The sequence below is a fragment of the Pongo pygmaeus genome, chromosome 20 (assembly GCF_028885625.2).
Source record: "Pongo pygmaeus isolate AG05252 chromosome 20, NHGRI_mPonPyg2-v2.0_pri, whole genome shotgun sequence".
In the NCBI taxonomy this organism is placed as follows: domain Eukaryota; kingdom Metazoa; phylum Chordata; class Mammalia; order Primates; family Hominidae; genus Pongo; species Pongo pygmaeus.
In genome coordinates this window covers 3,577,955-3,681,011 of record NC_072393.2, presented here as the reverse complement: position 1 = coordinate 3,681,011, position 103,057 = coordinate 3,577,955, and the positions used below count along the sequence as shown (strand labels likewise).

Here is a 103,057-nt window from a genome sequence, read left to right as displayed (position 1 = left end):
GGCAGGAGAATAGCTTGAACCCGGGAGGCGGAGGATGCAGTGAGCCAAGATCACGCCTCTGCACTCCAGCCTGGGCGAAACAGCGAGATTCCGTCTCAAAAAAAAAAAAAAAAAAAAAAAAAAAAAGGCACCTACTTATAAGAAAATAAAGACTGTGAGAAGGCAGGGGAGAGCAAACTACAGTCTGAGGGCCAAGTCCAACCTGCTGTCTGTATCCGCACAACTCCTCCAGCTAAAGTCGTTTTTTTACATTTGTAAATAGTTGGAGGAAAATGGAATCAATATTATATGACATATGAAAAGTCATATGAGGCCAGGCATGGTGGCTCATATCTGTAATACCAGCACTTTCGGAGGCCAAAGTGGGCAGACCATCTAAGGTCAGGAGTTCAAGACCAGCCTGGCCAACATGAAACCCATCTCTACTAAAATACAAAAATTAGCCGGGTGTGGTGGCACATGCCTGTAATCCCAGCTACTTGGGAGGTTGAGACATGAGAATTGCTTGAACCCAGGAGGCAGAAGTTGCAGTGAGCCGAGATCACGTTAATGCACTCCAGCCTGGGTAACAGAGTGAGACTCTGTCTCAAAAAAAAAAAAAAAAAAAGAAAGGCCAGGCTTGGTGGCTCACACCCATAATCCCAGCACTTTGGGAGGCTGAGGCAGGTGGATCATGAGGTCAGGAGATCGAGACCATCCTGGATAACACGATGAAACCCCATCTCTACTAAAAATACAAAAAATTAGCTGGGCGTGGTGGCAGGCACCTGTAGTCCCAGCTACACGGGAGGCTGAGGCAGGAGAATGGCATGAACCTGGGAGGTGGAGCGTGCAGTGAGCCAAGATCACGCCACTGCACTCCAGCCTGGGCAATAGAGCGAGACTCCAGCTCAAAAAAAAAAAAAAGCAAAAAAAAAGAAAAGTAATATGAAAGTCAAATGTCCATGTCCATAAATAAAGTTTTATTGGAATGCAGCCATGGTCTTTGGCTTCTGTGTTATCTATGGTGTCCCTGCAATGGCAGAGCTGAGTAGTTGGGACAGAGACCAGCAGGCCCTTTAGAGAGACAGTTTGCTGAGCCCTGAGTTAGAGCATGACGTCATGAGAGGATGAAGAGGGATCCTGGAGGAGAGACTTAGGGGCTGCTCTTGAGTAGACATGGCTGGTCTTCCGGAATAATGTATATCTCCTGTTCTCCTTACTTGATCTTTTCTTTTCTTTTCTTTTCTTGAGACAGTGTCTTGCTCTGTTGCCCAGGCTGGAGTGCAGTGGCATAGTCATAGCTGACTGCACCCTCAACCTCCCAGGCTCAAGTGATCCTCCTGCCTCAGCTTCGTGAGTGGCTGGGACTACAGGCATGCACCACCACACCCAGCTAGTTTATTTTATTTTTTGTAGAGACAGCGTCTCACTATGTTGGCCAGACTGGTCTCCAACTCCAGGGCTCAAGCAATCCTCCCATCTCAGCCTCCCAAAGTGCTGGGATTACAGGCGTGAGCCTTCATGCCTGACCTCCTTCCTCAGACTTTACCCTCTCATCTGCTTCTGTAAGGGCCTTTTATGTGCCAGGCTCCAGACCTAAATGGTTGCCAGGCCCAGGGCTGGTCGTTACCCTCACTAGGAAGATATATTCTGTCATGGGAAGCAAGGACGGAGGGATATTGACAATGACAAGTGAGACAGGATAACAGGTGGGGATTCTGGCTTTGACAATAGAGAGTAACTAAGGGTGACCACTGTGGGGTGGCCGGGGAGGGTCTCTTGGAGAAGCTGAAAGTGCAGAGAAGTAGTTGGCCTTGAGAAGAGCTAGGAGAAGGACGTAGTACTAGGAGATAGGAAAAGCATGTGCAAAGGTCCTGTGGCTGCCACATGCCTGAGCTTTTGGGAGACAAGGGAGAAGCTGGGAGCAGAGAGGTGACAGCCACTGGACCGCAGAGGTGACAAAGCACCAGGAGGCACACTGAGCTTAGTGGGAGCCATAGGAAGCTTTTATTTTTATTTTTATTTATTTATTTATTTATTTTGAGAATCTCACTCTATCACCCAGGCTGGAATGCAGTGGCCTGATCTCAGCTCATTGCAACCTCCGCCTCCCAGGTTCAAGTGATTCTCCTGCCTCAGCTTCCCGAGTAGCTGGGATTACAGGTGCGTGCCACCACACCCAGCTAATTTTTGGGTTTTTTTTTTTTTTTCTTGAGACGGAGTCTCCACTCTGTCACCCAGGCTGGAGTGCATTGGCCTGATCTCTGCTCACTGCAACCTCCGCCTCCCGGGTTCACGCCGTTCTCCTGCCTCAGACTCCCGAGTAGCTGGGACTACAGGCGCCTGCCACCATGCCTGGCTAATTTTTATATTTTTAGTAGAGATGGGGTTTCACCATGTTAGCCAGGATGATCTCGATCTCCTGACCTCGTGATCCACCCTCCTCAGCCTCCCAAAGTGCTGGGATTATAGGCATGAGCCACCGTGCCCGGCCTAATTTTTGTATTTTTTTAGTAGAGACGGGGTTTCACCATGTTAGTCAGACTGGTCTTGAACTCCTGACCTCAGATGATCCACCCGCCTCGGCCTCCCAAAGTGCTGGGATTACAGGCGTGAGCCACCTCACCCAGCTGGGAAGCTTTTAAGGCTGGATGTGACACAGACCCAGTTTCCACGGATGAAACCTGCAAGCGTGGCTGGAAAACAACCTGCCCGGCTGCATCTTAAGGACGAGGAAGATGGGGCAAGGGTTTCCCAGCAAAGGCACCCAAAGCAGCTCGCCCCAAGAGGCCCTTCGCTCAAGGAATCGAGAATGGCCGGGCAGACAGCGACTGGTTGCAGAATGAGTGATGCAGCGTTCTTCCTCGAAAGAGCCAGCATTCCTCCCCTCAATCCCGGAGTCCCCTGGCTGGGGGGAGGAAGCTAAATTTAAAGGCATGCTAACTGGGGCAGTGTGATCTAACTGCAGACTCCAGCCAAGGACTGGCTAAGCAGAGGACGGCTTCCATGGAGGCCACGGCGGCTCGGGTGTCCCCACGTCCGGCTGCAGTGGCCCCCCCACCCTGGCCTGTCCTCCAGGTTCAGAAAGCTCGGTTGTGAGGCTGGACACGGTGGCTCATGCCTGTAATCCCAGCAATTTGGGAGGCTGAGGCGGGTGGATCACCTGAGGTCAGGAGTTCGAGAGCAGCCTGGCCAACATGGTGAAACCCCATCTCTACTAAAAATAAAAAATTAGCCGGGCATGGTGGCTGGCAGGTACCTGTAATCCCACCTACTTGGGAGGCTGAGGCAGGAGAATCGCTTGAACCAAGGAGGCAGAGGTTGCAGTGAGCTGAGATCACACCACTGCACTCCAGCCTCGGTGACAGAGCGAGACTCCAACTCAAAAAAAAAAAAAAAAAAAAAGAGTTGGAAATTCACGTGCTGAAAAAGGCTGAACAAGAGGCAGGAGCCCGGTCCCTAACAGTGCCCAGCATTGCCTGCCTCAGTCACGTTGCCTTTCTATCAATTTCAAGCCTCTAGCATTTGAAGTTCTCCATCCCAGCCAGCCAATTCCAATCCTGACTGATAAATTATGTAAAGTACCTGTCACATGACTTATCACCTACTATGCTTATTGCCTACTATGATTTCCAACAGTAATTGTAGAGAAGAATAAGAATCGTGCCATGCCTTAGAGAAGTTTGCAATCCAATCAGGGGAGTCTACAGGCCTGAGGTTTAGCCCCCAGCCAGCTGTGTGACCAAGGACAAGTAGTCTTGCCTCTCTGGGTCTCAGCTGTTCCACTTTATACTTTTTTTTTTTTTTTTTTAAGATGGAGTCTCACTCTGTTGCCAGACTGGAGTATAGTGGTGTGATCTCGGTTCACTGCAACCTCAGCCTCCTGGGTTCAAGCGATTCTCCTACCTCAGCCTCCCGAGTACTTGGGATTATAGGCACCCGCCACCACGCCCAGCTAGTTTTTGTATTTTTAGTAGAGACGGGGTTTTGCCATGTTGGCCAGGCTGGTCTTGAACTCCTGACCTCAGGTGATCCGCCCACCTCGGCCTCCCAAAGTGCTGGGATTACAGGTGTGAGCCACCACGCCTGGCCTCAGCTGTTCTACTTCTCAAATGAGAAGACTGGTCTCAGTGATCTCTAGGAATTTGGAGAGTAGTGGGTTAGGCAGATTATGACAGCCAGAGGGGGGTCTATGGGAGGAGAGTGATATGTGAAGAAGTGTGAGATTTGGATAGGAAAGAAATAGAAAAGCACTCAAGAAGGGGAGGAGGTGGAAGCTGGGTGCGGTGGCTCATGCCTGTAATCCCAATACTTTGGGAGGCCGAGGCGGGCAGATCGCCTGAGGTCAGGAGTTCGAGACCAGCCTGGCCAACATGGTGAAACCCCGTCTCTACTAAAAATACAAAAATTAGCCAGGCATAGTGGCAGGCACCTGTAATCCCAGCTACTTGGGAGGCTGAGGCAGGAGAATCACTTAAACCCGGGAGGCAGAGTTTGCAGTGAGCCGAAATCGTGCCACTGGACTCCAGTCTTGGAACAGAGCAAGACTCTGTTTCAAAAAAAAAAGGGGGGGGGGAGGAGGTGGAGAGATTACTCTGTGCACTGGGCCGCTCCATTGCAAAGGACAGAAGCCTAGTGCCGCCTGACTCCGGGAATGGAAGGCAGATTTATGGACTCTCGGAAAGAGAAGCTCAGGGCATCCCTCTTCCCAGCTGGGATCAGGGAATCTAATTTGGCTCAGCAATTCCACATTAGTCTGTTAATTTCAACTCCCCACTTCTGGTACTATTTTGAGTATTAAGAATCCCTTTGATTGTAAGTGGCAGGAACCCCCTCGGGAAGAAATCAAAAAAGAAAGACTGGCTGCTAAAACTAGGTGTCACGTGAATTCCAGGCATCGCTGGTTCTAAGGATATGAAACCAGTCCTTCCCTTGGTATTCCGTGTCTCTCCCCGTTTCTTGGCTCTGTTTCCTCCAGGCTGGCCTCCTTCTCAGGCAGGCTAATGGGCTCAGTCACCAAGACCAAGGAGAGACGGCCAGGCTCACACCCATCACACAGTGAGACAAGAGAGCTAGTGCCTCTAGCAAGGGGCCCTTTCAGGGAGACCTTGCTCTAGGAAGTGTGGGGATGTCCTTGAGGAAGGCTTTCCCCAAATGGTGCCACATGAGTTGTGTGTGGGAGGGTGAGCTTGGAGAGGCCAGCTGGACACGGCGGGGAAGGGCATTCCAGGGGAGAGGGAACAGCCAGTGCAAAGGCGTGGAAACTTCTGCAGTTTCAGACTCACTAGAATATTAGGTTCTTGGAGGGAGGAGAAGAAAATGGGACCTGGGAGATCAGCTGGAGGCCAAACATGAAGAGCCCTGGATGCCAGGCTGAGCATTTTAGGCTCTCTCCTGCAGGCAGTGGGGAGCTATGGAAGGATTTAGAGTGAGGGAGAGCCACAGTTACATTTCCATCCCTTGGCTTTGCAGTGAAAGGTGAAAACCTGGAGGCAGCCAGGACACCAGAAAGGGGACTGCTCTGTCACCAGCCTGTACCAGGAGGGTGACCTGCATATCAGAGAACTTCTGAAACCAAGTTGACAGGGGGTCACCAAGGATGAGAGGTGGAGGGTAGGGAGTTCAGGACTGGGGGAATCTGGGCGTCCAGTCTACCCACTCAGGCTGGTATAAGGGAGGGGTGAGTCCCCCAGCTCCTTGGCAGGAGGCATTAGAAACTGGTGCGGCCACCTCTGGGGCCTGAAAGAGCCTTAGAGTCTTTGTGATTCAAAGTGGCCAATTCTTGGTCAGGAGGTCAGGAGTTCCAGACCAGCCTGGCCAACATGGCGAAACCCTGTCTCTACTAAAAATACAAAAATTAGCTGGGCATGGTGGTGGGCACCTGTAATCCCAGCTACTCAGGAGGCTGAGGAAGGCGAATCACTTGAACCCGGGAGATGGAGGTTGCAGTGAGCCAAGATAGCGCCGCTGCACTCCAGCCGGGTAACAGAGCAAGACTCCGTCTCATAAAAAAAAAAAAAAAAAACAAAGTGGCCAATTCTTGGATGCCTCACCCCCTCCTGAGGCAACCCCTTCTGTGGCACTGATTCAAATAAACTGCAGGCTCAAATCTATCCCCCTAGAGTCAGGCACAGCTCAGTGTCTATGTCTCCACCCAGTCAGGGGAGCTCCCTGCCCCAGCCAGCCCTTGACAATTTGCGAACCCAACACCAGCTCCTTAAGTCCGCCCTTCTCTAGGCTCAAGACCTTGGTTCCTCTTATTATTTCTTCTGGGTGAGGCCTCCTGCCAGGAGCCCTGGGGCTCCTCGGGAGGACTGACACTAATATCATTGATTTGCAGACAGAGGAAGAGGAGAAAGTCTTCATGGGGTGCTAGAGCATCTTAAATGTCCCTCTCATGCAGGGACATTTCCCTGCTGAACGAAGAGAAGGCGGACCTCGGCAAGGGACCTGTGGTCAGCAGCAGCTTCTGGTGAGAAGCAAGTTAGGCGGCTGGGTTTTCCGCTGCAGATATTTTGACTTAACACTTCTAGTTCAGGCAAGTGATGGTGGTTTGCCATATATGGTGGGCCCGCAGTGACCGTGACAGAAGGACAGATGCAGCGTCCCCAGCCCTTTCTGGGGAGCCACACCCTAGACTATCCCACAGCCAGATCCATGAAGCTGTGGGTGCTAAAATCGTAAACACAGGGGCATCCTCCCGGAAGATCTTCTAATAGTAAATTACAACCCCATGAAAGAAAGTTGAGGCTGGTAAACCATGTGTCGTGACTCACACCTATAATCCCAGCACTTTGGGAGGCCGATGTTGGTAGATCACCTGAGGTCAGGAGTTTGAGACCAGCCTGACCAATATGGTGAAACCCCGTTTCTACTAAAAGTACAAAAATTAGCTGGGTGTGGTGGCATGTGCCTGTAATCCCAGCTACTCAGGAGGCTGAGACAGGAGAATTGCTTGAACCCAGGAGGCAGAGGTTGCAGTGAGCTGAGGTAGCGCAGTGGCTCATACCTGGAATCCCAGCACTTTGGGAGGCCAAGGTTGGAGGATCGTTTGAGTGCAGGAGTTTGAGACCAGCCTGGGCAACATAGTCAGATCCCATCTCTATTTTTTTTTTTTTTTTGAGACAGAGTTTCACTCTGTTGCCCAGGCTGGGGTGCAGTGGTGCGATCTTGGCTCTCTGCAACCTCCGCCTCCCAGGTTCAAGCAATTCTCTGTCTCGGCCTCCCGAGTAGCTGGGATTACAGGCATCCGCCACCACACCAGACTAATTTTTGTATTTTTAGTAGACAGAGTTTCACCATCTTGGCCAGGCTGGTCTTGATCTCCTGATCTCGTGATCCACCCGCCTTGGCCTCCCAAAGTGCTGGGATTACAGGCGTGTGCCACCACGCCCAACTAATTTTTGTAGTTTTAGTAGAGACGGGGTATCACCATGTTGGCTAGGCTGGTCTAGAACTCCTGACCTCAGGTGATCTGCCCGCCTTGGCCTCCCACAGTGCTGGGATTACTGGCGTGAGCCACTGGGCCCAGCCTGCAGATGGGATTAAGTTGATGCTATTGAGATGAGAGAGCATCCTGGATGCCCAGGTATATAATATAATATAATATAATATAATATAATATAATATAATATAATAATAATATATATAATAGTATGGTTTAACCAGGCACCATGGTGTGCACGTGTAGTCCCAGCTACTCAGGAGGCTGAGGCAGGAGGATTGCTTGAGCCCAGGCGTTTGAGGCCAGCCTGGGCAACATAGAGAGACCCCCAGCTCTAATAATAATAATATAGTTTCCTAGTCTGCTGCATGATGTTCCTTAATATAGCTGTTCTGTAATTCTCTTGTAACTGGGTCTCTGCTCCCCCCAAAATCATGTGATGCCTCCAAGTCCAGACACACAGCCTTTTGGGGTAACAGAAGATTAAATATGGGCACAGGCCACCTGGGCATCTTGGTTCATTGCCCTCCTAAGACGAACTTCATCTTTGTTTTAGAGGACTCATCCCTTAGAAAGGATGATAAGGTGCAAGGCGTGGTGGTTCACACCTGTAATCCCAGCACTTTGGGAGGCCGAAGTGGGAGGATCGCTTGATCCCAGGAGTCCAAGACCAGTCTGGGCAACAAAGTGAGACTTCATCTCAAAAAAATAAAAATAAAAATACAAAAGTTAGCAGGGCGTGGTGGCACGCACCTGTAATCCCAGCTACTCAGGAGGCTGAGGAAGGAGAATTGCTTGAACCCGGGAGGTGGAGGTTGCAGTGAGCCAAGACAGCGCCAGTGCACTCCAGCCCAGGTAACAGAGCAAGACTCCATCTCAACAACAACAACAACAAAAAAGCAAAGTGGCCAATTCTTGGATGCCTCCCAGGACAGGGAACTCACCCCCTCCTGAGGCAACCCCGTCTGTGGCTCTATGAAAAGTTGGAAAAAAAAAAATTACCCTGTGGTCCCAGCTACACGGGAGGCTGAGGCGGCAGGCTGGCTTGAGCCCAGGTGGTCAAGGCTGTAGTGAGCTATGATCATGCCGCTGCACTCCAGCCTGGGGGATAGAGTGAGACCCTGTCTCAAAAAATAAATGAATAAAAATAAAGATAAAGGCCTGCATTGGGTGAAAGCGGATTGGGCGTTTTGGTCACCCCAACCACAAAGCCATCGCTGGCGGCCAGGGCCCCGTCCACCAAGACCAAGTGACATCAAACTGTTCTGTAAGGTGAAAGCGGGTGGGGCCCCCACCCTCCATATGGGGGAGGAAATCCCGGCTGGAAAAGGGGTACCTCCTACCTATGGGCAAAGCCAGGTCCCTCCAACTCCCAGGCCCCCCCTTTTACCCTCCAAGGAGGGCAGCTCTAAGAAGTTTGCATCCGGATGATTACAGTTCCCGATGATTCTGTTACTCCAATTTTCCCTTAATGTTGATGATTATGATAATGATATTGACAGCGGCTGACATTTTGAAAGCTCTTTTTCTGTCAACCACCAATAGCCCTCTGAGACGGTGGGTGCTAAAATGGGCGGCACTGACGGAGTTGGAATTGCAGAGTACGAAGTGTCCTCTGGGAGTCCGGGCTTGGCGCCTTGCTTATCTCCCCAGACGGGCAGCTCACTCTCCCTCACCCCTGGCCCCCGCCACGCGCGCTGGCGGCGCCCGTTCCACGCTCCAAGAAACCCGCTTCCCAGGGTGGGTGGGGGGTGCACGCCCGACAGGGCCAGGTCAGGGCCAGACGTGAAGCCCGCTGGCGCCCCGGGACCCCGCCCGGGGCGCGCGGGAGGCGCCGGGGGCCGCGGAGGCGGGGCGGGGAGGGGCCGGCGGCGGCGGCGGCGCGCGGAGGAGACCGCAGTGCGGCCGGCGCTAGGACCCGCGGGGGCCTCCCAGGCCGCGGCGCCTCCCGCTTTCCCCCACTCCCCGACCCTCCTTCGCCCCCAAAATGAGGAAACGGAGCAACTCGCTCCAAGTTGTGCAGCCGGGACCGCCTCGGGGTGTGCAGCCGGCTCGCGGAGGCCCTCCTGGGGGCGGGCGCGGGGCGCGGCTCAGGGGCGCCCCCTGAGCAGGTGAGCACGTCGGCGGGGAGAGGTAGAGAGACCCCGAGGCCGGGGTGGGGGGAAACCCCGAGGGCTGTAGGCGGGGGTGGGCCCGGGACGTGCGCAGGAAGGGCCGGTGTGTGCGCGAGTGTGCGCGTCCCGGGCGCGCGGCGGGTGCGCGGCTGGGGCGGAGGGTGCTCAAAGGCGATCGGACCCGGCGTGGTGGTGGCTGGGGTTTCCTGGGTGCGGGTGTGCGCGGCTACGGGCCCCAGGCGTGTGTACCCGCGCGTCCACGTGGAGGGCTGTGCGCGTGTGGCCGAGAAGCGTGTGCGCGGCCCTGCGTAGCGCCCTGCGTGCCCGAGTGGCCCGGGGCTGGCGCCCAGGTGTTCCAGTGTGGGGCGGCTGTGTGTGTGCCGGGGGCGGGGGACAGGTGCGCACGTTCCCAGGTGTGGAGCGCTTGTGCGCGCGGATGCGCGGGGACGTGTGCTCACACCTGTTTCCACGTGGACGTGGTCCTTTGCTTGTCTGCGCGCAGCTGTGTCCGAGCCCTGTGTGTTTCTGTGCGTGTGCATGCATCCGTATGCGTGTGAGTACACGTGGGACTGGAGGATTTCATGGGAGGCGCATATTGGAGGGGCCGAGACTCACCCCCCAGCACCGCCCACTTCCCAGCCACTAGCGGTCGGGGAGATGGGGGAGGCAGGGAGGCTCCCCCACCCCTGCAGCAGTGAGCGACTTTGTGTGTCTGTTCTGGGTTTGGGGGGGGGATCAGAGAGGCTCAGCGGGTGGCCGGAGGAGCCCAGCAGGGCTACAGGACCCGCCCCTGCCCCCAGCTCCACCCCACGGTCAGAGATTCTTGGGAATGACCTTGACTCATCCCTATTTCCCCACGCTCCCCCTGCCTACTTACCAGAAAAGAGGAAGAAGCAGGCTCGGTCCAGTGGCACCCAGCTCCCTACCTCCCGTGCCAGCCGCCGGGCCTGTGGCAGGCCATTCCCAGCGTCCCCGACTGTGGCCACTTGCTCAGTGCTCCTCTCACCTGCCTCAGTTTCCCTCTGGGGGCGATGGCGGGGCGAGGCTCTCTGGTTTCCTGGCGGGCATTTCACGGCTGTGATTCTGCTAAGGAACTTCCCCGGGTAAAGATCACTTCCCCAAAGGGGCTTGGGGAGCCAGTTCTGGGTCCCACCCAGGATGCCTCTGGGGGGGCTCTCTCTGCCTGCCTGGCCATCACCCCCACCTGACCTGGGCTGGAAGTGGTAGGAACTGGACCCTGGGTCCCAGCCCAGCTCCCACCTGGACTCTGTCCCCTCCCCAGGTGAGCCCCCGCTTCCTCCGAGCCTGGCACCCCCCGCCCGTCTCAGCCAGGATGCCAACGGTGAGTGTGTCTAGCCTGCTTCCTCTGCTCCCCGGGTCCTTCTTCAGCTCGGTCCACACCCTCAGCCCCCTTCCTGAAGGGCTGTACTCTCTGCCCCCTACCCCCTTCTGCTGGGCTTGGCCTGGCCTTTCTCAGTCACCTTGGCTTCCTGACCTTCTGTCCCGGGCCCCCTCTCTTTGTGACTCTACGATTTCTCTCTGAGCACCCCGCTCCCCCTTTCTCTCCCCCGATGTCTGCATCTGTTTTCTCTGCCTCTCCGCTCTTTTCCAATCTCAATGCCTTTCTCCCTCCTGGCCTCTTTCCCCTCCCGTGCCTCTGCTCCCCACATCTCCGTGATGTCCTCCCTTTGCCCCTCTCCTGGCCCCCTCTGCAGAGGCGCTGGGCCCCGGGCACCCAGTGTATCACCAAATGCGAGCACACCCGTCCCAAGCCAGGGGAGCTGGCCTTCCGCAAGGGCGACGTGGTCACCATCCTGGAGGCCTGCGAGGTGAGAGGTGGCCGGCGGGTGTGGGTGCTTGGGGCTGGAGGCTCCACCAGGACCACCCCCACACCCCCCACACTAATCCTGTGCTTCCTCCCTGGCAGAACAAGAGCTGGTACCGCGTCAAGCACCACACCAGTGGACAGGAGGGGCTGCTGGCAGCTGGGGCGCTGCGGGAGCGGGAGGCCCTCTCCGCAGACCCCAAGCTCAGCCTCATGCCGTGAGTGGGCAGGACAGGGGCCTGGGGTAGGGGGCAGTAAGTGACCCCCCCTCCACAGCCCAGTCTGACCCACCCCTTACGTGGCCACAGGTGGTTCCACGGGAAGATCTCGGGCCAGGAGGCCGTCCAGCAGCTGCAGCCTCCCGAGGACGGGCTGTTCCTGGTGCGGGAGTCCGCGCGCCACCCCGGCGACTACGTCCTGTGTGTGAGCTTTGGCCGCGATGTCATCCACTACCGCGTGCTGCACCGCGACGGCCACCTCACGATCGATGAGGCCGTGTTCTTCTGCAACCTCATGGACATGGTGGAGGTGCTGCCACCCAGAGGCCCCACCCCGTCCCTGCAGTGGGGCAGCCCAGGGACCCCGGAGACTCCCCTATGTAGAGATGGAGGGGCGGGTCACCTGACCTCCGTCCCTTCCCCAGCAGCTGGGCAGACACCATCCCTACCTCCTGTGCTGATCACCCGGGACCCCCTGAGCTCTGTGCTTCCCCGATGTGGAGATGAAGGGGGTATTCCCCAGGGCCCCCCAGGCCCCCATCCCATCTCAGATGGGCAGACAGGAGGACCCCCACAGTAGGATTCCCCTTAATGCAGAAATAGGGGGGACTGATCCCTATGGACTGCCCAATCTACAGGTGGCCTGAGTCAGCCTGGTTCCACCTCCAGGGACTAGAGTGACTCCTCTGGGGACCCCCCAGGACCCCCCAAGTTGATACCAATCCAGAGGACTCCCCCTCCTTTTGGCTTGCCTCCTTTCCCGTTCCTATGGAAACCAGCCTTTCTCCTCCTCCCCGGTCCCACCCACCCCACCCAGAGGCCACCCGGGAAGGGAACAGGATGCCGGGGTTCCCCGCCCTGGGGCTGGGCTCATGGCTGTCCCCCCATCCTGCAGCATTACAGCAAGGACAAGGGCGCTATCTGCACCAAGCTGGTGAGACCAAAGCGGAAACACGGGACCAAGTCGGCCGAGGAGGAGCTGGCCAGGGGTAGGGGACGCCCAGGAGGGCAGACCCCCTTCCCTGCCCACGTTAGCCCAGCCCGGGAGGAAGGGCCCTGGGGCCCCGCACCTCTGAGGCCAGATCACCCAAGCCTGTTTCCATGCCCACCTATGGGATAGAAGACCTGGGCTGCCTCGGGGGTGCCCACAGACACAGATCAGTCCTTTATTCGATAGGTCCCCAGCTATGCCACTCTTCTCTGTCACCATCATCCACCATCTGAGCCAGAAACCTGGCCCCGAACCTCCACCCACCCCACCCTCCAGCATTCCCTCCTTGGCCAGGTTCCCAAGACCTGGTGAATCTGCTCCCCTCCCCTCCCCACAGCCCAGCCTCAGGCCCTCTTATCAGACCGCCTCCTTCCCAGAGGGCGAGTCCCCCTTCCAGCCCAGGCCTTGAGTGCAGCCTCAAGGTTATCTTTCCATCATGAAATCGTGCCTCCAGGGAGAGAGGCCCGGCAGCTCCACTACCTTCCAGAACCTGCCCGCATGGCCTGAGCCACCTTTCCAGCCTCATCTGCAAAGCCCTTCCTCCACGCATCCACCCCCTCCCAGGTCAACTGTAATCATCGTTTTCTTCATGCCTCTGAGCCATTGTGTATTCTGTTCCCTTCACCTGAAATGCTTTTCCAGCCCCTAAGTAGTGAAATCCTCAACATTTAAGGTCAAAAGCAAATGCCTCCTCTGACCCCATGTCTGTCTCCTTGAAAGTACGTCTCTGCTGGGGAAATCTGTACCCATCAGGGATGGCACCCAGGTGGAGACTAGCATCACCCTGGCCAATGATCCCTTAAGACCGTGGCATTTGGAGGGGGCGCTTTCTGGAGGGAGAGGAGAACGCCTGCAGAACCAACCAGAGGGCAGTGGAGAACCAACACAGGAGTGCTTGGGAGAAGGGTCAGGGAGGCTAGAGCCCTGGAATATTCTGGAACCTTTATGGGTCTCCATGTTGTGTTTTTTTGCTCTGTGTGTGTTTCTGAGTGGTCAGAGGTAAAGAACTGTGTAGGGAAGAGCCCAGAGGGTATTTGGAGGGACAAGAGAGCCAAAGAGAAAAGGGCAGCTCTTATCTCTGAGAACTGAAATGTTTCCTGGCACTACCCCTTGGGCCTGACTGGGAGTTCCTGGAGGGCAAGTGTGGAGTCTGAGGGTCTCAGCCAGGCAGGCCCCCAGCTTTGACCATTCATACCACTATCCCTCCTGTAAGCCCCTTTTTGCTCAGGTCAACCTGAGAGAGTTCTGTTGCTTGCAACAACAGTAATTGGTACCAGGAGTGGGGTGTCTCTGATATGTCCTAGGGGCATTGCCAGGCCCAGCAGCCACTCAAATGTGTATCCACAGCTGTAGCACTGTGAGAGACATCACCTAGTCTCTCACCAAGTAGAACCGCCAATGGGAGGATTTGGGGGACCCATTACCCCTCTGACTGGGTCTTCACTCCACAGCGGGCTGGTTACTGAACCTGCAGCATTTGACACTGGGAGCACAGATCGGAGAGGGAGAGTTTGGAGGTGAGTGGCGGACTGGGTTGGGGGTGCTGAAGGGAGGTGGGAGGTGCATATTGAGGCTTTGGAGTCACAGAGCTGAATTCAAACCCATACTTAACCACCTACTAGTTGTGCAGCTGAAGACATGCAAATCCTCTGAGCCTCAGTTTCCCCCTCTGGAACAGGGTTTAATGGCAGCTGTCATGAGGAGTAAATGAACTCAAGCAGGCGCTCAGTCAGTGTTAGTGACTTCTTCACACTGCCAGGGTCTTGTATGGTCAGTCCCTGTGTTTGGAATGTTTAGAACACCATTCCCTGAAATTATTATTCTGGAAGGCTCTGGGGTTTAGATCGGGGTCGGCAGACTCTCTGTAAAAGGCCAGATTGTAAATATTTTCTGCTTTGTGAGCCAGGTTGCTGCTGTCACCACTACTGAATCCTGCCCTTGTAGAATGAAAATGACCACAGACAATATGTAAACATATGGGCGTGGCCATGAAAACTATAGCCCAGAAATTTGAATTTTGTATAATGCTCACATGTCCTGAAACAGTACTCGTCTTTTGATTTGTTTTTACAACCATTTAAAAATGCAAAAACCAGCCAGGCGCGGTGGCTCATGCCTGGAATCCCAGCACTTGGGAGGTCGGGGCAGGAGGATCCCTTGAGCTCGGGAGTTCAGGTCCAGCCTGGACAACGTAGCAAGACCCCCATCTGTACAAAAAAAAAGCCAGGCACAGTGGAGCATGCTTGTAGTCCCAGCTACTCAGGAGGCTGGGATGGGAGGATCCCTTGAGCCCAGGAATTTGAACCTGCAGTGAGCTATGATCATGCCACTGCACTCTACCTGAGTGAGAGAGTGAGACCCTGTATCAATATTTTAAAAATAAAAATGTTGGCCGGGCGCGGTGGCTCATGCAAGTAATCCCAGCACTTTGGGAGGCTGAGGCGGGCGGATCACGAGGTCATGAGATCGAGACCATCCTGGCTAACACGGTGAAACCCCGTCTCTACTAAAAATACAAAAAAAAAAAAATTAGCCGGGCGTGGTGGTGGGCGCCTGTAGTCCCAGCTACTTGGGAGGCTGAGGCAGGAGAATGGCGTGACCTGGGAGGCAGAGCTTGCAGTGAGCAGAGATTGAGCCACTGCACTCCAGCCTGGGCGACAGAGCAAGATTCTGTCTCAAATAAATAAATTATTTAATTAATTAAAAATAAAAATGCAAAAAACATTTTGAGCTCAAGGGTCTTGCAAAAAGAGGTGACAGGTAGATTTGGCCCGGAGGGGGTGGGAGTTCACAGACCCCTGGCTTAGATGGTTCTCTCTTTGTTTCTGTTTTTTTTTTTTTTTTTTTTTTGAGATGGAGTTTCGCTCTGTCACCCAGGCTGGAGTGCAATGGCACAATCTTGGCTCACTGCAACCTCCGCCTCCGGGTTCAAGTGATTCTCTTGCCTCAGCCTCCCGAGTAGCTGGGATTAGAGGCATGTGCCACCACACCTGGCTAGTTTTGTATTTTTATTAGAGACAGGGTTTCTCCATGTTAGACAGGCTGGTCTTGAACTCCTGACCTCAGGTGATCCGCCTGCCTCAGCCTCCCAAAGTGCTGGGATTACAGGCGTGAGCCACCGCGCCAGAGCCAGATGGTTCTCTGTTCTTGGGTCTGGAGCTTGCAAGGGCGGCAGGGGTGAGGAGCGTGGGGGCTGTGTTTCAAGGTCTGGGGACCCGCAGCTGTGTGAATGTTACATGGGCACTGGTGTGAGCAGGCCTGTCCGTCTGTCTCTCTGTCCCTGTTTGTTGGGGGTCCTGATGTCACCCCGTTCCCCACCCCCACCCCCCAGCTGTCCTGCAGGGTGAGTACCTGGGGCAGAAGGTGGCCGTGAAGAATATCAAGTGCGATGTGACGGCCCAGGCCTTCCTGGACGAGACGGCCGTCATGACGTGAGTCCCAGGGTGGGGCTGGGGACCGTGGGATGGGGGGGTCCCAGCCCTGCCCTCACGCCCACCCCACCGCCCCCAGGAAGATGCAACACAAGAACCTGGTGCGTCTCCTGGGCGTGATCCTGCACCAGGGGCTGTACATTGTCATGGAGCACGTGAGCAAGGTGGGGCGGGGCCCAGGCGGGGAGGGGGGCCCACGCGGCCGAGCAGCACCAACATCCCGCGGCCGTCTCCCACCCCCAACAGGGCAACCTGGTGAACTTTCTGCGGACCCGGGGTCGAGCCCTCGTGAACACCGCTCAGCTCCTGCAGTTTTCTCTGTAAGTGGGACTCTCGGGGTGCTGTGGCACTGGGGTCGTCAGAGGGCAGATTCCAAGATCCATCAAGGGGAAACTGAGGCACGGGGCAGGGAAGCTTTGTGAGCTTGTGGCCCAGGCACCCAGAGCTTTCTGAGCCCTGAATGCGGGCATCCTGGCACCTGAGCCCCCACTGCCCCCTGCTACCCCCAGGCACGTGGCCGAGGGCATGGAGTACCTGGAGAGCAAGAAGCTTGTGCACCGCGACCTGGCCGCCCGCAACATCCTGGTCTCTGAGGACCTGGTGGCCAAGGTCAGCGACTTTGGCCTGGCCAAAGCCGAGCGGAAGGGGCTGGACTCAAGCCGGCTGCCTGTCAAGTGGACAGCGCCCGAGGCTCTCAAACACGGGGTGAGCCCCGCCTTCACACACCCCTGGGGCTTTGGGGTCCCCCCAGCTCTGCTGTATGACCCTGGGTATGTCCCTTGGCCTCTCGGAAACCCCAAGGGCAATAGCTCTGCCTCCCCAGGAAGCTCTTGGCCCATAATTGTTCCTCGTAGCCCCCCTCTGGGCCTCAGTTTCTCCAGCTCTGAAAAAGGCATGGGCTCAGGACTGAGGGGAAGAATAACCAGGCTTCCTTCGTGCACTAAGGCTGAGCTAGACTCGATTGTGGGCGGCTTTGGGGGAGGAATCAATTAGGAGGAGACCAGAGAGTGAGGGTCAACCCAGGAGGGCTTCCTGGAGGAAGCAGGGGCTGGAGCAGAAAACCTGCGGGGTCCCTCCTCACCCCTGTCTTGGGCCCCACAGAAGTTCACCAGCAAGTCGGATGTCTGGAGTTTTGGGGTGCTGCTCTGGGAGGTCTTCTCATATGGACGGGCTCCGTACCCTAAAATGGTGAGCGAGGGCCCCAGGGAGGCACTGAGTTCCGGGCAGGTCCAGAGGCTGTGGCCCTGACCCCTGCCCATGCCTGCTGTCCGCAGTCACTGAAGGAGGTGTCGGAGGCCGTGGAGAAGGGGTACCGCATGGAGCCCCCTGAGGGCTGTCCAGGCCCCGTGCACGTCCTCATGAGCAGCTGCTGGGAGGCAGAGCCTGCCCGCCGGCCACCTTTCCGCAAGCTGGCCGAGAAGCTGGCCCGGGAGCTACGCAGTGCAGGCGCCCCAGCCTCCGTCTCAGGGCAGGACGCCGACGGCTCCACCTCGCCCCGAAGCCAGGAGCCCTGACCCCACCCGGTGGGGCCCTTGGCCCCAGAGGACCGAGAGAGTGGAGAGTGCGGCGTGGGGGCACTGACCAGGCCCAAGGAGGGTCCAGGCCAGCAAGGCATCCTCCTGGTGCCCATGGCAGGGGCTGGCCCATGTAGGGGGCTCTGGGCAGCCCGTGGACACCCAGACCTGCAAAGGATGATCGCCCGATAAAGACGGATTCCAAGGACTCTAGGCGCCTGTGTCTCTCTGTGTCCCTGTGCCCTCTTCCCCAGGGGCCACCTTGGGTGATCTGCTCTCCGACACCCCCAGGCGCCAGGCATTCTGGGTCCTCCCTTAGAGGTCCACCCCCCAAGATGCGCTGTGTGCCCCGGCCCCAGTGGTCACCTCCCTACTCTGTGGAACCCACTGCAGCCCACATGATGGGATCAATTAATTGGGACCCCACTGATCCTTGGCCGAGTCTTGGGCACCCACCGGCCCCAAGCCCCTGCCTCCTGTAGCCACATGCCTGCACACGGGGGCCTCCCCATCTTTGCCCGTGGAGGAACCCTGCTGGAACCTGCCTGCTGGCCACTGTGGGGACATCATTCCCTGGGGGATTCTGGGCAGGGGACCCACTTGCCATTACCCATGGGTTCCCCACTGCAGTCCCCCAGGGGATGTGGTATTCAGTGGTGGGGACCCTTTCCCAACCCATGGGGTCCCAGGCTTAAAGGATCTTGGGAGGCTGCCAACAGCCCTCAAGGTCCAAGTCTCCCCTCCCACCACATCCCTTTCTCAGGCCCCAGCCATCCATATCCCTATGAGAGCCCCCATGATGGGAGCCCCAGGAGGGTCTGCGTGTGTGGCAGCAGCCCTGTTTAGGGATGGCCTGGGGAGGCCACCCTCCTCCTCCTCCTGCCTCCCCCATTCATGGCCAGGCCCCATGTTGAGTGCTTTCAGGTCAAATCCCCAAAATGCCACTGGAGGTGAGTGCCAAGATTACACCCATTTCACAGATGTGGATGCTGAAGCCCAGAGAGGGCAGGGTGCTCACACTGGGTTGCCCCAAGAAGATATGGTAGAGCCTGGATTTGAATCTGGGCCTGTCTGGGTCCACAGCCCAGGCTTCGTTCCCCTCTCTTCTGGCTCCAGCCTCTCCCACTTCTGCATGTCTCTCACTTCTGCTTCTTTCATCATGGTCTGAACCAATCATGAAAATCTCACCCATCACCCACCCATCCATCCACCCACCCATCCATCCACCCAATCACCATCCACCCATCCATCCACCCACCCAATCACCATCCACCCATCCATCCACCCACCCAATCACCATCCACCCATCCATCCACCCACCCAATCACCATCCACCCATCCATCCACCCACCCAATCACCATCCACCCATCCATCCACCCACCCAATCACCATCCACCCATCCATCCACCCACCCAATCACCATCCACCCATCCATCCACCCACCCAATCACCATCCACCCATCCATCCACCTACCCACCCAATCACCATCCACCCATCCATCCACCCACCCAATCACCATCCACCCATCCATCCACCCACCCAATCACCATCCACCCATCCATCCACCCACCCAATCACCATCCACCCATCCATCCACCCACCCAATCACCATCCACCCATCCATCCACCCACCCAATCACCATCCACCCATCCATCCACCCACCCAATCACCATCCACCCATCCATCCACCCACCCAATCACCATCCATCCACCCATCCACCCACCCACCCAATCACCACCCACCCACCCAATCACCATCCACCCATCCATCCACCCACCCAATCACCATCCACCCATCCATCCACCCACCCAATCACCATCCACCCATCCATCCACCCACCCAATCACCATCCACCCATCCATCCACCCACCCAATCACCATCCACTCATCCATCCACCCACCATCCACCCATCCATCCACTCACCATCCACCCATCCATCCACCCACCCAATCACCATCCACCCATCCATCCACCCACCCAATCACCATCCACTCATCCATCCACCTACCATCCACCCATCCATCCACCCACCATCCACCCATCCATCCACCCACCCAATCACCATCCACCCATCCATCCACCCACCCAATCACCATCCACCCATCCATCCACCCACCCAATCACCATCCACCCATCCATCCACCCACCCAATCACCATCCACCCATCCATCCACCCACCATCCACCCATCCATCCACCCACCATCCACCCATCCATCCACCCACCCAATCACCATCCACTCATCCATCCACCCACCATCCACCCATCCATCCACCCACCCAATCACCATCCACTCATCCGTCCACCCACCATCCACCCATCCATCCACCCACCCAATCACCATCCACTCATCCATCTACCCACCATCCACTCATCCATCCGTCCATCTACTCGTCCATCCATCCATCCACCCACCCACCATCTACTCATCCATCCATCCACCCGATCATCCATCCACCCACCCACCATCCACTCATCCATCCACCCACACATCATCCATCCACCCACCATCCACTCATCCATCCATCCACCCACCCACCATCTACTCATCCATCCACCCACTATCCACTCATCCATCCACCCACCCACCATCCACTCATCCATCCACCCACCCACCCACCATCCACTCATCCATCCATCCACCCAATCACCATCCATCCACCCACCCACCCATCATCCACTCATCCATCCATCCACCCAATCATCCATCCACTCACCCACCCACCATCCACTCATCCATCCATCCACCCAATCATCCATCCATCCACCCACCCACCATCCACTCATCCATCCATCCACCCAATCCATCCATCCATCCACCCACCCAATCATCCATCCACCTATGCACCCACCCTATTCATCCACCCATGTGTCCATCCACCCACACATCCACCCACCCATCCATCCACCCACCCATCCACCCAACGATACACCCATCCATCCATCCAGGCGTCCATCCACCCACACATCTACCCATCCACTCATCCATTCACCCATCCGTCCATCCACCCACCAATCATCCATCCACCTACACACCCATCATCCATCCATGCATCCATCCACCCACCATCCACTCATCCATCTACCCATGCATCCATCCACCCATCCACTTGTCCGTCCACCCATCCATCCATCCATACACCCACCCATGCACCCACCTATTCATCCATCCGCCCATGTGTCCACCCATCCACCCACCAATCATACATCCACCCATCCATGCATCCATCCATCTATCCACCCACCATCCACTCATCCACCATCCATCCACCTACTATCCACTCATCCATCCACCCATCCACCTACTATCCACTCATCCATCCACCCATCCACCTATTCATCCATCCATCCATCCACCCATCCATCCATCCACTCACCATCTACTCATCCACTGATCATCCATCCACCCACACATCCACCATCCACCCATCCATCTACCCATGCATCCATCCACCTGTCCACCCATCCATCCATCCATCCATCTACCATCCACCCACACATCTGTCCACCCATTTATCTACCCATCATCCATCCACACACCCATCCATCCTTTCATACATCCATCCACCCACCCATCCATCCTTCCATCCATCCATCCACCCACCCACCCATCCTCCTGTCCCCACCCATCCATGCATGCATCCATCCACCAACCCATCCACTTATCTATCCATCTCCCCACCCATCCATCCCCCACCCATTCCCATGTCCATCCATCTACCCATCCATTCATTCACCCACCCATCCACTCTATTCATCCATCTCTGCATCCATTGTTCCATTGTTCTACCCACCCATTCATCCATCCCTCCATCCACCTACCCACCCACCATCCATTCACACATCCATCCACCTCTCCTCTTCACTTAACAAAGCCAGGCTGAAGGAGGTGTCAGAGGCCGTGGAGAAGGGGTACCGCATGGAGCCCCCAAGGGCTGTCCAGGCCCCATGCATGTCCTCATGAGCAGCTGCTGGGAGGTAGAGCCCGCCCGCCGGGCACCCTTCCACAAGCTGGCCGAGAATCCGGCCCAGGAGTTGTGCAGCACAGGCGCCCCGGCCTCTGTCTCAGGCTGACTGTGTGCTGGCCCTCTGGGCACTGAGTATCACTACAGCTTCTGCAGTGACAGCTCTCAGGTGACACTGTCCTTGGACAGAGGCAGTCCAAATGTCCAGGGACCTAGCAGGCTGACCCAGTGACTGGGGGCGGAATGGCAGGGAAACACTGGCCTTCCTGTCCGCTCTGGCACAGTGGGCCAGGGATCCACTTTGCACACACAGGTTCAATCCTGACTCGCCTCCCAGCTGTGTGACACTGGTCCTGGGGTGAACCCTGGTGTGACCACCCTAGTTTGCTCAGGGCTGAGGGCTGTTCCAGGGTGTGGGACTTCAGTGCTAAAACAGGGAAAGTCCTGGGCAAACAGGGGTGAGGTGGCCCCTACTGGGAAAGCTTTTACCCTCTCTGGGCCTCAGCAGCCTCCTCCAGCCAACGGACACCTTTTCCCAGAGGGGCATGAGGGCCCCGAGGGCCCACAGCAGTGAAGGGAGGGGCACCTAGAAGGCAGGCATACAGCTGATGTTCCGTTATTGCTGGGACGGTCCAACACCTCCTCTCAGCTGAGTTTCCCATGGAACCAGCCTTGAGGATACACGGAGAGGGGTCTCTGGCCAGGCTGGGCATGGCCCCCACCCCGGGACTCTCAGGCCACCCTCCCATCCTGGCCAAGCAGAGCCTGAGCTGAGACACGGAAATGTCCCAAGGTCAGGCCGACCTCCTGTGTGGCCCCCTTAAAGCGCTGCGCACCCTCGGGCCTCACTCTCCCCACCAGCACCTGAGGCAGGTTAGTGGTTCTTTCTGGGGGAACATTGAAAGGTGGAGGCTGGAAAGGCCCGGAGTGGCCCGTCCCCTGCCTAATCCGCTGCAGGGGGCCACCTGTCCCCTTGGCCCTGCCCACCCAGCCCACTCTCCTAATCCGGCCCTCTAAGCTGACACAGCGTCTGCAGCTTCTGCCTGTCCGGCTAAGTCGCCCAAAGCCCCCCCCCGCCCCACACCTCACGCCACGATCCTTCCTGGGGCCTCTTAACCCACACTGGCCAATTAGCTAATTGGGGCCTGAGACCTGAAGCAGCTCGTTAGTGCTCTAAAGTGATGAAGCGATCAGGGGAATTCTCTCTCCCCATCCTGCAGCCCTGTCCCTCGATGGGCAACAAGCCTGACTCCACCCTGGACACAGAGCCTGGTGGGCCCACCTTGCTGACGGGCAGCTGAGGCCAGGTGAGGCACCTGGAGCCTCAGAAGCTGCAGCCGCCCCTCTGGCCCGGGATTGAACCCCTGTGTGCCTCTGCACCTTGCCCACCTGAACTTGGCCCCTGGGATGGGGGAGCTACACCCAGATCCTGGGCCGAAGCCACCTGCCCCCTGGGATCCGACCGGGACTCCTCTGGGGCCTGGGCAACTGGTTTCTTGTGTGTGTGTGTGTGTGTGTGTGTGTGTGTGTGTGTGTCACACCTTACTCTGTCTCTGTCTCTCTTTGTGTGTCTCTCCCTTCAAAGCCAACATGCCAACATTCCGGAAGGATCTCTAGTTCACTTTGCACTGGCCCCTTCGCCCATCCACAGGCCTGAGTCTCCCCCTCACTCCACTGCAGTCACCTCCCCCCTGTCCTCTGTGTCACTAAATCAGGCCTCCCCTCATCTCCCCTTCCCACTGTCCCTGGAGTACCCTCTCCTTTCCATATCCAGGGCGCTCCCCTGCCTGAGGCCCCTGGTTCCTTGGACTTGGGGGGCACTGGTCTCTGGGGCTTCCCCTGGAGCCCACTCCACCTCTCAGGCCTCCGCCTCTGAAACAGTCCCACCTCGCAGCCCAGAATGGGCCTGGGCAACACCCTTGCACCTCCATGCCCACACCCTGCCCCTCTCCAACTTCCTTCCTCTGGAATCGCTACCCCCACCCTTCTGTCCTCCCCATCCCCCCGGCCCTTGGCCTGACCAGACCCTGTAGCCTCGCCTCCCTGGCACCTGCCCCTGGTTTCTCAGCTGCTCATCATTGATGTTTGTATAAAATGCCACTGTGTCCCTGCTTCACAACCTCCCATGGTTCCCCAGCACTCCATCCTTCACACCCCATGTGTCCAGAACTTGCGGCTTTGCACTCCATCTTCCATTCTCACCACCTTGCTTAACACAGCAACCTGACTGGTCATGGTGGCTCACGCCTGGAACTCCTGCACTATGGGAGGCTGAGGCAAGTGGATCACCTGAGGTCAGGAGTTCAGGCACCAGCCTGGCCAACACAGTGAAACCCCATCTTCAGTAAAAATACAAAAATTACCTGGGCGTGGTGGTGCACCTGTAATCCGAGCTACTCGGGAGGCTGAGGCAGGAGAATCACTTGAACCTGGGAGGCGGAGGTTGCAGTGAGCCGAGACCTCACCACTGCACTCCAGCCTAGGCAACAGAGTGAGACTCCTTCTCAAAAAAACAAAAATAGGCCAGGCGGGGTGGCTCACGCCTGTAGTCCCAGCACTTTGGGAGGCCAAGGTGGGTGGATCACGAGGTCAGGAGTTCAAGACCAGCTTGGCCAAGATAGCGAAACCCTCTCTACTAAAAAATACAAAAATTAGCCAGGCGTGGTTGCAGGTGTCTGTAATCCCAGCTACTCAGGAGGCTGAGGCAGGAGAATTGCTTGAACCTAGGAGGCGGAGGTTGCAGTGAGCTGAGATCTCGCCACTGCACTCCAGCCTGGGCGACAGAGTGGGACTCTGTCTCAAAAAAAAAAAAACAAAAAACTAAAACTAAATGAAATAGCAACCCACCTTGCCCCCACAGGCCCCTCCCCTGTGGGTTTTCTCCCTAGGCTCGTGGCCATTGGCCATGCTCTGCATTTTAACAGTCGTTGGTTGTGTCTGCCCTGCTAGAAAGTCAGCCCCGTGACTTCTGTCTGTTTTGGTCACTACTGCTGTGAGCAGTACCTGGTACACAGTAAGTGCTCAATAAATGTTTATTGAATGGTGAACTTCTGTTTTTCTTTTTTGTTGTTGGTGGTTTTTGTTTTTTTTTTTTGAGATGGAGTTTCACTCTGTCGCCCAGGCTGGAGTGCAATGGCACGATCTTGGCTCATTGCAAGCTCCACCCCACCAGGTTCAAGCAATTCTCCTGCCTCAGCCTCCCAAGTAGCTGGGATTTATAGGCACCCACCACCACGCCCGGCTAATTTTTGTATTTTTAGTAGACAGGGTTTTGCCATGTTGGCCAGGCTGGTCTCAAACTCATGATCTCAGGTGATCCACCCGCCTCGGCCTCCCAAAGTGCTGGGGTTACAGGCGTGAGCCACTGCGCCTGGCTGTGAATGGTGAACTTCTATTCATACCTCAAGACCCAGCTAAAAGGGTCCCTACCCCTTGTGTCCAGAGGAGCCAACTGCAGTGCCTTCACCTCTGGACCTCAGCTTCCCCAACCGCCTCTGACATCTGTGAATTCTAAGACACCTTTTTCTGCCCCCAGCAGATAAAAATATTAACAGTGGGCATTCATTAAGTGCCCCCTGTATGCCAATTTCTGTGCGATGCTCTGAGAAGCTGAAATCCCCCCAGGGTAGGTCCTAGGGTGGCAGTTTTATAGCCAGGGAAACTGAGGCCCAGAGAGGGAGAGGCCCTTGGCATCTTATGGCAAGGGGCAGTGGGGCCTGTAAGACTATCTCCCCAGCCACCCACTTCGAGCCCCAGCCCTCCACCCACCCTGCCCTTCCTCCTGGCCCAGAACAGCCCAGGACCCAGTGGGAGGGGCCGCCTCAATTAATCACCTTGAGCTAATCCTCCCCCACCCAACCCCGACCTGGCTCGGGTCTGGCGGGGCCAGGCCACAGCAGACACGGCGCCGGGCCCGCTGGGGCAGGTGCCTCGTGGAGATCGACGGAGGGGCTGCCGTGGGCGGTGAGTGCGGGGTGCGCACTGGTGGGCCTGGGTAGGAGGTGGTGGGGGCAGAGATCCCCCCAGGGAGGGCTTAGGGCGTGAGAAGGGATCCTGCCTTCCTTGATGGGGAGGGGGGCATCCTTGACCCCCACCCCCCGCCACACACACACACAGGCCGTGACAGCCACAGAGAGGGGAAAACAGGGACGGTGACACACACAGAGAGAACGAAGAGCAGACAGAGGCACAGCAGGAGACCCCCCCAAGCCCGAGGAGGACAGCCCGGGGATGCAGAGCGCATGCCGGCCCCAGTGGAGGGAACAGATTTCCCCGGAGCCGGGAGGCAAGCCTGGGGCTCCCCTGCCCTGTGCCTGCCGGTAGCCCCCCCGGCCGTCTCCCCGCCATCTGTCCCGCTGCCGTCCCGCCAGGTGGGAGCCATGTTCCTGAGCCCGGGCGAGGGGCCGGCAGCCGAGGGTGGGGGTCTGGGGCCGGGCGAGGAGGCCCCCAAGAAGAAGCACCGGAGGAACCGCACCACCTTCACCACCTACCAGCTGCACCAGCTGGAGCGGGCGTTCGAGGCCTCTCACTACCCGGATGTGTACAGCCGTGAGGAGCTGGCGGCCAAGGTGCACCTACCTGAGGTGCGCGTGCAGGTGAGGGCACCCCCCAACACACACATCTTTTGCAACCTGGGGAGGGAAGCGAAGCAAGATCCTGACCCTCCCGGCACAAGAGCAGAAGAGAAGCTAGGAAGCCTTCCTGGAAGAGGGGGTGTGGGAGCTGAGGTTTTGACATTTGAGTAGGAGTGTGCCAGCTGGGAAGGAAAAGGGGTGTTTTTCTAGGCATCCTCAACAGTGTGTGCAAAGATGTGGAGGGGTTAAGTTGGCGGCGTTTCCCTTGAGCCGGGCGTGAAGTGGGTGAAGGAAGAGGCAGACAATGATGTGGGTAACAACGCTTTTGAAGGCCTTGAATGCCAGGTTGGGCAGCTCAGGCTACTTGCTAAGGGCCAAGGGAGGCCAAGGAGGGGAGTGAGGAGTTGGAGGGGAGCCTGGGCTTAGGGAACACTTCGGAGATCCTCGCCTTCTTGGGGTGGAACAGCGAAGCAGCAGGTGGGAGTCGGGTCAGACGGGAGGCAGAACCCCCAGGGCTGGGGTGTGCAGAGGGGCTCCAAGGAGTGGCAGGGAGCAGCTGAGCTCACAGCAACCCCCCTTCCCTCTCGCACCCTCCAGGTGTGGTTCCAGAACCGCCGGGCCAAGTGGCGCCGCCAGGAGCGGCTGGAGTCAGGCTCGGGTGCCGTGGCAGCTCCGAGACTCCCCGAGGCCCCAGCGCTGCCGTTCGCTCGCCCCCCGGCCATGTCGCTGCCCCTGGAGCCCTGGTTGGGCCCCGGACCGCAGGCCATGCCAGGCCTCCCCCGCCTCCTGGGCCCGGGCCCGGGGCTGCAAGCGTCCTTCGGGCCTCATGCCTTTGGTCCCACCTTCGCAGATGGCTTCGCCCTGGAGGAGGCGTCCCTGCGGCTGCTGGCCAAGGAACACGCACAGGCTCTGGAAAGGGCCTGGCCGCCGGCCTGAGCCTGCCGCCCTCCCGGCCCCCCTCCTCCACCCGACCCGAGAACCCGGGACGTGCCCTGGTGACAGCCACCACGCCTTGGCCTAGGCGAAGGTCATGGAGCAACTGTGGTCAGGCCAGGCCACCACCACTGGGGAGCGGGACCTGAGAGACAGGCTGCTGGGTCCCCTGCCCCCATCCCGTCCCCCACCCCATCACCACCCGTCCTGCTGGCAGCGGACCGGCCCCCAGTGTCAGGGAGGAGGTGACCCAAATATTTCTCAGGCCAGGGGCAGGGCCCTCCTCCCCTCCTGAGGCCTCAGTCTCCCGTCTGTTAATTGGGCGTGGGGGCCTCTGAGGTTCGCGGGTTGCGAGGCTGTGGGTGGTGGGGCCGCTGACTCTGTGAGATGAGTGTGAATCTCTCTGCTGCTCCTAATCCCCATCAGCAGAGCTGCCCACTCTCCAGGCTCCCAGTCCCCCGGAAATAACAAACAGCAGCAGCTCCCACGAGCCTGGTCTCCTCTCCCCGTGCACCCGCCATGTGAGCGCTCCCCTCTCCGTCGCGCCCTGGACCTCGGGCACAGCTGTCAGCCCATTCTACAGAGAGGGAAACCGGGGCTCAGGCAGGAAGCCAGGTCCCCAAGGTTGCAGGGCCAGGAGTGGATGGAGCTGCCTTTCAGACCCATCACCAGTCCTACCGTCCGGGCACAGCGACAGGTTCTGGAGGGAGGGTGGGCCCCTTGTGTGGAGGTGGACTGATGCTGGGCGTGTCGTCATCTTCAGCCCGTTCCTCACGTCCCCACAGACCCCAGGCCCCGTGCATGTCCCCTGCGGAGGCATGGCCAGCATCTGCTCTGTCCAACCCAGTTGCATTGCCCAAGAGCTCTGAGCAAGGAGGCTGTCGCGGCGCCGAGAACCCGCTGGGACTGGCAAGCACAGCTGGCCCAGTGCAGCAGGAGGGCCCTGAGCCATGGGATGGGACAGCCTGGGCCAGGGCCACCCCCTGGGCCACAGAAGTGTGGCACCAGGGCAGGAGCTGCAGTAGCTACCCTCCCCGTCTCCAGCCCGGGCTCCCCAGATCACTCCCAGATCACCGGGGCACCCCATCTCTAGGCGGCACCTCACACACCAGTCCTGTGGCCCAACGCCCAGCCATCACCCAGTGTCACCGTGCACCAGGCACTGGGGACGTGGCAGTAAGCACAAGAAAGATTTTTGTTTTTAAAGCTAAACCAGGCCAGGTGCGGTGGCTCACACCTGTAATCCCAGTGCTTTGGGAGGCTGAGGTGGGAGGATTGCTTGAGACCAGCCGGGGTGACACAGCAAGACCCCATCTCCACAAACATTTTTAAAATGTGCCAGGTGTAGTGGTGCACACCTGTCATCCCAGCTACCCAAGAAGCTGAGGCAAGAGGATCGCTTGAGCCCAGAAGGTCGAGGCTGCAGGGAGCTGTGATCACACCGCTGCACTCCAGCCTGTGCAACAGAGCCAGACCCTGACTCAAAACAAATAAAAAACAAATCTAAAACAAAAGACTTCAGACAGTGATAAGCGATAGGGAGAAAACAAAAAAACAGGAAAGGCAGATGCGGAGTGTGGCAGGGGCTGCAATTTTAATAGGGAGTTCTGGAGGAGGGGAGGCTGGCATGAAGGTAGAGACCGGAGGCGGGAGGGAGAAGGTCTAGGGGAGGAGGGGGCTGGGCAGACGCACAGACTGAGCAAAGGCCCTGGGGCAGGACCACACCTGGTGCATCGGAAGAATAGCAAGGAGGCCCATGCTGCTGGAGCAGAGTGAGGAAGGGGAGGAGGGAGGTGACAGAGAGGCCAGGCAGGGCCAGTGGCTGTTATAACTTTGATTTTTACCCTCAGAACCTTGGGGAACAACAGGAGGGTGGGAACAGGGCTGGCACCACCTGCGATGAGTGCGAGACAAGACGCGCTAACACCCCCGCTTGCCCAGGGAGGCCACCGGGGACAGCAGGTGCGCGGTAATCCGCTCCACTCTAGAGTCCCCTAAGAGGATGAAGGTTAGGGTTTCCCTGGGATGGGCAGAATTAGCCTCGGGTCCCCGCCCCGCCCATCCAGCTTGTGGATAGAGGAAGCCGGAGGGTGGGTAAGCCCAGTCCAAATCCCCCAGGGCACCCACCTAGGCATGGGTGGGGCTGCTGTGGCAAGGGTGGGGCCGAGGGCATGACCCTTGGGGGTTTTGCAGGATGTGGGGTCCATGAGGTGATCTACCCCCACCAACAGGCCCCATCACTCCCTAACTAGGTGTCACCCTCAGCCTCCTCCAATCTGGTGGACTCCAGCCCTCGCGATCCCACCCCATCGATCCCTCATCACAGCCAGGCAGGGCAGGAGTTGGGACTGCAGGAAGGCCAGTCCTCACCCAGGCTGTGGGTCACGGTCAGGGTGCCGAAAGCTGATTCCAGAGGGTGGACTGGGGGCGGAGGTTGAGACCTGGGCTCCAGTGGAGTGGACAGAGGACTTGGGGGTGGGGAAGGAAGGCCCAAGCCCCTGGGCTCCAGGGATAGGCCAGCGAGGACCACGCTGTAACTGTGGCAGGAAGGAAGGGGCAGTCCCTTCCCTCTGATTCTACTTGCTGCGCTGGTGGGGATGTCGGCCAGGAGCCCTGGGGCTACCCTGCCCATGAGTGCCAGCCCCTGGGGGACCCAAGGACCCTGAGATGGAGAGAGACTCGGGTCTGAATACCTGGATCCAGCCACACCTGAAGCCACACTGCTACCCCCCAGACATCTCTGTTCTTGAAGCTCATAAAGCCTCTTTTCTGACTCTGACGGCTTGAGTTAGGTTTGAGTCCCTTGCAACCAAGAGTGGCTTAGCTAGGACACCCCCTCACCCAGCAACTTGAGATCTGGGGCCGGGGCCTTGTGAACAGTGTCAGGAATTCTAAGAGTTGGGGAGAGAAGCCCACCAAGGGCCAGAGGCACAGGGGACCTGCAGACGGCCTGCCACTGGCTGGGGTGGAGTCTGGGATCTCTGGGGTCTGAGGGGCCCACTTCCCGCCAGGCCGAAGCCAGACAATACCAAGGGGAAACAGGGTCTACCCAGTAAGGTCTTTATTGGCCTCCAGGGCCCTGGTCCAGCCCCACTGTGGGGTCACATGGAAACCCAGGTTGGGGAGCTGCCTCTTGTCTCACAAAAGTCCACGTCCTCCGGGAAAACGGCAAGTCCTCGGTGCGGGGGTCAGGGGTGCCGGGCCCACCACGCTACAACTTCTTGTTCTTGCTCAGCCGGTTGCGGCGCCAGATGTTCTGTTTCCGCAGCAGCCGCCAGTACTCCCGGCTCTCGGGGTCCAGCTCCTCCAGGGTCTTTGGGGGACCCAAGTTCATCTCGAACAGCCTGACGGGGGTACAGGCAGGAATCAGAGCTACACGGTGACCCCTGGGCTCCCTGGTGTCCTGGGCACCTCGGGCAGAGGTGGCGACGGGGCTGGGTCCCAGGCCCACTGGTTGGCTGCATGATCTCAGGGTGGTCCCTCCCCGACCCTGGGCTGGGTGGGTCCCTGGCCAAGCAGCAATGGAGCCAACCCCATCCCAATGGCACATCTGAGGCTGGCACACGCCAAGCCCTCTCCTGCCCCCCATCGCTGTCCACATCATGCCACCCGCCCCCACTTGCTCAGCCGTCCTGACCCTCCCCAGCCTTCAGATCAGCTTGGGGCCACAGCAGGACCCTTCCTGCAGCCCACAGCCCTGCCTTGCCTCCTCCCTCTCTCGCCCTCCTCACTCTGCTCCACACAGGCCTCCCCGCTGTTCCTCCAGCACACCAGGTGCAGTCCTGCCCCGGGGCCTTTGCACAGGCTGTGCCCGCTGCCTGGAAAGCCCCTTCCACCCACACCTGTCTTGGCTTCTGTGTCCCCCAAACCTCAAACTAGAGCAGCCAAACACCCCGGCTCTGTCCCTCATTCTCCTGCCCTCTTCCCGGAAGTGTCGCCACCACAGCTGCCTGACTTCCTGCTTCCTGTCTGCCTCCCCAGCTAGCTCCGCCAGGGTGGGCACTTGTGTCTGTTTCGAGCCCTTCTGTATCCCTCAAGCCTGGAGCAGGGCCTGACGTGCAGTCAGTGGTCAGTGAGTATTTGCAGGACGGGCGCGGCGGCTCACGCCTGTACTCCCAGCACTTTGGGAGGCCGAGGTGGGCGGATCACCTGAGGTCAGGAGTTCAAGGCCAGCCTGGCCAACAGGGAGAAACCCCGTCTCTACTAAAAATACAAAATTAGGCCAGGCGTGGTGGCTCACACCTGTAATCCCAGCACTTTGGGAGGCCAGGGCGGGCGGATCATGAGGTTATCAGGAGTTCGAGACCAGCCTGGCAAACATGGTGAAACCCTGTCTCTACTAAAAATACAAAAATTAGCTGGGTGTGACGGCAGGCACCTGTAATCCCAGCTACTAGGGAGGCTGAGGCAGGAGAATCATTTGAACCTGGGAGGCGGAGGTTGCAGTGAGCCGAGATCACACCACTGCACTTTAGCCTGGGCGACAAGAGCAAAACTCCCTGTCAAAAAAAAAAAAAAAAAATTAGCCAGGCATGGTGGCGCATGCCTGTAATCTCAGCTACTCTGGAGGCTGAAGCAGGAGAACTGCTTGAACCCAGGAGGCAGAGGTTGCAGTGAGCCAAGACCACATGACTGCATTCCAGACTGGGTGAAGAAAAAAATTTTTTTTTTTTTTTTTTTTTTTTTTTTTTTTTGAGACCAAGTCTCCCTCTGTTGCCCAGGCTGGAGTACAGTGGCGTGATCTCAGCTCACTGCAAGCTCCGCCTCCCAGGCTCAAGCAATTCTCGTGCCTCAGCCTCCCAAGTAACTGGGACTACAGGCATGAGCCATCACACCCGGCTAATTTTTATATTTTTAGTAGAGACGAGGTTTCACCATGTTGGCCAGGCTGGTCTCGAACTCTTGACCTCAGGTGATCCAAACGCCTCGCCTCCCAAAGTGCCAGGATTACAGGTGTGAGCCACAGAGCCCAGCCTGAAAAAAAATTTTTTAAAGTATTTGCTTAAGAAAAAAGAGCATTGTTTTAGGTACTTGACATGTGTTCTAATCTCATGAATTCCTCACAGCCCTCTGAGGGAGGGATGGGTCCCATCACCCCGTTACAGATGGGACCACCCAGGCGCAGAGCCCTGAAGCCCCCTGCCCTGAAGCCAGGATGGGCAGGTGTGACCATTAGGCTCCCGGCTGGAGTGGGGATCCGCCTCTCCGGGAAGGGGTCCTCCTGGGGCGGAGGAAGGAATAGTCAGTGCAGGATGACACAGCCTGGCCTACTCACCATTCAGGGTACTCAGCATCTGGTTTCAGGGGTACATCCTGCCCTTCCTTGTAGATGTTGACGCCCATGGCATATGTGGTGAGCCGGACAGGATCTGTGCATACGTCAGGGTCCTTGAGGGCCTCGCTGGCCACTGCACCTTTTCCCGATTTGGCCCCCTTCATAACTGCGGAGAGGAGAGGGAGAGTCATTTCAGCCCAGCCCCTCCCCTGGAAGCCAAACTTCCCTCACAGAACCCCCTGTCCCAGGTGGCCTCTGCCCCTGGCTGGACTCTGCTACACTCAAAATTTCTTTTTTTTTTTTTTTGAGACGGAGTCTCGCTCTGTCACCCAGGTGGAGTGCAGTGGCACAATCTCGGATCACTGCAAGCTCTGCCTCCCAAGTTCAAGCCATTCTCCTGCCTCAGACAGTAGCTGGGACTACAGGCGCCCACCACCATGCCTGGCTAATTTTTTTGCAGTTTTAGTAGGGACAGGGTTTCACCATGTTAGCCAGGATGGTCTCGAGCTCCTGACCTCGTGATCCGCCCGCCTTGACCTCCCAAAGTGTTGGGATTACAGGCGTGAGCCACCATGCCCGGCCACTCAAAACTTTTTTTTAAAGACAGGGTCTCAGCCAGGCATAGTGGCTCACACCTGTAATCCCAGCACTCTGGGAGGCCGAGGTGGGCAGATCACCTGAGGTCAGGTGAGTTTAAGACCAGCCTGGTCAACATGGTGAAAACTTGTCTCTACTAAAAATACAAAAAAAAATTAGCTGGGCATGGTGGCGTATGCCTGTGATCCCAGCTAACTCGGGAGGCTGAGGCAGGAGAATCACTTGAACCCGGGAGGCGGAGGTTGCACTGAGCCGAGATCGCATCACTGCACTCCAGCCTAGGTTCTGTTACAGAGCAAGATTCCATCTCAAAAAAATAAAAAATCTAAAAAATTAAAAACTAAAGACGGCCCGGCCAGGCGTGGTGGCTCATGCCTGTAATCCCAGCTCTTTGGGAGGCCAAGGCAGACGGATCAAAAGGTCAGGAGGTCGAGACCATCCTGGCTAACATGGTGAAATTCCGTCTCTACTAAAAATACAAAAAAATTAGCCGGGCGTGGTGGCGGGCACCTGTGGTCCCAGCTACTCGGGAGGCTGAGGCAGGAGAATGGTGTGAACCCAGGAGGCGGAGCTTGCAGTGAGCCGAGATTGCGCCACTGCACACTCCAGCCTGGGCGACAGAGCGAGACTCCGTCTGAAGAAAATAAAAAAATAAAAAATAAAAGCCCAGGCTGGAGGGCAGGGGCGCAATCATGGCTCACTGCAGCTTCAAACTCCCAGGCTCAAGTGATCCTCCTGCCTCAGCCTCCCAAGTAGCTGATATCACAGTTGTGAGCCACCATGCCCCACTTATTTTTATTTATTTATTTATTTTGAGACAGAGTCTCACTGTGTCGCCCAGGCTGGAGTGCAGTGGCGTGATCTCGGCTCACTGCAACCTCCGCCTCCCGGGTTCAAGCAGTTCTCCTGCCTCAGCCTCCTGAGTAGCTGGGATTACAGACATGTGCCACCACGCCCCGCTAATTTTTGTATTTTTAGTAGAGCTAGGGTTTCACCATGTTGGTCAGGCTGATCTTGAATTCCTGACCTCGTGATCCACCTGCATCAGCCTCCCAAAGTGCTGGGATTACAGGCGTGAGCTACCGCGCCAGGCAATTTTTTTTTTAAAATACAAACAGGGTCCTGCTATGTTGCCCAGGCTGGTCTCGAACTCCTGGGTTCAAGGGATCGATCCTCCCTCCTTGGCCTCCCAAAGTGCTGGGAATAAAGGTGTGAGCCACCGTGCCTGGCCTCAAAATCACTTTAAGTGGGATTTGGACATAGCATTAAGCAACTTTAAGTGGGATTTGGACATAACATTAAGTAACACCGATGCTTGGAATGACCAAGTCATTCAAGTTATATTTTGTCTGCTATGTGTCTGTCTTTAAGGCCGCACATCGGACAATTTCCCCCTTTCAACAAAGGAGATCAGGCAAGGCTGTATCCAGCTAAACCTTAATAACCTTGTTTTGTTCTTGCTGAAGTGGCTAATTAAATGGGCTCCTTAATTTCTTTGAATTTTTGGTAACGTATTGGCCAAGGTCTCCCAGCGATTTGGAGGCAGGCAGAGAAACAGAACTGGAACCCAAGTTCATGACCTCCCCAGACTCCCCTCAAATCCCTTCCAACCCGCGCCTGCGCAGTGAAACGCGTGGGCTCCACGTAACCCACATCCTCCTCCCAGGCAGCTCCGCCCCAAGCTGGCGCCTGCGCCCTGGGTCCAATCGCTAAAGTATCTCCGAGCCAGACGCCCGAGCACCAAGCGGCGCTGGGTCCCTCAAACTGCGCCTGCGCATATAGCCTGACATCCGCCTCTCTGCGCTTGCGCATTAGTTCTAGCACTACCTTCCCAACCACCGTCTGCGCACTGTCAATTCCTCAGTGCACCCACCGTTCCCATTTGGTTCCTCTTAACCCAGCTCACCTGGTTTCTTGGCATAATCCCGGACTAGGAGTCTTACGGAAGTGGCGGGGTTTAGGAGCTCCCGGGCCCCCCAGCCGGCCCACGTCCGGGTAGCCCAGAAAAGGCGTTTGGTCGCCATGACGTATTGCGGGCAGCTTGCACGTGCACATTTCCGGAAGACGTCCGTGGCCCAAGGGTGCTTGGGAGTTGTAGGCCCCGTGGAGGTGTCTGGGGAATGTAGTTTCCCAAGCTTTCATAATCTATGATGATTTCTTTAGACTTTTGTGGACGTACAGTTACTGTAGGAGGAGGCGTTCAAGGGATATTTCATTGACTTCTTGCCCTTCTTCAATTACATAACATTTACTAAAAATATCACACTTTATATGTTCCTGATTCCATCCAATGAGTAATTATTCAAAGCTTTAAAGTTAAAAAAAGATTAACAATGAGTCTAATATACTCCAGTAGGGCTGGAGTCTAATCACTGTTAATTTTTATAACATTATATTTTTAACATTATTATATAAAACATATAGTATATGTTATACAATACATATAATATATAGTATGTTTTATATATAATATATAAATTAATAATATATATTTTATATATTCTTTTCCAGCTCTACTACTGCTAAATCCTTAACCCGCTTGATCTAATTTAATCCTCACAATTAGGAGGTAGGTACTATTTTTTCCCCAGCTTATAGTGAGGAAACTGAGTTCTCAGAGGTAAAGTTCCCAGGCCGACCCCAAATCCATGGTGCACCAATCTGTCTCCCTACTGTGAGCCAAACCGGAAGTCCGTCTTCAACAGGGTCTCCACGACTTTTCCGGTGCCTCAAGGTCCCAAGGAAACCACATCTCACACTTCTTTAATATTTCCCAACCCCACTTCTCCCTATCTGCCATCCTTTGGAATAATGAACACAGCCCCCAGAGCCAGGCAGTGATTATTAACCCTATTTTGCAGGAGAAGAAACAGGTCCTGGGGCCAGCCAGGGCAGTCTGCGGGCCGGGAAGCCTGGGATTCGAACCCCGGCTCCAACACCTGCCGTTGTCCCAGCGCCCCCGCGTGGCGAGACTGGCTGGGAGAACTACATTTCCCAGCAGGCCTCGCGAGGCCGCGCATGCTCAATGGGCCAGGGCGCTGCGCGGATCGAGGAGCAGGCGCCGGGACCGGGAATCCCCGAGCTGCGCCTTCTGGGGGGCGCTGCCCGGGCTATGTCGGGGCCGTCCGTGGGGCGCGGGGTCCTGGAGGCTGCGCGGGGCTGAGGCGGCCTCGATTTGGGAAGTGAGTGTCCTCGAGGTGCAGAGCGCGGTCTGAGTCGGCGCTTGAGGTCTTCGGTCTGAGGGCGGACTAGGGTCTGGACTTGGGGCTGGGTCCTGAAGTCGGGGTCTGAGTCTGGAGTCGATCTTGGGGTAGCATTGGAGGTTTGGAGACTGGGGTCCGCCTTATGGCGTCTTGGGTCTCTGGTATTAAGTCCAGGGTCCTGGGTCTAAGTTCTGGATGGAAGTATTGGGGGTTGAGGTCATGGGACTGGGGTCTTGGGTCTGGGGTCTTGGGGACCTGCCTCTGACCAGTCTGTAGAGTCAGGGTGTGAGGTCTGGGTCTCCAGCCTGGGTTCCGCGTCTCGAGGGAGGAGGACCTGGAAGAACCAGGGCTGGAGTGAACAGACTCCATTAGTTGAGAGAAGTCTGGGATGACACAGGGGCTCGGGAAGCCACTTGCCTCACACCTCCCTATTCTGTGCCTCAGTTTCTTCATCTGTAAAATGGGAATCCTAACTTCCTTGCAAGGGTTAGTGGGGATTAAATTATGTGCCCTGTATGAACAGTACCCAGCTAGAGCCTAGCACCGGATAGGCACCCGGGAAACCTCAAGTTTTTTGTTTTTCGGGTTTGTTTGTTTGTTGTTTTTTTTTTTTAAGACAGGGCCTCACTCTGTCACCCAGGCTGGAGTGCAGTGGCATAATCAAAGCTTACTGCAGCCTCTGCCTCCCCTGGCTCAGGTGATCCTCCCACCTCAGCCTCCCAAGTAGCTGGGACTACAGCCTACACCACCACCCCTAGCTAGTTTTTTTTTGTTTTTTTTTGTTTTGTTTGAGACAGAGTCTCGTCTGTTGCCCAGCCTGGAGTGCAATGGCGCGATCTCAGCTCACTGCAACCTCCGCCTCCCAGGTTCAGGCAATTCTCCTGCCTCAGCCTCTTGAGTAGCTGGGATTACAGCTGCCTGCCACCACACCCGGCTAATTTTTTGTATTTTTAGTAGAGACGGAATTTCACCATGTTAGTCAGGCTGGTCTCAAACTCCTGACCTCATGATCTGCCCGCCTCGGCCTCACAAAGTGCTGGGAATTACAGGCGTGAGCCACTGTGCCTGGCCTTAATTTTTTGTATTTTTCGTAGAGAGAGGGTCTTGTTATGTTGCCCAGGCTGATCTTGAACTCCTGGGTTCAGTCAGCCCTTCTGGGCCTCCCAAAATTCTGGGATTACAAGCATGAGCCACTGTACCCGGGCGAAACCTCAGCGCTGACTCTCTCTCTTTCAGCTGCCTGAAGATGCCAGCCTAAGCCTGGAGCCCAGGCATGGACTTCCCCACAATTTCCCGATCCCCTTCGAGGCCTCCAGCCATGGACTTGGAGGGGCCCAGGGACATTCTTGTGCCCTCCGAGGACCTCACCCCTGACAGCCAGTGGGACCCTGTGCCAGGAGGCCCCGGCAGCCTCAGTCGGATGGAACTTGATGAGTCAAGCATTCAGGAGCTGGTGCAGCAGTTTGAAGCTCTGCCGGGCGATCTGGTGGACCCATCCCCAGATGGAGCCCCCTGTCCCCTACACATTGCCACAGGCCACGGCCTGGCCTCCCAGAAAATTGCTGATGCCCACGGGCTCCTGTCTGCCGAAGCTGGCCGGGATGACCTGCTGGGCCTCTTGCACTGTGAGGAATGCCCGCCTTCCCAGACTGGTCCTGAAGAGCCTCTAGAGCCTGCCCCCCGACTGTTGCAGCCCCCTGAGGACCCAGATGAGGATTCTGACTCCCCAGAATGGGCGGAGGGGGCCTCTGCTGAGCAGGAGGGCAGCAGGAGCTCAAGCAGTTCCCCGGAACCCTGGCTGGAGACGGTGCCTCTAGTCACACCTGAAGAGCCACCCGCTGGTGCCCAGGTAGTGCCCGCCCCGCCCTCCAGGTGTCCTGGACTGCCTGGAACCAAGCAGGGGGACTCAGTCGTGCCCCTCCTCTATCTTCTTCCAGAGCCCCGAGACCCTGGCTTCCTACCCTGCCCCGCAGGAGGGTGAGTGTCCCGCCCACCCTAGCCTCAGGCACTGAAGGCCCCTAGACAGCCAGAATCAGGCTCCCCAGCCTGGCAACAGCTTGCCAGTAAGGACGAGGTTCTCAGGAGGCTCTGAGGGTGGTTTCGAGCAGATCCCAGCTGGCCAGGGAGAGGAGAGCCAGCCTGGAGAAGGGGGTAGAGTGAGAAGGGGACTGTGGGGCAGCTTCGGCCATTGGCAGCACTGGGTTCTAGAACCGGGCTTGGCAAATCATCATCGTCGGGCCAGACCCAACTCACTGCCTGCTCATGTAGGTCTCGAGTTAAAGATGGTTTTTGCGTTTTGGGGCTTTTTTTTTTTTACTTTTTTTGATGACTTCTGTTATCCAGGCTGGAGTGCAGTGGCTCGATCTCAGCTCACTGCAACCTCCATCTCCCGGGTTCAAGCGATCCTCCCACCTCAGTTTCCCAAATAGCTGAGACTACAGGTGCGTGCCACCACGCCCAGCTAATTTTATTTTGTATTTATTTGGGTAGATATGGGGTTTCACCATGTTGCCCAAGCTGGTTTCAAACTCCTGAGCTCAAGCGATCTGCCTGCCTCAGCCTCCCAGAGTGCTGGGATTACAGGCGTGAGCCACCATGCCCAGGTGGCCTTTGCATTTTTAATTGATTTTTTTTCATTGAAAGAAGAATACTATTTCTTTCTTTCTTTTTTTTTTTTTGAGACAGAGTCTGTCACCCAGGCTTGGAGTGCAGTGGCGTGATCCTGGCTCACTGCAACCTCCACCTCCTGGGTTCAAGCGATTCTCCTGCCTCAGCCTCCCAAGTAGCTGGGATTACAGGTGCTCGCCACCACGCCCAGCTAATTTTTGTATTTTTAGTAGAGATGAGGTTTCACTGTGTTGGCCAGGCTGGTCTTGAACTCCTGACCTTGTGATCCACCCGCCTTGGCCTCCCAAAGTGCTGGGATTACAAGCTTGAGCCACCACGCCTGGCCAAAAAATACTATCTGTTGACATGTGAAAATGATATGCTAGGCTGGATATGGTGGCTGACACCTGTAATCCCAGCTCTTTGGGAGGATCGCTTGAGCCCAGGAGTTGGAGACCAGCCTGGGCAACGTAGCAAGACCCCATCCCTACAAAAAATGTTTAAAGTTAGCCAGGCATGGCAGTACATGCCTGTAGTCCCAGCTACTCAGGAGGTTGAGGCGGGAGAAGTTCTTGAGCCCAGGAGGTCGAGACTGTGGTGAGCTGAGATCACACCACTGCACTACAGCCTTGGCAACAGAACGAGACTCTATCTCAAAAATAAAAAGATGCAATTCAAATTTCAGTGTGCATAAGCCCAGCGCGGTGGCTCACGCCTATAATCCCAGCACTTTGGGAGGCCGAGGTGGGCAGATCACGAGGTCAGGAGTTCGAGACCAGCCTGGCCAACATTGGTGAAACCCCGTCTCTACTAAAAATACAAAAATTAGCCGGGCATGGTGGCGCATGCCTGTAATCCCAGCTACTCAGGAGGCTGAGGCAGGAGAATCACATGAACCCGGGAGGTGGAGGCTGCGATGAGCCGAGATCACGCCATTGCACTCCAGCCTGGGCAATAGAGTGAGACTCCGTCTCAAACAAAAACAAAAACAAAAACAAATTTCAATGTACATAAATAAAGTTTTACTGGTACACATCATGCTTGGTTATTCGTGTGTTGTCCATGGCTGCTCTGCTGTTAGAATGGCAGAGGTGAGTAGCTGCAGCAGAGACCCTGCAACCTACAAGACTGAAAATATTTACTCTTTGGCCCTTTACAGAAAATGTTTGCCAATCCCTGCCCTAAAAGCATGGGAAGAACAATTTCTGGCCCTCTGGAATGTTCTGGACTTTTTTTTCAGTGGTGCAGTCTCAGCTCACTTCAACCTCTGCTGCCCGGGTTCAAGTGATTCTCCTGCTTCAGCCTCCTGAGTAGCTGAGATTACAGGCATCCGCCACCGTGCCCAGCTAATTTTTGTATTTTTAGTAGAGATGGGGTTTCGCCATCTTAGTCAGGCTGGTCTCAAACTCCTGACCTTGTGATCCACCCGCCTCGGCCTCCCAAAATGCTGGGATTACAGGTGTGAGCCACCACGACCAGCCGGTGTTCTACACTTTCCTAAGGATATAGGTTGGATAGTAAGTTCTGGCCAGGAAGGGTGGCTCACATCTGTAATCTCAACACTCTGGGAGGCTGATGTGGGAGGATCGCTTGAGCCTAGGAGTTCGAGACCAGCCTGGGCCACACAGCAAAACCCTGTCTCTACAAAAATAAAATCCCCCCCAAAAATTAGCCGGGCACATGGCATGGGTCTGTAATCCCAGCTACTTGGGAGGCTGAGGTGGGAGGATCACTTGAGGCTGCAGTGAGCTAAGATTGTGCCACTGCACTCCAGCCTGGGTGACACAGTGAGACCATGTCTCAAAAAAAAAAGAAAAAAAAAACACTTCTGTGGTTGTACAGAGAAGAACTGGTTTGAACCTGTAGCTCTAAGAAGGTTCTAGAATCGAGCAGAGCTGTGACACCTACGGAGTTCCAGGGCTTGGCATTTTGTCTGTGTTTCTAGGGTAAAGGAATCTGGGCTGATGAGAATGCTCAGAATTGGTGAACAGAGGCATCTGGTTCTACTCAGACTGGAGAATTCTAGAACCATGGAGGGAATAGTTATCTGGTGGTCTAGAACCCTGGGCAGAGCTGTCCAATTATAGTGTAATCAGAAAGTTCTAGATGGAACTACAATAGAAATACAACGTGAGCCATATGTGATTTAAAATTTTGTAGTTATCCACATTAAAAAATTAAAAACAGGTGAAATAACTTTTTTTTTTTTTAAACTGAGACGGAGTCTCGCTCTGTCGCCCAGGCTGCAGTGCAGTGGCACAATCTCAGCTCACCGCAACCTCCGCCTCCCAGGTTCAAGCGATTCTCTCGCCTCAGCCTCCTGAGTAGCTGGAACTATAGGCGTACGCCACCATACCTGGCTAAGAAATTAACTTTAATAACATTTTAATTAAGCTAACATATTTAAAATATTATTTCAACATACAATCAATATTTTTAATTTACTTTTTTTATTTTTTTGAGACACAGTCTCACCCTGTTGCCCAGGCTGGAGTGCAGTGGCGCAATCTTGGCTCACTGCAACCTCTGCCTCCTGGGTTCAAGTGATTCTCCTTCCTTAGCCTCCCGAGTAGCTGGGATTACAGGCGCCTGCCACCGTGCTCAGCTAATTTTGGTATTTTTAGTAGAAATGGGGTTTCACCATGTTGGCCAGGCTGGTCTCAAACTCCTGACCTCGGGTGATCCGCCCTCCTCTGCCTCCCAAAGTGCTGGGATTACAGGCGTGAACCACCATGCCTGGCCTTAAATTACTTTTTTTCATACTAAATCTTCGATATCTAGTGTGTATTTTCTATTTACATCTCTATTCAGTCGAGCCACATTTCAAGTCTGTGATAGATCCATGTGCCTGGTGGCTACCACAGTGGATGGCGCATCTCTGTAGAACCCCAGAGTGGAGCTCTTGTTCCAGAATGCTCAGATCATGCAGGATAGTGGGCAGAACCGACTGTGGTATAGGGTGAATTTCACTTAGGGGTGTTCAGAACTGGGCCCTACGCCTGTGGTTCTAAACCAAAGAGCCGTAGTTACTGGTTAGAATGTTCTAGGGCCACCGGCAGAGCTGTCTGGCTCTGGGTAGCTCAGGGAATTCTAGAACCATGGGAGCAAAGCTTTTTTTTTTTCTCTTTTTGTTTTTGGAGACGGAATCTTGCTCTGTCGCCCAGGCTGGTGTGCAGCGGCGCGATCTCTCTCGGCTCACTGCAACCTCCACCTCCTGGGTTCAAGTGGTTCTCCCGCCTCAGCTTTCAAGTAGCTGGGATTACAGGCACGCGCCACCACGCCCAGCTAATTTTTGTATTTTTAGTAGAGACGGGGTTTGGCCATGTTGGCCAGGCTGGGATTACAGACGTGAGCCACCGCACCCAGCCAGAAGTAAAGCTTTATGTAGTTCTGGGCTGGGTTGGGAGTGTTCTAGAACTGTTCTAGAATTCTCCTGGAACAGAATTGTTTGTTCCTTGACTGGTCAGGTAATTCTTAGAATCCCTGGTGTAGCCAAAGGTGTGAACTACTGAAGGAGATTCTAGAACCGCAGGAAGAGCTGCCTGATGTGATTGTGATGAAGATGTTCTGGAATCATGGAGCAGAGAAGTCTGATTCTAGAGTGATAATAAGTTTCTAAAACTGACAGAATTGTTATGAGATCTGTCAGAGAGTTCTGGAATCAAGGGTCAGAACCAACTGGGGTTCTGGACAGTATGGGAATTTTAGACAAGCAGCCAGTTCTGTCTCTATTCTGGGCAGTTCTACAACCCAGGAACACAGCTGACTGCTATCCTGGGCTGACTGGAGACAGTTCTAGAACAGTGGGCAGAGCTGGCCAGTTCTAGATTGATTGAGGGAATTCCAGAACCAAGAAGCAGGGGTCCACTGTGGTTCTAGAATGTTGTGGAGGTTTAGAAGTAGGAGTGGGGGGTGGGGCACGATGGCTCACGCGTGTCATCCCAGCACTTTAGGAGGCCAAGGCGGGTGGATCACTTGAGGTCAGGAGTTTGAGACCAGCCTGGCCAATATGGCGAAACCCCATCTCTACTAAAAATACAAAAACTAGCCAGGCATGGTGGTGGGTGCCTGTAATCCCAGCTACTCATGAGACTGAGGCAGGAGAATCATTTGAACCCGGGAAGCGGAGGTTGCAGTGAGCTGAGATCATACCACCGAGCTCCAGCCTGGGCGACAGAGCGAGACCATGTCAAAAAAAAAAAACAGGAGTGGGACTGTCTGGTTCTGGCCTGATCATGGAATTCTGGGGACACGGGGTGAAGGTATCTGTGGGTGCTAGATCTGGCTTTGCATCCAGCCATGGCCTGGACTCACTGGCTTTTCCCGCCTGTGAGTCCTTGAGGGATGGACAGAAGGTTCTAGACCTGTGAGGGCCGGGCTGCTTGGATGGTTCTAGAACAGTGGGCTGTGCTTCCTGGCTGGAGAGTGCTAAGCCACCAGCTAGAACACTGTGTCTCCCGGCCATCTCGGAGAGCGCAGCCCTGGGGCAGAGCCTGTGGGAGTGGGCCCCTGAGGGCCAACCCTCTCCGTTGTCGCCCTCAGTGCCTGGTCCCTGCGACCATGAAGACCTCCTGGACGGTGTCATATTTGGGGCCAGGTACCTGGGGTCCACCCAGCTGGTGTCGGAACGGAACCCGCCCACCAGCACGCGCATGGCCCAGGCCCGGGAGGCCATGGACCGTGTCAAGGTGAGGGGGCGGCCGGGGGCGGGCGGGCAGGCGGGTGGGCTGCAGGCTGGGTCTGTAGGGGCCTCCACCTCCCACGCCGCCACCCACAGGCCCCCGATGGGGAGACCCAGCCCATGACGGAGGTGGACCTGTTCGTCTCCACCAAGAGGATCAAGGTCTTGACAGCGGACTCCCAGGTACGGGGCAGGGACCCGCCCCAGGGATGCGGGCGGGGTGATCGAGCGTGGCACGGCCCCCCAGCCCACCCAGGCTGCCTCTCCCGCCCCCAGGAGGCCATGATGGACCACGCCCTGCATACCATCTCCTACATAGCCGACATCGGCTGTGTGCTGGTGCTGATGGCGCGGCGGCGGCTGGCGCGGAGGCCGGCACCCCAGGACCACGGCCGCCGCCTCTACAAGATGCTCTGCCATGTGTTCTACGCGGAGGACGTGAGCAGCCAGGGCGCGGGGCCGCCCTCCTGAGGCCCTCCTCACTGCAACTGTCGCCTCCCTCACTGGGCCGTGCATTTAACCTCCCTCCCATAAGCTTATTTTTTAGTTCTTTTTTTTTTGGGACAAGGTCTCCTTCTGTCACCCAGGCTGGAGTGCAGTGGCGCAATCATAGTTACTGCAGCCTCAACCTTCCAGGCTCAAGCGATCCTCCCACTTCAGCCTCCCTAGTAGCTGGGACCGCGGGGGTATCACCATGCCTGGCTAATTTTTGTATTTTTTATAGAGACAGGGTCTCGCTCTGTCGCCCAGGTGAACATGGTCTCAAACTCCTAGGCTCAAGCGATCCACCCACCGCAACCTCCCAAAGTGCTGCGATTACAGGCGTGAGCCACCATGTCCAGCCTCCCATAAGCCTCCAAGACTCTCGGCTGACTCCCCGAAACCTTGCCCACTCCTGGGCTGTCCCTGCCACCCATCAGGCCCACTGCCTCCCTCATCGTCCCCCCGGCCCAGGGCTGCCCCTCCCCTTCCTTCTCCCCGTAGATTCCCCAAGATACGGCTGTCTCTCCACCTCCCCCAAAGCCCCAGGGCAGGAGGCTGTGTCCTGGGACTCTCACCCAGGAGGGCTCAGCTCTGAGGACCCTGGGGACTTTGGGGACCTGAAGGAGGTGGGTGGGACACCCCAGGGACGCGCCGCCCCTCCCCACAGGCCCAGCTCATTGCCCAGGCCATCGGCCAGGCCTTCGCCGCCGCCTACAGCCAGTTCCTACGGGAAAGCGGTATTGACCCCAGCCAGGTGGGCGCGCACCCGAGCCCAGGCGCCGGCCACCTCCACAACGGGGACCTGGACCACTTCTCCAACAGTGACAACTGCCGAGAGGTGAGTGAGGCGTTGGGCAGCCCCCGCCTGGCCCCTGCTCATGCACGCACCTTCACCAGGCCCTGCCGAGCAGCCTCCACACCCGCTCTGTGTCCCAGGTGCACCTCGAGAAGCAGCGAGGGGAGGGCCTGGGCGTGGCCCTGGTGGAGTCGGGCTGGGGCTCCCTGCTGCCCACAGCCGTCATCGCCAACCTGCTGCACGGGGGGCCTGCCGAGCGCTCGGGGGCCCTCAGCATCGGGGACCGCCTGACTGCCATCAACGGGACCAGCCTGGTGGGGCTGCCTCTGGCTGCATGCCAGGCTGCTGTCCGCGTGAGTTTCCCGGGGTGGTGGGGCCCCCACACTCCCAGGAAGGGGAGCTGAGTCCCAGAGAGGTCTCCTCCCTGGCCAGGTCTCTCCAGCCCAGCCAGGAGGGACAAAGTCGAACTTTTAAGTCCTGCCTACTGGTGTGCCCTCGGGGAAACTGAGGCCTGGAGAAGGGAGGCCACTTGTCCAGGGCACCTCCCTAGTACCAGAGCCAGGATGGAAATGTGGGTGGCCCAGCTCCAGGGCTGGGCCACTCTCTCTCTAACAAGAAACAGCTGATTTCTGCGGGGGTTTGTTTGTTTGAGACAAGGTCTCACTCTCTTGCCCAGGCTGGAGTGCAGCGGTGCACCTGGCTCATTGCAGCCTTGACCTCCTGGGCTCAAGCAATTCTCCTGCCTCAGCCTCCCGAGTAGCTGGGACCACAGGTGTGCACCACCATGCCCAGCTAATTCTTTTACTTTTTGTAGAGATGGAGTCTCACTATGTTGGCCAGGCTGGTCTTGAACTCCTGGCCTCAAGAGATCCACCTGCCTTGGCCTCCCACAGTGCTGGGATTACAGGCATGAGCCGCTGTGCCTGGCCATGTTTTTGGGTCTTAACCTTTGTCGCTCAGATGGGGAAACTGAGGCCCAGTGCTAGGGAGGGGCCTGTCCCCTGTCAGAGGGATGAGGCCACAGGATGAGGCACGCCCATGCAGCCTCTTACGGACGTTTGCAGCCTGCCTGGAGAGCCCAGCCGTCGGCTTGGCTTTTGGCCATAAGGAAGCGATACAACTCGGGTCAGACAGCTTCGACCTCAAGCCCACCGGGCCTGAGTCTGTTCACCACATCTGAGGGGTCTTCCACAATTGAGCCCCTGGACTCCAGGTCTCTGGTTTATAAGAGGGTAAACTGAGGCCCAGAGGGGGCTACAACCTGCCAGGCTGTCCGGCAGCTGAATGAGGCCAATGGCCCCTGCCCCGCAGGAGACGAAGTCGCAGACGTCGGTGATACTCAGCATCGTCCACTGCCCACCCGTCACCACCGCCATCATCCACCGGCCCCATGCCCGCGAGCAGCTGGGCTTCTGCGTGGAGGACGGCATCGTGAGGCCCCGGCCCCTGGCCCGGGGTGGGGGGTAGGGCAGCCCTGAGCATGGCCCCTGAGCAGCCCCCACCTCTTTCCCGTCCCCTTCTTTTTTCCCCCAGATCTGCAGCCTCCTCCGTGGCGGCATCGCCGAGCGTGGGGGCATCCGCGTCGGCCACCGCATCATTGAGATCAATGGGCGGAGTGTGGTGGCCACGCCACATGCCCGCATCATCGAGCTGCTCACCGAGGCCTACGGCGAGGTGTGCGGGTGGTGGGTGATGGCCAGGGGCGCCCCGACATCCCCCACGAGCCCAGGCCTGCCCTGAGCCCCGTTCCGCCTCCGCTTCCCAGGTGCATATCAAGACGATGCCAGCTGCCACATACCGCCTCCTTACAGGCCAGGAGCAGCCCGTGTACCTGTGACCACCTCGTCCCTTGCCTGCCACCGTGCCTTCGCCTCCATGGCCCCGGAGCCCCATCCTGGGCCTGCCCTGGCTGGCCAGGACCCCAGCGGTTCTTGGTCCTGTATGATTTCCTAATATAAAAACAGTAAAAGCTTATGCAGTTGGCAAAGTCTCAGATCAGGGTCTATGGGACTGAGGACTTGTCCTTCCCGAAAGCCACTAGAAGCCGGTGCTGTGAAAATACTCTGTTTATTAAAGACCAGGCGGAGGGAGGTGAGGTTGTGGGTTCTGTATGGGAAACTGAGTCCCAGCCCCAGGGAGGGAGAAGGAGGACGGACCAGCTGGCAGCCTGGGAGAGGTCACAGGTCAGTGGCCGGACCCCAGTCGTAGCCGTCTTCATCGGAGGACTCCGCATCGTGGACTCGTGTAAACTTTTGCTTCAGGGCTTCCCGTTCATAGGTTCTGGGGATCAGGAAACAGAATAGATGCTGTGGGTGGGGAGGGTGTGAGCTTTCTCACCATAAACAGGCTGACTGTGCTGGGCACAGTGGGTGTGGGCAGAGATAAGCACATCTGGGCATTCATGGGTAGGGCCTTGTTAACAAACTCCTATGCATCCCTCAAAGCCCCAGCTGCAATATCCTCCCCTTCAAGAAGCCTTCCTAGGCCTCCCAGGAAGTGGATTCCTACTCCCTTGGCCCTGATTATATGGGGCTTAGAGAGGCTCTAGCAGGCTCCATCTTCCCCACTAGGCTAGGGGCACCATGAAGGCATAGCTTGGATCTAGATCTCTTTGTTAACCCCAGAGTCTGAGTCCCAAGGGAAGGGTTGAGGGCCCCCCAATCTGGAATATGGGGTTCTTACCGCATGCTGTCCTGTCGCCACTGACCCTGGGGGTGGCGGCTGTCCACCTTGGAGGAGAGGGAAAGAGGAGCTTCAAAACTCCCCCCAGAGCATGGTGAGTCGAGATCAATAACCACCTCCATCCCATCCCCCACCTTGGCCCGGGCCATGCTGCCCACTTGCTAACCCCGTGACAAGTCTGCAGGTCATCCCCAAATCTAAATGAGAACACTGAGGCTGGGATAGGGGAAGGCCTTAGCTGAGACCTCCTAGCCTGTCAGCAAAAGGGGAATTGGGTTTCTCATCTGTGCGAGTCCTCATAGGGTCACAGCTATGAGTTCATGTACATAAAGGACTTAGTATAGTGGCTGCTCCATATGCAGGCTGCCATGGACAGTTGAGCAGGTTGGGTACTGCACAACCCCAGGAAAATCATTCTAATCAGAGATGTCATCGATTCACAGATTTTTTACATTGACCTAGAGAGGGTGTGGAAGAAGATGCTGAGGCATATACACTAAGAGCTACATACACATTTGTTACTGTTAAACACCCAACTACAGCTGGGCGCCGTGGTTCACGCCTGTACTCCCAGCATTTTGAGATGCCAAGGCAGGAGGATCACTTGAGCCCAGGAGTTAAGAGACCAGCCTGGGCAACATAGCAAGACCACATCTCTGCAAAAAATGAGAAAAAATTAGCTGGGTGTGGGTGGTGGTGTGTGCCTGTGGTCCCAGCTACTCCGGAGGCTGAGATGAGAGGCTCCCTTTAGCTCAGGAGTTGGAGGCTGCAATGAACTATGATTGTACCACTGCACTCCAGCCTGGGCAGCAGGGCAAGACCCTAGCTCTAACATTTAAAAAATAAAATATATAAATTAGGTCAAGTTCAAAAAGACACGCAACTACTATGTGCCAAGACTTGGGCTGAGCACATTGAGTGCCACCAAGTCTGATACCATCCACCCTGTGTCCTAGATGGAGGAAACAGGTGCACAGAGGTTAAAATGTTGGCTGGAGGCCAGGTGCGGTGGCTCACGCCTGTAATCCCAACACTCTGAGAGGCCGAGGTGGATCACCTGAGGTCAGGAATCGGAGACCAGCCTGGCCAGCGTGGTGAAACCCTGTCTCTACTAAGAATACCTTAAAAAAAAAAAATTAGCTGGGCATGGTGGTGCTCGCCTGTAATCCCAGCTACCTGGGAGTCTGAGAGAGGAGAAACGCTTGAACACAGGAGGCCGAGGTTGCAGTGAGCCGAGATCGTGCCACTGCACTCTCTAGCCTGGGTGACAGAGCGGGACTCTAACTCAAAAAAAAAAAACATTAGGCCGGGTGCAGTGGCTCACACCTGTAATCCCAGGACTTTGGGAGGCCGAGGCGGGAGTTTGAGACCAGCTTGACCAACATGGAGAAACCCTGTCTCTACTAAAAATACAAAATTAGCCGGGCATGATAGTGCACGCCTATAATCCCAGCTACTCAGGAGGCTGAGACAGGAGAATCGCTTGAACCTGGGAGGCGGAGGTTGTGGTGAGCTGAGATCACACCATCGCACTCCAGCTTGGGCAACAAAAGCAAAACTCCATCTCACAAAAAAAAAGCCTGGGTGCAGTTGCTCATGCCTGTAATCCCAGCACTTTGGGAGGCCAAGGCGGGTGGATTACAAGGTCAAGAGTTCAAGACCAGCCTGACCAAAGGTGAAACCCCGTCTCTACTAAAAATGCAAAAATCAGCTGGGCATGGTGGCACGTGCCTATAATCCCAACTACTCAGGGGGCTGAGGCAGGAGAATCGCTTGAACCTGGGAGGTGGAGGTTGCAGTGAGCCAAGATTGTGCCATTGCACTCCAGCCTAGGCGACAGAGTGAGACTGTGTCTCAAAAAAAAAAACAACAAAATGCTGCAAGTTGCTCAGTGCCACGTGGGTCTCAGCTACCCCAGGTCTGAGTCCCAGAAACCGATCTGACCAGGGAAGCCGTGTTCGTTGACGTCCTGGTAGAAAACAGGCTCCCAGTGTGCGTCTGCTCTGTGCTGGCATCCCCTCCGGAGATCCTTCCCAGGACTGCCCCCCATGTCCGACGCACCTGGGCCCCCTGATGAGCCGAGATTCTCCCACGATCCCTCGGGCTCTGGGGCTCATCTGCCTGCACGGGCTCTGAGGACCGGGCCAGGGCTGGAGCTGGGGGCTCATCATCCACATCCGTGTAGGGCCCCCCCTCGCCGTCTGTGTAGCCCTCGCCATCTGTGTACGCGCTGCCCTCGCCGTCCGTCTCGTAGTCACTGTTAACACGGCTGTCACAGCTGAGGTCAGCAGAGCTGTCGGCCAGGCCTCGGTGAGGGAGGTCTAGGTTGTCCTCCAAGGAGCCATCCAGCTGTGGGGTGGGTGTGGATGCTGCGGCTGGCCCCGGCCAGGACCCCAGCCGCCACCCACGACATCCCCCACCTTAAAACTCCAGTCCCAAATCAAGGCGAGGAGCCTGGAGCCTCAGTGGAGGCTTCTCTGTTGACTCCAGGATGGGTTGTATCCATTGACCCTTCACCTGAGAGGCTCAGCCCCCAAATCCAAGCTGAGCCCCAAACCTTGACTCCAGCCCCAAGAGAAGACTCCATTCTTTCTCTCTCTCTCTCTCTCTCTCTCTCTCTCTATTTTATGAGAAGGAGTCTCTGTTGCCAGGCTGGAGTGCTGTGGCGCAATCTCTGCTCACTGCAACCTCTGCCTCCTGGGTTCAAGTGATTCTCCTGCCTCAGCCTCCTGAGTAGCTGGGACTACGGGCGTGAGCTCCCGTGCCCCACTGACTCCATTCTCAAAACAGCTCCTCCAGGCTGGGTGCGGTGGCTCAGGCCTGTAATCCCAGCACTTTGGGAGGCTGAGGCAGGTGGATCACCTGAGGTCAGGAGTTTGAGCCCAGCCTGGCCAACATGGTGAAACCTCGTCTCTGCTAAAAATACAAAAATTAGCTGGGCCTGGTAGCGCTCGCCTGTAGTCCCAGCTACTCAGGAGGCTGAGGCAGGAGAATTGCTTGAACCCGGGAGGTGGAGGTTGCAGCAAGCCGGTATCACACCACTGCACTCCAGCCTGGGTGACATGAGACTCCATCTCAAATCAAACAACAACAAAAAACAGCTCCTCCAATCTCATCTCACCCAAGTTCCAGTCCGACATCCTTGTCTCAGGTCCCATATTGACTCCGGCCACAAGCCTGATACCTGACCAAGCCCTAACTCCCAACAGAGGCCCCAAACCCCAGCTGGGCCTGCACAGGGTCTGTGGGGCCCCCTGCCCCCGACCCACCCACACCGCGACAGTACCTGATCTTCCGCCGTCCAGATGGGCCGCGTCTGCTGCTCTCGAATGATGGCCTTGAGCTCCTGGTACCAGGTGTCACTCGTGCCATTCAGAGGGATGGTGGCTGCAGGGAGGGGACATTAGTGTGCGCAGGAGACTCAGACCAGGGCCCACCCGCCTACCCGGGGACACCCACCCCCCCACCTGTGAAGAGGTGGCTGCTGTGCTTCCGCAGCTTCTGGGCTTGTGCGTAGAGGCGGCGGGTGCTGCGGCGGGAGGCAGGTGCCAGCCACTGGCGCAGTGCCTTCAGGGCCGGCCGGCTCTCGGGGATGAAGAAGACCACGATGGGGTAGTACTGCACATAGTTGAGGCGCTCAATGGCGGAGGGGGTCACATCCAGGAGCGCATGCATGTCCTGGGCCAGGCCCGCGGAGGTTGGGGTGAGGGGGATTGCAGCAGGTAAACAGAAAGAGAAAGATGGAAAGATGAAGAGTCTGAGGTCAGAGTGGACCCCAGCCTTTCACATCCACAGGCTAGCATGTTGGGGATGGGGTGGTAACAGCCCAGGCCACAGCATCTTGGGAGGCAGAGAAAGAAAGATGGAAAGATGAAGAGTCTGAGGTCTGAGTGGACCCCAGCCTCTCACATCCACAGGCTAGCATGTTGGGGATGGGGATGGTAGTAGTCCACGTCACAGCATCTTGGGCATCAAAGCCCCAACTTGAGTCTCTCTGCCTCTGCCCAGGGCCGGTTGCTGTTTGACTCCAAGAAGCCCTTGTCTGTCTCAGGCCTCCTGCCTCACAAAGCCTCCGAAAGGGGCTCTATGGGAGACTGCACTTGTGGGGTGTGGGCTGAGAACAGGTCAGGACATTCAGTTGGATGCCTAGGCCTCGGTTTCCCCCATCCATGAAATGGGACCCGTAGCAGGACCCGGCTTACTTTTTCTGCAATCATCCGCACAGTGTCCAGTTTGATGATCTTGGAGGGGCTGTCGGTCCTGGACACAGTCTCTGTGGAGGGGAGAGAGGACCTGCAGCTTCAGGAGGGCAGCCCCCGTCCCCTCAAATTCATCTCTACCTGCCCCTCCCCTGCTCAAGAAGCCACCATGGCCCCCCGTTGCCATGGAGAGAAATCCTAACAGCAGCAGCAATTCCTATTGGCCAAGTGCCAGGCACTGCACTCACATCCCCTCCTGACCTCAGCCCTCTCCTCCTCCTCAGGAGTGGGTGGCTGGTACTGGCCTATATGGCAGGTGGGGAAGCTGAGGCTCAGAGACAAAAGGCCACTTGCTCAGGGTCGCAGGGTCAGAGGCCTGATGCTGAGCCTGAGCTGCAGCCCCTGGCTGTCCCAGACTCAGTCCCAACTCCAGGGCTCTGCTCAGGCTACGACCCCACAGGAAGCTCCACTCTTGCCCCTATCTGTCTTCTAGGACCTGAGAGGAGCACTGCTTCCTCCAGGAAGCCCTCCTGGATTGTATGAAGTTTCAGGAAGGAGATACAGCCTGGCATGGAGGGGTTCAAGGAGGGAGACATGACCTCATCCCCCCTTTTTGTTTTTGTGGTTAAAGACGTAAAATTGGCCGGGCACGGTGGCTCATGCCTGTAATCCTAGCACTTTGGGAGGCTGAGGTGGGTGGATCACCTGAGGTCAGAAGTTTGAGACCAGCCTGGCCAAACAGCAAAACCCGTCTCCCCTAAAAATACAAAAATTAGCTGGGCATGGTGGCGCGTGCCTGTAATCCCAGCTACTAGGGCGGCTAAGGCAGGAGGATCACTTGAACCTAGGAGGCAGAGGTTGCAGTGAGCCGAGATCCTGCCACTGTACTCCAGCCTGGGCAACAGAGCAAGACTCCAACTCAAAAAAAAAAAAAAAAAGAAAAAGAAAGACATAAAATTTGCACCTTTTTTAAATTAAAAAAATTCTTTTTTCTTTTATAGAAACGTGATTTTGCTATGTTGCCTAGGCTGGTCTCAAACTCCTAGGCTCAAGTCATCCTCACATCTTGGCCTCCCAAAAAGTGCTGAGATTTTAGATGTGAGCCACCACACCCAGCCAAAATTTGCAATCTTAACTATTTTTTGTTTTTTTGTTTTGAGACAGGGTCTCCCTCTGTCACCCAGGCTGGAGTGCAGGGGAGCGATCTCTGCTCACTGCACCCTGTGCCTCCCAGGTTCAAGTGATTCTCGTGCCTCAGCTTCCTGAGTAGCTGGGATTACAGGCATGCGCCACCACGTCCAGCTAATTTTTTGCGGTTTTAGTAGAGATGGGGTTTCACCATGTTGGCCAGGCTGGTCTTGAACTCCTGACCGCTGTGCCCAGTCTCCTAGTGTATCTTGTTTCTTTCTTTTTTTTTTTTTTTTGAGATGGAATCTCACTCCATCACCAGGCTGGAGTGCAGTGGCGCGATCTCGGCTCACTGCGACCTCTGCCTCACGGGTTCAAGCAATTCTCCTGCCTCAGCCTCCCGAGTAGCTGGGACTACAGGCGCCTGCTACCACACCCGGCTAATTTTTTGTAATTTTAGTAGAGATGCGGGTTCACCATGTTAGCCAGGATGGTCTCGATCTGCTGACCTCGTGATCCTCCCGCCTCGGCCTCCCAAAGTGCTGGGATTACAGGCATGAGCCACCGCACCTGGCCAATTGTTTCTACAGTTGTTAATTTGGAGTCTTCTCCAGGGACCTTGCCTGTCCTGTTCACTGCTATCTCAGAAGATCAATAAACTTCTCTTAAACATATAACAGGTGGCACTTTGCCTCAATTGGCAACGGCTACCTGGTGAACTGTGTTAAGGATTTGGAGGTTCTATCCAGACAAACGGTGCCGAGATGGATTGAGGATGTCTGGCTTGGGTATGGGAGGGGGCACTGGTGGCTCATCTGCTTCATATTTGCCATCATTATTCTAACTCTGCCCCCACCCCCCACAAAAAAACAGTTGTGAAACGATTCGCCAACGAGGTTTCCAGGGAATCTGGCTTCTCACCTGCGATTTCAAACTGGTCAGGCATCTCAGCAGTCAACTTCTGCATAGCAATGTCGGCCACGGGTCCCAAGATCACTACCGGGCGCTTGAAACTGGCTGAGGGGCAGAGACACAGTGAAAGAATCAGGGTCCCATTTGTGGCTAAAGACTGCCAGTGTCAGGCCGGGCGCGGTGGCTCAAGCCTGTAATCCCAGCACTTTGGGAGGCCGAGGTGGGAGGATCACGAGGTCAGGAGATGGAGACCATCCTGGCTAACACGGTGAAACCCCATCTCTACTAAAAATACAAAAAAAAAAAAAAAAATTAGCCGGGCGTGGTGGCAGGCACCTGTAATCCCAGCTACTCGGGAGGCTGAGGCAGGAGAATGGCGTGAAACTGGGAGGCGGAGCTTGCAGTGAGCCGAGATTGCGCCACTGCACTCTAGCCTGGGCACACAGCAAGACTCTGTCTCAAAAAATAAAAAAATAAAAAATAAAGACTGCTAGTGTGTTGTACAAACCCCTCCACTTCCTTATAGTAAACAGCCTATTTAGCCAGGACCATAGCTGCCCAGCCAAAGACTACATCTCCCAGTGTCCCTTGCAGCTAGGATGGCCATATGACCAAATACTGGCCAATGGAACACAAGCAGAATTGATGTGTGCATTTCTGGGTTCCACCTTCAAGGGCAGGAATAAGCCCTTCCTGCCTCCATTCCCTTTCTCCCTGGCTGTAGGGTCTCTTTTAGTAGTTACACATAGCTAACTCATAGGTCAGCAAACTACAACCTGAGAGCCACATCTGGCCCACTGCATGTGTTTGTCAATAAAGTTTTATTAAAACACAGTCACAGCCATTTGTTTATGTCCTGTCTATGGCTATCTTTGAGCAGAGCTGAGTAGTTCTGCCAGAGACTAGCCCACAAAGCCTAAAATAGTTACTGTGTGATCCTTTGCAGGAAAAGTATGTTGACACCTGGCCTACCAGATACACCATTTTACCACTGAAGAAACAGTCACAGAAGCATCTTGAGGGGAGAAAAGTGGCAGCCCAGGATCTTTGCAACTTAATCCTTCTCTTTCTCCCTTTCCTTCTTTTATTTTATTTACTTTTTTTTTTTTTTTTTTTGAGACAGAGTCTCGCTCTGTTGCCCAGGCTGGAGTGCAGTGGCGTAATCTCGGCTCACTGCAACCTCCGACTCCCAGGTTCACGTGATTCTCCTGCCTCAGCCTCCTGAGTAGCTGGGATTACAGGTGCATGCCACCATGCCCAGCTAATTTTTGTATTTTTAGTGGAGATGGGGTTTCACCATGTTGGTCAGGCTGATCTCGAACTCCTGACCTTGTGATCTGCCCACCTCGGCCTTCCAAAGTGCTGGGATTATAGGCGTGAGCCACCGTGCCTGGCCTATTTACTTATTTTTTGAGACAGAGTCTCACTCTGTCACCCAGGCTGGGGGTGCAGTGACTTGATCTTGGCTTTCTGCAACCTCCGCCTCCCAGGTCCAAGTGATTCTCCTGCGTCAGCCTCCTGAGTAGCTGGAATTACAGGCACGCACTACCATGCCCGGCTAATTTTTGTATTTTCAGTAGAGACAGGGTTTCACCATGTTGGCCAGGCTGGTCTCGAACTCCTGAACTTAGGTGATCCACCCACCTTGGCCTCCCAAAGTGCTGGGACTACAGGCATGAGCCATCATGCCCGGCCTCTTATTCTCCCCTTCTTCCAGGCTTCCTGGCCATATTTTTATGCTTTCACTGGCTGGGGATAGAAATTAACTGTTGTGGGCCGGGCGCAGTGCCTCACACATGTAATCCCAGCACTCTGGGAGGCCGAGGCGGGCGAATCATGAGGTCAAGAGATCGAGACCATCCTGGCCAACATGGTGAAACCCCATCTCTACTAAAAATACAAAAATTAGCCGGGCGTGGTGGCAGGCGCCTGTAATCCCAGCTACTCAGGAGGCTAAGGCACGAGAATCGCTTGAATCAGGGAGGCGGGGGTTGCAGTGAGCTCAGATCACGCTATTGCACTCCAGCCTAAGAGCAAGACTCTGTCTAAAATAAAAATAAAAATAAATAAATACATAAATCAATAAATTTGAGGTAGAGATGTAGTCTTGCTTTACCACCCAGGTTGATCTGGAACTCCTGGCCTCAGCGATCCTCCTACCTTAGCCTCCCAAAGTGTTGGGATTATAGGCGTGAGCCACCACGCCCGGCCAAGACGGTGCCTTTTAGAGGCTGGATGTTAGTAAACAGGTGCACCAGGAGCTGTGTGTGAGGCCTCCCCAGGGCCCCTCCCGCCCCGGGCCCAACCTTCTCGCAACACCACTCGTTCATAGGGCGGGTAGTGGCCCTGTCGGGTCAGAGCTGAGAGGTCCTCGCGGCTCCGCTGAGTGGTCTTCTTAGCTCCTCGACGAAGACCCCGCAGCCGCCAGAATTCGGCCCGAGCATTGGAGCCCGCGGAGGAGCTGGGCCCGACTCCCACGGCCCTCTGGGCAGCTTCCAGGCTGGCCAGCTGCTCTGCCCTGGGGAGAAGAGGGGATAGTACTGAGCACTGGGGTCAGCAGCATGGTGGCCCCAAAGACGTCCTCGTCCTACCCCTTGGAGCCTGTAGACAAGCCACTTTGTATGACAAAAGGCACTCTGCAGATGGGATAATGATTATGATGATTATTGATTTATTTATTTATTTATTTATTTATTTTTAAGACAGAGTCTCACTCTGTCGCCCAGGCTGGAGTGCAGTGGCACAATCTCGGCTCACTGCAAGCTCCGCCTCCCGGGTTCAGGCCATTCTCCTGCCTCAGCCTCCAGAGTAGCTGGGACTACAGGTGCCCGCCACCACGCGCAGCTAATTTTTTGTATTTTTAGTAGAGACGGGGTTTCACTGTGTTAGCCAGGACGGTCTCGATCTCCTGACCTCGTGATCCGCCCGCCTTGGCCTCCCAAAGTGCTGGGATTACAGGTGTGAGCCACCGTGCCTGGCCTATTATTATTATTATTATTATTTTGGGTTTTTTGAGACAAAGTCTTGCTCTGTCACCCAGGCTGGACTCACTACAACCTCTGCCTCTTGGGTTCAAGCGATTCTCCTGCCTCACTCTCCAAATAGCCAGGATTACAGGTTCCCGCCACCACGCCCAGCTAATTTTTTTATTTTTTATTTATTTATTTTTTGAGATGGAGTCTCGCTCCGTCGCCAGGTTGGAGTGCAGCGGCACAATCTCTGCTCACTGCAACCTCCGCCTCCCAGGTTCAAGTGATTCTCATGCCTCAGCCTCCCAAGTAGCTGGGATTACAGGTGTGCACCACCATGCCCAGCTAATTTTTGTATTTTTAGTAGAGACAGGGTTTCACCATGTTGGCCAGGATAGTCTCGATCTCTTGACCTCGTGATCTGCCCGCCTCAGCCTCCCAAAGTGCTGGGATTTCCTGGCCTGCAGATGGGATTAAACTGATGCTATTGAGGTGGATGATGATCCTGGGTGACCCAGGGGGCCTGATGTCCTCACAGGGTCTTCACAAGAAGAGGCGGGAGGGTGAGAGTCAGAGACTAGAAGAGGCTGTGCTGTGGCTACGAAGGGGGAGGAAAGGGCCCCGAGCTGAGGGATGCAGCCCCTCTAGACTCTGAGAAAGGTGGAAAATTGGTTCTCTCCTGGAGCCTCCCAGAGGGCCCAGCCCTGCCCATACCTTGACTTTAGTACTTTTGCCCTCCAGAACTGTAAGAGGATGTATGTGTTGTTTAAAGCCACTAAGTTTCTGGGCATCTGTTACGGCAACAACAGAAAGCTCATACCAGCACCAACTGGGGCCCGCCCACAGCCTTTTGTGGACCTCCTGAGGTTGAACCACCAACACTGCTAAGCAGTGATATCGTGCCTATTTATTTATTTATTGAGACAGAGTCTCACTCTGTTGCCAGGCTGGAGTGCAGTGGCGTGATCTTGGCTCACTGTAACCTCTGCCTCCCAGGTTCAAGCGATTCTCCTGCCTCAGCCTCCCAAGAAGCTGGGATTACAGGCGTGCACCACCACGCCCAGCTAATTTTTTTATTTTTAGTAGAGACGAGGTTTCACCATGTTGCCCAGGATGGTCTCGATCTCTTGACCTCATGATCTGCCCACCTCAGCCTCCCAAAGTGCTGGGATTACAGGCGTGAGCCACCGCGCCCAGCCCAATCGAGCCCATTTCTAACGGGGAGACTGAGGCTGAAGCAGAAGTGCCCCGCTGCAGGAGCGCACAGTCCCCACCTGCTCTGGTTGGGAATGATGCCCCGCTCTTGCTCCCGCAGGTCACGACCCATGCGCACCGCCAGCCAGTGGCCTCCTCGCGTGTGGCTCTGCCCAGGGCCTGGGTGCAGCGTGTCCAGCACGTGGAAGACGTCGCCACGGGTGAAGCCCAGGCCGGACGGCGGACTGGGCTCCAGCTCAAAGTGCGTGCGGATGTAGAAGGAGTCGCCCACGCGGGACTGCACCATTTTCCAGAAAACTGGGGAGAGCAGGAGGCCACATGAGCTGCCTGGGCTGCTGCCTGATCTGAGCCCTCCCTGCCCGAGAGTGGGCCTGGCTGAAGGGAACTCACCCTGGGAGATTTGGGGCACTCTCCCTGTAGGGGCCAGGGAGAGGGATGGAGGGTGCAGAGATGCAGATTAAACCACATCCCTGCACTCACCACCAGGCCACACAGCCAGGTCCTCCCCCTACACACACAGGCACACCCACATCCACGCGCACTCACTGTCCTGCTTCCGCTGCGTCACTAGCTCCATCTCCTCGCCCGGTGGCAGTCCCAGCAGGAACTGCACCGCCTCCTCCCGTGTCAGGTTCTGGAATGGCACGTCATTCACCTGCCAGAAAGCAAGTGCAGCTATAGACAAAGCTCTGGTACCTCCTGGCCGTGCATGAGATCCTGGACCTTCCTCTGGGCAAAACTCAGCCCCAGCTGCTTCCAGAGCTGCTGCCAAGGGACCCAGAAGTTCCCCAAGGGCTTTCTGACTGGGGTATCACCCTATGGCTGTGTGATGTGTGACATAGTCAGCTGGTGGCATTATAAGGATACAAGGGTTTTGACACAGAAACAGGGGCACAGGCACTGCGCTTGTCCTCAGATAACCGAGTCATGGTGGGTTGTCAATATCAAAACATGGGAACAGAGGTCATGGCATGGAGCTCGGTGGAAACTGTGTGAAATGCTCAAAAGAATTCAGACGTAGTCACAGTAGCCACAGGGTCGTGACAGGGACAACGATATATGGACACACAGTGGGTCACAGATGCCTACCACCAGGGTCATGACAGGGACAACAATATACGGACAGAGCCAATGGACACAGCCCCCTGCTCTCGGGGTCATGACAGGGACAGCAATATACAGACACAGCCCCCTGCTCTCGGGGTCATGGCAGGGACAGCAATATACAGACACAGCCCCCTGCTCTCGGGGTCATGACAGGGACAGCAATGTACAGACACAGCCCCCTGCTCTCGGGGTCATGACAGGGACAGCAATGTACAGACACAGCCCCCTGCTCTCGGGGTCATGACAGGGACAGCAATGTACAGACACAGCCCCCTGCTCTCGGGGTCATGACACGGACAGCAATGTACAGACACAGCCCCCTGCTCTCGGGGTCATGGCAGGGACAGCAATATACAGACACAGCCCCCTGCTCTCGGGGTCATGGCAGGGACAGCAATATACAGACACAGCCCCCTGCTCTCGGGGTCATGGCAGGGACAGCAATATACAGACACAGCCCCCTGCTCTCGGGGTCATGACAGGGACAGCAATATACAGACACAGCCCCCTGCTCTCGGGGTCATGACAGGGACAGCAATATACAGACACAGCCCCCTGCTCTCGGGGTCATGGCAGGGACAGCAATATACAGACACAGCCCCCTGCTCTCGGGGTCATGGCAGGGACAGCAATATACAGACACAGCCCCCTGCTCTCGGGGTCATGACAGGGACAGCAATATACAGACACAGCCCCCTGCTCTCGGGGTCATGACAGGGACAGCAATATACAGACACAGCCCCCTGCTCTCGGGGTCATGGCAGGGACAGCAATATACAGACACAGCCCCCTGCTCTCGGGGTCATGGCAGGGACAGCAATATACAGACACAGCCCCCTGCTCTCGGGGTCATGGCAGGGACAGCAATATACAGACACAGCCCCCTGCTCTCGGGGTCATGACACGGACAGCAATATACAGACACAGCCCCCTGCTCTCGGGGTCATGGCAGGGACAGCAATATACAGACACAGCCCCCTGCTCTCGGGGTCATGGCAGGGACAGCAATATACAGACACAGCCCCCTGCTCTCGGGGTCATGGCAGGGACAGCAATATACAGACACAGCCCCCTGCTCTCGGGGTCATGGCAGGGACAGCAATATACAGACACAGCCCCCTGCTCTCGGGGTCATGGCAGGGACAGCAATGTACAGACACAGCCCCCTGCTCTCGGGGTCATGGCAGGGACAGCAATGTACAGACACAGCCCCCTGCTCTCGGGGTCATGGCAGGGACAGCAATGTACAGACACAGCCCCCTGCTCTCGGGGTCATGGCAGGGACAGCAATGTACAGACACAGCCCCCTGCTCTCGGGGTCATGGCAGGGACAGCAATGTACAGACACAGCCCCCTGCTCTCGGGGTCATGGCAGGGACAGCAATGTACAGACACAGCCCCCTGCTCTCGGGGTCATGACAGGGACAGCAATGTACAGACACAGCCCCCTGCTCTCGGGGTCATGGCAGGGACAGCAATGTACAGACACAGCCCCCTGCTCTCGGGGTCATGGCAGGGACAGCAATGTACAGACACAGCCCCCTGCTCTCGGGGTCATGGCAGGGACAGCAATGTACAGACACAGCCCCCTGCTCTCGGGGTCATGGCAGGGACAGCAATGTACAGACACAGCCCCCTGCTCTCGGGGTCATGGCAGGGACAGCAATGTACAGACACAGCCCCCTGCTCTCGGGGTCATGGCAGGGACAGCAATGTACAGACACAGCCCCCTGCTCTCGGGGTCATGGCAGGGACAGCAATATACAGACACAGCCCCCTGCTCTCGGGGTCATGACACAGATAGCAATGTACGTGCACAGCTTGTGGGCAGAGACACCTACCCTCGGGGTCATGACATGGATGTCAAGGTTAGAATCCCACAAGCAAAATGAGTAGAAATACAATAAAAATTACCATGACCCTCAGGCAATTTGGCATCACATTGTCACCCAGTCAGTGGGCTTATGACATGGAAAGTGGGGAGCTGTGACTCCATCATGAATCACAACTCACACTGCAAGGTCAAGACACAAACAAGGTCATGAGAGCAAAGTGGGGGTGAGACTTGGTGAGTGAACTCATGCAAGGGACAGGGGAGACAGCCTGGGGATGAGATGAGGCAAGGACAGAGATGGGGGGATGATGAGGGGCTGTGGATCCTGGAGGTAGTTATGACACTGTCATGAAGGCAGGACACAGGCAAGGTCATAACACAGACACAGGGGGTGGTGGCACAGAAAATGACTATAAATGGACATGGACATCATGAAAGAATGATCTGTGACCTGACCACACGATTAGGACATACAAGACGGTCATGACACGGTCAACACAGCCATGTCAAGAACAAGAGGATTGCGACCCAGACAAGGTCATGACATAGGCAATGAGGCTATGACCCAGACAAAGTCCTGACATTGATAACAAGGAGATTGTGACATTGATAACAAGGCTGTCACATGAACAAGGTCATATGACATGAACAACAAGATTGTAACCCAGGATGGGCACGGTGGCTCACGCCTGTAATCTCAGCACTTTGGGAGGCCGAGGCAGGTGGATCACTTGAGGCCAGGAGTTCAAGACCAGCCTGGCCAACATGGTGAAACCCTGTCTCTACTAAAAATACAAAAATTAGCTGGGCATGGTGGCAGCCACCTGTGATCTCAGCTACTTGGGAGGCTGAGTCAGGATGATCCCTTGAACCCGGGAGATGGAGGTTGCAGTGAGCCAAGATCACACCCCTGTACTCCAGCCTGGGTGACAGAGCAAGACTCTATCTCAAAAAAAAAAAAAAAAACAGTTAGCCAGGCGCAGTGGCTCATGCCTGTAATCTCAGCTACTTGGGAAGCCGAGGCAGGTGGATCACCTGAGGTCAGGAGTTTGAGACCAGCCTGGCCAACATGGCGAAACCCTCATCTCTACTAAAAATATAAAAATTAGCCAGGTGTGGTGGTGGACACCTGTAATCCCAGCTGCTCAGGAGGTGAGGCAGAAGAATTGCTTGAACCTGGGAGACAGAGGTTGCGGTGAGCCAAGATTGCACCATTGCGCTCCAGCCTGGGCAGCAAGAGCAAAACTCCGTCTCAAAAACAACAACAACAAAAAAAATGAACCCAGATAAGGTCAAGGCGCAGAAAAAGAGGTTGTAACTGGACGATGAGGTCATGACCTGGAAGATAAGGTCATGACATCAGCAAAATCATGACACAGCCAAGGGGACACTGAAATGTTCAAATACCCATCTGGGGTCTCAACAGTCCCCAGGGTGGACCCAAGGGGAGGACTGTAACAGACAAGGGCAGGACCTAGCAGACTACACGCCCATGATCAGTGGGGCTGGCAGCCGCCCCTGGAGCACCTGCAGAATCTGATCTCCCTCCTGGATGCCCTGTCCGTCAGCCGGGCTGCCCGCCTGCACCCCAGACACGAAGATGCCCACGTCATTGCCCCCTGCCAGCCGCAGCCCGATGCTCTTGCCCTTGAGGAAGCGGACCACCCGCGTGTCGGGGCTGTACCTGCAAGGGGAGGCAGAGGTGGGGTCAGACCAGAGTGGGAGGGCTCAGCATTGTCCTTGGGAAAGCCCCCACCCCCTCCAGGCCTCAGTTTCCCCAAAATCCCCACTTAATGGTCCCACTCAACACAATGGATACAGGCAGGCAGGATTGCGCTGATGAGGGAGGCAGCCTGGGATGTCGGAGTTTCGAGCGGGTGGGTTTTCTTCTGGGATACATACCCACGATCCTCCATGCTCTGACTGCTGGGCACTCTGTAGATGTCATAGCTGCTTTCCCTGGGCAACTCTGAAAGGGAAAAGCCAGTCTCTTTCCCAAGCACACTGGCTCGGTCCAGCCTCCAAACCTTTGCTTTATGTCCTCATCCTGGAAGGACTGTCACCCACCTCGAGCCCTTCTCAGGAAACCATGTCTCACCACTTAAGCTCAGGCCAACCTCCCCCGGCTCTGCCTGGCACAGCCTTGCTGTCGGGGATCAGAAATATCAGGGACAGGGGTGCTCAGAGTCACCACCCACCTGCCCGTTGCTCATCTGGTTCCGAGATGGTTCTGGAATCTACTGAACTTTCCCGCCGAAGCCGGGGGCTCTCCCTGGTGGGGAACAGATTGGGAGTGAGGCAGGGGTGGATGTCAAGGGGCCATTTTAAAAAGAATTTTAGGCCGGGCTCGGTGGTTCATGCCTGTAATCCTAGCATTTTGGGAGGCCGAGGTGGGCAGATCACCTGAGGTCAGGATTTCAAGACCAGCCTGGCCAACGAGGTTAAACCCCGTCTCTACAAAAATATAAAAATTAGCCGGGCATGATGGTGGGTGCCTGTAATTCCAGCTACTCAGGAGGCTAAGGCAGGAGAATTGCTTGAACCCAGGAGGCAGAGGTTGCAGTGAGCCAAGATCATGCCATTGCACTCCAGCCTGGGCAACAGAGCAAGACCTTGTCTCCAAAAACATAAATAAATAAATAAACAAAATAAAAATAATTTTAATTTACCTGGGCTGGGCGTGGTGGCTCATGCCTGTAATACCAGCACTTTGGGAAGCTTGAGCCCAGGAGTTCAAGACCAGCCTGGGCAACATAGCTGGGCAATACAGACCCCATCTCTACCAAAAATATGAAAATTAGCCAGTCTCACATGACTCAGTCTCAAAACAAATAAATAAATAGAGGAAAAGAATTTTTTTTTTAAGACAGAGTTTTGCTCTGGTTGCCTAGGCTGTAGTGTTATGACACAATCTCAGCTCACTGCAACCTCCATTTCCTGGGTTCAAGTGATTCTCCTGCCTCAGCCTCCCAAGTAGCTGAGATTACAGGCACCCGGCACCACACCGGGCTAATTTTGGTATTTTAGTAGAGACAGGGTTTCACCACGTTGGCCAGGCTGTTCTCGAACTCCTGACCTCAGATGATCCACCCTCCTCGGCCTCCCAAAGTGCTGAGATTACAGGCGTGAGCCACCGTGCCCAGCCTAAGGCAGAGTTTGATACTAAGAAGTGGGGTGCTGCTGTAACCAACACCTACAAATGTGGACACGGCTTTGGAACTGGGTAATGGGTAGAGGCTGGAGGTATTTTGAGGCACGTGCTAGAAATACAGGACTGCGTCCTCAAGGTTACCCCCAGTTAGAAAGCTAGGCCCGCATTCCCCTCTCCCTCTCACCGACTATTCTGGCCGATGGGTGATACTTACACAGGAGAGTCGGTCTGGCTGGCCTCGGGGCTCCGCTGAGCATGCCGGGGTGGTGGTGGGATGTGGGATGGTGGTGCCTGCGATAGCTCTGAGGCGAGGTCCGAGATGTCTGCAGGGGGAGAGGACATCTCATCAGCCATGGTCACACCTTCTGGACTGGACCCATTTTACAGAGGGGCATATCAACACCCCTCTAAACAAAGGGCCCTAGACCAAAGTCAGAAGCACAGTTAGAAGATTCAGCTCTGGAGCTGGGCACGGTGGCTCACGCCTATAATCCCAGCTACTCAGGAGGCCGAGGCACGAGAATCGCTTGAACCCAGGAGGCAGAGAATCGCTTGAACCCAGTGAGCCCCCCTGTACTCTTGACTTGCTGTGTGGCCTTCGGCAAGTTCCTGTCACTCTCTGAGCCTCTAGGGACCAGGCTCATTGATTCCTCCTTGGCCCTGCCTGGGGCGTCCCACCTTCCCTGCCGTCCATTCAACCTCCTCCCAGGTCCTACCCTCTAGGTCCTCACCCTCCAATGGCGAGCTGTCGCTGTCACTGACAGCAGGCGGAATGTTCACCAGGAACTGCCCACGATCTCTCAGCACCAGCAGGCTTAGCTTCCCTTCTGACTTCTCAATCAGTCGCCGGGTGTCGTTCAGTGACAGGTTCTGGCTAGACACCCCGTTGATCTGAAAGGGACCAGGAATGAAAGAGCAGAAGTGAGTTGATGAGAGATGGGAGACAGTAGAAACAGCCTGGTGTGGGGGAACTTGAAACAGACAATTCCCCCAGGGGTTGCTAAAAACAGACACTCCCTAAGGAAAGTGTTAGAATTGGATTCCTGCTGTGAGTGGAGACCACACCAAGAACTGAGCACCGAATTCTAGAAACAGAAAATGTTCTAAGAGGGATAGGAAGCACGGGAAAATGAGAAACAGGTTGACTCTCCTTTCCTACCAAAAGTGGAAATTTCTCAGGGGATACTAGGAACAGATGTGAGGGTGACATTATAAACAACTCTCACTGGAGGAGAGGGAGTATCAGATACTTAAAAGATACTAGAAACACACAATATCCTGGGAGATAACTAGAAACAGACATCTAGGGTCGGGCACGGTGGCTCACGCCTGTAATGCCAGCACTTTGGGAGGCAGAGGCGGACAGATCACTTGAGGTCAGGAGATCGAGACCAGCCTGGCCAACGTGGTGAAACCCTGTCTCTACTAAAAATACAAAAATTAGCAGGGCGTGGTGGTGGGTGCCTGTGGTCCCAGCTACTCAGGAGACTGAAACAGGAGAATCACTTGAACCTGGGAGGTGGAGGTTGCAGTGAGCCAAGATCCCACCACTGCACTCCAACCTGGGTGACAGAGCGACACTCCATATCAAAAAGAAAGAAAAGAAAAGAAAAGAAAAAAGAGAAGAGAAGAGAAGAAAAAAGAAAAGAAAAGAAAAGAAGATAGTCATCTAGAAGTAGATTAGAAACACACAATTCCTAGAAAGAACTTAATGTCGGCTGGGTGTGGTGGCTCATGCCTGTAATCCCAGCACTTTGGGTGGCCGAGGCGGGTGGATCACTTGAGGTCGGGAGTTCGAGACCAGCCTGACCAACATGGAGAAACCCTGTCTCTACTAAAAATACAAAAAATTAGCAGGGTGTGGTGGCGCACGCCTGTAATCCCAGTTACTCAGGAGGCTAAGGTAGGAGAATTGCTTGAACCTGGGAGGCGGAGGCTGCGGTGAGCCGAGATCATGCCACTGCACTCCAGCCTGGGTAAAAGAGCAAAACTCTGTCTCAAATAAAAAAAAAAAAAAAGAGAACTTAATGTCTTCTCCAGTAGCACCAAAAACCCATTTCTAACATTTTCCCTTGGGAGGGTTTGTTTTCAGTAACCCTGGGGATTGTCAGTTTCTTCTAGTTTGTTTTTTTCTTTGTTTTTTTTTTTTTTTTTTTTTTAATAGAGACGGCTATCTTGCTATGTTGCCCAGGTTGGTCTCAAACTTCTGGGCTCAAGCAATCCTCCCATCTCAGCCTCCTAAAGTACTGGGATTACAGGCATAAGCCACCACACCTGGCATTTTATTTATTTATTTTTGAGACAGGGTCTCGCTCTGTCGCCCAGGCTGGAGTGCAGTGGCACCATCACAGCTCAAGCTCACTGCAGTCTTAACTTCCTAGGCTCAGGTGATCCTCCCACCTCAGCCTCCAAGTAGCTGGGACTACAGGTGTGTGGCACCACACCAGCTAATTTTCTTTTTTGTAAAGATGGGGTCTCACTCTGTTGCCCAGGCTGGTCTTGAGCTCCTGGGCTCAAGCGATCCTCCTGCCTCGGCCTCCCGAAGTGCTGGGATTACAGGCGTGAGCCACCAGGCCTGGCTCTGGGATTGTAAATTTCTAGTACCCCCACCAAGTTATCTATTTCTGGTGTCTGCTCCAGTACACTAGAAACACAATTGCTCAGGTGACTAGAAACAGATAACTTGGCCAGGTACGGTGGTTCACACCTGTAATCCCAGCACCTTGGGAGGCCGAGGTGGGCGGATCACCTGAGGTCAGGAGTTCGAGACCAGCCTGGCCGACATGGAGAAACCCGTCTTTACCAAAAATACAAACATTAGCCCGGTGTGGTGGTAGGCACCTGTAATCCCAGCTACTCAGGAGGCTAAGGCAGGAGAATCACTTGAACCTGGGAGGTGGAGGTTGCAGTGAGCCGAGATTGCGCCACTGTGCCCCAGCCTGGGCGACAGAACTAGACTCTGTCTCAAAAAAAAAAAAAAAAGGAACAGATAACTTTTTGAAGACACTGGAAATAATCAGCTGAAAGCAATTTGGAAATCAAACACTAGGAGTCACTAGAAACAGACTTTAAGGGGAAGAATCCAGAAAGAAACCATCCTTTAGGGCAGGGCAGCTCCCCTACACCTGGTGACTGGGTCATTAGCATCCAGTCACCTAGGGTAGGTCCAGGAGTCAGCTGCCCACATGATTCTCTGATGCACATCAAAGCTAGAGGGTATTAGAAATAGACAACCCCCATGGGGATACTAGAAACCGACATTTGGCCATGGATTAGCAGTAGCTGGGGAGAAAGGGGGTTTTATGCCTGGCCATCTGCAACCTTTGAGATACAAGCAACAACACTGAAGGTAAATGGTTTGGGGCCCAGCTCTGCTGTCCTTGCTGTATGACTCCGTGGGACTGCCCACCCCGACCCTACCTTGGTCTCCCTGCTCTCAGGACAAGAAGCCCAGCCTCACCTGTAGAATGAGATCTCCTTCCTGCAGCCCGTGGTGCCGGGCAGCCAGGCCCGAATCTGTAATGTGCTTGATGAAGATCTGACTGCCCAGCTTGACGCCGAACTCTGTAAGGGGGGAGGAGGGAAACTGAGGCAGGACTCTGGAGACGGGTGCCTGGGAGCATTCTCCTGCTGTAAGGACAGAGTCCAGGTGCGGGCCCTCCCATCTGAACACCTCAATGGCATCATAAGGAGAACGGTGATGTCGCCTGTGGGACCTGAGATCTGATAGTGTCAATGACATCTCCACAGGGCGGGGACACCAGGTCACTGTGCCGCTCGTGATGTTGCCATGCACAGGCTAAGGGCATTCTATTGCTCATGACATCGTAATTGTTTCAATTTTTATTTTTTATTTTTTAATTTTTTTCAAGAAGGAGCTTCGCTCTTATCGCCCGGGCTGGAGTGCAGTGGCAAAATCTCGGCTCACTGCAACCTCCACCTCCCGGGTTCAAGCAGTTCTCGTGCCTCAGCCTCCCAGGTAGCTGGGATTACAGGTGCACGCCACCACGCCTGGCTAATTTTTGTATTTTTAGTAGAGACGAGGTTTCATCATAGTGGTCAGGCTGGTCTCAAACTACTGGCCTCAAGTGGTCTGCCTGCCTTGGCCTCCCAAAGTACTGGGATTACAGGCATCAGCCACCACACTCGGCCAGGTCTCCTCTTATAAGGACCCTGTGGTGACACTGGGCCCCCCAGATCATCCAGGATCACCTCTGAGCTCAGGGTCCTTCACTCTATCCCACCTACTGAGTCCCTCTTGCTAAGTGAGATGGCCTAAACAGAGGTCCCGGGGATCAGGGCGGGGACATGTTGATAAAATGGTTCTGGGCCCCAAGTGGCTGACAGGTGATATGGCTCAACCCAGCCCAGAATTAGGGACCACCAGGTTCAGAGAGAAAGAGCTAGAGAGAATATAAGAAACACAGCCAGGGAGAAAGGGACAGAAAAGCAGAAAGTGGGCATTTGTGGTGGGGAGAGTAAGGAGCAAGAAGATGCCAGGTGTAGTTGTAGCTTCCAGGCTGGGCACGGTGGCTCACGCCCACAATCCCAGCAAGCGCTATGGGAGGCCGAGGTGGGTGAATCAGCTGAGGTCATGAATTCGAAACCAGCCTTGCCAACGTGGTGAAACCCCATCTCTACCAAAAATACAAAAATTAGCCAGGCATGGTGGCGGGCGCCTGGAGTCCCAGCCACCAGGGAGGCTGAGGCAGGAGAATCGCTTGAAACCGTCACCCACCCGACCACGGTGCCCTGTGTCCAGTACCGATCCTGTCCCACCTCCCCGCTCTTCTGACCTTCGCTGTCTCTCCTCTTCACCAGCACCGACTTCACAGGCTTCATCCGCACGTCCTGCCGTGGCAGCCGCTTAAAGCCGGACACCAGGGCCAGCCCGTTGGCCTCAGAGCCACCACCCGGGCTCCTACGCCCATGGCTGCCGGCCCGGCCCCTGCGACCAGGCCTCGGCCGGTGGGAGCGCTCGTCCCAGGAGCGGCCGGAGCCACTGGATGAGTCGCCGTCATAGCCCCGGCCCTGGTCCACCTCCTCCACCCTCTGGGGCCCATCGTCTTCATCCGAGTCCTGGTGCCCTGGGCCAGAGGGGCTGGCCTTGGTGGCGGGCAGGTGGATCCTCCGGGGACGTTTCACTGTCTGTTAGAGGAGGGGACAGGAAGGGTCAGCTACAGGCAAGGGCTGGGGGAGGCTCTGCTGAGCCCCCGGGTGGCCCTGGGGGACACCAGTCTCTCTCTGGGCCTCAATGTCCAAATTGTAAGATGAGAAGATGACTCCTTGCTCTCTGAAGCTTACAGCCCCCACAGCGGCACAACCCAGGCTGGGGTCAGAGACATCGGCTGTGCCAGGGGCTGCCTACTCACGATGTTGGCCATCTTGGTGCAGGTCTTGAGTATCTGAATGGCAAACGCGGAGGTGGCATTCTCCATGGAGACCCCGTTCACCATGACGATGTGGTCACCTATCCTGAGAGAGGAGGGCGGGTCTTACAGAGGAGACTTTGCAGGGGAGACCCTCGTAACAAGCCCTCCCTGGGGAGGGGGTGTCCCTGGAACCTCCAGGTCTACAAGGCCTGGTTCTAATTCATTGGCGTCCCTAGGTTCACAAAGACATTTATCCTTGTGGGCCTCCGTTTTCTCATCTGCAAAATGGAGCCAATTGTAGAACCTACTGTAATCATAGAGTGGAAGCTACATTTTTTTTTTTTTTTTTTTTTGAGACAGAGTCTCACTCTGTTGCCCAGGCTGGATTGCAGTAGCACGATCTCAACTCACTGCAACCTCCACCTCCTCGTTTCAAACGATCCTCCTGCCTCAGCCTCCCTAGTAGCTGGGACTACAGGTGCCTGCCACCACACCCGGCTAATTTTTGTATTTTTTAGTAGAGATGGGGTTTCACCATGTTGGCCAGGCTGGTTTCAAACTCCTGACCTCAGGTGATCCACCCGCCTCGGCCTCCCAAAGTGCTGGGATTGCAGGCATGAGCCACTGCGCCTGGCCTTGAAGCTACAGCTACACCTGGCATCTTCTCACTCCTCGCTCCCCACATCACAAATCCCCACTTTCTGCTTTTCTTTCCCTCTCTTCCTGTCTGTATTTCATATTTTCTTTCTAGCTCTTTCTCCCTGAACCTGGTGGTCCCTAATTCTGGGCTGGGCTGAGCCATATCACCTGTCAGCCACCTGGGGCCCAGAACCGTGTTAACAACGTAATTCCAAGAAGCATCAAACCCTCAAACACTCGATGGTTTCCAGGACTTCATGTTCCAAAAGGGTTCTGGGGCCACTATGACCCCAAGAATTCCTGTGAAGGACCAGGAAGTACCTTAGGGAAGTGAGGCCCAAGTCTCTGACACTGTCCTACTGCCAAGTCCGAGCCCTGTGTTGACAGAGCTGGAAAGTGCCAGGCACTTTCCAGTCTCCTTGCTTTGGCTCACGAAGTTTTCTCCTCACCTCACTTTCTTCTTTTTTTGAGACAGATTCTCACTCTGTCACCCAGGCTGGAGTGCAGTGGCGTGATCTCGGCTCACTGCAACCTCCGCCTCCCGGGTTCAAGCAAGTCTCCTGCCTCAGCCTCCCGAGTAGCTGGGATTACAAGCACGTGCCACCACATCCTGCTAATTTTTGTAATTTTAGTAGAGACGGGGTTTCACATGTTGGCCAGGCTGGTCTCAAACTCCTGAACTCAGGTGATCCGCCCACTTCAGCCTCCCAAAGTGCTGGGATGACGGGCGTGAGTCACCACGCCTGGCCTGGTTTCTCCTCTCCACGTGCCCTCCCCCTGCCAGAATCCAGCTGCCTGGATACTCACTGTAGCCTGCCCTCCGCCGGCCCTCCGGGTATCACGTCAGACACAACCACGGATCCACCGGGCCGGTCTCGGCCTCCAGAGATCGCAATGCCAAAGCCCCGGCGGGGGTCCTAAGAGAGGAGGAGGGGAAGGAAGAGCTGCTGTTTCCCCGAGGGTAAAGGGTCTCCCCTCTATTGAGCTGGGCCTAAGCCGCCATACTCTCCGGCACCCAGACAGGGCAAGGGAGGCCTCACCTTGGACAGCGTGGCTGTGTGCTCTTCCCAGATGGTCAGCTCCTCCATGTCAGCCACCTGGTTGAGGGGAACGGGGAAGACCGGCATGAGGCCACACAGGTTCATCCGAGCACTTAGGGGTCCCCAGCCCAGGGTGGGGAGTCCAGCTCTGACAGGCCTGTGGTTGGAGCCTGTGACAAGTTCCTGCCTCTCTCAGGGCCTCAGGTTTTTTTGTTTGTTTTGTTTTGTTTTTTGAGACAGAGTTTGGCTCTGTCGCCCAGGCTGGAGTGCAGTGGCACGATCTCAGCTAACTGCAACCTCCACCTCCCGGGTTCAAACGCTTCTCCTGCCTCAGCCTCCCAAGTAGCTAGGATTACAGGGGTGCACCACCACACCTGGCTAATTTTTGTATTTTTAATAGAGATGGGGTTTCACCACATTGGCCAGACTGGTCTTTAACTCCTGGCCTCAAGTGATCCACCCACCTCGGCCTCCCAAAGTGCTGGGATTACAGGGTTGAGCCACTGTGCCTGGCCTCATTTTGTTTTTTTGAGGCGGAGTCTCACTCTTTTGCCCAGGCTGGAGTGCAGTGGCACGATCTCTGCTCACTGCAGTCTGCCTCCCAAGTTCAAGTGAATCAGCCTCCTGAGTAGCTGGGATTACAGGTGCCTGCCACCACGCCAGGCTAATTTTTTTTTTTTTTTTTTTTTTTTGAGATGGAGTATTGCTCTGTCCAGCCTGGAGTGCAGTGGCACAATCTCGGCTCACTGCAAGCTCCGCTTCCCGGGTTCACGCCATTCTCCCGCCTCAGCCTCCCGAGTAGCTGGGACTACAGGTGCCTGCCACCACGCCCGGCTAATTTTTTGTATTTTTTTAGTAGAGACGGGGTTTCACCATGTTAGCCAGGATGGTCTCCATCTCCTGACCTCGTGATCCGCCCGCCTCGGCCTCCCAAAGTGCTGGGATTACAGGCATGAGTCACCATGCCCAGCCACACTGGGCTAATTTTTCTATTTTTAGTAGATACGGGATTTCTCCATGTTGGCCAGGCTGGTCTCAAACTCCTGGCCTCAACTGGTCCACCCACATCGGCCTGTCAAAATGTTAGGATTATAGGCATGAGCCACGGTGCTCAGCCCAGACTCAGTTTTTCATCTGCAAAATGGGTCTAAGTCAGTGGCTCTCAAACAGGGATAATTCTGCTTCCCCCTGCGGACACTGGGCGATGTCTGGGGACATGTGTGGTTGTCACGACTTGGGGGAGCTCCTGATATGGAGTGGGTGGAGGCCGGGGATGCTGCTCAGCACCCTGCAGTGCCCGGGACGGCCCCACCCCAGAGAACAATCCGGCTGTGAATGTCAGCAGTGCCAAGGGGGAGAGACCTGGTTTAACTGAACTGAACAGTAGCAGGGGTAGAGAGAAAGCAAGTTCTTGGTCCTTCTCCCTCTGGAAGGTCTGGCTCAGTTCCCTGGAGAGGATTGAGCCAGGCCTGCCAGGGAGAGGGAGCAGAGTGACCTCACTGTCCCTCCAACACCCACATGCCAGGCGCAGTCCTGCCTCAGGGCCTTTGTACCAGCCATGCTCTCTGCAGGGAGCGCCTTCCCCATATCCCTCACCCTCCTTCAGGGACTTAACTTAAATGTCACCTCCTTGATGAAGTCACTGCTGACCACCCCGTTTAGAACTGTAACCCCCTCCTGACCACAACAGACCACCTTATCCCTCTCTCCCTGGTGTATCTTCCTCCACAGAACTTGCAACCCGGCCAGGCACCATGCATCACGCCTATAATCCTAGCACTTTGTGGGGCCAAGGCAGGCGGACCACCTGAGGTCAGGAGTTCGAGGCCAGCCTGGGCAACAAGGTGAAACCCCATCTCTACTAAAAATACAAAAATTAGCCAGGCGTGGTGGTGCGCACCTATAGTCCCAGCTACTTGGGAGGCTGAGACAGGAGAATTGCTTAAACCGGGAAGGCGGAGGTTGCAGTGAGCCAAGATCGCTCTCTGCACTCCAGCCTGGGCAACAAGAGCAAGACTCCGTCTCAAAAAAAAAAAAAAAAAAGGCTGGGTGCGGTGGCTGACGCCTGTAATCCCAACACTTTGGGAGGCCAAGGCAGGCAGATCACCTGAGGTTAGGAGTTCAAAACCAGCCTGGCCAACAGGGTGAAACTGTGTCTCTACTCAAAATACAAAAAAAAATTAGCCAAGCATGGTGGTGGGTGCCTGTAGACCCAGCTACTTGGGAGGCTGAGGCAGGAGAATGGCTTAAACCTGGGAGGTGGAGCCTGCAGTGAGCTGAGATCGTGCCACTGCACTCCAGCCTGGGCGACAGAGCGAGACTCCGTCTCAAAAAAGAAAAGAAAAAAAAAAGGAATTTGCAACCCTTGGACATTCTCTAGATTTTTAAAGTCTACTCACTATCCACCCACACCCTCTAGAATATCAGCTCTAGAGGGCAGAGATTTTTGTCTTTGTCCACAACTGAGCCCTCAGTTCCCTGCCTAGAACAGTGCCTGAGGGATTCAAGTGCAGCAGGGATTCAAGAAGAATTTGCTGAATGAATTAATGAGTGAATGAATGAAGCACTTCCTTTGTGCCAGGTGCTTTACATGTACTATCTCTCCTTTTTTTTTTTTTTTTTTTTTTGAGACGGAGTTTCGATCTTGTTGCCCAGGCTGGAGTGCAATGGCGTGATCTCGGCTCACTGCAACCTCCGCCTTCCAGGTTCAAGTGATTCTCCTGCCTCAGCCTCCCAAGTATCTGGGACTACAGGCATGCGCCACCATGCCCAGCTAATTTTTTTGAATTTTTAGTAGAGACGGGGTTTCACTATGTTGGCCAGGCTGGTCTCGAACTCTTGACCTTGTGATCCACCCACCTCGGCCTTCCAAAGTGCTGGGATTACAGGCATGAGCCACCACGCCCGGCCTTACATGTAACATCTCATTTAATACATTCATCAAAGGTGCATTCAATTATCCCCATGTTACAGATGAGGAAACTGAGGCACAGAGCCGTGAAGTCCCCCCTCCCACACTTTTTTTTTTTTTTTTTAGACAGGGTCTCACTCTGTCACCCAGGCTGGAGTGCAGTGGTGTGATCGTGGTTCACTGCAGCCTCAAACTCCCAGGCTCAAGTGATCCTCCCACCTCTGCCTCCCAAGTAACTGGGACCACAGGCGCACACCACGATGCCCGGCTAATTTTTTTTATTGTTTGTAGAGATGGAGTCTCTCTGTGTTGCCAAGGCTGGTCTCAAACTCCTAGGCTCAAGTGATTCTCCAGCCTCGGCCTCCCGAAGTGCTGGGATTACAAGTGTGAGCCATTATGGCTCACTGCAGCCTCGAACTCCTGGCTTCAAGCAATCCTCCTGCCCCAGCCTCCTGAGTAACTGGGACTAGAGGTGCATACCATCATGCCCAGCTAATTTTTTAACTTCTATTTTTGTAGAGACAGGAGGGTCTTGCCGTGTTGCCCAGACTGTTCTCGAACTCCTGGGCTCAAATGATCCTCCCACCTGGGCTTTCCCACTTTGAAAAAAAAAAAAAAAAAGCTCTGTTGCCGAGGCTGGAGTGCAATGGTGCCATCTTGGCTCACTGCAACCTCTGCCTCCTAGGTTCAAGCGAGTCTCCTGCCTCAGCCTCCCAAGTAGCTGGGATCACAGGTGCCCACCACCACGCCCAGCTAATTTTTGTATTTTTAATAGAGATGGGGGTCTCACCATGTTGGCCAGGCTGATCTTAAACCCCTGACTTCAAGTGATCCGCCTGCCTCGGCCTCCCAAAGTGCTGGGATTACAGGTGTGAACCTCCGCACCGGGCCGATTCTGTTATTTTCATGTGCATGGCATGAATGAGAACACCAGACTCAGGTGCAAGGTCACCTGGCCACGCCTCCACCCTCCCTTCCCTCCTGCCAGCACACACCATGCCCTGCTCACCAGGCAGGGGACAGGTGGAGGGAGGGGGGAGGGAGTTTGTAGAAGTGACTCCTCCTCTTCCCCGGGGCGGGTTTTCTAGGCTTGGCACAGTGGGTGTGTGATTCCCTCTGCCCAGGCACCCCCCATTGGTGCACTCCAGTGCCTTTTCTTATAAGCTCCAGCGTCTCTAGGGAGGCCAGCATTCCTGATCTCCAGGAGTGGGAAGGCCGGTGGAGGGGAGAGAAACAGAGCAGAGGGCAGGGCTCTGCAGTTCCTAAGGAGCCAGGGCAGCACTCAGGACTGGACTCAAATCCCACGTCTGCCCACCTGTGCTAGCTATGGCAGGGCCTCTCCCAGCCTCAGTCTCCCCATCTGTGAAATGGCACTGCTGCCCTGTCTTCCAGGGATGTGGTTTGGGAAAAGGGTACAGATTCAATGCATGAAAAGCGAAAAGCAGAAGGAGCCTTGGGGAGGTGGCAGCCAAATAATGACTTTCTCCTTTGCATAGTTTTTGTTTTTGTTTTTGTTTTTGTTTTTGAGATGGAGTTTTTTGCTCTTGTTGCCCAGGCTGGAGTGCAATGGCGTAGTCTCGGCTCACTGCAACCTCCACCTCCTGGGTTCAAGTGATTCTCCTGACTCAGCCTCCCGAGTAGCTAGGATTATAGGCACCCACAACCACAGTCAGCTAATTTTTGTATTTTTAGTAGAAACAGGGTTTCACCATGTTGGCCAGGCTGTCTTGAACTCCTGACCTCAGGTGATCCTCCTCCCTCGGCCTCCCAAAGCTCCCCTCGTCCGTGCTGGCTGCGAGCACGCGCTTGATGTGGACCCATTCATTTCATCCTCAGAATGACCTTAGGAAGTGGCATGGTTACTATTCCTACTTTAGAGGTGAGATTAAAAGGGGCCCAGAGAGGTTCAGTAACTTGCCTGAGGTCACACAGCACAGTGGTGAACTTTGGCAGCCTGCCCTGTTCTCTGGCTCTTTTTTGGTTGGTTGGTTGGTTGGTTGGTTAGTTGTTTGGTTTTTGAGACGGGGTTTCACTCTGTTGCCCAGGCTGGAGTACAGTGGCTCAATCACAGCTTACTGCAGCCTTGAACTCCCAGGCTCAAGGGATCCTCCTGCTTCAGCCTCCCAAGTAGCTGGGACCACAGGCATGCACCACCACACACAGCATTTTTTTTTGTTTTTTTGTAGAGATGGGTTTTGCTCTGTTGACCAAGCTGGTCTCAAATTCCTGGGCCCAAGCGATCCTCCCACCTCAGCCTCCCAAAGTGTTGGAATTATAGGCGTGAGCCACCGCACCCAGCCTCACTCTTGCTCTTACCCACCAGACTACAGTGGCTTTCTGATTATTTACTCTTTTTCTTCTGAGCTTATTTTTCAAAACTGCATCTTTTTTTTTTTTTTTAACCTGCTTTGATGTTATACTTTGTGTCATTAAATGGCCTCAGGCCTGGGCATGGTGGATTCTGCCCATAATCCCAGCACTTTGGGAGACCGAGGCAAGAGGTTTGCTTGAGCCCAGGAGTTCAAGACCAACCTGAGTAACATAGTGAGACCCTCATCTCTACAAAAAAATACAAAAATCAGCCGGGCATGGTGGCATGAACCTGTGGTCCCAGCTCCTCGGAAGGCTGAGGCAGAAGGATAACCTGAGCCCAGGAGGTCGAGGCTGCAGTGAATTGTGATCGTGCCACTGCACTCCAGCCTGGGCGACAGAGCAAGACCCTGTCTCAAAAAAAATTTTTAAATGGCCCCAAGAAATGTGTATTTCCTGACTTTAAGAGACAGCCCTGCCCCGGCGCGATGGCTCACGCCTGTAATCCCAGCACTTTGGGAGGCTGAGGCAGGCAGACCACAAGGTCAGGAGATCAAGACTATCCTGGCTAACATGGTGAAACCCTGTCTCTACTAAAAACACAAAAAATTAGCAGGGCATGGTGGCGGGCGCCTGTAGTCCCAGCTACTCGGGAGGCTGAGGCAGGAGAATCACTTGAACCTAGGAGGCGGAGCTTGCAGTGAGCTGAGATTGCGCCACTGCACTCCAGCCTGGGTGACAGAGGGAGACTCCGTCTCAAAAAGACAGCCCCAGGGAACCAGGGCCCCAAAGGTGGAGAGGGGCGAGGGAGTCCAGGTGGTCCAGGCTTGTCCCAGCTTGTGCGGGTTCGTCTCCATGGAAACCAGAAGCTTTGTCTAAACCCTCCAGAGCTCCGCAGTGCCTGAGGGATTAAGCCTAACCTCACAGCCCACCTCATCTTAGTTCACCTCCAAACCTTTACCCCATCTGTCCCCTGAATCTGGGACATGTTTCACGGGATTTCTGCCTGGCTGGCCCCTGCCACTGAGGTCTAGGCTCAAATGCCACCTCCTCAGGAAGTCCTCTCTGACCACCTAGCTAACCAGTCCTCTCTGATCCCCTATCACTCCTGCCTGTTTTATTATATTATTATTATTTTGAGACAGCGTGTCACTCTGTCGCCCAGGCTGGAGTGTAGTGACACAATCTCCGCTCACTGCAACCTCCGCCTCCCGGGTTCCAGCGATTCTCCTGCCTCAGCCTCCCGAGGAGCTATAATTACAGGCGCCCACCTCCACACCCGGCTAATTTTTGTATTTTTAGTAGAGATGGGGTTTCACCATGTTGGCCAGGCTGGGCTCAAACTCCTGACCTCAGGTGATCCACCTGCCTCGGCCTCCCAAAGTGCTGAGATCACAGGCGTGAGCCACCGCGCCCAGCCTGTTTTATTATTTTTTATTCAAGGCATCTAAAAATCATCTTTATTCTCTTTAACCATTAGTTGGTATGTTTCTGGTCTTTCCTCTTAGGCTGTGAAAGGAGACATGTCTGTCTCTCTGGCTACTTAAGACCCAGGTGATCGGCCATCAGCCTCCTTTCCAGGCCTCGAGTGCTGGTGCTGGACTCCCTGGCAAACTCCTATTCATCCTTCACAGCCCCAGTTTCTTCCTCCATACGCGTATCATACATCCTTCCCTCTGGCCCAAATGTGATGATTGGGGTGTGGGATGTCAGAGTGCATTTGTCCACCCTACACCTTCCCCCTCAGTCTGAGGGCTCCCGATGGGCAGGGATGGGCCTCTGGGACCCCATAGGACCAGGCCCCCTTAGGGAAGAGTTTGATGAATGAGTGAATGGTTGAATAAAACACACTGTGGCCAGGTGCTCAACAGGTGTGTCCTGAGTTCCCAGCCCTGCTCCTGTCCAGGTGAGCTCTGAGAGGGTGGGGCTTGGGACTTTGTCCCCGCCCCCCGCCCAGGGCTGGACACAAACACTGAACAAGAGGCCCGCCCAGAGGGGACGGGGCCGGTGCCAAGTCACACCGCCCCCGGGGTACGGGGCTCCCAGGCCGCCGTCCCCTCTCCCCCTCCCCACCCCACCTCCAGGAACAATGGCAGAGAGGGCGGTTTCAGCGAACAAATACACCGATTGGGGAGGGGATTCTGAGAGCTGTGCCTGGAGGCAAGGAAGAAGTCAGCGGGAACCAGAAGTCCAGAAGTGCCGGATCCTGAAGCTTGGGGCGGAGTGGCCTGGGTCTGGACGCATGCCGCTGCAGTCCCAGTCTACCCTGGCTGGTGGGTGTGAAGAAACCAGCCCAGGAGCCATGCCTGGAGGGTGAAATCCCTCCGGAGACAAGGATCCCCCCCCGCCCCGCCCCCGCCACGGCGCACCCCAGCCGCCTTGCTCGCCCCACCCCTGCCTCTGCCTGGTAATGCCTGTTAACAGCTTTGTACACAGTAGGCACCCAATAAATGCTGGTGCTCCCTCCTGCAGCCTTGTAGGAGGTGAATGTTCACCAAAGCCACCCCAGCCCCCAAATGAAGTCACTGCCCACCGTGCCACCGTGGGCGCCCAAGCTCAGCCGGCTGCACACCCCCAGCAAAGGGGGCTGAACATCTTTTCTGCCCACCTACGATGCGCCAAAGCTCTTTAAACACATTTTTCTCTCTGTTTAAAATGCCGATCACCCATTTTTCGGATGAGGGAAGGAGAGGGTTCACTCACTGGCCCCACGTTACACACAGCATAGTGGACAGAAAATTCGGGATTTGAACCCAGCTCTGCGGTATTAAAGGAGGCCGGTCCTGGGGCAGAGGAGGCTCCAGAAGAGATGGTCTTTGGAGGCAGGGAGGGGGGCGCGGACGCATCTCGAAGTGCAACCTCCAGCTAGCCACTTCATCCCTCTGGGACTCAGTTTCCCTGCCTGTTATGTAGGTAGGTGTTCTGGGGTCCCGGGTCCGACTCCCAAACCCTGCTTCCCCCCACCCTACCCCGGCCCGAGCCCCTCCCCCTGCCGCCCTCGGAGGGTTACTCGCCTGGAATCTCACCGCCATGGTCCACTTGGGGGCTCTCCAGCCCTCCTACCCGAGGAGGGGCCTGGAAACAGTCAATCGGCCCCCACCCCGGGCTGGGGGAGGAGGCTGAGGAGAGTCACAGCGGGCTGAGGGCCTGGCTGTCGTCCTCCTCCCTCCAGCTCCGCAGCTCCCGGCTGCACCTGCCTCTCTTCCTCCTCCAGGTCTCGGGCCAGCCCCGCCCCTGCCCAGACACGCCCCCTGGACGCAGCGGAGGTTTCTCTCCCCCTCTCCCATCACAGGAGCCAGGTCCTGAGACGAAACTCCAGGCCGGGTTATCCACGCAGCCGAGAGGGGGCCGGCGGCCGCGGCCAGAGCCCGGCCTGACAAGGCTGCCAGCAAGACCCGGCAGGAATAACCCCCGCGCTTGGAACGGAGCCTACTATTTGGAAGGTGTTTCCGTCAGCGAAATGGGCACATTTTGAGGTGCATCTGGGAGGCCTCTTGGATTAGAAGCTTGTCGAAGGCCAGAGACCTCCTTAGCATAGCGCTGGTCCCTGGGTCACCTTATCTCTGGAAGGTTTGCCCCATTCCACAGAGGGGAACCTGAGGCCCCAGAGGCCAGGGGCGTGGACTCTCTGAAGATGCAACAGCGGCTGCGTGCCTTTTTCCTGCGGTCTTGGCCTCCGGGCTCTGTCTTCACACCCAGCACCCAGGAAAGAAAGGGGCAGGGCAGGGCCGGACGCGGTGGCTCATGCCTGTAATCCCCAAATTTTGGGAGGCCGAGGCGGGCGGATCACGAGGTCAGGAGTTCGAGACCAGCCTGACCAACATGGTGAAACCCCTGTCTCTACTAAAAGTACAAAAATTAGCCGGGCGTGGTGGCGCATGCCTCAGCTACTTGGGAGGCTGAGGAAGGAGAATCGTTTGAACCCGGGAGGCGGAGGTTGCGGTGAGCTGAGATCACGCCACTGTACTCCAGTCTGGGCGACAGAGTAGAGCGAGACCCTGTCTCAAAAAAAAAAAAAAAAAGAAAGAAAGAAAGAAAGGGGCAGGGGGCAAGGCAGGAGGAAATTCTTCAGGCTCTGGGAGGGAGTAAAGGTCCTTTCCTTCTTCTCACCCAGCCCAGCCCAGCCCAGCCTCCTGCTCAGGGGCCTGGGATTCCGGGATTCCTAAGGTTAGACCTAGGAGGGACTGGACCAGGGTAGGAAACCTTCAAGTCACCTGGGTGGGCGGGGCTGGTAGTGGCTGCACCCCCACATTCCTTACTATAAAAAAAAAACCTGAGCCCAGCTGTGCCTGGGCCCCACCCCAAGGTTAAAAGGGTAAAAGGGCAAAGCTACACATAAACACTCCTTCCCAGCCTTATCCAGTCAGGGCTGGGCAGGGACAGGAGCCCCAGGTTGTGGCTAGGAGTGAAGAGCATAGAGAAAACTCTAGCGGGTGAAAGAAAGGCTGCCTGGAGGAGGGGGCATCGTAGCTGGGGATTTGAAGGTTGGTTAAGAGTTTGCTTAGTAAACAAGGCCAACAATATCAAAGTCTTATAGGGCCCCCGAAGATGACATCTCACCTCCTCCACTGCAATTGTACCCAAAACACTAGTCCAGAGACCCAAGTCAGCTACAGTCAGCCTCTCAAGGGTCTCCAAGGGCCCGAATAAAGCATTGCCAAAGACTCTTGTGGGGACCCACTTGGAACTTCAGAGCTGGGAGGGTTCTAAAACCAGCTCTCACCTATTTGCTGTGTGACCTCAGACAACTTACTGCCCCTCTCTGTTCCTCAGTTTCCACATCTGTAATTGGGGAAAATAATAGCCCCTACATCACAGGGTTGTCAGGAGGATTAAAAGGGGCCTAGAGGCCAGGCACAATGGCTCACTCCTGTAATTCCAGAACTTTGAAGAGTCAGGTGGGAGGATCACTTGAAGCCAGGAGTTTGAGACCAGGCTGGGCAATATAGCGAGACCCAATCTGTATACAAAATAAATAAAAAGGAGCGTGTAGTTCTCTTCCCTTTTGCAGCCGTCACTGAAGCAGGAGCAGCCAAAATGAAGTTCAATCCCTTTGTGACTTCCGACCGAAGTAAGAGTTACAAAAGGCATTTCAACGCACCTCCCCACATCGCAGGAAGGTTATATGTCTTCGCTTCTTTCTTTTTTTTTTTTTTTTTTTTTTTTTTTTTTGAGACAGAGTCTCGCTCTTTCACCCAGGCCAGACTGCAGTGGCACTATCTCGGCTCACTGCAAGCTCCGCCTCCCGGGTTCACGCCATTCTCCTGCCTCAGCCTCCCGAGTAGCTGGGACTACAGGCGCCCGCCACCTCGCCCGGCTAATTTTTTGTATTTTTAGTAGAGACGGGGTTTCACCGTGTTCGCCAGGATGGTCTCGATCTCCTGACCTTGTGATCCGCCCGCCTCAGGCCTCCCAAAGTGCTGGGATTACAGGCGTGAGCCACCACGCCCGGCGCAAAAGGCGTTTCAATGCACCTTCCCACATTCCCAGGAAGGTTATATGTCTTCTCCTCTTTCCAAAGAGCTGAGACACAAGTACTACGTGCGATCCATGCCCATCCGACAGGATGATGAAGTTCAGGTTGTACGAGGACACTATAAAGGTCAGCAAATTGGCAAAGTAGTCCAGGTTTACAGGAAGAAATATGTTATCTACATTGAACAGGTACAGCAGGAAAAGGCTAACGGCACAACTGTCCACGTAGGCATTCACCCCCGCAAGGTGGTTATCACTAGGCTAAAACTGGACAAAGGCGGCAAAAATCCTTGAACAGAAAGCCAAATCTCCCCAAGTAGGAAAGGAAAAGAGCAAATACAAGGAAGAAACAATTGAGAAGATGCAGGAATAAAGTAATCTTATAGACAAGCTTTGATTAACACTTGAGCCTGTAAAGGCCGGGCGCGATGGCTCACGCCTGTAATCCCAGCACTTTGGGAGGCCAAGGCAGGCAGATCACGAGGTCAGGAGATAGAGACCATCCTGGTTAACACGGTGAAACCCCGTCTCTACTAAAAATACAAAAAATTAGCCGGGCGCGGTGGCAGGCACCTGTAGTCCCAGCTACTCAGGAGGCTGAGGCAGGAGAATGGCGTGAACCCAGGAGGTGGAGCTTGCAGTGAGCCGAGATCGCACCACTGCACTCCAGCCTGGGTGACAGAGCAAGACTCCGTCTCAAAAAACAAAACCAAAAAAAAAAAAAAAACACTTGAGCCTGCAATCCCAGCACTTTGGGAGGGTGAGGTGGGCGGATCATGAGGTCAAGAGATTGAGACAATCCTGGCCAATATGGTGAAACTCCATCTCTAATAAAAAACAAAATACAAAAATTAGCCGGGTGTGGTGGCGTGTGCCTGTAATCCCAGCTACTCAGGAGGCTGAGGCAGGAGAATCGCTTGAACCAGGGAGTTGGAGGTTGCAGTGAGCGGAGATGGCTCCACAGCACTCCAGCCTGGCGACAGAGTGAGACTCCGTCTCAAAAAAAAAATTGAAATGAAAATGAATAAATAAATAAAAGGGGCCTAGAATAGGACATAAATGTGATATCTGCCCCATCCTAGTGGTGTGTCCTCCTGCAAACCACTCTGTGCCTCAGTTTCCCCATCTGTAAATGAGAATAATAATAGTACCTGGTTCCAAGCATTGAATGAGTAAATGTGCACAATATTCTTAGAAAGCTCTCACTAAGTGTTGGCTATTATTTTTGTCAGGGAATCCCACACACATATTTAATTTTACTTTGTTTTTGAGACAGTGTCTTGCTCTGTAGCCCAGGCTGGAGTGCAGTGGCACGATCTCGACTCACTGCAACCTCCACCTCCCAGGGTCAAGTGATCCTCCTGCCTCAGCCTCCCGAGTAGCTGGGATTACAGGCACCCGCAGCCACACCTGGCTAATTTTTGTATTTTTAGTAGAGACGGGGTTTCCCCATGTTAGCCAGGCTGGTCTCGAACCCCTGGCCTCAAGTGATTAGCCCACCTCGGCCACCCAAAGTGTTAGGATTACGAGCATGAGCCACTACTCCCAGCCACACACACATATTTTATAGATGAAGGTTCAGAAAGGGCCCCAGACTCACTGAAGGTTGCACAGCATGGGTTCCTGGAGCCCCAGACTCTTTCCAAGACCCCATGCTGAGCCAATGTAGAAACACCATTAACCAAAACTAAGGCTTACTGAACACCTACTGTATACCTACAGGCAGCTCAGCCCTTCCCTGTGTGACACCCCGCCACCAGCAGGTGGCGCAAAAAAAATGATTTTAGGTGAATAAGGTCCAGCGATGTCCTCACCTCCCCCAGACGGAGTCTCACTCTGTCACCCAGGTTGGAGTGCGGGGCACAGTCTTGGCTCACTGCAAGCTCCGCCTCCCGGGTTCACACCATTCTCCTGCCTCAGCCTCCTGAGTAGCTGGGACTACAGGCGCCGGCCACCACGCCCAGCTAATTTTTGTATTTTTAGTAGAGACAGGGTTTCACCACGTTGGCCAAGGCTGGTCTCGAACTCCTGACCTCAGGTGATCCACCCACCTTGGCCTTCAAAAGTGTTGGGATTACAGGCGTGAGCCACCGCGCCCGGCCAGTCCAGCGATTTTTAAATAGCCGTGTATTTGTTTTAGTGAGTCCTGAGAAAAACACATCATTCCCAACGGGCCCGCACACGTCAAGGTTTGTGGCTGCCATTGCTCAGAGCAGTCTCTGATTAGGTCTGGCAAAATCGGACAGGGGTTCTGCAGGGGACTGGAGCTGGTAGAAAATCCTGCATTCGGGCAGATCACCTGAGGTCAGGAGTTCGAGACCAGCCTGGCCAACATTGTGAAACCCCCATCTCTACTGAAAATACAAAAATTAGCTGGGCGTGGTGGTGCACGTCTGTAGTCCCAGCTACTAGGGAGGCTGAGGCAAGAGAATTACTTAAACCTGGGAGGGAGAGGTTGCATTCAGCCAAGATCGTGCCACTGCACTCCAGCCTGGGCCACAGAGCGAGACCCTGTCCCCCCACCCGCCCCCCCCCAAAAAAAGAAAAGAAAATCCTGTATTCCTGTCCTACAGGCTTTCTGACCTAAGCATCTTCAAAATAAGAGGCTTGGCCAGGAATAGTGGCTCATGCTTGTAGTCCTAGCACTTTGGGAGGCCGAGGTGGGAGGATCTCTTGAGGCCAGAAGAGACCAGCCTGAGTAACAGAGTGAGACTTCCATCTCTACATACACACACACACACACACACACACACACACACACACACACTTTTTTTTTTTGAGATGCAGTCTCGCCCTGTTGCCCAGGCGCAATCTCAGCTCACTGCAAGCTCTGCTTCCCGGGTTCACGCCATTCTCCTGCCTCAGCCTCCCGAGTAGCTGGGACTACAGGCACGTGCCACCATGCCCGGCTGATTTTTGTACTTTTAGTAGAGATGGGGTTTCACCGTGTTAGCCAGGATGGTCTCAAACTCCTGACCTTGTGATCTGCCTGCCTCGGCCTCCCTAAGTGCTGGGATTATAAGCATGAGCCATCGTGCCCGGCCTTTTTTTTTTTTTTTTTTTTAAATCAGCCAGGCTTGGTGGCACTTGCCTGTACTCCCAGCTACTTGGGAAGCTGAGGTGGGAGGATTGCTTGATCCCAGGAGGTGGAGGCTGCAGTGAGTCATGGTGACACCACTGCACTCTCATTCCTGGGCAACATAGTGAGACCCCCATCTCCACATCCACAAAAAATTTTTTAAAATATCTTAGGCAGGGTGCAGTGGCTCATGCCTGTAATCCCAGCACTTTAGGAGGCCAAGGCAGGCAGATCACTTGAGTCAGGAGTTCGAGGCCAGCCTGGCCCACAGGGCAAAACCCATCTCTACAAAAATATGAAAAATTACCCAGGCGTGGTGGTTGGCGCCTGTAATCCCAGCTACTCAGGAGGCTGAGGCAGTAGAATCACTTGACCCTGAGAGGCAGCGGTTGCAGTGAGCCGAGATCACGCCATTGCACTCCAGCCTGGGCGACACAGCAGACAGAACACCACTGTGTTGCAAAAAAAAAATAAAATTATATATATATATATATATATATGTATTAGCTATGGCTGGGCACAGTGGCTCACACCTGTAATCCCACTTTGGATGGCCAAGGTGGCCGAATCACTTGAGGTCAGGAGTTTGAGACCAGCCTGGCCAACATGGTGAAACTCTGCCTCTACTAAAAATATAACAGTCATGGGCCAGGCGTGGTGGCTCGTGCCTGTAATCCCAGCACTTTAGGAGGTCGAGGCAGGCAGATAACCTGAGGTTGGGAGTTCGAGACCAGCCTGACCAACATGGAGAAACCCTGTCTCTACTAAAAATACAAAATTAGCCAGGCGTTGTGGCGCATGCCTGTAATCCCAGCTACTCGGGAGGCTGAGGCAAAAGAATCGCTTGAGCCTGGGAGGCGGAGGTTGCAGTGAGCCGAGATCGGGCCATTGCACTCCAGCCTGGGCAACAAGAGCGAAACTCCATCTCAAAAAAAAAAAAAAAAAAGTCACCTGGGCGTGTTGGCACCCACCTGTCATCCCAGGTACTCGGGAGGCCAAGGCAGGACAGTCGCTTGAACCTGGGAGGCAGAGGGTGCAGTGAGCCGAGATCGTGCCACTGTCTCCAACCTGGGTGACAGAGTGAGACTCTGTCTCAAAAAAAAATATATATATATATATATGAGCTGGGTATGGTGGCAGGCACCTCTAGGCACACCTACTCAGGAAGCTGAAGTGGGAGGATCATTTGAGCCCAGGAGGTCAAGTTTGCAGTGATCCATGATCTTGCCCTTGCACTCCAGCCTGGTTGACAGAGCTAGATGCTGTCTCAAAAATAAATAAATAAATAAGTGGGTTAAACTCCTAGCAATGAATGGGGCTCCTGAGCCATGTTTACTGGCATATACTTGGCTGCAGCCACAGTTACACACGACACTCGTGTGCCCACTTTGCAGCTGAGAAAACTGAGGCCAGATGGTGAGCTGACCTGAGGGATTTGGCTGCACCTCTGTTTGCCCCTGCACCTCAAACTCCAAGCCAGTGCCTCTCACCAGAGGGGGACCCTTGGCAACGTCTTGAGACATTTTGGTGTTCAATACCAGGCCGAGCGCGGAGACTCACACCTGTAATTCCAGCACTTTGAGAGGCCAAGATGGGCGGATCACTTGAGGTCAATAGTTCAAGAGCAGCCTGGCCAACAGGGCGAAACCCCATCTCTACTCAAAATACAGAAATTAGCTGGGCGTGGTGACAGGCATCTGTAATCCCTGCTACTCGGGAGGCTGAGGCAGGAGAATCACTTGAACACGGGAGGCAGAGGTCGCAGTGATCCGAGATGACACCACTGAACTCCAGCCTGGGCAACAGAGCAAGACTCCATCTCAAAAATAAAACAAGCTGGGCGTGGTGGCTCACGCCTGTAATCCCAGCACTTTGGGAGGCTGAGGTGGGCGGATCACGTGAGGTCAGGAGTTCCAGACTAGCCTGGCCAACATGGGGAAACCCCATCTCTGCTAAAAATAAAAAATTTAGCCGAGTGTGGTGGTGGGTGCCTGTAATCCCAGCTACTCAGGAGGCCGAGGCAGGAGAATTGCTTGAACCCAGGAGGCAGAGGTTGCAGTGAGCCGAGATCACACCATTGCACTCCAGCCTGGATGACAACAGTGAGACTCCAACTCAAAAAATAATAATAATAATAATAATAATAATAATAATAATAAAATAAAACAATAAAAAAAAACCTGGAAGTTTCTGCTGGCATGAGTGAGGGGAGGCCAGGGATGCTGCTAAGCACCCTGCATTGCCCAGGACGGCCCCATCCCAGAGAAAGATCCAGCCCCAAATGTCAATAGCCAACGCAGAGAAATCCCACTGTCAGCCCCTCTAAGAGAGGAAGCTGGATAACTGAACCAGGACACATTGTCTTCCTCCAGCCACCCACCGTCTGCTCTCATATCCATGCCCTGCTCAAGAACACTCAATGGCTCCCTAGTACCATCCTCCAAACCTGGATTCAAATCCAAGGCTTTGGAGATGGGCATAGCCTTAAGCCCCTTATTCCCACCACCCCTGACCTTCAGATCAGCTTAATGAATTAAAAACCTGCTTTTGGCCAGGCACGGTGGCTCACACCTGTAATCCCGCACTTTGGGAGGCCGAGGCGGGCGGATCACGAGGTCAGGAGATCGAGACCGTCCTGGCTAACAGGGTGAAACCCCATCTCTACTAAAAATACAAAAAAATAGCCGGGCGTGGTGGCGGGCGCCTATAGTACCAGCTACTCGGGAGGCTGAGGCAGGAGAATGGCGTGAACCCGGGAGGCAGGGTTTGCAGTGAGTTGAGATAGCGCCACTGCACTCCAGCCTGGGTGACAGAGCGAGACTCCGTCTCAAAAGAAACAAAACAAACAAACAAACAAAAACCTGCTTTTCTACTGTTGCCTCACGAGGTAAAAATAATAATAGCAAAAAGAAAAGGAAAAAAAAAGAGAAAATCTGCTTTTCAGCAATCTACTTCATTTGTGCCTTAACTCTTCTGTGCATTCAGTCACTCAGTCAACAAAACTGTTGCCAAGTCTATGACGTGTGACTGGGAACCAGCGTTCAGGGACAGTGTGGCCTGAGCAGGGTGAGGGAAAGGAGGACGCTGGGAAGGTGGAGTTCTGGAGGTCTCCCTGGGATGAGCCAGCTCAACGCCTTCTGAGTGCTTGTGGGGAAACTGAGGCCCAGAGATAGCAGGGGCTGAGCTGAGGTCCCCCAGTGAATCAGGGCCAGGATGGTCTCGAACTCTGACCTCGTGATCCGCCCGCCTTGGCCTCCCAAAGTGCTGGGATTACAGGTGTGTGCCACCGCGCCCGGCCTAATTGTACTTTTTAGCTACATATGCGATTATTCAATTATTGTCTGTCTCCCCTAAAGACTGTGGGCTTCCACTGTGTCTGTCAATCAGTTCTCCTGCAGCCCCATCACTGTGTATGCAGTACACGCTCAATAAATACTAAAAGAACGGGCTGGGCGCGGTGGCTCACACCTATAATCCCAGCACTTTGGGAGGCTGAGGCAGGTGGATCATGAGGTCGGGAGTTTGCGACCAGCCTGGCCAAGATGGTGAAACCCTGTCTCTACTAAAAATACAAATATTAGCCAGGTGTAGTGGCATGTGCCTGTAATCCCAGCTACTCGGGAGGCTAAGGCAGGATCATGAGGTCAGGAGTTTGAGACCAACCAGGCCAAGATGGTGAAACCCTGTCTCTACTAAAAATTCAAAATTTAGCCGGGTGTGGTGGCACGCTCCTGTAATCCCTGCTACTCAGGAGGCTGAGGCAGGAGAATCTCTTGAACCGGGAGGCAGAGGTTACAGTGAGCAGAGATTGTGCCACTGCACTCCAGCCTGGGCGACAGAGAGAGAGACTCTGTCTCAAAACAACAACAAAAAAATTAAATAAGAGTAATAATAATAGGCCGGACGTGGTGGTTCACACCTGTAATCCCAGCACTTTGGGAGGCCGAGGCGGGTGGATCACGAGGTCAAGAGATGGAGATCATCCTGGCCAACATGGTGAAACCCCGTCTCTACTAAAAATACAAAAAAAAAAAAAAAGAAATTAGCTGGGCATGTTGGCAGGCGCCTGTAGTCCCAGCTACTCGGGAGGCTGAGGCAGGAGAATCACTTCAACCTGGGAAGCGGAGGTTGCAGTGAGCCGAGATCGTGCCACTGCACTCCAGAGCCTGGGCGACAGAGCGAGACTCTGTCTCAAAAAAAAAAAAAAATAATAATAATAATAATAATTTTAAAGTTACAGAAAAGTAAATACGCAGAGAATTCCTTTATACACCCAACTGATTTCCACGAACATTAACATTATTACACGGGTACATATGTCAAAACCGAGAAGTCAACATCAGTACGACCTTGTTCACTGAACTCCACACTTTATTCACGTCTCTCCACAGGCCCTTTGCCGCCCCAGGGCCCCATCCAGGATCCCACCTGGCAGTTGGCTGTCACGTCTCCTTAGACACCGCTGGGCTGTGACCAATTCTTTCTTTCCTGTTTAGTGACCTGTTAGTCTGTGCTGGGCGGGTCTTTTGCAGAATAACTCTCAATGTGGGGACATTGGGGACCAGCTGTTTCCCTCATGACTAGACTGGCGTCATGGGTTTTGGGGGACCCTGGGAGGTTTTAAGGAAGCCGTGTGGAGAGGACGGGGCAGGAGCAGAGACAGAGCAGAGATGGAGGGCAGCCAGGTAGGAGATGCCCCAGTCTGTGGGTTGCCGAGAGCCAAACGACCTTTGAGGAAGGGCAGATTCTAGGTGTGGCCGGCTCAGCCCTAATGCACTGGAAGGCTGAAGAATGTCTCAGGGTTTGGCGTCCTGGGGAGGCTGGAGGACCTCATGGGGGGCACTTTGAAGTAGGAGGAGTGTGGAACCTGCTAGAAGCTTGGAGTATGGAATGCAGCTCAGGGGGTTCAACAAGGGACTTTCTTTTCTTTTTTCTTTTCTTTTTTTTTTTTTTGAGACAGAGTCTTGCTCTGTCACCGAGGCTGGAGTGCAGTGGTGCAATCATAGCTCACTGCAGCCTCCACTTTCCTGGGCTCAAGCGATCCTCCCACCCCAGCCTCCTGAGTAGCTGGGACCACAGGTGCCTGCCACCCCACCCAGCAGATTTTTGTATATTTTGTAGAGACAGGATCTCGCTATGTTGCCCGGGCCTGTCTTGAACTGCTGGGCTCAGGCGATCCTCCCACCTCGGCCTCCCAAAATGTTGGGATTCCAGGCGGGAGCCACCAAGCCATGCCAAAGATGCCATTTCCACCAAAAGGGAGGACGGCTGAGCTCTAGAAGGAAGTTCCACAGCAGAGAGAGAAAAGCAGAGCCCGCGTGGACGGCTGAGCTCTAGAAGGAAGTTCCACAGCAGAGAGAGAAAAGCAGAGCCCGCGTGGACGGCTGAGCTCTAGAAGGAAGTTCCACAGCAGAGAGAGAAAAGCAGAGCCCGCGTGAATTCCAGCCCCTGTCTCAGTTCCGTCATCTGTAAAATAGGGATCCTGGTTTTGACCCTGAGAAGCATTTCAGGGAAGGCTCAAAGGTTTAAGCATCTGCCACTAAGGATCCCTTGGGCTGCCTCTCCATGCTTCTAACTCCACTCGGGCCCCCAGTGGGAAAGCCAAAGGTGAATTACAGTGTCCCAGGGCTAGAGGGGGCCCCCTGCCCCCTGGAAACCGTCTATGCTAAGGTGCTGTCATTCTGGGCACGGAATGACATTTTTGAGATGGAGTCTTGCTCTGTCTCCGGGGAGTGCAGTGGTGCGATCCCGGCTCACTGCAACCTCTGCCTCCCGAGTTCAAGCAATTCTCCTGCCTCAGCCTCCCAAGTAGCTGGAATTGCAGACACACGCCAACACACCTGGCTAATTTTTGTATTTTTAGTAGAGACAGGGTTTCACCATGTTTGCCAGGCTGGTCTCAAACTCCTGGGCTCAAGTGATCCACCTGCCTTGGCCTCCCAAAGTGCTGGGATTACAGGTGTGAACCACCATGTCTGGTCCAGAGGAGAATTGAAAGAACACACACAGGCAATCGAGAATGCTGAGGCTGGGTCGGTGGCTCTCGCTTGAAATCCCAGCACTTTGAGAGACCGAGGTGGGCAGATCACTTGAGCCCAGAAGCTCTAGACCAGCCTGGCTAACATAGCAAAACCCCATTCCTATTTTCAATTTGTAAAAAAAGAAAGAAAGGAAACAAATTAATTCCCCTCTGTATAGGCTATAAAGTCTTACTGGTTCCCATATTAATTAATGAATTAAGTAGATGCATAAAGCAACTTTTTTTTTTTTTTTTTGTACTTTTAGTAGAGACAGGGTTTCACCATGTTGGCTAGGCTGGTCTTGAACTCCTGACCTCGTGATCTGCCCGTCTCGGCCTCCCAAAGTGCTGGGATTACAGGCATGAGCCACTGCATCCGGCTGCATTTTGTATTTGTATGAGAGTAATGATTTTACTATTTTGGGAAAAAATATCCTTTAATGTCATAAAGCCAAATGTCTTCAGGCCAGCATTTAAAGCTCTCTCTTCATTTTGGCTGGACGCAGTGGCTCACGCCTGTAATCCCAGCACTCTGGGGGGCCGAGGCATGCGAATCACCTGAGATCAGGAGTTCGAGACCAGCTTGATCAATATGGTGAAACCCTGTCTCTACTAACAATACAAAAATTAGCTGGGCGTGGTGGTGGGTGCCTGTAATCCCAGCTACTTGGGAGGCTGAGGCAGGAGAATCGCTTGAACCCAGGAGGTGGAGGTTGCAGTGAGCAGAGATTGCTCTACTGCACTCCAGCCTGGGCAACAGAGCGAGACTCCATCTCAAAAAAAATAAAATAAGGCCGGGCACAGTGGCTCACGCCTGTAATCCCAGCACTTTGGGAGGCTGAGGTGGGCGGATCACAAGGTCAGGAGAGACCATCCTGGCTAACACGGTGAAACCCCATCTCTACTAAAAAACACAAAAAATTAGCCGGGCGTGGTGGCGAGCGCCTGTAGTCCCAGCTACTTGGGAGGCTGAGGCAGGAGAATGGCATGAACCCGGGAGGCGGAGCTTGCAGTGAGCCGAGATCGCACCACTGCACTCCAGCCTGGGCGACAGAGCGAGACTCCATTTCAAAAACATATAAAAAATAAAATAAAGTTACAAAGCGCCTCTCACGTATGTTACCCTCTGTGCAGCCATTGGCTCAATTATTGTGCTTCTTGTTTCATGTCTGTCTTTCCCCACCAAAATATGTGCCCCACGAGAGCAGGAAGCTTGGCCTGCCTTGCTCACTGCTGAATCTCCAAGGCCTGGTGACCCCACACTTGCGCATACAGTAAGTGCTCCATAAATGCCCGTTTGCTCCCTGGGCGACCCCTCCCCCCAGCCTAGGCTTCCGCTAACCTCAACCCATTCCAAAGGGTGTCAGGCTCCACCCTGAGCAAACACAGCTCCCCTGGCACCTGGCCAGCCCTAAAGAGGAAGAACAAGTACTCATACTGCCTGCCCTGGACTTTCCCCGGGACTCAGGGCCACGAGGAAACACCAAGCCAGGAGGCAGGACTTTCTGGAGATGCTGAGCCTGAGGCATCTGGGGGCAGGGCCAGCCTCCAGAGCACCACCCCCGCCACCAGCTCCCCGTCCTCTGCGTCTTGACTCTTGCCCGCCTGACATTTCTACTTGGCTGTGCAGCCCAGGGTACATGGCTGTCCTTTTCTGAGCCAGGGTTCATCCTCTACAAACCAGGAAGCTGATGAGACCAGAAGACTCCGATCCGGAACGGGACAGCTCATCTTGACCCCAGAATGACCGAGAATCTGTTACCCGCTTTATTACATCGGACACTCAACAGCCCTGTGACTTGGTGACTCAATATCCCCCCACCCTTTTTTTTTTTTTTTTTTTTTGAGACAGAGTTTCACTCTGTTGTCCAGGCTAGAGTGCAGTGGCGCAATCTCGGCTCACTGCAACCTCCACCTCCCGGGTTCAAGCAATTCTCCTGCCTCAGCCTCCGGAGTAGCTGGGATTACAAGCACCCGCCACCTTACTCAGCTCATTTTTTGTATTTTTAGTAGAGACGAATCTCCACCATGTTGGCCAGGCTGGTCTCGAACTCCTGACCTTGTGATCCACTCGCCTCGACCTCCCAAAGTGCTGGAATTACAGGCGTGAGCCACCGCGCTCGGCCCTCAATATCCCCATTTTACAGAGCAGGAAACAGAGGCCCGGAGAGAAGGGAGGCGTGGAAGCCAGATCTACCTGAGTCCACGGGTTTGCTCTCAAAACCCAGGCAAGGTGGGATCTGTGTCACCCACCCCCACGGACTCCCGAATCTCAAGCAAGCCTGCTCCGTGGGAGCTCTGCAGCCACACAGCCACAAGGTGACCCCAAATGCCGAGCTGCTCTGTCCCCCACCATGTGATCATCCATGCCTCCTCGGCCCCGGGGGACCCTCTTGGTTCTGGAGAGAGACTTGAGATGCAATCGGACACTTGGCTCGCCAGAAAGCTCCCTTGGTCCTCCCATTTGGGAGCAAATGACCCAGAAAAACACTTTTGCCACCGACCCCTCCCCTCTGGCTCTGAGCGCTCCTTCATCCTTCCCCTCTGCCCCATCCCACAGAGATTTTGCTCGGAGGAGTAAAGATTAGGAAAAGAAGGCTGGCGCGGTGGCTCACGCCTGTAATCCCAGCACTTTGGGAGGCCGAGGGGGTTGGATCACCTGAGGTCAGGAGTTCAAGACCAGCCTGGCCAACATGGTGAAACCCCGTCTCTACTAAAAATAAAAAATTAGCTGGGCATGGTGGTGGGCGCTTGTAATCCCAGCTACTCAGGAGGCAGAGGTGGAGGCAGACGTTGCAGTGAGCCAAGATTGCACCACTGCGCTCCAGCCTGGGCAACAAGAGCAAAACTCCATCTCAAAAAAAAAAAAAAAAGATTAGCAAAAGAAAGCCCACTCCAACCCCTCCTTGCAAAGCTCCCGGAGGTTCCAGCGGTGAGAACAGGGTGAGGGGTTGCGGGGCGGGAGACGCAGTTTGTTTGAAAACTTGGGAGCCTTTTAAGAAGTTCCAGGAGGCTCAGGGATGGGTGTCGTTGCAGCCTTTCCCACCTGTCACCTCCTGGCCTCAGGCTGCAGGAGGCAAACCCAGGCTCCGTCTGGACTGATATCCCCTCCCCTCCTCAGTTTGGGGGATCAGAGACCAACCTGTACCCCTTCGCCGCCTCCCCGGTCCCTGCACCACCTAGGTAACAATGACCCTTTTACGTTTCCAGCTCAGCGTCCTGGGCAGGCCGCCAGGTGCAGTAACTGCCGGTCAGATAATCCCTACGAAACTATGTCAGATGCCCACGCAGGAGTGTCAGTTTCCTGCTTTCTGAGGAGCCGGGGAGACAGCTCATGGCGGGGGAGGTTGGTGGGGAGTCCCAGGACCCTCAGCTGGGGAAGGCCAGCTCAGACAACGCACACTGGGTGGAAAAGCAGAGTGGGGCTGGGGACTTACCTGTCTAGGAGGCTGGGTGGCCTCTGGGCAGGCGGCAAGTGCCAGGGCCCGGGTGCCTGCCTGGCACGGGTGGTGGGGAGGGAACCCGAGGCTTGTAGCTCCGGCCTCTCCACCTGTTTGACCAACTTTTCCCCTCTTGTGGTGGTAACAGGGAGGCAGGTCCCCTGCCAGCGGAACCGACGACCACAGACACAGGGAGACGGGCCAGGGTGAGGGGGCGGGCCAGCAGGAGGGCTGGGTGTGTGGCTCTGTCGCAAGGTGCCCTCACGTGGGAGCAGCTGGCCTTAACCCCTGCTTGCCCAGAGGTGAGCTTGCTCCTGCCCGTGCCCTCACCGCCGCGGCCCTGGTATCAAGCATCCGCACATAGTAGGTGCTTAGGAAACCCTCGCTGGCTGCATTCAGACATGAATGGACCGCACTCCCTGAGTCCCCCTCCCTCCTGGTTCTTGCATCTGGAGCTGCCCAGCCTCTGCGCTTCCTGAGCCTCCCGCCAGCCACGCCCACCCATCAGGTTGCGGCTTGGCTCATTCCCTTCCCCACCGCAGATCCGTGCGCAAAGTTTGCCTCTCTGCTATGAAATGACTGGATTCCTACGTAAAGAAGCTTCTGCCACTTCCCCACTGTGTGGCTTTGGGTAAATCACAGGGGCTTCTCACTGTCCTCATCTAAAAAAACAAGAAAGGGTCAGGTGTGGTGACTAACACCTGTAATCCCAGCACTTTGGGAGGCCGAGGTGGGAGGATCACTTGAGCCCAGGAGTTTGAGACCAGCCTGGGTAACACAGTGAAACCCATCTCTAGAAAAATTTTTATATATCTTTTGTTTGTTGTTTGTTTTGAGATGGAGTCTCCCTCTATCACCCAGGCTGGAGTGCAGTGGCACAATCTCGGCTCACTGCAACCTCCGCCTCCCAGGTTCAAGTGATTCTCCTGCCTCAGCCTCCCAAGTAGCTGGGATTACAGGCACCCACAACCACGCCTGGCTAATTTTTTTTTTTTTTTTTTTTTTCAGTAGAGATGGGGTTTTCTCATGTTGGCCAGGCTGGTCTCAAACTCCTGACCTCAAGTGATCCCGCCTCGGCCTCCCAAAGTGTTGGGATTACAGGCATGAGCCACCGAGCCTGGCCTAGAGAAGTTTTTTTGTTGTTGCTGCTGTTGTTGGTTTTTTGTTTTTTTGTTTTTTGAGACAGAGTCTTGCTATGTTGCCTAGGCTGGAGTGCAATGGCGTGATCTCGGCTCACTGCAACCTCCGCCTCCCAGTTTCAAGTGATTCTCCTGCCTCAGCCTCCTGAGTAGCTAGGATTACATTACAGGCACCAGCCATCATGCCTGGCTAATTTTTGTATTTTTGTAGAGACGGAGTTTCACCATGTTGGCCAGGCTGCTGGTCTTGAACTCCTGGCCTCAGGTGATCCGCCTGCCTCAAGTCTCTCAAAGTGATGAGATTACAAGCGTGAGCCACCACGCCCAGCCCAGAAAACTTTTTAAAAAATTAGCCAGATGCGGTGGTGCACACCTGTAGTCCCAGCTACTCAGGAGGCTGAGGTGGGAGGATCAATTGAGCCTGGGAGGTTGAGGCTGCAGAGAACTATGATTGTGCCACTGCACTCCAACCTGGGTGACAGAGCAAGATCCTATCTCAATAAAATAAAATTAACCAGGAAAGGTTGGGCATGATGGCTCACACCTATAATCTCAGTGCTTTGGAGGCCAAGGTGGCAGGATCACTTGAGGCCAGGAATTCGAGACCAGTCTGGGTGACATAGTGAGACCCCCCCCCCATCTTTACCAGTACATTAAAATTAAAATTTTAAAAATTAAGGCTGGGCTCAGTGGCTCACCCCTGTAATCCCAGCACTTTGGGAGGCTGAGGTGGGAGAATTGCTTGAGTCAGGAGTTCGAGACCAGCCTGGCTAACATGGTGAAACCACATCTCTACTAAAAATACAAAAATTAGCTGGGCAAGGTGGCATGCGTCTGTAATCGCAGCTACTCAGGAGGCTGAGGCGGGAGAATCGCTTAAGCCACAGAGGCAGAGGTTGCAGTGAGCCGAGATCGCACCACTGCACTCCAGCTGGGGCGACAGAGCAAGACGCTGGCTCAAAAATAAATAAACTAATTAATTAAAATGCCACCTCACAGAGGTCATGGACTTTGTCGTGCTCATCCCTGGCGTGTCCTATGTCCTAGCACAGTGCCTGGTACACAGTAGGTGCTCAATACATGTTTTTGGAATGAATGTACTACGGTCCCTCCAGCCTGCAGTACCTCCTGCTGACGGTAGTAGCCACTATGGCCACCAGGCGGCGCCAGAAACCACGCAACCGGTTCCCGCCGGGCAGACTCGGTTTTCCACCCTGCGTAATGGGGACAGCGGATCAGGGGCGTGGGGAAGGCACAGAAGGCTGGTGGCTCTCCCGGACCCCAGCCCCTCCTCGCTGTCCCTTGCCTCTCCCCTCCTGTCACCCCATCCCGGCCCTAGTTTTCTTTTTTTAAAGTTTTTTTGTTTGTTTTTGTTTTTTGAGACGGAGTCTCACTCTGTCGCCCGGGCTGGAGTGCAGTGGCGCCACCTCGGCTCACTGCAACCTCTGCCTCCTGGGTTCAAGCGATTCTCCTGCCTCAGCCTCCCGAGTAGCTGGAATTACAGGCATGCGCCACTACACCCAGCTACTTTTTTGGTATTTTCAGTAGAGGTGGGGTTTCATCATGTTGGCCAGGCTGGTCTCAAACTCCTGACCTCAGGTGATCCACCCACCTCTGCCTCCCAAAGTGCTGGGATTACAGGCATGAGCCACTGCGCCTGGCCTTTTTTTCAAAGTTTTCTATCTTGCGTTAAAGTTATACATGCGGCCTGGTGCAGTGGTTCACCCCTGTAATCCCAGGACTTTGGGAGGCCAAGGCAGGCGTATCACCTGAGGTCAGGAGTTCAATACCAGCCTGGTCAACACAGTGAAACCCCGTCTCTACTAAAAATACAAAAATTAGCCAGGCGTGGTGGTGTGTGCCTGTAATCCCAGCTACTAGGGAGGTTGAGGCAGGAGAATGGCCTGAACCCGGGAAGCGGAGGTTGCAGTGAGCTGAGGTCCTGCCACTGCACTTCCAGCCTGGGTGACAGAGCGAGACTCCTTCTCGAAAATAATAATAATAGTAATAATAATAATAATAATAAAAAATTTATGCAGTGTGCATTTTTAAGAGCTGAATCATCTAGATTTGTTCAGAAAATTATACCCATGATGTGGCCTCCCTGCAATTTCCCCCACAAGAGGCTGCTTTTGTTGTTGTTGTTGTTGTTTTGAGACGGAGTCTCACTCTGTCACCCAGGCTGCAAGTGGTGTGATCTCAGCTCACTGCAACCTCCGCCGCCCAGGTTCAAGCGATTCTCCTGCCTCAGCCTCCTGAGTAGCTGGGATTACGTTACAGGCACCAGCCATCATTCCCAGCTAATTTTTGTATTTTTGTAGAGACGGGGTTTCACCATGTTGGCCAGGCTGGTCTCAAACTCCTCACCTCAGGTGATCCACCCACCTCAGCCTCCCAAAGTGCTGGGATTACAGGCATGAGCCGCCGCACCCAGCCAAGAGGCTGCTTTTAACTGCTTGTTTTGATGTTGACTTTCGTGTCTCTAAGTCATGACTGTTCGGCCAGTTTTAGTATTTTTTTTTTAGGTATATTTCCTCTTCGTTATCCTCATCAATGATCTAACCTCCAGCCCTTCCTCCACTTTATCTGGCATCTAAATTGCCTGGAAGCGGGGGTCATGAACACCCAGACTGTGCCCCCCCACCCCACTCTGCCCAGTTTCTGGTGTGCGAAGTCCGCTCTGGGGCCTGGGAACCTGCATTTCTTTTCCTTTTCTTTGGTTTGAGACAGAGACTCGCTCTGTCGCCCAGGCTGGAGTGCAGTGGTGTAATCTCGGCTCAATGCAACCTCTACCTCCCGGATTCAGGCGATTCTCCTGCCTCAGCCTCCCGAGCAGCTGGGACTACAGGTACCCGCCACCACGCCCGGCTAATTTTTATATTTTTAGTAGAGATGGGGTTTCACCATGTTGGCCAGGCTGGTCTCAAACTCCTGACCTCAAGTGACCCACCCGCCTCGGCCTCCCAAAGTGCTGGGATTACAGGTATGAACCACCGCGGCTAGCCCCTTCCCCCAAACTTTATCTGGCATCCAAATTGCCTGGAAGGGGGGAGTCATGAACACGCAGATTGTGCCCTCCCGCTACCCCACTCTGCCCAGTTTCTGGTGTGTGAAGTCTGGGTGGGGGCCTGGGAACCTGCATTTCTTTTCCTTTTCATTGTTTGTTTTGAGACAGGGTCTCGCTCTGTTGCCCAGGCTGGACCGTAGTTGTGTGATCATAGCTCACTGCAGCTTCAAACTTCTGGGCTCAAGCGATCCTCCCACCTCAGCCTCCCAAGTAGCTGGGACTACAGGTGTGCACCACCATGCCAGGCTTTTTTTTTTTTTTTTTTTTTGAGATGGAGTTTCGCTCTTGCTGCCCAAGCTGGAGTACAATGGGGAGATCTTGGCTCGCCGCAACCTCCGCCTCCCGGGTTCAAGCGATTCTCCTGCCTCAGCCTCCTAAGTAGCTGGGATTACAGGCATGCGCCACCACGCCCGACTAATTTTTGTATTTTTAGTAGAGACAGGGTTTCTCCATGATGGTCAGGCTGGTCTCGACAGCCTCCTAAGTAGCTGGGATTACAGGCATGCGACACCATGCCCGACTAATTTTTGTATTTTTAGTAGAGACAGGGTTTCTCCATGATGGTCAGGCTGGTCTCGAACTCCTGACCTCAGGCAATCCGCCTGCCTCGGCCTCCCAAAATGCTGGGATTACAGGCGTGAGCCACTGCATCTGGCCACACCAGGCTAATTTTTAATTTGTTTTGTAGAGATGGGATCTTGCTATGTTGCCCAGGCTGGTCTTGAACTCCTGGGCTAAAGTGATTCTCCTGCCTCAGCCTCAATCCCAAAGCACTGGGATTACAGGCATGAACCACCGCACCTGGCCTCGGAACCTGCATTTCTAACAAGCTCCTGGGGTGAGGCTGATGTGGCTGGCCCAGGGACCATACCTTGAGAGCCAGTAGTCTAAATCTTTTTTCAAGACCGATTTCTGGATGAATCAGGAGCTCTGTCCATGACCTGCGTCCAAAGAACTCTTCCTGGAGCCTTAAAATGGTCGAGGCCAACTGCGGTGGCTCACGCCTGTAATCCTCACACTTTGGGAGGCCGAGGTGGGCAGATCACCTGAGGTCAGGAGTTCAAGACCAGCCTGGCCAACATAGCGAAATCCCGTTTCTACTGAAATTACAAAAATTAGCCAGGTATGGTAGCACACACCTGTGGTCCCAGCTACTTGGGAGGCTGAGGTGGGAGGATTGCTTGAACCTGGGAGGCAGAGGCTGCAGTCAGCCAAGATCGCGCCACTGCACTACAGCCTGGGTAACAGAGCAAGACTCTTCTCAAAAAAGAAAAAACAAAAAATGGTAGTAAAATACGCACAACATACAATTCACAATTTTCACCATTTCTTTTTTTTCGGGTCTTGCTCTGTCGCCCAGGCTGGAGTGCAGTGGTACCATGTTGGTTCACTGCAACCTCCGCCTCTCGGGTTCAAGTGATTCTCTTGCCTCAGCCTCCCGAGTAGCTGGGATTACAGGCATGCGCCATGACGCCTGGCTAATTTTGTATTTTTAGTAGAGACGGGGTTTCTCCATGTTAGTCAGGCTGGTCTTAAACTCCCGACCTCAGGTGATCCGCATGCCTGGGCCTCCCAAAGTGCTGGGACTACAGGCGTGAGCCACCGCGCCCAGCCCCCATTTTCACCATGTCTAAGTGCACAGCTCAGTGGCCTTAAGCACATTCCCATGGCTGTGCAAACATCACCACCATCATTTCCAGAATTTTCTCATCTTCTGAGACTGAAAGTCTGCCCCTGTGAAACACTCACTCCTCGTCTCCCCCCAAGCCCCTGGCACCCCCCATCCTACTTTCTGTCTCTGTGAATGTGACAACTCTAGGGACCTCCTAGGAGTGGAACCACACAGAATTTGTCTTTTTTTTTTTTTTTTGCGGGGGCAGACGGGGTCTTTCTCTGTTGCCCAGGCCAGAGTGCAGTGGTGCGATCACGGCTCACTGAATCCTCAAACTCATGGGCTTAAGCGATCCTCCCACCTCAGCTTCCCGAGTAGCTGAGACTACAAGCACACGCCAACATGCCTGGCTAATTTTTGTAATTTTTTTGTAGAGGCAGAGTCATGCTATACTGCCCAGACTGGTCTCGAACTCCTGGGCTCAAGTGATCCTCCTGCCTTGGCCTCCCTAAGTGCTGGGATTACAGGTGTGAGTCACCGCACCCAGCCAGGATTTTTCCTTTTGTGTCTGGCTTTTCTCACTGAGCGTGATGTCCAGAAGGTTCATCCACACTGTAGTGTGTGTCAAAATTTCCCCCGCTTTTTAAGGCTGAATCATATCCCATTTTGAGGACAAGACATACTATGGTCATGGACTCATCAGAAGCTTCCCTGGAGCCTTCGTCCCCTGCACTCTGGGCAGGAACCCTTCTAACTGGGCACAGCTGAACAGCAGATTCCCTTTGCCCTTTGCCCTCTTCTGGGACCTGTTTTTTCTTTTTCCTAATTTGTCTTCTTGTTTTTCCTGAAGTCTCTTTTTTTTTTTTTTTTTTTTTTTGCGACAGAGTTTCCCTCTTTCGCCCAGGCTGGAATGCAGTGGCGCGATCTCAGCTCACTGCAACCTCCGCCTCCCGGGTTCAAGTGATTCTCCTGCCTCACCCTCCCAAGTAGCTGGGATTACAGGTGCCTGCCACCACACCCAGCTAATTTTTGTGTTTCTAATAGAGACGGGGGCTTCAACATGTTGTCCAGGCTGGTCTCGAACTCCTGACCTCAGGTGATCTGCCTGCCTCGGCCTCCCAAAGTGCTGGGATTACAGGCTTGAGCCACTGCTCCAGGCCTCTGAAGCGTCTTTTTAACCCCTGGGTCTGACTATCACTCTCCACCTCCATCCCAAATACATCAAAGCCCAACCTTGTCAGCTTCCTGAGACCCTCCCCAGCACCCTTGTAAAGGAGAAGGGCTATGTCTCTGGGGTCACACAGGCCTACGTAAAGTATCCCATCTCCACCCCTCACTAGCTAGGTGGCTAGCTTTCCTCCATCTGTGCCCCAGGAGAAACCCTCAGGAATGAAGACAATGACTAATGCTAACATTTACTTATTTATTTATTGCTTCAGAGATGGAGTCTCACTCTGCTGCTCCAGCTGGAGTGCAGTGGTGTGATCATAACTCACTGCAGCCTCGAGTTCCTGGGCTCAAGCAATCCTCCCACTTTAGCCTCCTAAGTAGCTGGCTAATTAAAAAACAATTTTTTTTGTAAAGATGAGAGGTCTCACTACACCTAGCTAATTAAAAAAAAATTTTTTTGTAGAGATGAGGGGGCTCACTATGTTACCCAGGCTGGTCTGGAACTCCTGAGCTCAAGTAATCCTCCTGCCTTGGCCTCCCAAAGTGCTGGAATTACAGGCGGGAGCCGCCGTGCCCACCCTAAACATTATTTATGTGCATAGGTAATATAATCATTAAGATTTAAATTTATGTAAATAATATAAACATTATTACTTAAATTCACATAAACAACATAAGCCTTATTATGTGCTTATATAAAGAACATAAATATGGCCGGGCACAGTAGCTCACACCTGTAATCCCAGCACTTCGGGAGGCTGAGGTGGGCGGATCACGAGGTCAGGTGTTCAAGACCAGCCTGGCCAACATGGCGAAACCTCATCTCTACTAAAAATACAAAAATTAGCCAGGCATGGTGGCACGCACCTGTAGTCCTAGTTACTCGGGAGGGTGAGGCAGGAGAATCACTTGAACTCGGGAGGCAGAAGTTGCAGTGCGCTCAGATCACCCCACTGCACTCCAGCCTGAGCAACAAGAGCAAGGCGCCATCTAAAAAAAAAAAAAGAATATAAATATTACTACTTATATTTGCATAAGTATATATAATTTATTATGTATTTATATAATTATGTTTCTTATAATAGCAAACTGTATTATTACTGATAATATAAAGAAAACAATAACATATCTATACTTATGTAATACAAATGATGGAATATAAATACTATTTGCAATATGATAATAAACAGGTAGTTAATTGCAAATGTTATTGATATGTATTGCGTAGATCAATGTTAATAACGTGTATTGTGTAGATCAATATATATTTTTTTGAGACGGAGTCTCGCTCTGTCGCCCAGGCTGGAGTGCAGTGACGCGATCTCAGCTCACTGCAAGCTCTGCCTCCCGAGTTCACGCCATTCTCCTGCCTCAGCCTCCCGAGTAGCTGGGACTACAGGTGCCCCCCACCACGCCTGGCTAAGTTTTTGTATTTTTAGTAGAGACGAGGTTTCACCGTGTTAACCAGAATGGTCTCGATCTCCTGACCTCGTGATCTGCCCGCCTCGGCCTCCCAAAGTCCTGGGATTACAGGCATGAGCCACTGCACCCGGCCCTGTGTAGATCAATATTATTTACATGTACTGTGTATATCACTGTTATTGGTATATTTTGTGTGTATCAATGTTATTGACATGTAGTGTGTATATCAATGTTAGTTACGTGTATTGTGTAGATTAATGTTATTGGTATTCATCGTGTATAGCAGTGTTATTGGCATGTATTGCATATAGCAATGCTGTTTGTATGTTTTATGTAGATCCATGTTAATGATATAGTATAGATTCATGTTATTGGCATGTATTGTGTATATCTATGTTATTGGTATGTGCTGTGTAGGTCCATGTGTTTTTTTTTTTGGGATGTAGTCTCACTCTGTGGCCCAGGCTGGAGTGCAATGGTGTGATCTCAGCTCACTGCAACCTCCGCCTCCCGGGTTCAAGCGATTCT

General features: G+C 54.7%; 5 protein-coding genes and 1 pseudogene across 10 annotated transcripts; 4 read left to right on the top strand and 2 right to left on the bottom strand.

Moving 5' to 3' along the window:
• Positions 1–9,323: 9,323 nt before the first annotated feature.
• MATK (megakaryocyte-associated tyrosine kinase) lies at positions 9,324–17,728 on the top strand. 2 transcript variants are annotated; one of them, XM_054464778.2, is made up of 14 exons: positions 9,324–9,537; positions 10,421–10,643; positions 10,823–10,882; positions 11,256–11,369; positions 11,468–11,583; positions 11,674–11,893; positions 12,479–12,572; positions 14,026–14,091; positions 15,906–16,005; positions 16,085–16,169; positions 16,252–16,325; positions 16,515–16,710; positions 17,107–17,193; positions 17,280–17,728. In XM_054464778.2, exons 2-14 carry the CDS (start codon positions 10,572–10,574, stop codon positions 17,517–17,519), a joined length of 1,524 nt encoding a protein of 507 aa, XP_054320753.1. In that variant the 5' UTR covers positions 9,324–9,537; positions 10,421–10,571; the 3' UTR covers positions 17,520–17,728. The 2 variants fall into 2 exon arrangements, with proteins under 2 accessions (XP_054320753.1, XP_054320754.1); XM_054464779.2 differs by lacking the exon at positions 9,324–9,537 and adding an exon at positions 9,855–9,937 and having other exon boundaries at positions 17,280–17,722.
• Positions 17,729–25,385: 7,657 nt separating this feature from the next.
• On the top strand, positions 25,386–28,509 carry RAX2 (retina and anterior neural fold homeobox 2). 2 transcript variants are annotated; one of them, XM_054465718.2, is made up of 3 exons: positions 25,386–25,451; positions 25,859–26,083; positions 26,660–28,509. In XM_054465718.2, the coding sequence occupies exons 2-3, from the start codon at positions 25,868–25,870 to the stop codon at positions 26,996–26,998; spliced, it is 555 nt and encodes a 184-aa protein (XP_054321693.1). In that variant the 5' UTR covers positions 25,386–25,451; positions 25,859–25,867; the 3' UTR covers positions 26,999–28,509. The 2 variants fall into 2 exon arrangements, with proteins under 2 accessions (XP_054321693.1, XP_054321692.1); XM_054465717.2 differs by having other exon boundaries at positions 25,605–26,083.
• Positions 28,510–30,041: 1,532 nt separating this feature from the next.
• Positions 30,042–34,932, bottom strand: MRPL54 (mitochondrial ribosomal protein L54). Its single transcript, XM_054466055.2, has 3 exons — positions 34,774–34,932; positions 32,271–32,436; positions 30,042–30,339 (listed from the first exon to the last, which is right to left on the bottom strand). The coding sequence occupies exons 1-3, from the start codon at positions 34,889–34,891 to the stop codon at positions 30,207–30,209; spliced, it is 417 nt and encodes a 138-aa protein (XP_054322030.2). The 5' UTR covers positions 34,892–34,932; the 3' UTR covers positions 30,042–30,206.
• A 949-nt stretch (positions 34,933–35,881) lies between these two features.
• Positions 35,882–46,624, top strand: APBA3 (amyloid beta precursor protein binding family A member 3). Of its 3 annotated transcripts, XM_054464642.2 has the most exons (11): positions 35,882–36,049; positions 37,307–37,919; positions 38,008–38,047; positions 43,220–43,365; positions 43,455–43,541; positions 43,635–43,796; positions 44,509–44,679; positions 44,778–44,990; positions 45,949–46,068; positions 46,171–46,311; positions 46,403–46,624. In XM_054464642.2, exons 2-11 carry the CDS (start codon positions 37,344–37,346, stop codon positions 46,472–46,474), a joined length of 1,728 nt encoding a protein of 575 aa, XP_054320617.2. In that variant the 5' UTR covers positions 35,882–36,049; positions 37,307–37,343; the 3' UTR covers positions 46,475–46,624. The 3 variants fall into 3 exon arrangements, with proteins under 3 accessions (XP_054320617.2, XP_054320619.2, XP_054320618.2); XM_054464644.2 differs by lacking the exon at positions 44,778–44,990 and having other exon boundaries at positions 35,884–36,049; XM_054464643.2 differs by lacking the exons at positions 46,171–46,311; positions 46,403–46,624 and having other exon boundaries at positions 35,902–36,049; positions 45,702–46,028.
• A 61-nt stretch (positions 46,625–46,685) lies between these two features.
• TJP3 (tight junction protein 3) lies at positions 46,686–94,293 on the bottom strand. Of its 2 annotated transcripts, none has more exons than XM_054464641.2 (21): positions 94,117–94,293; positions 70,886–70,942; positions 70,653–70,762; positions 69,207–69,309; positions 68,631–68,982; positions 67,295–67,398; positions 64,566–64,725; positions 64,049–64,157; positions 62,882–62,955; positions 62,586–62,652; positions 62,211–62,367; positions 58,289–58,397; positions 57,802–58,039; positions 55,865–56,076; positions 53,568–53,663; positions 51,522–51,592; positions 50,787–50,997; positions 50,606–50,706; positions 49,381–49,668; positions 47,320–47,366; positions 46,686–46,917 (listed from the first exon to the last, which is right to left on the bottom strand). In XM_054464641.2, exons 2-21 carry the CDS (start codon positions 70,931–70,933, stop codon positions 46,815–46,817), a joined length of 2,760 nt encoding a protein of 919 aa, XP_054320616.2. In that variant the 5' UTR covers positions 70,934–70,942; positions 94,117–94,293; the 3' UTR covers positions 46,686–46,814. The 2 variants fall into 2 exon arrangements, with proteins under 2 accessions (XP_054320616.2, XP_063513552.1); XM_063657482.1 differs by lacking the exon at positions 94,117–94,293 and adding an exon at positions 79,121–79,298.
• LOC129020384 (large ribosomal subunit protein uL24-like) lies at positions 81,144–81,966 on the top strand (annotated as a pseudogene).
• Positions 94,294–103,057: the final 8,764 nt, after the last annotated feature.

Coding starts and splice junctions, on each gene's coding strand:
- MATK (XM_054464778.2), top strand. CDS start 10,572: ATGGCGGGGCGAGGCTCTCTGGTTTCCTGGCGGGCATTTCACGGCTGT. Junction 11,584..11,673: donor CCCAAGCTCAGCCTCATGCC/GTGAGTGGGCAG, acceptor ACGTGGCCACAG/GTGGTTCCACGGGAAGATCT. Junction 12,573..14,025: donor CGAGGAGGAGCTGGCCAGGG/GTAGGGGACGCC, acceptor TTCACTCCACAG/CGGGCTGGTTACTGAACCTG.
- RAX2 (XM_054465717.2), top strand. CDS start 25,730: ATGCCGGCCCCAGTGGAGGGAACAGATTTCCCCGGAGCCGGGAGGCAA. Junction 26,084..26,659: donor TACCTGAGGTGCGCGTGCAG/GTGAGGGCACCC, acceptor CGCACCCTCCAG/GTGTGGTTCCAGAACCGCCG.
- MRPL54 (XM_054466055.2), bottom strand. CDS start 34,891: ATGGCGACCAAACGCCTTTTCTGGGCTACCCGGACGTGGGCCGGCTGG. Junction 32,437..34,773: donor GGATTATGCCAAGAAACCAG/GTGAGCTGGGTT, acceptor TCCTCTCCGCAG/TTATGAAGGGGGCCAAATCG. Junction 30,340..32,270: donor GATGCTGAGTACCCTGAATG/GTGAGTAGGCCA, acceptor TACCCCCGTCAG/GCTGTTCGAGATGAACTTGG.
- APBA3 (XM_054464642.2), top strand. CDS start 37,344: ATGGACTTCCCCACAATTTCCCGATCCCCTTCGAGGCCTCCAGCCATG. Junction 38,048..43,219: donor CTACCCTGCCCCGCAGGAGG/GTGAGTGTCCCG, acceptor TGTCGCCCTCAG/TGCCTGGTCCCTGCGACCAT. Junction 46,069..46,170: donor TCTGCGTGGAGGACGGCATC/GTGAGGCCCCGG, acceptor TTTTTCCCCCAG/ATCTGCAGCCTCCTCCGTGG.
- TJP3 (XM_063657482.1), bottom strand. Junction 69,310..70,652: donor CCGGCGGAGGGCAGGCTACA/GTGAGTATCCAG, acceptor CTCCTCTCTCAG/GATAGGTGACCACATCGTCA. Junction 62,956..64,048: donor AGCCAGACCGACTCTCCTGT/GTAAGTATCACC, acceptor GTTCCCCACCAG/GGAGAGCCCCCGGCTTCGGC.